Here is a 138263-nt window from a genome sequence, read left to right as displayed (position 1 = left end):
AACCTAATAAAGAATTCTGAGAGGGATGGTTCAATGAATTTCAGTTTATTTTTCCTAAGCATCCACAGAAGTTTTCTCAGCTCCACTACTGATTTTCTCCAGTCGTTGTTTTGTGAAGTAGAAACGACTCGAAACAACATATTTCCTAGAAGTTCTTCTAAAAATCTGTTCTTGAATTTCTCAAACATGATTTTCATAGATTCACTTTTTAGAGATCCTATAAAAATTGGCAGAAATGCAGATAAAGTTACTCTAATTCCAGAAAAAACTGGTAAGTTCCTTACATTGTCCTTAAAGTGTTCCCTTCTTGTAAAATTTTCAAGGGGTTGATTCAAGATTTCTTTTTCGTAATGATTTATTTTTCCGTACAAAATATTGCAATTCCTCGTGAAATAATTTGAGCAATTTCCTTCGAAAACACACGTCATAATTCTTCTTAAACATAACCACAAATAGTTCAGACAGAGATTTTCCGACCATTCAGTTGCATTATGTTCCTCAGAAATCCACAACAACGTTGTTTTGGCAATATAAAATTTAACCTTTTGATGAAAAAAATCACCAAAAACTTTGCCTTTAAAAAGAACTTTTAGTAAGCACAATGTCTTGAGTTGTGCACGATTCATAGAGTGTATGAGACTTCTTTCTGCCCTTACAAACGATACACGCCACAGATTCTCTGTTTCACTTCCCGGAATTCCAACAGGGACAAAATCACAACCCATTTCTACAATATCCGCGATCTGGTTTGCAGAGGGCCAGTTGTACTCACGGTATCTCTCAATCCATTCATCGGCTACAGATGGCCATTCATTACACCGAATACCAAAGACACAATCCATAGAATCCATATTACCAAACGGAGAATCACTGTGATCAAAGTGTGTCATGCATGCTGGTCCATTCATCATGTTATAACAATTAATAACAGTGCCAAGGCAAGTTGACATGACATTGCTAATTGATGACTCTTCAAAATAATTTTTCATATCTGATGCGGAAAAATATGATTCACTTAAGTCGCTATCCAATATTCTCAATAAAACATATCCGGGCAGTATATGTGAATTTTCAACTTTGAGAGTATAGTAATCTGCATTCCGTGCCTCGGTCAGGTCAGGTCAGCGAGTGGGCCTGTCGTGGGTCCTTATTTCACCATGTGGAACTCATAAGGAGTAATCAATTGTTTTATTATACCGATTGAAGTTCAGACAATTTTTGTAGGCTTAATTACTAAAATAATCAATTGTGTATTAGACCTACGAACTGTTATTATCAATGTTCCATCGGGATCAGGATTCGCTAGTTAAGTTCTTTAATTTTCGCCTGCATGTCTAGTAAGTTTTTGCACCGCCGATTTCTTAAAACACTCTGTGATTGTCAGTAACATGCATTTTTATTAATTCACAAATACCATTTCTGAGTACAACGACAATCTGGTGCAGACTTTTACTGTACAGAAGAGCCGAGTCTGCATTCATTGAATTTGACATTGTAACGAAAGTTTCAATAAAAACGATAAATTTTATGACGCATCTTACCATAGGGACTTGAGACAATCTTAGCAAAATCGGGTATATAGTATAATAGGAAAGAAGGGACCTAACGAGCCGCCATTAATTCCTCGGTGCTTCGCTTCAAACTTTAAAAACTTAGATTTATATTCAAAAAAACCCATGAAAAAGTTTTGCCAGTCGTAAGGGAGAATGTTGTCTTTTGTTGTCATAAATTGATCATTTACCTTACTTCATTAAAACTTAAAAAAAAATATTCGAACATCCGAGAATTAGGTCGCTGTCGTTAACCCTACACCATTTTTTCCATGCAATTTTCAGAACGCAGCAAGTTTCATAATTAAGTACAGTTCTTTGTAAAAATCATGCAAAATAGGCATGTAGGTGATATATGAGGGTTCTCAGAATTTGATGATTTTCCACACATAGTTTTCTTTTGCCCTATGAACCATGTATACAAAAAGAAAAATGTTTTGATTCACGGTTACCATGGAAACATGGGTAAAGAAATTTCCCTAGCAACCAGCCAATTTTCAGCTTCGATAGACTAAAAAATCTCTTATTTTTGAAGCTCAAATTCAATTTAAATACAAAAAGAATTTCTTTTTCATTGCTGTTATTCTCAAGATAATGATCTTAACAGTTTTCACAATCAAAAATATAGAAATAAGATTTAAAGATATATCTGTGATAGATGTGGGAATACAGTGGCGCCTCGTTTATCCGGACGCCTCCGTCCCCAATGAAATCGTCCGGATAAATGAATCGTCCGGATAAGTGAACCACTTCTTAAAAGATCCTTTCAAAGCATGTGCATATACACATATTGGTATCAAATGTGAAGGTAAAGAAATAAAATAATATTTTGGTTTATTGTTACTATTTTATGGTTTTAAAAGAAGTAATTAATTAAAGAAAAATATATTAAAATGTAATTTACACAATAAAAAATGGATAGACAAATTTATGCTGAGACCTCCATTTTTAACACAGGAAATTTTATTCGCCTTCTCTTTGGCATGTGACTTCATCGGATAAGGAAATTCTGATTTACTGTTTTATTTCGGCATATTTTATAATTATTGAAGCTCATATGATATGACAGAACTGTTTTGCATCATCATTGAAAATGATCAAACATAAACTAACCCCGTATATTCCCCGTATATTCATTACACAGAGCTAGTATAGTAACTGAACACTGCAAACTAACTCAATCGCAATCAGTGAAAGTATTGTAAACATTCAACGTAAAACAAGCAAGTTTAATGATTATCAAATACATGTACATGAATATTTTTTTCTGTAGAAAAGTTTGAATTCCGATCATAAAAAAATACCTTGAAAAACGTAATCAACTTCCATACATATCGCCAATTTTATATTTCTTTTCTAAGGTCATGTACGTTTATAGACGTTAGTACATTACCGGTAAATAGAACGATATTTCTTCGATTATGTACCTTTTTAAACTGTCTTGTGGGAAAAAAGCGCTTCAAATACATTTATGTTTTTAGGAATAGAAAATCAACATGATCAAGACCATTACGTATCGCTCGTAATTTATTGTTCATTTTATTTACAACTCTCCAAATTTCTCATGAATTTACCGATGTATATACAGTTAGCAATATGAATTTGAACGGATTTTTATTTAATTATTACACAGTGTAAACTAAATTCTTCGAGTTTCACAATAGACGTGTGATTTAATTGGGATAATGACAAGCTAATTATAGACGATATTGTTTGTAGGCCACAGGTAACCGCCTTCAAACTGACTGCATGGTCAATGTTTTTACAACAATTAACACTGTGAAAAAGTCGTTTCCTGAAAAATTACCGTCCGGATAAACGAGTCATTTTTCAATGAACTATTACGTTTTGTAGTAGAAATCGACCATCCGGATGCGGAACGCGAATTTCCGGATTAATGAGACAAAATAACGTGGAAAAATTCGGTTCCCAAAAAATATCGTCCGGAAGGTGAAGCGTCCGGATAAATGGCGTCCGGATAAACGCGGCGCCACTGTATATGCATGTTTTTCCTTTTTTGCTGACTCAGCATTTTCCTTGATTTTGGAATTATTCAATGCCTAATTACTCCAGTGATGGATCTCATACAGACATCCTGTGTAAATAACATAAAAGCAGAGGATTTTGTCTTTTAGAATTTGAATTCAGAAGCGTATAATTTTTAAACATTCCTATCCGTTGCCTAGCAACAAAAATGGATGTTTTGATGAATAAAAAGAGAAAAAATGTAAAATACTTAATTCATAAATCACATAACTTGTTATCTTTGAATACTCAAAACAAATTTTACAATAAATTGAAATTTTTGAGACCTCTCTGCAAACTATGGAATGTTTTACAATTTGTAATCTCCATGGTAACAGCAATTTCCCCTTAGCAACACATCATAGAATAATAATATTAGCATGTTCATGTACCTGTTGTTAAGGATTCTTCAAAGTATGCTGTAAAATTGTGATTAGGCAAATTTTACAATGCAATTAGTATCTTATAAAATTCTATTTTCCCCTAGATTTTCCCATGGCAACGATTCTGAGCACATAGCAACCAATGTAACCTATGTAGTGTTAAGAGTTATTATCTGTAGGAATTTAAATTGTTTTGATACTCAGAATCAAGATTACAGGACATTGTTATGTAAAATCAATGCTGGTACAAAATATACTTTAGGAATGACTCTTATTCTTGGCCAAATTATTCGAGTATAACCTGGTTTGGGTCAGTTTACGCTTTATAAAACAGCGTAAACTGACCCAAACCAGGTTATACTCGAATATTTTTGGCCAAGAATTAGAGTCATTCCTTATAATTTAATTTTAAAATCAATAAATAACTATGGGTGTAAAATTTCGTTGCTTTTTATTAGTTCAAATTTGCCGCTCAATAGTACAACCGTAGTAACGGAAGTAATGAGAAGCGAGGGGAGGTAAAAACTGATACATAGGCCTAGTAGCCTTGTTGTTTGTTTACATGTGGTAAGATCGAATTATTGTTTGAAGTTAAAGGTACATTTAATGAATCTGGAATTTTCCATGATCCCGAGGACTGGAAATGAGAGGATTGTATGGATACAGATGATTCAGCTGGTTGTCAGGGGAGTGTGTCCCCATACCAAACCAGGTTATACAGAAATAATTTGTGTTCCTTTTTGGATATTGACCAATCAGAGGCTAGGATACAAACAAAATTAAATTATATAAATATATACATTTGCAATCAAGATTTAAAAATTAAAACTAAGAATGTTACCATGGTAACGGGTATAAACATTTTTAGCTAACCTGAGCCGAAGGCTCAAGTGAGCTTTTCTGATCGAAATTTGTCCGTTGTCTGTCGTCGTTGCCGTCATCGTTGTCGTTGTAAACTTTTCACAATTTCATCTTCTTCTCCAGAACTACTGGACCAATTTCAACCAAACTTGGCTCAGAGTATTCTTGGATAAAGGGGATTCAAGTTTTTTTTTTTTTTTTTTTTTCAAAAGAAGTGCCACGCTCTCTTCCAAGGGGAGATAATTAATAATAAAAATCAATGGCATCTTTTAAAAATCTTCTTCTCAAGAACCACTGGGCCAGGAAAGATGAAACTCATGTGGAATTATCCTCAGGTAGTGTAGATTCAATTTTATTAAAATCATGACCCCCGGGAGTAGGGTAGGGCCACAAAGGATGATCAAAGTTTTACATAGAAATATGTAGGAAAAATCTTTAAACATCTTCTCAAGAACAGCAAAGCCATAATTGGTCATATTTATATGGAAGCATCCTCAGGTGGTGTAGATTCAAGTTAGTTTGTTAAAATCATGACCCCCGAGGGTAGAGTGGGACCACAATGGACGATCAAAGTTTTACATAGGAATATATAGGGAAAAAAAATAAAAAATCTTCTTCTTAAGAACAGCAAAGCCATAATTATTCATATTTATATGGAAGCATCCTAAGGTGGTGTAGATTCAATGTTGTTAAAATCATTACCCCCGAGAGTAGGGTGGGGCAACAATGGACGATAAAAGTTTTACATAGAAATATATATAAGAAAAATCTTCTCAAGAACAGCAAAGCCATGATTGTTTATTAACTATTAGGAAGTATCCTAAGGTAGTGTAGATTCATATTTGATAAAAATCATGACCCCCTGGTATATATAAATATCCCCTGGGGATATGTAGGGGTCACAATTGATTATTAAAGTTATGCATAGGAATACATAGGACATTTTTTTTTTTTAAAATCTTGTTCTCAAGAAGAGCAAAGCAATGATTAGTCATATTCATATGGAAGCATCCTCATATAGTGTAGATTCAGATTTGTTCAAATCATGACCCCAGGGGGTAGGGTGGGACCAAAATGAAAGTTCAAACTTGTAGTGAAAAAAGTCACAATTAGTAAAAGAAATATGAAAGCATCTTTAGTTAGTGTAGATTCAATTTTGTTCAAATCATAACCCCCACCCCCACCCCATTTTTAGGGGTAGGTTGGGACCACTTATGCATTAAAGCTTTTCATTAATACTGAACTGATTTTTGCTTTTTTCCTAGCCACAGTGCTCAGGTGAGCGATGTGGCCCATGGGCCTCTTGTTTTTTATATCATTTTAGTTTTATTTCTCCATTTTCATTCAGAGCTCATTGATCTATCTAAATTAAAAAAAAAAAAAAAAAGAAATATACAAGCACGGGTTTTCAAGTTTTGAAAAAAAATATTAATGCACTTCGTTAATTATTATTTCATGAGAGAAATAAATTCATTTTTGTATTAAAGTATTTTATAAAACGAATGTTCGCATTTTGGCATAGTAAATTTTCCGTACTTTTTCCTATGCTTGTACCGGAAATTGAATCTGACGTGGGGGAAAATCCTACTCTAGAGTCATTTTTTGTAGGGAAATCCTACTCTAGAGTCTATTTTCCGGGGGGAAATCCTACTGTTGAGCCACTTTTCGGGGGGGGGGGGGGGGGTTAGAGGGGAAATCCTACTCTACAAGATCGGTAGATAATGAGCTGATTTTTGGTATGTCTTTTGATATTGTTGACTTACAAATCTGGCCCCAAGATCATGAAACAGACTTAGACTTAAGTCAAATTTTCAATCGCCTGTAAAATTTTTATTTATTGTTGAATTAATCTTTGAATTTGCACATGACAACACTTTTGTGAAACAATATACAACAATATTTTAATTTTGGTCTGTTTGACTTCTAAACCATTTTAGCACAGTATTAAAAATTCGACTTAAGCTTAAGATGTTTCATGATCCCGGGGCCAGGTTTCGAGGTTCTTTGGTCCATGTTTTGCTCACCAGAGCAGATGACTCAAGCATCTTTTTATCGTTCAAATCATAACACCTAGAGGTAGTGTGGAGCCACAACAATGATCAAAGTTATACAAAGGAATACAGAAAAATATGCTTATAGATAAGGAGCTTATATATGAAATGACGCTTACAGCTAAGTGATCTGTGGGTTAAGAAAATATTTGGTACTGTTCGTTATCAAATGAGTTGAAATGGTGTATATTCCCGATGTTTTCCGAGCGAATATACACAATTTAAACGACGTGGATAAAGCAAATAACACATCACACAATTATAGATGTTTTATTAATCGCACAATTATATATATTTTAGTTATCTCATAAGATTTTCTTTTTTCACAAAAATTAAGATAATCCCCGTAAAATGAAGTTAATTGATTTCTATCCAAATCGACGACACGTAAATTGATGACGTCGCACGTGTTAACATTGAAATGCCGAAAGTTTTTTGTAAATCTATACAAAATATGAAATCTTGGAAGGATATTTTCTGCGTCTTTTAAAACATATGTGACAATTTGTTGAAAATTTATTTTATGCAAACTTTTGATTTTGAAGTTGTGCACGTTGGTAAGACCACGGAATCATTAAATGTAATCCTACTCTGAAATCATTCTGCGTATGGTTACAGTGCTAGGCCAGCTATTTGTAGAATCATGGTAAGTTATATAGTAGAATGTAGAAAGTATTGATGAAAGTGGCTAGACTTTCCTGAATGGTAAAGTGAATCATGCAACACCATCTTCACTGATAGGCCTAATCTTTCTTGTTAGAGCGTGTTGGTGGTGTGGGGAGTGGGGTTAACATTCATATTTACAGTAGTCAGTTTAAAAAAAAAAGAAATTTTGTTGAGGTAAAAAGAGAGCTTTCTTGTTTTTAACAAAATGTTTGTTCATTATCATTTATGTTAAAACGCAAGAAGTTTCAAAAATAAAAGTTTCGAAAATGTTTCGTCTTGAAGCATGGGATTGTTTCAAAATCGGAAGTGCTATTTATAAAGCATACGCAAGGATAAAACATAACTTTATCTTATGGATAGTATCCATTCATAGTCCATAGCAGCATCATACATGTAGCTTGGTTTAGTGTAAAATTTATCGATAGGATTGCCATTCAAACGTTTCACCCGTTCAGAGGACAAATAAAATGCTGACTACTTTGTTGCACAATGACATGTTGGTGAGATAATTATGTATCCGTATTCAAAAGTAACTGTATGTAAATTAATTTCCTCCCACAGGTAAAAAACTGCCCATGGTAGCTATAGCCAGAGACATTGTTTAGGTCTCTGTTATAGCTTACAATCTAAGCAACATTCTTTAGAAGCATCAGATGTATTGAATAAAACTAGGGTGAAGTGAAGTCCATTTGAAGGGGAAATAAACAACAGTCAGAAATGAAATATTTCAGTTATTAAAGAAAACAAGTATATTCTAATATATACAGGCATGTAGTTTGTTTTTTAATGTGGCAGCCAGAAAAATTACTTTACACTTAATTGAAAAAATTTTTACCCCCCTCCCCAATACTCCCTGTCTGTTATATGATAGGAATATTTATACTTAAGGTCTCGAGTATATTTTTAAAACAATTTTTACACATTCATGTAACATATTTTAAAAAGAAAAAAAAAGAAAAAAAAAGACCAATATCTCAAAATTTATATCACTACATGGCCCCAACTGGCAGACGTTGAAATAAACAATTCAAAATTCTACTTTCCTATTTGTTATCATTTATGTGACCAGTGGCAAGGAGCCTGTTAGGAAAGTATCAAAGAAGAAGCAAAAATGAATGTACAAAAGTCGATAATTTATACAAAAAAATTATTTTATTTTTTTTTATTTCCTCCTCCTACGGGACTTTTTCATTCTGGTGTTCGTAAACCTAAAAATAAAAAATGCTGGCCTAATTAGTTTAATCTCACATGTGCGGTGGATACTACCCATAAGATAAACTTATAATGTATTAAAATTGTCTGTCCCTGGTACTTCAATATAAGCATCTTTTACTTTACATAGAAAAGTTTAAAAACAGCAAAGTCATGATTAGTCATTTTAATTCAGAAGCATCCAAAGTTTGTCCAAATTAAATATCCCCGGGCTTAGGGTGAGGACCACGATAGAAGATCAAATGTATAGGAACAATATTGTAAAGCTAAGATTGGGTAAATAGATATGGAAGCATCTTTAGATAGTTAAGCCTTTGTTTTGTCAAATAATTTTGGACCAATATTTTATTTCAAGTTTTCAATACTGAACTGTGTTCTGTTTTTTTTTAAGCCCAAGTGTTTAGTTGCGTAGTGTAGCCAGTGGACCTCTTGATACAAAAGTTATAGCCATTAGACTTCGTTTCTAATTGTCATAGACAAGGCTATAATTATAGGCAATGCCTGCTGCCTAATATATTTATGTAGATCATATTAAAATATGCTCAAATGAAAAATTTCTAATAATTTACTTTTTTTTTTAAATGTTTGGCTGTAGAGCTGATTTTTAGTTTGTCTTATAATAGTGATGGCTGTCAAATCAATTCAAGTTTATTGCTGACTGACCCACTTTTATGAAAGTACTTGTATTAGTACCTTGAATGTAAAAAAAAATCCTTTTATTCACTGCTCAGTTCAATAATAAAAATTCAAATCATGATAAAGATAGAAATGTCCTCAGACTTTAGAAATTCACAGATGGTCTTTTGTATGTCTCTTTATATTTTATTTTCTAGTTTTGCATTGATTGAACCATTTCAATAAGTTCACCTGTACAGAAGTTTCAATGTAAAAGGTGAAGATAAGGTGATGATCGATCTCATAAAATCTATAAACATTACAAATATGTGAAGAGGGCATAAAACACGGACCCCTGGAAATTCCAGAGGTTGAACCAGGTGCCTAGGAGGAGTAAGCATCCCCTGTTGACCGGTCACACCCGCCGTTAGCCTTATGTATTTATCAGGTTGACGGAACTTTCTGTAGCCAATTCAGTATAAAAACAAAGGCCTTACAATTGGTATGAAACAAGTCATCCAAATACGACCCGATGGTAGATTATATCTGCTAACAAGGTCATTTTAACGACCTTAAATTTACGAAATACCAACTTTAAACGAGTTTGTTGAAATCCCTGTAACACCAACTTTTCAGTGAGTAGCATGCCTCGCTTTAAAAATTGATCGTACTCAGAGCAAGCTCTTGAGTACCGAATAAACACCATAAGCAAGTGATACTGGAACATTACTACAAAAATCTGGAAATGTGACGAAGTGAACTTTTCTGATCACCTGTCTTCTGTCCATCTGCCGTAGTTCATTTCTTATTTTTTCAACTTTTTCTACAAAACCCGTTGGTCAACATCAACCAAACTGTCGCAAACTAGTGTATTCTAACAAAACATATGTATCTAAGGGAGAGGAGAATAAAATCGAAAATGATTCCCCATCATCACAATTAAGGTTAAGATGTACAATTTTTAATAGCAACGTCTAGATGATTGATAGATTTTTTGATATTGGTCATATTGTACGAATGCAACATAGGATTTATGATCTAAATTTAACGAATCAAATGGCGCATTACAGGAAAAAGTTATGCAAAAATATTAACACCAGTTTCCTTTTTAGATTTGGTTTTAAGACTTGATTGCAGAATATATAACATTAATTTTATATATATATTTTCTACCAGCAATCATTTTAATTGTCAATGCTCCGTAATCTTGATTTTGTGTAACAAAACTGTTGAAGTGCTTAACAGTATAACTCTCAACTCTTCATAGATTACATTGGTTGTTATGTTCACAGAATCGTTGCCATGGGTTGATCAAGTAAAATAAAAACTTTAATAAGATGCTAATTGCATTGTACTATTTGCCTAATCACAATTTTACAGCATGTTTTGAAGAATCCTTAATAAAATCTTTTCCCCCGGAAAACTGGCTCCACAGTAGGATTTTCCCCCGCAAAAATGACTCTAGAGTAGGATCTGCCCCACAGAAATCCCACATCAGATTCAATTTTCTGGTACAAGCATAGCAAAAATCTACGGAAAATTAACTATGCCAAAATGCAAACATTCATTTTATAAAATACTTTAATAAAAAAAATGAATTTATTTCATTCATGAAATAATAATTAAAGAAGTGCATTAATATTTTTTTTTTTCAAAACTTGAAAACCCGTGCTTGTATATTTCTTTCTTTTTTTTAAATTTAGAAAGCTATGAATGAAAATGAAGAAACAAAGCTTAAATGATATAAACAAAAAATGTTTATACCCGTTACCATGGTAACATTCTTAGTTTTAATTTTGAAATCTTACTGCAAATGTATCTATTTATGTATACAATGTATTTTGTACCGGTAATGATTTTACATGTCAATGTCCTGTAATCTTGAGTATCAAAAAAATTTAAATTCCTACAGATAATGACTCTTAACACTACATAGGTTACATTAGTTGCTATGTGCTCAGAATCGTTGCCATGGGAAAATCAAGTGAAAAATAAAATTTTATACGATACTAATTGCATTCACTTGTAAAATTTGCCAAATCACAATTTTACAGCATGATTTGAAGAATCCTTAACAACAGGTACATGAACATGCTAATATTATTATTCTATGATGTGTTGCTAAGGGGAAATTGCTGTTACCATGGAGATTACAAATTGTAAAACATTCCATAGTTTGCAGAGAGGTCTCAAAAATTTCAATTTATTGTAAAATTTGTTTTGAGTATTCAAAGATAACAAGTTATGTGATTTATGAATTAAGTATTTTACATTTTTTCTCTTTTTATTCATCAAAACATCCATTTTTGTTGCTAGGCAACGGATAGGAATGTTTAAAAATTATACGCTTCTGAATTCAAATTCTAAAAGACAAAATCCTCTGCTTTTATGTTATATACACAGGATGTCTGTATGAGGTCCATCACTGGAGTAATTAGGCATTGAATAATTCCAAAATCAAGGAAAATGCTGAGTCAGCAAAAAGGAAAAACATGCATATATTCCCACATCTATCACAGATATATCTTTAAATCTTATTTCTATATTTTTGATTGTGAAAACTGTAAAGATCATTATCTTGAGAATAACTGCAATGAAAAAGAAATTCTTTCAGTATTTACATTTAATTTGAGCTTGAAAAATAAGAGATTTTTTAGTCCATCGAAGCTGAAAATTGGCTGGTTGCTAGGGAAATCTCTTTACCCATGTTTCCATGGTAACCGTGAATCAAAACATTTTTCCTTTTGCATACATGGTTCATAGGGCAAAAGAAAACTATGTGTGGAAAATCTTCAAATTCTGAGAACCTTCATATATCACCCTTTGCATAATTTTTACACAGAACTGTACTTAAGTATTTTTTATTATTCCATTAAAATTAATAATTATTATGACCCATAAAAAATATCGCAACGTGTAAGGTTCTGTCGTGTCGCTTTTGAGTGAACGCACTTATTTTGGGAAATCATATAACTCGCTTGCTTGTGGGAAACCCTTACTAATAATGATTCTGCTTTCCGTCACCACGTCCAATTTAGGTTTGGGTGCACTGTTATAAAGAAAAGCAAAGCGTGGACCAAATTAAAAACGATGTAATTGTATTCACGTCTCCGAATAGAATGGCCGAGTAGTGGACGCAATTCGATTCGGAGACCCATGCTTGCCGTAAATTATTTTATCCGATCAATTAGTTTTTCTTTGTTAATTCTAAAAATAATGGTGAACAAATGAACAAATGGTGAAATCCTATTATCAAAATGAAAGTTAACGGGGAGTGCCAGTATACCCAGTAAATAAAACAAAAAATATCAGACTGAATTTGTTTTTATTTGGCTGAATGGGCCATGGCCGCTTAAAATGAGGGAGCCGAGGGATCAATATATAGCCTTATATGGCATCCCTTAAAATTCAAATGGTGAACCCTGGGGACAGATGTTCACAGCATAATAATAGAGTTTCAGACAAAATTATTTAATTATTATTAGTAGCAGAGAAGAAGATTTTCAAAGAATTAATGCATTTTCACTATATAATCTATAGAGCCCCGCCCTAACACCAGAACCCCTGACACCGGGGCCATGAAATTAACAATTTTGAAAGAGGTACTCTTGCTCATCATAACTATGTACTTAGTTACTTTATTAAATATCCAGGAGCAGAGAAGAAGATTTTCAAAGAATTAATGCATTTTCACTATATAATCAATAGAGCCCCGCCCTAACACCAGAACCCCTGACCCTGGGGCCATGAAATTCACATTTTTTTAAAAGGCACTTTTGCTCATCATAACTATGTACTTAGTTACTTTATTTAATACCCAGGAGCAGAGAAGAAGATTTTCAAAGAATTAATGCTTTTTCACTATATAATCTATAGAGCTCCGCCCTTACACCAGAACCCCTGACCCTGGGGCCATGAATTTCACAATTTTGGAAGAGCACTCTTGCTCTTTATAACTATGTACTTAGTTACTTTATTTAATACCTAGGAGCAGAGAAGAATATTTTCAAAGAAATAATGCACTTTCACTATATGATCTATATAGCCCCACCCTGGGGCCAGAACCCCTGACCCTGGGGCCATGAATTTCACAATTTTGGTAGAGGGCTCAATGCTTATTACAATGATGCCAATAGTTTGACTGCTTGATGTCCTGGAGTAAAGAAGAAGATTTTTAAAGATTGCATTATTTTTGGTGGTTTTAGCCCAACCCCTCAGGCCCCAGGGGGGCAGGGACCATGAAATTCACAATTTCTGTTCCCTTTCACCCATAGATGCTATAAGCCAAATTTGGTTGAAATTGATCAAGCGGTTTCAGAGAAGAAGCTAAAAATGTTCAAATGTTAACACACGACGCACGCCGAAGGACGAGAACGGATAGCAATAGGACACCTGAGTGACTCAGGTGAACTAAAACAAGAGGCCCAAGGGCCTTAGCGGTCACCTGAGTATAATACAACAATTTAGAAGTTAAATACACTGATAGATGAAGCTTTTTTGCCCTAAAGCAAGAGAAGTAGGAAGATCAGGATCAACAAAATAATTAGTCTAGTATTCAGTATCAACTCATAAATTAAGTTCTAATCTGTGCTCCACTTAACACTATCACCATGCAGACTATTAACAAACTATTATTGCTTCTGTACTATTTTTAAACCCATATTAAGACCTCTAGCATTGACCTCTCTTATGGTCTTTGAAGAACTTTTAATAAGATAAGTTATTTTTGTCTCATTTTTATTTATCTATTACTTACAGGTCTACCTGATTATTAAAACTAAGAAAATACTTTTTGAATTATATGATAAACATTCTTGCATAATTATCTTATTCTATTTACCTTTCAAATACATTATTTACAGTGATTAATTATCAAAATTGAACGGAAAAGGGGAATAACTTCTCTCAGTAGAATACAAATTAATAGAGCCCTGCCCAGGACTAGAATGCTTAGACAAATGGTCCAGATGTTCAAAAATCTGGTAGAAATACGCTTACTTATATCATTTAAACTTTTACTCAGTTTGCTTCCCATATGCCCAGAAGCAGAGAAGAATTTCACAGGTACAATGCATTTTCACTACAGATTCAACAAAGCCTTACCCTAACACCAGAACCCAAGACCAAGGGTCAAGAAATTTACAAATTTGGAAGAGTTACCCTCATCATCATAACTATGGACTTCGAAGAATTAACACTTTTCCACTATATTATCAAAAGCCCCCCCCCCCCTCGTTATGCCAGAACCCCTGACCCCAGGACCACAAGATTTAAAAATTCTGTTCGAAGCTCCCATTTTCATCATAGCTAAGCAATTTATTTATCAGCTCAACGCTAAGGAGCAGACAGGATCAATTAATGATTAATTAATAGAATTAATGCTTTTTCACTATATAATCAATAGAGCCCCCCCCCCCCTTCCTCAAGAACCCCAAAAACTGAAGCCACATATTTAAAAATTTTGGAAGAGGCATCCTTGCCTATCATAATCATGCACTTAGTTTGTTTAAATAATCCCCAGTAGCAGAGAAGAAGATTTTCAAAGAATCAATGCATTTTCACTATATAATCAATAAAGCCTCGTCCTAACACCAGAACCCCTGATCGTGGGGCCATGAAATTCACAATTTTTGAAAAGGCATCCTTATGCATCAAAACCATGCACTTAGTTTGTTTAAATAATCTCCAGTAGCAGAGAAGAAGATTTTCAAAGAATCAATGCATTTTCACTATATAATCAACAGAGCCCCGCCCTAACACCAGAACCCCTGACCCTCGGGCCATGAAATTCAAAATTTTTGAAAAGGCACTTTTGCTCATCATAACTATGTACTTAGTTACTTTATTTAATACCAAGGAGCAGAGAAGAAGATTTTCAAAGAATTTATGCTTTTTCACTATATAATGTATATAGCCCCATCCTGGTGCCAGAACCCCTGACCCTGGGGCCATGAATTTCAAAATTTTGGAAGAGGCACTCTTGCTCATCATAACTATGCACTTAGTTACTTTTTTTAATACCCAGGAGCAGAGAAGAAGATTTTCAAAGAATTAATGCATTTTCACTATATAATCAATAGAGCCCCGCCCTAAAACCAGAACCCCTGACCCTGGGGCCATGAATTTCACAATTTTGGAAGAGGCACTCTTGCTCTTTATAACTATGTACTTAGTTACTTTATTTAATACCCAGGAGCAGAGAAGAAGATTTTCAAAGAATTAATGCACTTTCACTATATGATGTATATAGCCCCATCCTGGGGCCAGAACCCCTGATCCTGGGGCCATGAAATTCACAATTTCTGAAGAGGACTTCTTGCTCATCATAACTATGTACTTAGTTACTTTATTTAATACCCAGGAGCAGAGAAGAAGATTTTCAAAGAATTAATGCATTTTCACTATATAAACAATAGAGCCCCGCCCTAAAACCAGAACCCCTGACCCTGGGGCCATGAATTTCACAATTTTGGAAGAGGCACTCTTGCTCTTTATAACTATGTACTTAGTTACTTTATTTAATACCCAGGAGCAGAGAAGAAGATTTTCAAAGAAATAATGCACTTTCACTATATGATCTATATAGCCCCACCCTGGGGCCAGAACCCCTGACCCAGGGGCCATGAATTTCACAATTTCTGAAGAGGACTTCTTGCTCATCATAACTATGTACTTAGTTACTTTTTTTAATACCCAGGAGCAGAGAAGAAGATTTTCAAAGAATAAATGCATTTTCACTATATAAACAATAGAGCCCCGCCCTAACACCAGAACCCCTGACCCTGGGGCCATGAATTTCACAATTTTGGAAGAGGCACTCTTGCTCTTTATAACTATGTACTTAGTTACTTTATTTAATACCCAGGAGCAGAGAAGAAGATTTTCAAAGAAATAATGCACTTTCACTATATGATCTATATAGCCCCACCCTGGGGCCAGAACCCCTGACCCTGGGGCCATGAATTTCACAATTTTGGTAGAGGGCTCAATGCTTGTTACAATGATGCCAACAGTTTGACTGCTTGATGTCCTGGAGTAAAGGAGAACATTTTTAAAGATTGCATTATTTTTGGTGGTTTTAGCCCGACCCCTCAGGCCCCAGGGGGGCAGGGACCATTAAATTCACAATTTTTGTTCCCCTGCCCCCATAGATGCTATATGCCAAATTTGGTTGAAATTGGTTAGGCGGTTTCAGAGAAGAAGCTAAAAATGTTCAAATGTTAACACACGACGCACGCCGACGGACGAGAACGGATAGCAATAGGTCACCTGAGTGACTCAGGTGACCTAAAAAGCCCAATGAGTTCCAAAGATAGTCCCACACCCTAGTTTATCGGAACCAGCGCTACCTGTATACAACTCTAGTTGAAAGTCACTGGCCAAGTCTACTTGTCTATATGATGTTTTACCATTGAAAGGTTCTAGGAACATTAGCCAAATTTGTATATCTTGCTTCATTTCCTGAGAAACGCGTCTCTTGTGATAAGGCTTGCTAAGTCCAACAGTGGTATCATATAAACACCTGACGAATGCTCGACCCGCTAGAACTGCCCTAACGCAGAAATTAAGTAGGACTGTAAGGGACTGGATTTCCTTAAGTGTAACTTTTTTACATGAAAGGAAATAATTGAGGTGATCATAAAGCTGACGCAGCTTCTCTGATGGGATACTTACAGTCTCTGTGACTGTATCAATTTCCAAACCTAAAAATACCAATTTTGTTGTAGGACCTAAGGTTTTGTCGTGGGCTAACGGGACCCCAAAATCGTCGCAAAGATTGTTAAATGTTGAGACTAAATAATGACATTGCTTTGTCCCAGGTGCACCTGCTAGTAAAAAGTCATCCAAATAGTGGACAGACTCTTGTGTTTTAAACACCCTTCCAAAAAGGAAGTGAACTTCTCAAATTTAGCACAACTCACAGAGCAGCCAAATGGCATACACTTGTCAAAATAAATATAAATTGTTGTTAATTTTGTACCCCAGCAACTCAAAATCAGAGGGATGAAATGGTAGTAAACGGAAAGCATTCTTAATGTCTAGACGAGCCATAAAAGTTCCCGGACCTTACCTTTCCAACATTTTCAAAGCTTCATCGAATAGTGTGTATTTAACTGAACAATACTGAGGATCAATGAAGTCATTCACACTATCACCAACTGGGTGGGACAAATGATGAAAAAGCCGAAAAGGACTATCTTTTTTAGGCACCATACCTATGGGGGACAGTCTTAGGTTGAGAAATGGTGAGCAGAAAAAGGGACCAGCGATCCGACCTAAACATATTTCTTTATTGACTAACTGTATGGCTTCTGTAGTAAGTGAATGCAAAGACCTATGATTTCTATAGTCGTATGGCTGTCTAGGACCTTGGTAATTTAATTCAAAATCAAATTGAAACCCTTGCAATAGTTCATGTGCACTTTCCGGATATTTTCTGGATATTTAGTCAAATATTCTGATAAAACTGAAGTCATGATGGGACTGTACGCAATACTACTGATGTCTAACTGGCGTTGAGGCGGGGGCTCTGTAACTGCTAGTAACTGGTTTGACTGTTGTTTGAGCACGCCAGATTGACTGAGAGTTCCAAGATATAAAATTTAATGAATTTCTAGTAGTGCTTCTACACATTGTGAACGGATGGAGTTGTGAGCATAGAATGCACCAGTGCCTATATTGGCAGTTTTGCATTGAACAATAATCCCTGTAATTGAAATCATAACATTTCAAGGGTTGGGATGACTGAATGGAAGGCTATCGGTGAGGGGTATTGTTATACATACAAAGGAGCCAAAACTCCTGATCAACTGACGCAAATGACATGGAGGAGTTGCACTCTTTCTTCAATCTGAATTGAATGTTATAGTCGCGCCAACCCAGACCATTAACCCGACTTGCCCCGAGACGTATTGTTTGGACATATTTAAACAGGGCAGCGTTTTCCATGGGGCGAGCCAGCACATAAATAGCTGCATAGGCAAGAAATGCATCTGTCCACATTTGAATGTCAGTAATGGGTTTCGATTTAGATTTTGATGATAAAGCCAAATTGTCATTTTGCAGTGAGAAATATCTTATATCTCCATGGGGGGCAGTTTCAAGCTTATTGTTGATTAATGAAGCTAAATTAATATATTCGCCATTGGCGATTTTTAGTTTAATATTGTTGGGTACATTACTCTTATGTTCGTATTGAGCATGTTATCATGCATGGTTATTATAGGAATTAAAAAAATAGAAAAGAAAAATGAAATAAAAGGAAAATTTATTCTATTCAACAAAATAATGTTAGTAAATTGTATTTATGATAAATAAAATAGATGTATGAAATAAAAAATAAATGAATATGCCTTATGTTATCATAAATCGTCGTTTGGGGGATGTGCAAACAGATATTTCTGATCGATGTCTTTAATCAAGATTGCAATGCATTTGTCCATAGATGTAGTGCTTTTAAAAAGTAGCTATTAGGCTATATATCTGGTTATGTTATGTTATATTCTTTTTAATTTAGATGCAGCAAATCAGCTTTATCACTTTTTATCCCCCCCCCCTCCGCTAGACGGCTTTGTCAGGGAAACGGCATGTATTGAACATGTACTGTTACTGTAAATCTTCAAAAGTAAATCAAAAAGCAACTGATCAATATTACAAAGCAAAGTTACTAAAATTAAATACATGGGTTTTTTTTTTTAATGTGATATTATGATTAATAGCAATATATCTTGAATCAACATGCTAGATAACATGTAAATTAACATGATAAATATGTCTTCCGATGTAAAGTATGTACGTTATATCCTACTAATTTCAATTATACAAATTATTTTTTTTATAAAATTCAGAAAGTAATCAGTAGATCAAGTCCGAAAAAAGTAATTTACTTTTATTGTAAAAAGAAGTAGAATCACATCCACGTAACTGCGTAACACACACCTGTGTTTATTATCATAATGTGGCTACGAGTTCTTCGACGGAAATATATATAATGTATCTGTAAGATAAATATGCACTTATTAGTCCCCTACCGGTGAAACCGGAGGGGACTATAGGTTTCCTCTGAGTCTGTCCGTCCGTCTGTCTGTCTGTCCCACTTGGTTTTCCGCACTTTTTTCCTAAACGCCTGCCAATATTGAGCTGATTTTTGGTATGTGAGTGTATCTTGATGAGTTACACATATCAAGTTTGCATTTCGTTCCGCTTCATTGATTTTTGACAGAATTACGGCTTTTTCAATTTTTAGGGGTTTTCCGCAATTTTCTTCTAAACGCTTTCAGCCGATTTTTGAAATGTGACTTTACCTAGATTAGTTATAGATCAAGTTTGCATTTCGTCCCGCTTCATTGATTTTTGATGAAATTATGGTATTTTCAATTCTTAACGGGAACCAGATTACACTTGCCGGTACGGGACTAATATTGCTAATGCAATACTCTCAGAATGCTTGTTTTATTTGTCACAAAGTTAACTGTTTAAGAAATAGTTCAGTTGTTCAAGTGATGTAACCTCGATTCTGTCTCCGTTTTGTTCGAACTTCAAATAAATTCTGCCATCGTAGGTCCAAAAGTGTGTACAACTTTGGCATTTTTGGCTTGGATGATTTTCGACACGATTGCTTGTCTATACTTAGTAACATCTTCCTTCTGTAACAAAAATTTTATCTACGTTGTTTTTAAGTTGTTTTTTGGCACTGTACACTTTGTTTTTAATCTTACAGCTTCTGAATTTGCAGATAATTTGCATTTTGTTACTTCGGTTTGGACGTCCAATCGGATGTGAGCGATTGATGTCCTCCGGAGTGATGGAAACTCCCATCACTGCACATATTTTGATCACTGTAGCATCTGTATCTGTGACCAACTTCTCCTCTTCTTCTGACCCTGGTACTGGTATGGGCACATTATGGAATCGTAAAGATGCTCTACGCCCATATTGCTCCAGATTGTCCAGTCCATATTCCAGATCATCGACCCTCTGTTTGAGTTCAGAGTTGCTTTGTTTCAATGATTGTATTGGATCATTTTGTTCTTCAATGTCTTTTTGTTGTTCTTTTATGGAGGTTAAGATCGGTTGTATACAACTTTAACCATTAAAGGTTAAATCCATTTATCAAAGAGAAAAACTATTAATATCCGCAAAAAAAAAGTTTTTTGGGATGTTTTATTTTGGTCCTGTTTCAATTAGTCTTTACCTTCAACACATTTTGTTTACGTCATAAGTGCACAGATTCAATATCAGTCGAGGCAGACGTTTTCACCCAAAATAAAGAAAAGGACAACAACTTACCATCTTACTACATTTTCAACAAATGAAGCTGTAAATAACGCATTCTTGCACCAGACCATGTCAACATCCTTTTCTAGAGGAAATGCGTGGCCTCATTATCCACAACTTGTACTGCATTGAATTCGGATTATTTTCTCTCATTTTATGAGAAAACTCGTCAAAATATATTTGAATGCAAAACAATACTTATATTATTCACCAATTCACACTGAATTACTTTCGTTGAATTTTCAGGATTTTTTGTAATTTTAATTTGGAAAGAACGACTACTCCCTCGATAAACTGGTTTCCTGCCCCGTGATCTTGACGCTAATGGACGAGTTTACCACGTTATATCCCCGTAGACTTTGAATTTGCCGCCGTGTCAATACACCGGTTGAACTCGAGGGTTCGGATAAATGTAGGAAGTTTGAAAAAAAATGATCTATCGATCGAACCTAGTTTGAAGGCCAAGGTATTTATACATTTTGAGATATGAGGCGAAAAGTGAGGTCTTTGGTACCGTGGGACAGACTTATAGCATTTTAAGTGTATATTCACGTAAACAAACACATAGACAATGTGAGTTTGCTACATGTTTCTGCTGTTAGATTTGTTATATTTTCAGATCATGATTTTAATTAAATTAAATACATAGGAAATTTACACATCTATTTTACAACATGAGCTGCCTTCAAACAGATGAAATGTTTTTTTTACAAGGATTACTAGTAAACTGTCTCTCTATAATCAGACATAGGAATCTACAGAATGCAGTAGGCGTTGCAAAGCAAATAGTGAGCTTCTTCTAAGAAAAACAATAGAATCTGTCTTTGAAACATGTGGGTTCTGTAAACTTCTAAATATATATATATATATATATATATATATATATATATATATATATATATATATATATATATATATATATATATATATATATATATATATATATATATGTATGTATGTATGTATGTATATATGTATGTATGTATGTATATAATTAACTCATTTGAAATAATGCACAGACAGACAGACAAACAGACAACCGTGGAAACCCCTATACCCCCTAGCTGTTGAGGAGAGAAAAAAAAAACATCATAATCGTACTACGTATATATGCTTGCTCCAACATTGATGTAACACAACCTCTTCATCAAAGTAAATGCAATGAGTTTGAAAACTGCAAAGCTTTTAAAAGATTTGTCGGTGACAAAAACACTCAGAGCACATTGAACATTCAATATTTAGCACTTAAATAAAACAGAGAATGAAAATAGGATCTAATTTAGCATTCATGAAACTAGAATCATTATGTTGTATCAAAATCCGTTAATCCTTTAATTGAAATGACGCATGATATCAAATCAGTATCTACTATGGAACGCCATAGCTGCCTGAAGGTCATTTTCATTTTATATGAGGTGGTATAACCTTTATGTGAAGTGGTTAAGTCATTTATATAGTGGTAAAATCATTATATTCAATGAAAACTTTATTATATGCAGTGGTTTTATCTTTATATACAGTGATAAAATCATTATATACAGTGATAAAATCATTATATTCATTGATAACTTTATTGTATGCAGTGGTTTTATCATTATATTCAGTGGCAATGTCATTATATGTAGTGGTTAAATAATGTAATGAAGTGATAATATCGATACATTATGTTGTAAAATCATTATATGCAGTGGTTCTTCCATTTTATACATTACTGATATCTTTCTGTGATGTGATGAATTCAATATATACAGTACAAACATAATTTGTGTGATAAAGCAATCATTACATTGTATGAAACCCGCTGCATGTGGAGTGCCAAGTTAATTTCATTCAGTGCGACACCTTTACATGAAGTGAAAAATCTATTATGTGCAGTACTAACATCATTATATTATATAGTAAAATTATTATATATATTCCTAAAATCATACTTTGCAGTGGTAAAATCTTTATATGAGGGGGTTAATTAATTATATGATGTTGTTAATTTGTTATATGATGTGGTTAATTCTTTTTATGCATTAGTCGTTTCATGTTATGCAGTGGTAACTTCTTTATCATCATCTAAACTGGTCCTCTTGCTAAAACATTTTTAGAAATACGCGGAGTTCCAGTTTAAAGAGTGTTTGAAAATAGGAAACCCGGGCCGTGGCAAAATAAAAGCCGGGACTATTCGAGATTTTTCAAATTTCTGATTTAAAATTTTTAGACTCTTTTTTTAGGCTAATGTGTTTTCGCTGTAAAAATTATACTTGGTATTTTAGATTTTCTTTACGATTTTTGGTTTCAAGTAAAATTGGTAGGCAGTTTCAATTTTTTGATTTAATATTTTATCCATTGTGCTATAAGTACTTAGTATTTTAGATTTTTTTTTTTGGCGATTGTTGATTTCCATGTTGGTAAAATGGGTAGACTGGGTTGGCGATATTTTATGTGTGTGTGTGTGTGTGTGTGTGTGTGTGTGTGTGTGTGTTTTTTTTTTTTTTTTTTTTTTTTTTTTTTTTTTTTTTTTTTGACATATTTGATAAAAATCTAATAAACTTAAAAATTATTCCGATGTTAAACACTGTATTTTAAATTAAAAAAAAAACTTTTTCTTTTTGATAGTTATTTCTTTATTTGAAAATGCTATTTTTATGCAAAATACACATTTTCATTAAAAAAAGGATTATTAAACCAGATTCGATCATCCGGGAAGAACCTGGTGCAAAACACCATAAATCATTTCTAATTTCATAATATGCAAATGTGCACTGGTACATGTATCTATATGTTAGTAGATGGAAGGAAACGGGATTACGTTAAATATGTAATTTGTTTAATACTTTTTTCGGGGGGGGGGGGGGTGTTAAATTACTAATATCAACTATTTATAAGACTGTTTCTAAGACTTCAGAAAACCTTAAATCACATTGAAATGCTTAAAATAAAAATTGCTGCATGAAAACATTTCATTTACAAGTTTCATCTTTGCCGTCGCCAGCGTGGCACGGTGATTAGAGTGTCTGCTCTAAGAGACGCGGAATAAGGAGTCAATCCTTACGTCACGGGTTCGAATCCGACAGTGGGACGTTGAGACCGATCCTTCGTAAGAGACCGCATAAAGCCATAAACCGAGGTCCCGTTCCACAGTAGGTGTTGGCACGAAAAAAATCCCTCACTGCTCAATGGCCGTAAGTGTCGAGTATAGGACAAAATTTGCAGCTCTCCACTGGCAAATTGTGGCGTCTCCATATGAGTGAAAAAATTCTCGAGAGGGACGTTAAACAGCAAACAAACAACCAAATTAAAATCATTTTAGCCTTTTTGAATAAAATGATAAAATTAAGAGTTATCCTTCAAGGCTGAGGATCGGATATCCTTAAACCAAGCAACTTACGCGTGATTAAAGTTTGACACAAGGCTTTGCATTAATAGTCCTATAATTACATGTATATGTGATAATTAATTAATTTATATTTTATCAAATGGCATGTAGATAATGAATAAGTATTTCGGATTTTTTATGTTTGACTTCCGGGAGATCAAATCCGATTTTAATGAACCATTGGCGTCGGAAGGAAATTGATAGTGGGGTGGCTAATTGAAATAGAAAAAAAAAATCAAACCTGAAAAAAAATTGACAAGCAAAAAAAAAGGAAAATTGTTCTTTCTCCAAACCCGAAAATCCTATTTCGGGGGTGTGGGTGGGTGGGTTGGGGGGTTGGTCGAACATCTTTCAGTATCAAATTCTTTTAAACACTACCAATTACCCTTCTTTCACTACAATGAATCGTGCCTGTAGAAAGTGGGGAGGGGGGAGGCTAGACCTACGTCCGAATTTTCAATGCCTATATTATGTCTACCTTTGTAAAAAAAAAAAAAAAAAAAAAAAAAAAAAAGGGGGGGGGGGCAATAGCCCCCCCCCCCGGTTCCGAGGCCTATGTGACGCCTATGAGAACCGGTTTTTCTTAAACGTGTCATTTCACTCAAAAAATGCCTTTCAAATAATGAATAATTTTTAACATCAGAATAATTTAAAAGTTTATTAGCTTTCTGTCAAATATGGCAAAAAAAAAAAACAAACAAACAAACAAAAAACAATAAACAAACAAACAAAACACGTAAAATGTCTACTTGATTGCCTACTCGATTTACCAACCTCACGGGCGGATTCAGAGAGGGCCTATGGGGCCCGCCGCCCCCCCCCCCTTGTGTCCAAAATATACATAAGATTTAATAAATCAATTGTTTTTTTGGTTTGGCTGTGGGCTACCTACATGTACCTCGACCAAAAACTTGTCGGGCCCCCCTTTTCAAGATTCCTGGATCCACCACTGAACTTGGAAATCAACAATCACCAAGAAAATCTAAATTACTAAGTATTTTAAAATTAAATGCAATTTTTACAGCGAATACACATTAACCTATAAAAATGAGTCTTAAAATTTCAGCACAGATGATAAAATCAGGAAGCTGTATAATAGAATCAGAAATTAGAAAAATCTCGAATAGTCCCGGCTTTTAATTTGCCACGGCCCGGGTTTCCTATTTTCAAACACTCTTTAAACTGGAACTCCGCGCATTTTTTTTTAAATAAAAGGACCAGTTTAGATGATGATAAAGAAGTTACCACTGCATAACATGAAACGTCTAATGCATATAAAGATTTGAGCACGTCATATAACAAATTAACAACATCATATAATTAATTAACCACCTCATAATATGTTGACGGTGCGACCGTTGGGGCGAGCGCATTGTTCACTTCATTTTAAGATCCGCCTCTTCAAACCTCACGAGACATTTGGAACGTCTAGACTGTGACGTCACATGACGTATGTTAGCTGCATTTCCATAAACAAAGTTTAAAAACTGCACATATTTTAACAAAAAACGTTTAATCTACTATCTGCATGCAATATCCATTAAATTAAGGTGAGTTTATTTTTTGAGAAATTTTAGTTGTTGTTACCGCGTGAATGAAGTTAGCAGCGAGAACAAGAAGCGATGCATTGTGGGTCAGAATTACTGCGGAAAAAAATTCTATTGAATGAATGTGCAGTAGTCCGAATTTTCTCTTCGCCCAGGCGTTGTCGTTAGAGCTCGCAGTGACGAGCGGCGCTTCGCGCCGCTCGCTGCGCTCGCTATAAAGATGTTACTACTGCAAAGCATGATTTAAGGAATATATATAATAATTTTACTATATAATATAATGATGTTAGTACTGCACATAATAGATTTTTCACTTCATGTAAAGGTGTCGCACTGAATGAAATTAACTTGGCACTCCACATGCAGCGGGTTTCATACAATGTAATGATTGCTTTATCACACAAATTATGTTTGTTCTGTATATATTGAATTCATCACATCACAGAAAGATATCAGTAATGTATAAAATGGAAGAACCACTGCATATAATGATTTTACAACATAATGTATCGATATTATCACTTCATTACATTATTTAACCACTACATATAATGACATTGCCACTGAATATAATGATAAAACCACTGCATATAATAAAGTTATCAATGAAAATAATGATTTTATCACTGTATATAATGATAAAACCACTGCATATAATAAAGTTTTCAATGAATATAATGATTTTATCACTGTATATAATGATAAAACCACTGCATATAATAAAGTTTTCATTGAATATAATGATTTTACCACTATATATAATGACTTCACCACTTCACATAAAGGTTATTCCACCTCATATAATATGAAAATGACCTTCAGGAAGCTATGGCGTTCCATAATCTACCGTTGTCTTCGTTTTCGTCAGGCTAGTCTTAGGTCATAAATTAAAGCAATTATTTTTTAATGTACGCACAGTCCAATCATGTTTATGCCGTATTGTGTAAACAATCGTTAGGTCAATGTTGGAAAAATTAGTCATCAAAGCATTCTATTGGATGATTCTAAATTTGTACACAACGAGGATTTTACAAAATCTGGAATCTGTAAAATCTGATTTGGGAGACTGAATTTCTATTCTGGTGGAAAGAAAATCATAATGGGAAAACTGTGTATTGGACTGTTTGTTTGTTGCACATGTATATTTACAAGTTATTTATGTACGGGTGCAATGTATATTGACGAAAGCTATGGGTAAGTACATGTACATTTTAAATATTGTAAAATTACAATATTTTAGATTGACTTATATGTTTTTCTGTTTGAACTCTCTTTGTTTACAAAGGTTTATGGAAAATATTAAAAACTCATCTAAAAGTTTTCATCATGGTAAAGAAGTAAAAATCAGAATTTTGAAATTTTTTTGTTTTTCTGTTCGATTCCTTTCTTTGTATTATTCAGCTTGTTCGTAGCATATAATTAAACAAATATTGTGTATACGGACTGGAAAAGTTAATTTAATTCTCGACACAAATATTACGCAATGTTTGATTTTTCACAAAAAAAAAACTGTTTTTTTTTTTTAAAGAATAACAAGTAAAAAACTTATTTTAAACTTACAAAATTATGGACCTTTTATGAATAGCTCCTTAACCTAATCAGAGTTGTCCCTTGATTGATTTCGAAGACCTGTCTTTCTATTTTGACCCTAACATACATAAATACAGGCGCATTTATGTATCCAAACAAGAAAACATATTTTGAGTATCTTTTATTTAATATGCCTTTGTAAAAACACTTTCACAACAATTTAGTTAAAATAAAACCTGCGTGGCATATAAGCACAATTATTTTGGCTTTTCAACAAGACCTTTCCTATTTGTGTGTCTCATCCACTCTAATGGAGTGATAATATTTTCTCCCGAGGGCAGATGAAAGTTCCGTAGATATGTAGCACAACTCAGACGGGATGACGCGGTGTCATAGTTTGCCTGTCAATAGAAATTAATGTGACCTTCATATGAAGAATTATCTCTCTAATTCATATTGCTAATTATCAATAATCTAATCAATATGACAGAAAGTTAATATTTCATATAATTTAGGACCATGGACTATATATTATCCAGGACGTTATAATTGCAATATTTGTACGTAGTATCACATAAATGCAATTTTCAACAGAGATGAATAGATACATCTATTAGGTTTTTCGGTGAAAAGAAAACGAACAAGATTTTCCCATCAGTGGAATTCTGAATATGAAATGAATGAAAGTTATTTCAAGCAATATATTTCGTGTATCTCTGCGAATACAAAATTTGAGGAAATTTTTGTTTGTTTATAAAGCATCGATGTTAATGTGATTTTGAATATCTGAAAATTTTATAAAATCGGAATTGATCATTCAAGAGTTCATTAGGCGATGTCTCGACAACTGACGTGCAAGGACGATTTTTATGGTCGATGATAGAAAATATCAATCATAATTGGTGAGAATCAACAGAGATGTGAACTTATAGTCAAAAAAGGATATTTAAGTTAATACAAAGTCAGTTTAGGGGCATTAACAGCTTAATCTAGAAACATAGAACCATGCCAATGTGTGGGAATGAGGAAAGAGTTTATACTAAAATGTAGACTTAACATATATGAATAATAAAGCTCTTAGTTCATCGATGAGCTCAAGTTATGCAAGTATCTGTAAGCATCGAAATTGGTGTTTTAAAAGGGGGGGGGGGCTATCTGCTGTACATGAATTCCTGTATGGTATATCAGACATCTGAAAATATGCAGTTATACTTTTACTTCCCAATATATCAAAGTAATATTATTGAAGAGATAGATCTGCATTTATTTACTACTCATGAAGTTTTTTATATTCACAAACGATAAATTCATAACCATGGAAGGGAATGTTATTTTAAAAAAAAAACAGAAAAATTACTCAGTCCTTATTTTAGAATAAAACACTGTAGAATAAATATTTAAATTAATGAAATGTTTCCATTTTCTTCTTTAAGGGTTCCGAACCAGGATCTGAAATCTTCTCCACGCAGGATACGACAAACAAGATCGTATTCCTCCAACAACTTTTTGTTTAGTCTGAGGGGTGCGTGTGACTTTGATAGAAATGGTTTCCTTGACTACAAAGAGAGAAGGTGCCTCAGACGTTTCTCCAGTGTGGTTTTTGGATGAAAGCGTTCTCTCTTTGTTAGAGATTCGTATGAACAAATTCTACATAAAACGGATTTTTGGTGTACACCATTCCATAGCAATGTAATAAATAATAATGAATAAAAAAATTTTATAAACCTACCAGCTGTTATGCTGAGTCCCGTCTGTTCTACAAGGAACCCTGACTGCAAGAATTTTTTTTATTCTGTGAATTTTTGTACAATTTAGATAAATATGATCATTATGAAAAAATATAGAATTGAATAATTTATAATCGCTTTCTTGGGATATTTATATATATTGTACAAAAGATAGACTTAACTGTATGGAGAAATGCAAATATTCGATATTATGTGTAAAATGACGCACTTTGTGAATTTACTGTCTTGTTTAAAGTCTGTATATGGCGAATATCGTTATATATAGAAATAAGCAATCCTACTGTAGAAGTGGAATAATCACAAGTATACAAAACCGCGCATAGTTTTTATTTATATTCGTGTTGAAATTTTCCTCAGTTTCAAATTTGGATAATAATTCCTTTTCATATTTCAATTTAATGAGAATTGCATTAAATTTTGCAACTTTGCTTAGATTTAAGCATCTTCTACAGTGTAAAATAATAATAAAAAAAAAAATAGATAAATAAATAAAATAATAATTAATAAATAAATAAATAAAAAAATAATAAATCAATAAATAAAAATATGTAATAAAAAAATAAAATAAGGATATAAAAATACTTACGAAATAGCCTATGTCAGTTCTAAACCTTGTGTCATACACGAAAGAAAAAAACAACATCCATGGATGTTTAATACTTAGGGAGTATAAATTAATTCTACAAATTAAAAGAGATAAATACGTTATGAAATGACAAAATAAAATTACATTGCATAAATAAATAAATTGATGTTGCTTGGCCTATCAATCTGCAGATGCATGCGTATGCGCATGAGTATTTGAACATTAACCGAATCCGGAAAATCTTTTGCCTAACGATTTCCATCGAAATTTATGGTGCGATTTAAATTTCTTGTTGACAGTGGTGGAAAAAAATCATCCGATTCATCGGCCTTGAAGATTTCTTGCAAGAAAGGAAGTTAATATGATGATTTGTTAACCAGTATGACGTTTGAAATTAAAGCATAAAAAGAGCAAAGACTCACGAAAAACATTCTCTCGCTGATAATACAGTAATACGGGATAACAAACTAGCTATCGTACACCGTTTTCGAATTTCCTCGAGCCCCTAGTAGGAATATCATTTATTTACCAGGTAGGACATAGAACGAATTTTAATTGAGAGATTGAATGAAAAATTGAAAATTGATAATGATGACGTTTTTATGAATGAATCTTATTTGATTCAATCTCACAATGATTGTTTAATTTATTTCAGTGTATTTGAATCTCTGGCTTTGTTGAGAATGGAATAAATCTTCGAGAAAAGTAATGGAAGCAACAGCGAGTGTCATCAAAGAGGACATATATCCTTCCTCATTTAGGTCTCCAGAAAAGAAGCCCAGGAAAGCAGGTTCTTGTAAAATTTATAATTGTATAGAAAAATATGTCACATTGCATTAAATATTATTGCAATAATACAAACAGAAATTAAACAGTCATAATCAGTGGCAGATCCAGAAGTTCTTGTGGGGAGGTTTTGAGGCCTGTGGGGCCGAAGGGAGAGGGCATGGTGGGGATTCGGGAAAATTTCTTTAAAAATGGCTCCAAATGGTGCATTTACTGGCATTTTAGATTGAATGAATAAGTTTTTTGCCACTTGCTTTTCAAGACCTACCCAAATTTTCAAGAATTTGAACAAAAAATTAAAGTTTTTTGATTTATTTTTAACTTCCTTGTAAATATGAAAAATGAGACTTCTAAAAAAAAATAATAAATCAATATATTTACATTTGCAAATGTTTTCTTTTACATAACACTATTAAAAGCAACGCATATCTATATCCGTATAAACACGGGTTCCTCGCATCATAAACGTTCGACATAATTTCTCAGTGACGTCATAAAGGGTCGACGCGCAATCAATAGATCAAACTTGTGCCGTTGAGTTTGAAAAAATAAAACAATTCACGCATTAAAGGTTATAATCAGGCTAATAAAGGATATGAATAAGTCACAAATATAAATATAAGTAATAAGGTATCATTTTTAAACATCTATCGGGATATAAATATGGGTTGGTACGAGATCAAATTTACCATAAAGCCCTTCGGGCTTTATGGAATTTGATCTCGTGACCAACCCGTATTTATATTGGGCTTTATGGTAAATTTGATCTCGTACCAACCCGTATTTATATCCTGATAGATGTTTAAAAATGATACCTTATTTCTTAAGTAAAATATTATAAAGTTAGTAATATCGCCATTTTATATATAATATCCAATTCTGTATTTTAAAATGCACATCCAATGTGTCGCATGTGAAGCTCTGACTTCCAAAATACAACTGATGCATTTTCCCACACTTAGAAAATTTGGATTCTGTGTATAAACCCTAATTACTTTTTTCAACTACTTGACTATACTGTTTATATAATTTGCAATCTAAACAAATACTGATATTTCATATTGAAGAAAAAATATAAATTATTTTGGGAAAACATTGGAATTCTTGCTTATTCATGGGGGGGGGGGGGGGGGTAATTATAATTTCTAACATAAATGCACTCTTTAATTCAATTTTTTTTTTTACCCACTTACCATGCTTACTAGCCCAATGTTTGAAAAAAAAAAGTCTCGAAGGGTCTACTTCCCCAGTATAGTTATGTCATAAAGTTATTGTATCAGGGATGTTTATATTATAGTACATGTATATACATCCCTGATTGTATTAATTTTTTTTTTTCTAAATAATAATAATAATCACAGTTTATTCAAGTGGATCAATAAAGTAACATTCAATTATCGAAGAAAGAAAATTCATGAAAGAATATTATTTTAGCAATACCAAAACAATACCTTAATAACTACATGTATGTGCAGTTTCGGTTGTTAGTGTATGACCTTGTGCCATCACTAGCTGCACGGATTATCATGATATCTGTACTGTTGATTACTTGTGTATTGTGTGTGCTCAAGCGGAAAGGGATTCCTCATGTGGCTGTATATTTCACCTCTTTGTGTAAAACAAAGGACTTGGATAGAGTCTCACTTATGAAAGATATTGTTAAAATAAAACTTCTAAAGTTTTTTTTTGATTGGGCATTGTGGGGTGGGGGGGTTTCCCGAACCCTGATCCCCCCTGAATCCGCCACTGATAATTATATTTTACATAAAGTAAATTAATCTAAAGTATTGCTTTGAATAAAGAAAGACATTTAGTTTGTGAAAAAAGGAAATATTTACATTTGTAACTCACAAAATAATAATTAAGGAAATCAAGTACAGCAGTGCTGCAGCACACTTGACAGACTGTCTCATTTTTAGCTCACCTCGACGAAGTCGAGATGAGCTTATGCTATACCCCCGGCGTTGGCGTCGGCGTCGGCGTCCCGGTTAAAGTTTTAGGAGCAAGTCCCATTCCCAAGTAACTATAAGCCCTACCTTGACCAAACTTGCATGGATGATGCATCTAGGGATGGACACTACCACACTTGCTTCGGATGCTGGATATGACCTAGATTTTCCAGATGATTGACCAGGTTAAAGTTTTTGGAGCAGGTCCATTCCCAAGGAATTATAAGCCCTACCTGGACCAAACTTGCATGGATGATGCATCTAGGGATGGACACTACAACACTTGCTTCGGATGCTGGATCTGACCTAGATTTTCCAGATGAGTGACCAGGTTAAAGTTTTTGGAGCAGGTCAATTCCCAAGTAACTATAAGCCCTACCTGGACCAAACTTGCATGGATGATGCATCTAGGGATGGACACTACCACACTTGCTTCGGATGCTGGATCTGACCTAGATTTTCCAGATGAGTGACCAGGTTAAAGTTTTTGGAGCAGGTCCATTCCCAAGTAACTATAAGCCTTACCTGGACCAAACTTGCATGGATGATGCATCTAGGGATGGACACTACCACACTTGCTTCGGATGCTGGATCTGACCTAGATTTTCCAGATGATTGACCAGGTTAAAGTTTTTGGAGCAGGTCCATTCCCAAGGAATTATAAGCCCTACCTGGACCAAACTTGCATGGTTGATGCATCTAGGGATGGACACTACAACACTTGCTTCAGATGCTGGATCTGACCTAGATTTTCCAGATGAGTGACCAGGTTAAAGTTTTTGGAGCAGGTCAATTCCCAAGTAACTATAAGCCCTACCTGGACCAAACTTGCATGGATGATGCATCTAGGGATGGACACTACCACACTTGCTTTGGATGCTGGATATGACCTAGATTTTCCAGATGAGTGACCAGGTAAAGTTTTTGGAGCAGGTCCATTCCCAAGTAACTATAAGCCTTACCTGGACCAAACTTGCATGGATGATGCAGATTGGGATGGACACTACCACACTTGCTTCGGATGCTGGATCTGACCTAGATTTTCCAGATGAGTGACCAGGTTAAAGTTTTTGGAGCAGGTCCATTCCCAAATAACTATAAGCCCTACCTGGATCAAACTTGCATGGAGGATGCATTTAGGAATGGACACTACCACACTTGCTTTGGATGCTGGATATGACCTAGATTTTCCAGATGGGCCACTAGGTTAATGTTTTTGGAGCAGGTCCATTCCCAAGTAACTATTAGCCCTACCTTGACCAATCTTGCATGGATGATGCATCTAGGGATGAACACTACCACACTTGCTTCGGATGCTGGATCTGACCTAGATTTTCCAGATGAGTGACCAGGTTAAAGTTTTTGGAGCAGGTCCATTCCCAAGTAATTATAAGCCCTACCTGAATCAAACTTGCATGGAGGATGCATATAGGGATGGACACTACCACACTTGCTTTGGATGCTGGTTCTGACCTAGATTTTCCAGATGGGTCACTAGGTTAAAGTTTTTGGAGCAGGTCCATTCCCAAGAAACTATTAGCCCTACCTTGACCAAACTTGCATGGATGATGCATCTAGGGATGGACACTACCACACTTGCTTCAGATGCTGGATCTGACCTAGATTTTCCAGATGAGTGACTAGGTTAAAATTTTTGGAGCAGATACCCAATTATAAGCCCTACCTGGACCAAACCTGCATGGATGATGCATCAAAGGAAGGACTCTACCATACTTGCTTCAGATGCTGGATCTGACCTAAATTTTCCAGATGAGTGACTAGATTAAAGGTTTGGGAGCAGGTCTATTCCCAAGTGATTATTTAAGCCTTACCTTGACCAAACTTTCGTGGATAATGCATCTAGGGATGGACGCTACCACACTTGCTTGGGATGCTGGATCTGACCTAGATTTTCCAGATGAGTGACCAGGTTAAAGTTTTTGGAACAGGTCCATTCCCAAGTAACTAAAAGCCCTACCTGGACCAAATTTGCATGGATGATACATCTAGGGATAGACACTACCATATTTGCTTCAGATGCTGGATCTGACCTAGATTTTCCAGATGATTGATCAGGTTAAAGTTTTTTTGGAGCAGGTCCATTCCCAAGTAAATATAAGCCCTACCTGGACCAAACTTGCATGGATGATGCATCTAGGGATGTACACTAACTAACCTGCTTTGGATTCTGGATCTGACCTAGATTTTCCACATGAGTGAATTTTAGCCATATTTTAACCAAATTAGCATGAATGATGATGTATCTAGAGATGGACAGTTCCAGACTTACTTTGGATTCTGAATCTAATATTGATGGATATTAATCTTGGAATGTACACTAACTAGGAAAAAAATATGATGTGAGATTTACCTTACTTATAGATAACATTCGTCGAGGTGAGCTTAGTAATCTTTGATTACCTATGTTTTTCTAAGGTAAGAATGATTCTACCTCTGGAGGCACAGGAAGAACTTGTAAGGAGCACACATTTCTGACTGACGTGGCAGATGTCCGGACAATGGAGCATGGATTGCTACAGCTTCTAGAAGATTTTCATTGTGGAAAACTACAAGCTTTTGGTTGGTTCTATGGCTCCTTTACATTGAGTCATAACATCAGGGCTGAGTCAACTCGAGGTCATGGGGCCCCTGACAAAGTTTAATTTGTTTTTCTTTTTTATCTCTATACCAAGTACATGAAGCCTTTTAATGAAAAACTACCTGCATTCTAGTATCAATAGGATGCTTTCTGTTAACATTTTATGTCACTAATGAAGACCAAATTTGTTGGTGCTTCTCAAGGAGAGAAACAAGCCAGAAAAAAAATGAAGTTTGTCAGAGGCCCCACAACCACAAGTGGACTCAAGACCCCAGACATTGTGAGAATAGTTCTATGGCAGAAACATTAAAGTTTTAAAAAATATAGATAATACAACTACTGCTTGAATTTGAGGTGGGTTTTTTTTTGTTCGTAAAATATTTTTATTTTTAGATTGTAAATATTGAACATGTTGAACAGAATAAAAGTTTTTGGATGTAATGCATAAATGTTGCTCAGTGTATAAGTGAAATTGAAAAATTTTTATTAGGAAAAAGTTTAGTTTAGTTTATATACAATAACAGAATCCCCCCCCCCCCCCCCCACTTTCTTGCACAATTAAACAATTGCACTCATTAACAATTACATGTTTTTATCCTCGGAAGAAAATCATTAATAAAGTAATTCATATCTGGTTTCAATTTAGGTGGATCCATGACGTTTGAGAAGATGGACCAAATCCGAGAACAGCAGGAGCAGCTCGCTCGACTCCATTTTGAGATGGACATACAGCAAGACATGCAGAGGTTTGAGTAGTTATTGATTTAATCCTGTCATATCATTGAAAGCTTAAACAGTCAGAGTTCATGCCATGCTATAATGTACACTATAAATGAATGATTGTCATACTAAATTGTATGTTGTAAACTGTCTTATTGGCTGTGAAATCCTCCAGATCCTCTGTAGTGTACTTTGTTACAGCCAACTTCACTGAAGGTTTTTATTTTTTGAAAAGATAATTTTTTTTTATTTTTTCAAAGTTCATATTTACAAAGGCTTGAGTTGATTTTTAGAGGAATCAAGCAGAGATAAAAGATATGAAGTACACATATAAAATTATGTTTTATTTTTAATTCATGAACTTAAATAAAATGACCTGTCTTTTTTGTGGATGACTGATGAAATAAACAAATATCTATACATGAGGAAAGAGAAACAAAGCATGTTGAGTATTCTTTATTATTATACCAGCCTTCGACAAATCCCAGAAGTCCCAAGTCCAGGACTTGGTAAAGTTCGAAGCGGGCGTGTAGAAATTGCACACTAACAAGCCCGCAGGGCATTTAAACTTGGAGGCTTAAACCTTTGTATTGTTTATAGTGTTTATAACAACTTACTTTTGCTTTTGATTCAATTGATCTATTCATTCATCAGATGTTTCATCGTCATTCGTGAATAACATAACATTTGGAATTAAATGACATCAATAATGTTAAATAATACCCAAGGATAGATATGGAGGTTTGTTTGATTTATTCATCCAAAATAAATCATAAAATTTTAATGATGGGTTATTCTATCATGAGTTCCAAGAAATTTTTTCACATTGGAGAAAGAAAAGGTGTTTAGGTTGAGAACAAATGGCATGACAAATGATGCTCTTGAAAAAATGGATTTCCTTTGCATGAAAAGGCAAAACAGAATAAAATTACATGTACATAATAAAATTCTGGGTATGTAAATATTTCTTTAGGCTAGTGTAACTAGTGGATACACCTACCCAAAAGGCATGTGCTGAAAAAAAGATTTGGCAAAGACTGTTCTACCTTATATATTCATGTTGTAATTTACTATCTATGTTTATTGTTTTATTGATATATAATTTACTAATCACCTGTTTACTGTTTGTAGGCGAGATACTGATGAGGGGCGAGCAGCAGCCAATGAGAAGCTGAGAAAACTTGTAGACAAGGTTTGATTGGATAAATCGTTTACTAGTTTAAAATACATGTACACTACATAAACATTTCTGTCAATTCTGTCAATGAAATCTTCATGAGAGCATTTATCACTGTTAATTTTGAGACATGAAGAAATAGCAATTATGACACCCATTTAAACATTTTTTGAAACAGCCAATATTCTTCACTATTTTCTTAATATAGTAATTGCCCCTTTCTCTTAAATGTTGCAAATGTATTCCACACATGAAAGGTTTGGAAAACAAATATCAAAAATGAATTTCAAAACTTTTAATATTCATAATCAGCAAAAAGGCAAAAATATGATAAATGTGTATTTATATTACGTATCTTTATTTCATATGAATACCATATTTATCTTTTATATTCTTTTCTTTTCAGCTGCATTCAATAAGTTCATCCATGTATCCTTTGTTTAACTATTACAAAAATACAATGTATTGTCAAGAACTTCTATATGGGCCTTCTTTTGAAAAGGGTTTTCTCTTCTATTTGTCTGTAAGCTGTTCTGCATCCAAGTCATATCTCTCCAACTGTGACCATCAAATTTTGTCTTCTCTTCAGATGCTCATGGGGAGAATGTGCTTAACCTTAACTTAATGTATATCACGGTGACCATGGCCTAATTACAGAATTTTATTGCTATACCTAATTTAATCATATCCGAATCATATCCTGTTCACTGTGGGGCCTATGGTTTTGGTCAGTTAATGCATCTTGGGGGAAAGGGGTGTCGAAATGCAAAAGTAGTTCACCATGGCCTTTTTTATGAATCTTTTGGCTATACTTAAGTTGTGTCCAGGTCACAATTTATACACTGAGAGATTATATCTTGCACATTGTGAAGAATTCTGTGGGAATCCATTGTCAAATAGATCCATACAGATGTATCATGTATTGCAGTGGAGCACTGTAGTATTATAGCTGTTGGTTTAGTGTACATTTTAATTGTAGACTACTAAATACATGAAAACTTGTTTCAAAAAACATATTCCATCAAATAACTTACATATTTTGGACTTGCAGTGAAAATCAAAACTAAAAAATAATGGTATTTATTTTAAATAAAAATTCAAAGAATTATCCTTGACCTTTATGTAGTCAATCCCTTCCAAAGAATGATGGACACAAATAACTGAGATCCTCCCCAAGAATCCAAAAATCCAAAGGAATTCCAGCTTATAACATGATTCCAGTTCTGATTGTTGTGATGATTGCAATGTCTGTATGTAAATGTTTGACCTATATATTAAGACTAAATCTCCAAGTCATTTTAAAACTAAATGAATTTTTTTTTGTCATTACTTTTGCTTTGCTTGTATTGTAAACAAACACACAGTTTTATTTTTGAGGAATTTTTTGCCAAAGTATGCTAGTAAATAATATGTTTTGTAATGTGTCAAGTAATATTTATTGCAATATATATGTGTACATGTATATTCATAAGTCAGTGCTAAAAATGAATTAAGCAGTCAAAGTTCACAATGCACTTTTTCAGTTGATACCTGTATGTTATTGCAGTGTTTGTTGGTTTTGATATTGTGCACTTGTATTGAGTACATACAATAAGCTCAATCATATACCTGTCTCAGATCTGATTTTTTTATATTTAGCTTAATTTACATAATTATGACCACTATGCCATATCTTTGCTTAGTTTTAGAATCATTATTTTTTTTAAAAGTTACATTATGTATGTGTATAAATTTTTTTCCAAACCAAAGGAAATAGTAAAAATCCACAAATTTTATCTTGTTTACTATGATAAAAATGTATTGGCCTTTTCATAAATGCTTTTATGTATACCTCTAATATACAAGTATTTTTTATCAAACTAAGAGAAAGTTTTTTCTTGTCTTCATCCCATGTAGCTTTGGGTGAGGCATTGTTTATACAAACTAGTACAGAGTTTAGGGCATTTTTTAGAACTAATTTATCATTTACACTCATATCCTTATGAACAGTATGATGCTGCATTCATTAGTTCTGAATAATTTTAAAATGCTGTGATCAAACTTTTATATTAAACCTGGTACTTGGTTATAGGGGCATGCCACGTGAATTAAAGACAAACAACGATTTGTAAAGAATTTCTCTTTTACGAAGTAATTGGCCATAATTTAATGATTGGAATACCTAACCAATATAATTGATACACGTATTTCTAATTTCGATTCATAATGTTGTTTTCTTTATTAGTGTATATTGAGTAGGAATGTTGACAGTACTTGTAGATACATGTGTTTTGTATTTTATGAAATCACTTAAAAGTTTATTTAGATCGTATTCCAAATACATCACTGGTGCTCATAGTGTGCAATGCTTTAGCATATGACTTGAAAATATTTCTGCCTCGGTATGTTTGTCAAAAATGGAACCAAGTTACTGTAAACTTGCTCAAAATTTTAATTTATAAATAAGTGCCAATTATAAATGAGTAACAAATTTACCAAAATAATGAATAGTCGCTTGATATATATACTTATATTTTTATTTAATCTAGTGACAAACCTTAAGAATTAAAATGAATTTGAAATCTAGAAATGATTGATCAGGGGGTGGTGTTGTTGAGGGTGGGATTGAATAGATAATTTCAATGATTTTGTAAAAGTAGCAAAGTATCTGTATCATTTAAAGTAATTAACATAAAAAGTAAAACAAGAGTGTCCAAACAATATCTCTCTTGAATGAAATTAACATTTGACTTGTATATTTTTTAATGAATAAAACCTTTGACCCCCTTAAAGCATCACTCACCCACTGCTATCTTCATTGTCATCTCACTCTACATTTTATTAAAAGAAAAATAAGTAGCATCAGGTGCCTGTGTACTACACAGTAGAAAAAAAATTCTTTTGTTTACTCATCAGATACCATAAAAATGATTTTTTTTTTCACAATTCCAAGCTTAAAGTATTTTAAAAATAATGCATACAGTCATGTATATTCAAACCATTGTGGATTGTGGATGATTGTTCGATGACATTGTATGTTTTTTTTTTAAATCTTATTTTCTCAAAATTCACAAATTGAATGTCTGATATGGTGTCTGTTAATTTGATTTAAAGAAACTAGCCATTCCAACTAGAAATAGTATGTGCACTTTTACAATACATATCACTCTTTTTGTTAACATGACTCTGAATCTGTAATCTTTGAAACAGAAACATTCCTCTATTGATTATAAATACCCCTGCATATATGTTAAGGTTTATGCCATGCAAAGCGGCCAAATGAAGGTTCTTTAAAATAACTGTGTTCAGAATTGTTGTGAAACATATGCTATTGTTTTTTTTTATTTAGCGATTATACACATTATATACCTTTTCACAAAGAAAATGAAGTAGTCCAATCCACAAAACACATCAGTATTTTAAGTAAAATTATTTCACTGATTGCATGTAACCAAGTTTTTAAGATAATGAAAGATATCAGTATTTCAAATAAATAATGAACTAATCTATTACGAATTTCGCATTTTTGGACATATGGGATTATTTAATTAGTTACAATTTGTCATTTTCTTATTGTCTTCTTAATACATATACAGCTTTTTGTAAATCATACTTCTCTGCGCATAGACAGTGTTTTTATGTTCGAAATGAAATCCATCAACTTTGGAGTACTCTATATAATTGTTTTTTTCCCCCAAAAATATTTATTATCTGACATGTAACAAGCTCTAATGATTAAATCGACTACCGTGGAGGTTTTGTCTTTCACAAAGTACAATATAGAAACTTTACACTGTAAGAACAGGACACATTTTTGGAAAATTATAGCTAATAAAGCTTTTGTGATCATTAGTTGTGTGTCTTTTTTTTTATATAGTTTGTTGGAAGTGTACGTATTTTCACAGTATTGGAAGAAGCACCTTTGCCTATTATAACTGTGCACTTTGATCATCTGCTAAATACCCAGAAGAAAAAAACTTTTTAAAAGAATTATTAATATGCATTTTTTCTTTGTAATCAAAAGAGCCATACCACCAAAACACAAGAACCCGACCCAGGAGCCATGAAACTCGATTTTGGAAGAAACACACTTGCTCATCCAAACTACAGTATGCACTAAGTAGCTTTGCTTTCAAACCAGAAGCATAGAAGAACATTTCCAAAGAAGTATGCGTTTGCACTATAAATTATGAAGATAACGAACAGTTATCAAGGTCAAAATCCATTGAAATAATACAAATCCGGAGCAGAGCAATCACTGATGTCTGAAAACATCACAGGAGGGATCGGACACACCCGCTGTGTGCTCCTTTTCATAATCGGAAAACGGAAAAATCCGAAGACAATTCAATGTATATATAAAGATTTCACAGCATTTGAAAAATTCACACAACTGAGCAAATTATAATGTAAAAGCTAGAACTGGTAAGCATTTTATTTAACGATCCTCTACCTGTCACTGTTGATTGAATCAAGTAAAAAATCCTGTTAAGATCTTTATTTACTGTATATATCATAAGAAAGTATTATCTTTACAGATATTTAATCCCCACCCCCCCTCAAGGTACCCCACAACTTAAGTAAGATATCTCGAAAAGAAAGAACTTTATTTAACAAAAATTTCATAAGCGCAAATAAACTTGACATTTTTTTTTTGGGGGGGGGGGGGGGGGGTTCTGAAAAAGTAGTATGATATTAACAATTTCCTTTCATTCCAGTACAAGATGTTAATAAGATTTTTATTAACTGTATATATCTTAAGAAACTATTATTCTTATAGATATTTTATCCCCTTCTCCCCTCAAGGTACCTCAAAGTTGAAGTAAGATATCCCAAAAGAAAGATCTTTTTTTAAGGTTTTGTCAAAGGTCAACTTGTCCAAAAATTTATTTTTACAATAGCTCCAAAACTATGTGGTTTATAAAGTTAAAACTTTTATAGTTTATAAATAAATCATTGATTACAGTAACAGATAGAAAGTATCATTTGATAACAAATACTTTAAAAAAGTATTTATCGAGAAAAATTCTTTTTAAAAAATGCATATATTTTTTTTTAAAATGCACCTTCTTAATTCTGTACTTCTAGTGAAAACCATCATTGCAGAAATAATATATATTTATCAATGAAGGGCAAGTTGGACTTCGATGACCTCTGGAAAGTTGTTTTCCCTGTTTATTTTGTCCAAATGTTAAGATTTGAAACCGAAAGTACATTGGAAATGGCGGATTTTATAGGGGTCTTGTCTTTATACATGTCATGCTTTCAATAACAGCCTTTAAGAGACCATTCACGTCTAACTTGCCCTTCATTGATAAACATATATTATTTCTGCAATGATGGTTTTCACTAAAAGTACAGATTTAAGCAGGTGCATTTTTTTTTAAATGTGCAAATTTTTTGCAATTTTTTCCTCTAAAAATATTTTTTTAAAAATATTTGTTTTCAAGTGATACTTTCTATCTGTTAATCAATAATATATTTATAAACTGTAAAAGTTTTAACTTTATACCTCACATAGTTTTGGAGCTATTGTAAAAATAAATTTTTAGACATCTTGACCTTTGACAAAACCTTAAACAAACTTTTCATAAACGCGTATAAACTTGACAATTTTTTTTTTTTTTTGTTTTTTCTGAAATAATAGTATGATATCAACAATCCCTTTCTTTCGATTACAGGATATTACGACTTTTAAAATGAAGGAAGAGGATCTGATTGTATAATAATCAAGGATATAAAATGACAACATTTCCTCAAAAAGTCCCTCAAGCACTTTACACAACTCTAATTTCTCAAAGTAAAAACTGCTGGGAAGTAAAAATGTCTGAAATTTTTGAGAGAATTTCAAAACAAGGAATTTAAGGTAAAAGAAACATTTCCTAGAGAAGAATGGAGTTAAGGAACGTGACAAGCGTTTTGAGCTATTTCACGCAAAGCGCTGAAAGAAACTCCGTAACAGTACTGAAGGAAGGGAACCTAGTCACAAAAATTAATGATGCTGGTTTTGAAAAAATCTTTCTACCTAGTTTTATCTTCTCAATTATGATGCTTGTCTTTGGATATTTAGGAAATACTTTTGCTCTCTACGTTTACTTCTCTAAATGGAAGAAATCAACCTACAGAGCTTTCATTTTAGCTCTGGCTCTTTTGGATTTGATTAACGGGCTGATCACAATTCCGTCTGAACTCTACTTTATGCGGAATTGGTTTCAGACTACAAATGAAGTCTTATGCAAGGTGTCCAAATTTTGCACTTTTACCTTGTTTTTTTCCTCTGCCTTTACGCTAATCAGCATTGCAGTGGACCGATACTTTAGAGTTTGTCGACCTCTACGAAAACAGTTGTCTACAAAGAATGCCAAAATAATTGTTCTTTTTGGAATAAGCATGGCCATGGTACTTGCAGGTCCAGTATTAGTTTTCTACGGAATACAGACTAAAGCCGTACCGATCGCTCCACAAACGTTTGTATTGGGTCATATGTGTATCATAGATAAATTGAAAGATTCCGTCTTTAGAAAGATCTTTTTGATCATCATATCTTTTAGTCCAATCTTAATTACTTGTATCCTTATCATTATATATAGTCTCATTGTTTTAAATACTCGGAAAAGATTTGTTAACGTTTGTAAGGCATCTTGGAAGAAACAAACCGAGAAGGATCAAGACGAACCTTCAATCGAGAGCAAGGTTCAGAATGAACCCATAAAATCTGTGAGAAGACCTTCAGTTTTGGAGCTCAATGAATGCCCTCAAGAGGAAACTAACACGTTTATTAAAGTGACTATCAAGACCGCCTATGATAACAGTGATACTTACGAAAACTGTACCACAACACTATCAAGAAATATTTTTTCCTCACAAAATGAGAAAAATCAACATGTGCGTGCCCAAAAATTTACCTTCATGCTCTTTTTAATCACAGTGATGTTCACTTTGACTTTTTCTCCACTTTATGCATTACTCTTCATTGACACTGTGCAGCCTAATTATTACACCAACCTCTCCTTCAAAGAGAAAGCAGTTTTCCAGTTCTTTGCGCGATTCTATTTTTTGAGCATATCTGCAAACTCACTCGTATACAGCTCTCTCAGTGAAAAATTCAGAATGGAATGTAAAAATGTTTTACGAAGATTATGGAAATGCTCTAATTAAATATAGACTTGAAGACAATAATTTGATGCAAAGATTGTACACAATATTTGGGTTAAAAACAAATTGATCTTTCACATATATTCATAATAGAATATGAAAATTTTTCTATATGATTACCAGAAATTTTGACATTCCGCTATTTACATACTGAATAAAGATGTTCTTTCATTTGATAGAATTAAGTGGATGCAAACTGCAAAGAAGGTCAACCCGTTTAAAAAAACGGAAATACTATTAATCTTGAAGGCAGTTTAAATTGCTTGAAACAGCTCATTTTTCTTATATACATGTCCCTATGAGAAAAATTAAAACAAAAAAAAATAACTCAAATATGGCATAAAAGTAGGAAGCCTTTCACGTGATGTCTGCTTCATGACCACATTTCATATAGATGTTAATGATTGCACATAGATATTACAGAGAAATTAAGAAACAAATGTAACACTTTCGTTACCTCGTGATGAAATTTATCAATATTCAGAAAAAAAAAATCAAAAAAAAAAAAAAAAAAAAAAAAAAAATGAATTCAGCCTTCAAAGTTCACAATGCACTTAATTAGTTGCTATGTTATTGCGGTGTTTCGCATGTGAGTTAAGGCAAGGCATAGGCGTTTCTATGCAAATGAGCTAATAAAAACGCAAAATAAGTACATTTATTATTCAGAGAAAGTTTTGATTTATTTAAGGAATGAAGCTTATTTTAACCTATGTTATACGATATAACATAACTTGCGGCAGTTTAATTACGCTTTATAAACCGCGAAGCATAACATAGGTTAAAATAAGCTTCATTCCTTATAATTAATTTAAGTGTAGACAATAAGACAATTTTCCTCCAAAAACGGCTTCAAATTGAGCATATTTTAAAAGTAACGTCAAGCGGAGTAATGCGTTTTTTTGACGTAACTCATTGTGACGTAGGCAACTTATGTTATACGATATAAACTAAATCTTTTATCCAATCAAATGACGTGTTACAATTAAAATTAAATTATTTTCTTATACATACTTAGTACCCACGATATGTTATAGGCAGTACACATTATGACGTCATATAATGACGTCATAATTCTTACCCACTGGAGGGAATTAAACACATCAACGAAAAAGCTTCGGCGTAAGGGATTACCCTATTTAATTTTACATAAAAATTGTTTAATGCTAGGAAGAATATTCTATAGATTAATAAAACTACTGCACAAATCCTAGACATTTTCTCATTTGATCTGGCCCCAAGACCATAAACTGAGAACAGACTTAAGTCAAAATTTCAAACCAATATAACTTTTGAAATAATCTTGATAATGAAACAAAATTTTCATCATATATTTGGGTTTAAATGTTATATAAAATTGCAAATTTTTTAAGCGAAAAAATTAAATAAAACTCTAGATATTAAAAATCTAAATTTTGACTTAAGTCTATTCTCAGTTTATGGTCTTGGGGCCTGAATTTGAGGAAACTTATACCGGTCTGTACATTTTTACCCTGTTTCATTTTAAAACTTTACAAATAACTGCATACATGTGCATTATACATTAAACAACTGAGCTGTTGATATTTGTGCAGCAATACCAACAATCCTTGGAATATTTTGCTTCTAAATATACCTTGTTTCAGTTAAATAAAACAGAGCATGCCTTTGCGCCGAAGCTTTTTTGTTGATGTCCTTTATAATCTTGTGTAGTAAAGAACAATGACGTCATAATATGAAGTCATGATGTGTACTGGCTATATCATGTCGTGGGTACCAAATATGTATTAGACAATGTTTTAACTTTCCCTGTATAATAGGTATAGTCCTTAGACATTTTAATTAGTTTAATTGCATAGAAATGCCCATACCTAGCCTTAACTCACTTGCGTTGTTGGTTTTGATAATGTGCACAAGGTCAAGATCTAGTAAATGAAAGATGCCTACAGATTTTTCAAATTTGAGAAACGAATTCTTTTAATGATCCTTTAAAAATATAACTTGGAAAAATAGGGTGTTTCGGGATATATTTTTTTTATAAACTAGACAAAAAACATATTTTCAACTGTAATTTTTAATGAAAAACGAAGAAAGTCAGGTATAAATTTCGGAGTTTTTTCCATCTCAGATAAACGAAATGTACCAATATTGCCTACAGTCTCTCAGAAAACGGTTTTTCATTTCTTCTTAACCTCTGCTTCAAAATGATATTAAATTGATTATAGATACCGGAGTTACTTTTGACATAATTTCAAATTGAATACAATGGGAATGCTTCATTTGCTACATAATTCTTTTACAGCCGTAAAGTACGGGAAAAATTAAGCTTAAATCAATTATGACGTAATAATGGATCTAGCACCAAAAAGGCAGTCTAAAGTCATTTACTAGATCTTGACCTTAAGTACATGAAATTAGCTCAGTCATATATCTGTCTCAGATCTGATTATTTATATTATGCTTTATTTACTTAATAATAATTATGAACACTATGCCATATCTTTGCTAAGTTTAAGAATCATAATTTTTTTAACAATACATGTATTGCTTTTTTTTCAGCCACTGACATCTTCATTCTCATTTCACTCTACACAGCACTGATTCATGACAGTGCTAATTATCTAATCTTATCAATTTGAAATTCATTAAGTACATGTATACTATCATTTGTTTGGCATACACATCTGCTCTGATTACACATAGAATTTTTATTTAACTAAGCCTTGGGTTTGATGTAGAAGTGAAGCTCTCTAAACAATAACATGTACAATCATGTATTACTTATTTTAGAGAGATATTTTAAACACTTACATGTAAGATGCATCTACAAATGGTTGGAAAACTATAATAAATTAATTTGGGTTAATATTAATAGAGTAGGGGCATTTTGTCTCATTAAGCTGTCTTGTCTAGAGGCACAATATTGGTTTTCTGTGGTATTTTAATATCGAATCGCCTTTTTTACAAGATGAACAAAAGTTTTGCAAGGTTTTCTGGTACCACACAGTAGGAAAAATTTTCTTTTGTTTACTCTTCAGATACCATAAAATGATTTTTTTTTTCACAATTCCAAGCTTAAAGTATTTTAAAAATAATGCATACAGTCATGTTTATTCAAACCATTGTGGACCATTTGGAAAAAAAAAATATTCGATGACATTGTATGGCTTTTTTTATTTCACATTCTCAAATTTCACAAATTGAGAGACTGATATTGTGTTCGTAAATTTGATTTAAAGAAGCTAGCCATTCCAACTAGAAATAGTATGTGCACTTTTACAATACATATCACTCTCTTTGTTAACCTATCTCTGATTCTGTAATCTTTGAAACAGAAACATTCCTCTATTGATTTTAAATACCCCTGCATGTATGTTCAGTTTTGTGCCAAATGGATTTGAAGGTACTTTATTAACTGTGTTCAGAATTGTTGTGAAACACATGTTATTGGGTTTTTTTAATTTAGTGATTATTAATGCATTTCTTCTTTGTAATCAAAAGGGCCATACCACCAAAACACAAGAACCCAACCCAGGGGCCATGAAACTCACGATTTTGGAAGAAACATACTTGCTCATTCTATCTACAGTATGCACTAAGTAGCTTTGCTTTAAAACCAGAAACATAGAAGAACATTTCCAAAGCAGTAACAATGCATTTGCCCTATAAAATATGAAGATAACGAACAGTTATGGAGGTTAAAAGTCCATTGAAACAATACAAATAGGGAGCAGAGCAATCACTGATCTCTAAAAAAAACATCAGAAGAGGGATCAGGTGCCATGAAGAGTTAGCATCCCATGATGACCGGACACACCCGCTGTGTGCTCCTTGTCATGATAGGAAAACGGGAAAATTCTACGACAGTTCAATGTCAATATAATGATGTCACAGTAGTTGAAAAATCCACACAACTAAACAAATTATAATGTAAAAGGAGAACTGGTAAGCATTTTATTTAACGATTCTCTACCTGTCACTGTGGATTGATTAAAGTAAAAATTCATGTTAAGATCTTTATTAATTGTATATATCATAAGAAAGTTATATTTTTACAGATATTTAGTACATGTAGTCCCACCCTCCTCAAGGTACCCCACAACTTAAATAAGATTGATTATTATTGTTTTACGCCGAGTCGGCAATATTTTAGCCATATTTCGGCTGCAACTTAAATATGATATCCCGAAAGAAAGAACTTTAATTAACAAAAGGTTCATAATTTGCGCAAATGAACTTGTCATTTTTGGGGTTGTCTGAAAAAGTAGTATGAAATCAACAATTTCCTTTTCATTCCATCACAGGATGTTAATATTTTACAAAGAAGAAAGAGGAGGAACTGTTTGTATCAAAACTGAGTATATAAAACGACAGAACATTTCCTGAAAAAGTCCCCCAGGAAATGTACACAACTTTCTCAAAGCAAAAGCTGCTGGGAAATAAAATGTCTGAATTTTGTGAGAGACTTTCAAAACAAGTAATTTTTGAGAAAAGAAACATTTCCTTGAGAAAAATGGATTTAAGGAACGTGACAAGCGTTTTGAGCTATTTCACACAAAGTACTGAAAGAAACTCCGTAACAATACTTAAGGAAGGGAACCTAGTTAAAAAATATAATGATGCTGGTTTTAAACAAATCTTTCTACTCAGTTTTATTTTCTCAATTATTTTGCTGATCCTTGGATGCTTGGGAAATACTTTTGCTCTCTACGTTTACTTCTCCAAATCGAAGAAATCAACCTATAGAATTTTCATTTTAGCTCTGGCTCTTCTGAATTTGATTAACGGGACGATCACAATTCCGTCTAAACTTTACTTTAGGCGGAACTGGTTTCAGACTACAAATGATGTCTTATGCAAGGTGTCCAAATTTTGCACTTTTACCTTGTTTTTTCCCCCTCTGCCTTTACGCTAATCAGCATTGCAGTGCACCGATACTTTAGAGTTTGTCGACCTCTACGAAAACAGTTGTCTACAAAGAATGCCAAGATAATTGTTCTTGTTGGAATAAACATGGCCATGGTAATTGCGGGTTCAGCATTAGTTTTCTACGGAATACAGACTCAAGCCGTACCGATCGCTCCACAAACGTTTGTTTGGGTCATATGTGTATAATGGATAATTTTAAAGACTCCGTCGTTAGAAAGATCTTTTTGGTCATCATGTCTTTAAGCCCAATCTTAATTAATTGTATCCTGATCATCATATATAGTCTAATTGTTTTAAATACTCAGAAAAGATTTGTTAACGTTTGTAAGGCATCTTGGAAAAACAACGAGAAGGATCAAGGCGAACCTTCAATCAAGAGTAAGGTTCAGAATGAACCCATAAAATCTGCGAGAAGACCTTCAGTTTTGGAGCTCAATGAATGCCCTCAATAGGAAACTAACACGTGTATTAAAAGTGACAATCAAGACCGCTTATGATAACAGTGATACTTACGAAAACTGTACCACAACCCTATCAAGGAATATTTTTTTCCTCACAAAATGAGAAAAATCAACGTGTGCGTACCCAAAAAATTACCTAGATGCTCTTTTTAATCACAATGTTCATTTTGACTTTTTCACCACTTTATGCATTACTCTTCATTGACACTATGCAACCTAATTATTACACCAACCTCTCCCTCAAAGGAAAAGCAATTTTCCAGTACTTTACGCAATTCTATCTTCCGGGCATGTCTGCAAACGCAGTGGTATACAGCTCTTTAAGTGAAAAATTCAGAATGGAATGTGACATTGTTTTAAGAAGATTATGGAAATGTTCTAATTAAAATTTTCAGTAGACCTAAATAAGCAAGAGTTATTTCCCGTTGGCCACCATATTGGTGTCAACATGCTCATATTCCTTCATTATTCAACTAACTTTAACTTTTTGTACTGGCCATTGTGGGGTACAAAGCATTGTTTTTCTGAAAAATATAAATTTGATAAAGCCACCTGTATTTCATAATTTTTATTCCGTAAGATTAAATTTTGGCAAAAGAAATTAACCTGTGAAATTTGATAACCTTTGTACTAACTGTTTAAAAGTTATGGCCAAGGCAGTAATGTTCGGGTCAAACTCTGAGGTCAAAAATATTTACACCCCTGGAAGGATCTTGTCACGATGAATATACATGTGAAATATGAAAGCCAAATGTTTTAAAATTATGACCAAGGTTTAAGTTGGATAATTTTTTGCAAAAGTGGGTCAAACACCAAGATAAATAGGTCAAATATGTTGGTACCCAAAGGAAGGCCTTGTCATAAGGAATACACATAGAAATATGGATTTAGGCAATCTTTAAAAAAATGGTTTGGTTGCCCTTTCCCGGCCGATTGACTTTAAATGGCCCGACTCAAAGCTTTTTTTTTTTTTACATTCCAGGACACGATATTTTTTTTTTTTCTGGAAAATACATTTTCCCACCTACCTACTGATTCTAACCACTGCTTTCATTATTGATGATTATTTGCGTATTGACAATCCTTTTAAGTTTGAATTGAAATTCATTAAATTATGGAGAACTATATGTCATAATTATTGCTTTAGGATATTGATCATCTTACATGTAACTAGCTTAAAGGTTTTCACAAAGAAGAAAAAATTAAAGTATTAGAAGGGAACACATTTTTTATTATGGAAAACTTATTGTTAATAAAGCTTTTGTGATCAGGATTTGTGTGATATTTTCTTCTAGTTTGCTCAAAATTATTCCATAATTGTGTTTTACTTGGTATACTTATCAGCTTGTTTTCCATAAACCACTGCGCTTAGAATTTTATATATGATTTAAAAACTACGTGAAGTATCCACTTTGTAATACACTCCTCTGATATTGGTTTTGTGTCTGATGTTTTAGATCTGTGAATGTTCATTTAATGATCACAGTAAGCCACTACTCAAATCTTGCGTGATTACGGGCGATTTTTATGCAATAACAACTGCTTACCAAGTAATTGTAGCTACTTCTTTTTAACACTGTTACATTGAATTATATCAGCTTATTTTTTAGCTTAACTCGACGAAGTCGTGATGAGCTTATGCTCAATATATCCGGCGTCGGCGTTAGCGTCGGCGTCCCGGTTTAAGTTTTGGGAGAAAGTCCATTCTGATGAAACAGTAAGCCCTACCTGGACCAAACTTGTATGCATGATGCATCTAGCACTACCAAACTTTCTTCCAATGCTGGATCTGACCTAGATTTTCCAAATGAATGAATACTTTAAAGTTTTCGGAGCAGAACCATTCACAAGTAACTATTAGTCCTACCCAGACCAAACTAAGATGGGTGTAGAAACTAGCGATGGACATTTCCAGACTTGCTTCAGATGCTGGATCTGATTTAGATTTTCCAGATGAGTGACCAGGATACAGTTTCTGGAGCAGGTCTACTCCCAAGTGACTATAATACCTACCGGACCCAAACTTCCATTGGTGATGCTTCTAATGATGAACAATACCAGAATTTCCTCGGATGCTGGATCTGATCTACATTTTCCTTTTGAGTAAATAGGTAAAAGTTTTTTGAGCAGGTCCATTCCAAAGTAACTATAAGCATAATATGGACCAAACTTGCATGGATGATGCATCTAGGAATGGACACTTTTCAACCTGCTTCGGATGCTTGATCTGACCTATGTTTTCTAGATGAGTAATAATAATCATGCTTAACCAAATAAGAATGGATAATGAGTCTAGGAATGGACACTTCAATACCAGCTTCAAATGCTGAGTTTGACCTTAATTTTCCAGATGAGTGACCAGGGTAACGGACTAGCTCTATAATTTATGGCATGTTGTGATTAAATTTTCATAGGTGATGCACCTGAGGATGGACAAAAACACACTTGTCTCAGATAGGGGAACTCACAGATATTTTCTTGATGAGTGAATAGGTTAAAGTTTTTGAAATTGACCCATTTTCTAGAAACTATAAAACCAAACTTGCAAAGATATTGATCTTGAGATACACACTAACTGGAAAAAAACTAAATATATGAGATTTGCCTTATTTCTAAAAAAAAACATTCATCGTGGTGGGCTTTGTTATCTTTGATAACCTATGTTTATTTATTTGTTTTCTATTTTATTTTTTAATTGCAGAACAACTTTTATGCATTTATATAGCAAACAGTTATACACACATACATTCACAAACCAGCATGTAAACAAAACTTTCTAGACCTTTCAGCATAGGTAAAAAAAAAAAATGAAATTCTTCTGGAGAAAAACAAAGCATGATTAGTCGTATTAATACTGAAACATCCTAGGTAGTGTAGATTCAAAATTCTTAAAATTATTTACCCCAGGATTTGGTTGGGGCTACAATCACGGATCAAAATTTTACATTGGAATATGTAGGAAAAAAATCATCTCAAGAACAACAAAGCCATAATTCAGTTGTCATATTAATATGGAAGAATTCTCATGTAGTATTGACTTAAATTTGTTCAAATTATGACCCTCTTGGGTAAGGATGGTCCTTTGTGAGAATAAAGTTTTACAAAGTAATATTTAGGGGAAAAATCTTCAAAAATCTGCTAAAGAACAGCAAAGCCATCGCTTATACTAATATGGAAGCATCCACAGGTAGTGTAAATACAGATTCGTCCCTCCATCAATTGTAAACATTTCATTACTGAACTGAGTTGTGCTTTCTCCTAACCATTGTGTTCGAGTGAGCGAAGTGGCGCATGGGCCTCTTTTTTTTATTTGGGGTTTTTGTATAAATATGTACTACGAAATTTAAAAAAAAAAGTAATTTAAAGTATTTTCTTAATGCTATCTGATTATAAGCATAAAACATTTAGATCCTCTTCCAAAAAAAAAAAAAAAAAAAAAAAAAAAAAAAAAAAAAAGCTGAATGAGTAATGCCAGTTTTGTCTCTCTTTCACCATATGCTTATACATAGGAATGGTGAGATAATAATTCATCGTGAATTTTTACTTAGGTCACCTCTATTTTATCTGAATGAACTAATAAATTGAATGCATTCTTATCTCAAATAAAAGATATAAGTCTATTGTCTAACTTTAAGTAAATGTCAATGTGATAAAACAAGCATTTCAAATGGCGGACAAGTTAGATGTTAAGTTAGAGTAAAAAAAAAACTATCAAGAACATGGATATATAATGTCATCTGGTGAGTACAGAATACCTGAATATTTTTTTATTGTTAGAGAACAGGCAAATTACGATTTTGTTTTCAAGATGTACAAAACGAATGATTCTTAATTAACAATTCTAGTGTTAAATTGTAGAGCAACACAGGTGTTTTAACCTCCCAAGGGGCGTTATGTTCATAAGAGTAATCTACAACCATTGAAATCTCATCAAAACTTTTGATTTTTCCCCCAGATTTACCACCCTCTATTATGAGCTCTAGTACAGTCACAGAGCAACACTACATTGAGTGTGCTACATGTAACAACTACTCCACATTTTACTGCAACACCTGTCACCAGCGAATGTGTGAGCAGTGCAGAGAGGGCCATATCCGTGAAAACGAAAATAGAAACCATCAGGTAGTCAATTATCAGGATAGGTTAAAAAAATAACAACAGAAAAATGTCCTTTCCATCCTACAAAATTTCAAGAGATGTTCGAATTCTGTGTTGACTGTCCAGCCCCTATTTGTTCAAAATGCTTTACCACAGATCACAATGGCCAACAGGTACTTGACCTTGAATATGTTTATAATGAATGTCTACAACAATGCCAGGAAGAGCTGATCAAGATCCGAGGCACCATTAGTCCTCAATGTGTAGAGGAAGTAAAATCACGAGGAGAAAGTAAAGAAAATTTCAAGAAGAAAAATTGCTGAATTACGATTATCGATGAAACAGAGTGCTGATGAAAGTAAGGCAGCAGTGAACACTATTCTTGCTGACAAAATGCTAAGTTAGACAAAATAGAGACATCAATTCTGGACGAGATAGTAAAGCAACAGAAAAAGATAGAAGACTTTATCTCATACCTCAACAAATTGATTGAGAACTGTTACAGCGATCTGTCATCATGTAAATTAACTGAAGTTATTAGGTACAACAAAAAGAATGAAAATATTGCTCTCATGAAATTTCCTGAAATAATTGAACCTGGGCTTCCAACATTTGCGAAGAATAGAACTATTAAGAAAGAAATAGAACAGATTTTTGGCCCCATAAAACCATGTGCAGAAAGAGAAGTTTTAAGAGAAGTTAATAATATTAAAAAATCTCTGCATCAATTCAACACCAAACCAACACAAAAGCTAAGTATGGAGCGTTGCTCCTCTTTTACCAAAACGCAGGAAGTTAAAATACCTGGACTCAATGTGGTTTTTCATTTATCACCAGCTGTTCCATCAAGTACGTTTTGGGCAAGTGGTGATAATGAAAATCTCATCCAATTTGACTTGCAGGGAAATATTTTTTAAAACGTATCAAGAGAAAGACAGAGAAAGGGTTACCACTCGATCATAAAAGAAGATAATTTACTTTACACAGATTATGAGAAGAAAGCCATATACAGAATAAACAAGGATATGACCGGCACAACACTTGTTTCCACAGAAGACTGGAAGCCTTTTTCAATCTTCTCTTCTCAGATCAATGGAGACATACTAGTTGGGATGAATAAAGAAAAAAAAAATGGAAAATAACCAGGTATAGCAGCGAAGGGATAAAGATACAGGACATCCAGAAAAATGTTAATGGAGAGGATCTATACTCAAGTGTAAGCTACATCACAGAAAACATCAATGGTGACATTTGTATATCAGATTATGATGGTAGAAAAGTTCAGGCGGTAACCGGATCAGGAGAGTACCGGTTCTCCTACTCCGGTCATTATCCTGTGTTACGTCTTTTCCCGTCTGGAATATGTACAGATGTTCTTGGAAATATCTTGGTTTGTGGTTCTTGTACTGTACTTAATCTTGCATTTGAAACGTTGCTTTTTCCCTTCCAAGATGAATATGGTATCCATTTTTTGGACCAGGACGGAGAATTTCTGTCTATTCTGCTCAGATCGAATTTAGTTTCAGACGTATTGTGCGCTCTATGTGTTGATGACCAAAACAATCTAATGGTAGGAAGGGCAAACAGTCCTACAGTCCGTGTTTACAAGTATCTCAAGAGCAAAAGTACGTTGTAAAACTATTCATTCAAAGGAAATACTAATCCGTTGACTATATTCAGTCATGCAATATCAACGTCCTTACTTTAGGCTAAACATTAAACCCGTTCCTAAGATAAGTTATTTATGTAAGACCAAAAATTTTTTTAAAGCAAAATCAAAGTATATCATAAGGACAATAATGCCCTTTTCTAGACTTTCTACGATACAGTTTTGTATCCATATTTATTTCATACAAATAAGACGTCAAATGATGCCGAGGAAAAGCGTCAAATTTAGACCTTTACTGTGCACGCAGGGGCACGGAGGAGTGAAAGATTTTATCTTGTCAACTCCTGTCATGACAAGGGTCCTTGGTTTTTAAGGCCTTATCCGAAGAACAACAGGCAATTTTCACCTCACCGTGTCGATCGCTTAGCATCGGAACAGTTCTTCCCAATTTTTATCGACTTAGGTTTGCAGCCTCCAACATATCCAAGGCATGAACACACGACCCTTCATTTTTGAAGACTTGGTTAGCGTCATGAAGTTTGTTATCAAATTAAAAAAAAAAATAAAATGGTTTCATAAAAAGGGTATCTCTCTAGGAAATTAAGTGTATTGATCGACCAGAGTAAGTAATGGCAAAATAAATTAGATATAAAATGTGGTATGGTTACCTGCACCTTTTAGGTAATATTCATTTTTTGAACCTGAAATTAAACTTTATTTTAAATAAAGATCATGCCATACAGCTTACTATGACGTCATATTGTATAGGCAAGTAGGTTGTCTCTGAGTGTAGCCTTAACATACCCGCGAATAAACAAAAGTGCCTGTGAATGTTCCGTTGTAGAATCCTAAATCTGATAACAGTAATTAATTTGTATGTATATTGGACTGTGGTTTGGTGAGGAAAATCTTACAGAACACTGATGACCGTAAAAATAATGGTGGCTGATCTTTAAGCCCTGTCATCGTGCCGGTAAATCTTTATGTGAATTTTAAATCCAACTTGCTTTTTGTAATCAGAAGCATATAAACACAGAGAAGAACTTCCCATTCTTGTAAATATAAAAAAGTCAATATGGATAAGTGACAGTAGGATATATAAAGATGAATCTCGAAGATATATACATTTTTCTAAAGGTTTGACAGATTTCATTGTAAAATCTACTACATGTATGAAGTCCGATAGGGAAGTTGGTGCACATGTCGTGGTGTTATTTAAAAGGATCAAAATTTCTTATTTGTGGACTAAATTAATTCGTTAAAATCTAGCAATGCTTATTTCAATTGTGTGTTCACAATACTGTTTCTCAGAAATATTTAAAGATAACCTTTCAATATAAAGAGTTATAAAGAGATAAGTTAAATAAGGCTGATAAATTGGTGACTTTCAAATGTCTGTTTGAAAAGACATATATAGGACAAATAATGACACGTGATTCCTCTATACTGTATGACTCAACACATTTACATTAATACTCTTATGTACTATAATGATAACCCCAATGACCTAATCCTGATAATTGTATAAAATGACTGAGCCTTATGAAGGCAAGACAAAAAATTTCTTGAATATTTACGTCTTATTTCAACAAATTAGATACAAACTTGATTCCATCGGATTTTGACCAAATGTCCAATTACCATGAGTAACATCTTCATTTGGTTTTTTTTCCTTCCCCACCGCGGCAGCACCTGCATCAGCAGAAAAAAAAAGCCATCTGTGGTGGTACAGTTGGGCACCATTGCATGGACCATTTCATACCAATGGCCTGATTGATACCCATCTGCAACAGCAAAAATAAAGTACAATCCCTCTTTCATTACTGAACATAAATTTTAAATAAACATCAGGTGTACTATGAGAGTGCTCTAACCACTTGTCCGTTGAGACCCAAATCATGCATTTTGACTTTCATATACCTGCAAACTCGGTGACATGTACCTCATCAAGGGTGAAATTCGTCCTTGAATTCAACGAGTCAAGGAAGCGTTTTAAAGCATACTCCTAGGGAATGCATAGACATGAACGAGGATAGCCGGTGTACACAACAGTACGCATTATTGCCGAAAGATACCTTATTTTTTGTTTGCTATGTCCTTGCTAAAATTAAGTTTGTTACATTTTTTAGCTGAAAATGCAAATTGTGTACATGTATACTATACACGTATTTAATTTTCTATGGGAAAATATTCGTTGTTTTTTGTACGGAAAATTTCATATTGATTAATTTTCGTCGTTTTACTCACTTAAAAATAAAAGAACTTCTGATTTGATCTGTTCACTTAGTGTAGCAGCAAAGCCGCCAAAGGAAACAGTTTCCTGCCAGGGGGGACAGAAATTTGCTATTTTTCTCATACTCATTCCATACCTCTGTTGTTTTACCGAAACACCGGAGGACTTTTTAAAATTTTATACTCAGATGAAAAAGGCGAAGAAAATAATCAGTAATCGATCTAAATAAATGTATTAACAATAGAAATTTGTGAACAGGGCATAAAACACGGACCCCCGGAAATGCCAAAGGTGGACCAATTCACATCATATTCAAATACTATAAAACATGAACCATGTCTATATTTTGATGGTTATCCTACTTGTGAAGAAAATTTCAAAACGAGGTCTGAAAATCCCAAATCACCTGTTTATAATTGTACTAATGTAAGAAGTAACACTATAAGGACTAAATGTATGTAATTTATGTATTTGTTTTGTTTGTTTGTCGTTTAACGTCCCTCTCGAGAATTTTTCACTCATATGGAGACGCCACTACTTGCCGGTGGAGAGCTGCACATTTTGACCCATACTCGGCACTCAGGGCCATTGAGCAGTGAGGGGTCTTTTTCGTGCCAGCACCTACTGCGACAAAGGACCTCGGTTTATACGGTCTCATCCGAAGAACCGGTCTCCACGTCCCACAGTGGGATTCGAACCCGCGATGTAAGGATCAACTCCTTACTCCGCGACTCTAGACGCTCTAACCACTGCGCCACGCGGGCGACTCATTTGTGTGAATAACATAGGCCAAACTATATAGCTACTATTCGCAATATATACTGGTTTTAATTACGTAATACTTTGTACTAGTTACTACAGATAACGTATATCGTTACTGTCTCTAAATAATAAGCAATATGAGGGCAAATGTAAGAAAACGCAATAGAGGGCAATTCTTGCCGAGCCCTCGGTCATATTTACGATCTGAACCCATATATCCCTTATATTTCCAGAGTTTAATTAGTAAATCTTTATTTGATAAAAGAAATTACTACTACATCTTAAAAAGCTTTCTACAATACATAATCAAAAGGAATTGTAGGTTTTTATGCTTCAAAATTGTGTCAGGGATATAAATGAGTAGATCTAAACCTCGATTAAGTTTCTTTCCTTGTATATGTGAAAGAAATTTGCTTATTATACACTTTCTAAAGAAAATTAGATTGTTGTTACCCTGGTCCGTCTGTCCGTCTGTCACACTTTTTCTTCCTCAAACTCCTCTTTGATTTTAAGCAGTAACCAATATGAATATGAAAGGTGTTGTCCTGTAAATGTGCTGTGCAATAAAGTTTGGGAATTTTAAATATTACCATAGTTGCAAAACAGGGGCCAAAAATGACTTTTTTCCTACAAAAATCTGGTTCCCAGAACTTTTTTTTTTACATTTTACGCAGTAGCCTAATCATCTTTTGGAAAATGATTGGTGGTGCCCTGTAGATGTACAATAAGGCTTCGGAATTTTCTTTTTCCCCCTTGGGTTTAAATGGGACTCGAAAGTTGTGGGTTTTATTTACTATGACCTGGTGCATAGAAGAACTTACATGTTCTTGAGAAACAGGAGTTCCATGTGACATTTAATTTGTAACAAATCATGAAAAAGACTTCTGGCTTTTTCCTTTTGTAATTACTTGTAGATTAAAGATGTGATTGAAGGTAAGCTTATTTTTTCATTACTTGTAGGGATATCATTCTAGCTGCAGTATGAATTACACAGTATAAAATCCTAAAAGATGATCAATTAAAAAAAATCTTATATTATTCAATGTTAATTTTTTGGTCAAATTAGATGCCAGGAAGAGAGAAGGAAAAGGAGAGAGCGAGAGAATATACCCTAGGTTTATAGCCTTATGCAAAACTAAAAACATGATTGCAAGTGCCCGAAAAAAGCTACAATGTTTGAAAAGCAATTTTTTCATGCATTGTTTTCTGAATAGTTCAAAGCTGAAAATGTATACCATCTCACCATAGTATATGACTTTTTATTCATGTTGAAAAAAATGTACATTTGAAAAAAACATTATGATTATAAATAGCTACATGTAATCAAGGTGCTTTGAATAGCAAAATTAAGATATACCGGTAGAGCTTATTAAACCACAGACTTAATTAATTAAGGCACCTGATCTTATCTTATTCATTCTTATAATATTAATATCATCATTCGTGATTCAGGGGAGAACTAGGAACATGACCAAAAATCTATATCTACTGACTAATAAACACGTACATGTATGTTGTGAAAGAAATAAATAAAGATGACAAGTCAGAAGTGGGTTAACATTCACAAATTTTAGGAGTTTTCAACAATTAAGACTTTCAGAGATAACTCTTTCCCCTTTCCCCCATTCCCAGCCTCAAGTTTGTTCATGTCTGCAAACCAATACTTTGTTTTGACAAAAAAAAATTTGAACAAATATAGAAAATGTGCACAAAGTTTAATAGAGCGTCTCTCTGAATGATTTTCATTTCTAATTCTAGGAAGGCGAGTTGACCCTAAATCGTGAATAGAATGTCAAGCAATCTTATCATTGATGCAATTTTGAATCTGATGCAGGTCATATTTTGAACAGTTCTAGTTCAAGAGGGGTGGGCATGACCTCCAGCAGTTCATTAATTATTAGTTGGATGTTGTTTTGGTATTTTGAAAACAAATGAAATTTTGTGCAAGGTTTTCGAGTGTTACGCTGTAGAAAAATTTTCTTTTGTTTACTCATCAGATAGCATAAAACGAGTGCATTGAAGACATTTTTTTCTTTAATTTCTTTTGTTTAACGTTCACAAAATAAATAACTGATACTGTGTTCATTAATTGATTTAAAGAACTGAGCCATTCCAATTAGAAAATAAGTTGTGCACTTTTACAATACATATTACTTTTTTTTTTAACATAACTCTGATTCTGTAATCTTTGAAAAAGAAACACCCTTCTGTTGATTTATACATGTAATTACCCTTGTGTCTATGTTCAGATTTGTGCCATGCAACGCGGCCTAATGAATTTCAAGGTAGTATAAAATGACTGTGTTCAAAATTATTGTGAAACTTATGTTATTTGCTCTTTTATTTAATTAAATATTCGGGGGGGGGGGGGAGTTTCAAATAAAATGAGGTATAGTCCAAATAGCAAACTGCATTCAGTATATTAAGTAAAAAATATTTTACTGATTGCATGTAACTAATTTTCGAAATTATGAAAGATTTCAGTAACTTTGATAAATAATGAACTTAATATGATTGTATTTCGTATTTTTGGACATATGAGGTTTTTTGATTGGTTACAATTTTTTTAATTTTCTTATTGTTTTGTTAATAAATATACAACTTTTTGTAAGTGATTAACGTACCTGATTCTTAATCTTTAATTCCTTATAAAACACACATAAGTGAATTTTTTGCTTATATGGTGACGCCACCACTTGCCGGTGGCGGGTGCAAATTTATACCTATACTCGGCGCTCAGGGCCATTAAGCAGTGAAGGATCTTCTCGTGCCAACACCTACTGCGATATGGGGTCTCGGTTTGTACGGTCTCATCCGAAGGACCGGTCTCCAGGTACCGCAGTGGATTCGAACCCGCGACGAAAGGAACAGCTCTTAACTAAGAGACTCTAGAACAGACGCTCTAACCACTGTGCCACGCGGGTATCTGTATACTCTAGAAGGGGTGATAAAAAATCCTTTTAAACCACTTGTCTTTATTGATAATGCTAATTTACTGCACATAAATAATCACGTTAAATTAAATAAAGGAAATAGATAACTTTACTTTTTCAAACTTATGCTATACTTTCAGAAAGTGCACAATTATGCGTAGAAACTAAGGTGGTTAAGAATACCTTGGAAATAATGACAAAATACATTTCATTATCATTATATTATCACATATCCCAAGCTTCGAAAATTTAGTGATTTAGGGACACATGATAAAAACTTTTTTTTATCAAAAACCATGAAAATAACAACTTTATTCATTTTTATATACCCGGTAGGTGAATTGAGTTTTTAAGAATTAAAGAATTTTTAAGAATTAACAGCTGGTATTTAATTTTTTATAAAAATTAAAAATAATGTCCTTTAGAATGAAAGAAATTGTATATTTGTATATGGGTGATAGCAGAAAGGTAGAATTTTGAACATCATTGAAAGTTTACAGTTTCTAAATATTGTAGAAAATTGATATTTACTTCATTTAAAAAAGTCCAAAAATATTAACAATGTAGGTATCAATTTTTGTTTGCATCTTATGTCCTAAAGGCTGTGTTAATGTCATATGCTTCATTGCAACTCCAGGCTCATATATAGAAACATCTTCCTTGTTTGTATCAATATTACAATCTTATACTGTCATATTTAAATCGAACGTATGTTTTCATTTTCCTTTAAGATTTAAATGCAGTTCTGTTAAAAGAGGCATGGGCACCGTCGGATTAAAGTTTTTGTTTTAAAAGTTTTAAATTTCTGTTCAATAAATAACTAAATGAATTGAACGTACAAGAAAAGCTAAAATACATTGACAATCGCATTCTTTAATACGTTACATCATAAACCTGTATTGTAAACATACATTGGCACGAACTCTGTTATTGTTAATTTTTGTGCTTTACTGGGAGTTTGGCTTTGCTAACTCTGTACACATCACTGAACAGAAACTGACAATACTGGTGTCCTTTTCCCTCACATTTCTATTCTGACTTTCCTTGATCGTAGTTTTAATATTTTCATCAGTTCACCACAAAATTTCCAATTTTCCTAAATACTAAGGATACATTTTATCAGGGAAAAGTACAATTATATGTGTAAATCAGATGTGTCCCAAATTCGTCCTTTGGATACTTTTCAAATAAAAGGAGTTTCTAAATACAGCCTGGACAGTTCGGTCTAAATGCTCTTGCAACACGTAAATTATGATTTCTTATCGAAAATTTTGAACACAATGTGTCCTTGCCCCTTTAAAGGCAGAATCTTTAAATGTGCAATGTGAAAGATGCTTCAAATTTACAAATGACAGTCTTTTAATAGTTGTCATATCTTATAATTTCCCTTAAGGTGTTAAGGTTTCAGAATTTTTATTGTGTTAATTTATGAAACAGAGTTTTCCTTTTCTTTTATTGTCTTGAAATTTGTTTGTTCTATAGAATGTTTAAATATCAATCTATTGTTCTAATTTGCTGTGCCAGATCAATGAACACAGTGTTGTATACCGAAATGGTTCATATCAGAAAAAATGAGCGTTAATTAGTTACCCGAAAAGTATACGGTTGCTACAGGAAACCAATGGACGAAATGGTAAGTATTTTTCTTCGCTATATCAACAAAATGGTCCATATAATTTCAAAAACCAAGAAAGTTATGGCTGTTTACAATGTATAAAACAATTGATCTTTTTTTCTTTATTTAATGAAGGATAACTGCACTTAACGCTGGGTTTGGGGTCTTTTTTCGTCGCTTCTTTTTCTTTTATGTCTTAAACTTATTTCACTTTTGTATATTTACTAGAAAATTCTGTCAATTCTGTCACCCACCAAAATTTACATGTTAAATGATTTAAGACTATGATACAATAAAATAATTCTATGTTTTTGTCCTTACTGTTTTCGAAATATAGAGAATTTACACTTACCTGCCCTTGATTAAACATTAAGTATGCATGAGAGGTGGAACTAACATTGTAAGAATGGCTCTTAAATTAGACTATATAAATAACAATAACATGTATAAAAATACTAGATTACTCTTTCCCATCCCCCGCCCCCCCCCCTTTATTCTGTATAGCACAAGTACATAATTAACAAAGGTTTCAAAACGAAATAAACAATATCAAGCAGTCCGTGTAAGGAAAAATACTTTGAATCGATGTCTGACAGTTCAACGTGTTCGAGCACAGTGTTCTAGTTATTACAAAACATGCTACCTTACTATTCACGTGACGGATCTGAGTATTCACAGAGTTACCTGAGGTAAGAAATCACGTGGGGAATTATAATATTCATCATGCCATAGCCCTTGGTTACAACAGAGAGGGTAATGTAAGAAGAAGCAATTTTAAGCGCATGTTTGTCTATTAATCTCCTTTTGACACAACATTATTATTGCAAATATATACAACTACTGTTAAACGGAGAACAATAGACAAACATGCGCTGACTATGTATAAAGTCAGTGAAAAAATGGGCGTCTTCATTATCGTACGGAGATGTAAGAAATTGTAATGACCCCGGCCTTTGAAAACAGCTTCGTATTTTGTAAAATGAATACATACTTTTATTTGATATAATTACGTAAAGTTGAAGATTAGATGTTGACCGTTTCTGCAATTAAAAGAAAAATGCTTGTTTTGAAAGTTTATTTTGTCGCAATTTTGGTATGTCCTTAAGTGCAGTCATCCTTTAATATAAAATTTTGAAATACCATATATGACTCTCCTGGCTATTTTGTTATTATATTCAGAATTCAATACGCGTTAAAATACATTTAACTCATTACTAATAACCTGATATTTTTTCCAGATAAATACTACCTTCTGTTTTGAGCAAAAGTAATGGCTTCTATTACGAACAAAAGTAAAGACAGCGCTCTACACTACATAACATGTGCAAGATGTAAAAACTATTCCAAGTTCTACTGCAATACCTGTCATCAACCATTGTGTGAGCAGTGCCGTGATGCCCATCTCCGGGAAAAAGAAAGCGAAAAACATGAGTTGGTTCTTTACCAAGAAAGAAAAAACAATTTCCACCAGAAAAATGTCAGGTCCACCCAACAAGAATCCTAGAGCTCTATTGTGCTGATTGTCTCGTTCCTGTTTGATCCAAATGCTTTGTTAAAGATCATAAATGTCATGAGATTTTAGACCTTGAAGATGTTTATAATGAAAGATTACACCAATGCCAGAAAAACCTACTCGAAATCCAAGACAAAATTCTTCCTGAATTTGTAGAAAAAGTAAACTCAAAGAGCATGAAGAGAGAAAGTTTAGAAAATGTCACAAAGAAAATAGAAAAAATACGATTTTCCATGAAGCAAAGTGCCGATGAGATTAAGGCATCGGTGGACACTATTCTTGCTGACAACAATGCCAAATTGGACATGATGGGGGCGTCAATTCTGGATGGTATTGTAAAACAAGAGAAGGAGTCAAAAGACTTTATATCATATTTAGAGAAATTGATATAGGAATACAGCGGGGATATGTCATCTTGCACACCATCTGAGGTTATCGCATTCAGCAAAGAGACGGCAAACATCTTGATGAAGTTTCACGACCTAACAGAGCCTGGGGCACCAGAGTTTGCAACGGGTAAAATTATAAAGGAGGAAATAGAAAAGCTTTTTGGTTGTATTATTTCATGTGCAGAACGAAAGAATATGAAAATAGAAGACAGAAAATTTCAAAACTCCCACCAGCCCTGTGTCTCCCAACAATTACAAGAGCAAAGTATGGAAATTTCCCCCTTTATGACCAAAGTACGGGCGATTGAAATATCTGGTCTCAATGCAATTATCCATTTATCGCCGGTAAAATCTGGAAAATTTTGGTCCAGTGATTACGGTTGTAATCTCATTCAGTCTGATATGCTAGGGAATATACTTCAGAAAATATCCACCCAAAAAGATGGAACGGGATATCACGCTATCACAAAAGGTGGTGATTTACTTTACACAGATGATATAAAGAGAGCCATCTACATGTGTAAATTAAACTCTGAGATGAAAATCACAGCACTTGTTACCACGGGGACTGGGAGCCACATTCCCTCTGGTCCTCTCATATAAATGGGGACATACTGGTGGGGATGAAGAAAAATAAAGAATGGAAAATAACTAGATACAACAGAGGAGGGAAGAAATTACTGGACTTTCAGAAAAATGATAAAGAAAAGGATCTATACTCAAGTGTTAAATACATCACAGAAAACATCAATGGTGACATTTGTACAACAGACTTCGATGCCAGTAAAATATTAGTAGTGACCAGCTCAGGGCAATACAGGTTCTCTTACTCTGGTTCTTCTAACGATTATGTATTTCATCCATGTGGTATCTGCACAGACGTCCTGGGGAATATCTTGGTATGTAATGGTTGCAGTGAAAGTCTTGAAAAGAGTTTAATAGTTGATCCTTTTAAAAGTGAATTCGGAATCCATTTGCTGGACCAGGACGGTCGGTTCCTGTCACTTCTACTCAAACATCCATCTTCACCTAACCCCCGTGCTCTTTGTTTTGATAACCAAAACAATCTAATGGTGGGAAGTAAGAACAGTCCTACTGTCACTGTGTACAAGTATCTCCCGAGAAAAGGCACGTTGTAAAATCATTCTTAGTATTAGTCCTCTTACTTTCTTAAATACTGATATACCAGTCCTACTGTCACTGTGTACAAGTATCTCCAGAGCAGAGGCAACTAGTGAAAATCATTCAAGGAATTTCAAAGGAAATACTAAATGACTGCATTTCCATATATTCTCCCAGCAATCATTTATCAATTGATCACCACATTCTTCATGAGTTTTAGCGTCCTTTCTAGGAATTCAATCAGACAAAAATTTAAATGCTTCTTTTTTGCGTTTTGACAACAGGTTTCTTTTGAATTCACAAATAAAAGAGAATGTCTCATAAAATCATCAGATTATTTTCGCTTTAGATTTAATGAGTCACTACAAAGATATTTCATGTATATCTAATGTTCCTTACCAATGAAACAGCTTAACAGTCTATTCATTAAAAATGTATCAGAAAAAGTTTATAAATAACATCCATAGAAAATATAGATTCCAACAAAGCTTAATGGCTATTGAAATAATGTTTTTAAATAAGCAGGATAATTTAATGCAGCTGTGATTACACCGTGATGGTTTTTTTTATTGCATGCACTTTCTGTGAAGCATGAACCATTAAAGTAAAGCATCAAATTGTTGTTCTGGATATTAGATGGCTTTAAGACTAGCCAGAGAACATACGTTATAAGATTTGTTGCATTCGTACAGCACAAAACAGCATTCAGTTAGCACTATGAGCATTTACAAAGTTCTCTAGGAAATGTGAAATTGTATGTATGTTGGGTTCATAATACCCTGTACTATAACTTAAAGTTAGTCATGATGTGCTGTACAGCGGGGTACAGTATACACTCGGCACTCTGGGCGTGGTAGTAGTTCTGTAGAAGCTGTGACACGGCCATGTAAGCGGGGTCTGGGACTGTCCCCTGACTGGGTCCATTTGTTGTATGGTGTTGGCACTGATGTCGTACAGGAGGGAGACGATGATAGACTGGGGCTCCTGACCAGACGGGGGCTGGATACGTGTAAACTGTATCTGAAAATATAGCAATAATACGATGGCCGGTATGAGCCGTCAAATTACAAGTAAGAGTAACTCTATTATGTACGAAGAATTAATTGACTTTAGCAGTAATTCCTGTATCATTTTGTACATGTACATCTTTGTCAATGACAAAACGCTTGTAGTTGTAACATATATTTGTACATGTACAAATCTTAAGACAAAATACATTTGAAACTACTTAACATTCCTCAGATTTATTGGGGAGATTTATGAAGGTACATGTATATGTAAGTTAAACAATTTCTTGTCAGACTAAATTCACTTTTGTCAACAAAAAAAGACAATCTTAATTCCACCAGAAGACCACTTACAAATTTACATTTACATTTACAAAAAACAATTTTAGAAATTTATTTCAAAATTAAGGATTATCTCCCTCATGAATAGCTCTGATCCTTCGACGCATTTGGCTCCAGTCTTTGGTACCTTTTTTCAGCTCTTCCAAGTCTTTTTTACTGAAATATTTGGGATTTCCAACGTTTCGGCTTGAGCATCACTGAAAAGACATAATTTGTCGAAATGCGCATCTGGTACATCAAAATTGGTACCGTATATGATTTACATTACAATGAGTAACATCTTGATCTGTTTGTTGTTGGCCACTGCAGCGGTCCCTGCTGGATCCACAAAAGCCGCCTGTAGTTAAACACCACTGCATGGACCACTTCATACCACTGGCCTGGTTAGGACCCATCTACAACCTCAAAAATAATGTTCAGCCCCTCTTTTATGACTGGAATTATGATAAATCTTATTGTTAAGCAAAATATGATTTAAATGAAACTTGTCTAATTCGGATGTTATATATTCTGAAATCTTGCACAATATGACCTTATCTTTAAGCCCCTTTCAGTTAAATTCAATTGTTTAAAATGTTTTCTAAACTGGAATGTTTTCTAATCTGGCCAATATCTTCAGAATCACTGGTGTCCGGATTAGACAGTTGTACTGTAGCTGTGATTTATGGACTTGTGAAACTAAGTTGACTCCTTAGCTTTTTTTTCATACACTACGCAGAAAACTAAGTAATACCGACTATTTTGCTTTTTCATACACTACACAGAAAACTATGTAATACCGACTACTTTGCTTTTTTCATACACTACACAGAAAACTATGTAATACCAATTCCAATCTCATGAGTTGAACACAGTCCTTGAGAAATCTGATCGGGGTCTCTAATATTCTACAGAATGCTCTTAGAGCATTCTCTTTGTACTGTGGACAGGATACCTATAATGAAAGAAGCATATTAAATAAAAATCCAGAGCTCAATGAAAATTGCAGAAAATCAAGTGACACAAATTTTATTATTTTTATTAGCCAACACTGTGAAGGTGCTTTCATGTACATGTGTATTACAAAACACTGGTCTATTACAAGTATCTTTAAAAAAATGTTTTGATTTGGGTTTTTTTTTTTAATGTTTTTTTTTTAAACAGTGACAATTCATTTAGAGAAGTAAGATTATTGATTGAATCTGGTTATTTAACAAGAAGCTGTTGTTTGACAAATTTATATCAATATGATGTACAGGTATTCACCTTGGAGTCAAAGTATTGCTGTAAGATATTCAGGACCTCCATACTCCTTTGATCTCTAGGTTCTGTAAAATGGAAAGTGGGATCAATCTGGAGATTTAAATTAGATATCATATTTAACATATAAAAATATATTGAAGAGTATATAACAAATGAAGATGCATTAGACTGAACAAATCAAATAACCAAGATGTTAATATTAAAAGAGGCCAATGGGCCTTGGCTGTTACCTGAGTATCAAAAGTTTCTTAGGATATGAATAATTCAGTTCTACCTGGAACAGAAACTCAGGACTTATGTAATGATTTTTGAGAATTCCATCCTTAGAAAGGGAACTTTGAGTATAAGATGGATTACCACTTGCAGAATTAAATCCAAGTTCCTCTAAAATATAATTAAAATAAAGAGCCTTACAAAACAAAGAATATGTTGTAACCCGCTGTTTTAGCTGGGACCAGTATATATTGATCATGTAATCTAATTCTTTTTCCACTTCTAAATTATTAAAGACGGAAGGATAGATGGTCTTCATATTGACCCTTAGTCGTTTAATGCGAGATTTCAACATCCATATGATACTTGTAATCCATTCTGACAAAGTGTCAAGGCCTTCTTTTTCATGTTTGGCCCATTGCCTGGCGTAATCTTCCACAGAATTTATAATATTTGTAAAATTTTGACGTCAATTGAAAGAAAGAGGTTTCCTATATTTTTACTCTTTTACAAAAAGAGATTTAAGGTCCTCATTTCTGACTATATTCATCAGCTACGACGTGTCCAGTAGGACTGTAGCTGCAGGGTGAAGAAGAACATGAACACGTAGGATTATGTTTCAGATGTCTCAAATATCTGAGCATTGTAGAAGTCTTGGCTTTGGTTTTGTTTTGTTTTGTTTTTAATTTAATATTTCTTTATTTATTTTTTGTTATTAGAAGTTTGGAAGCAGTAGTGGATGTATATTTGTAAAGCCCTCTGAGAAATGATTTTTCTTGGCTGAATAAGTCTTCATTTTCCTACACTATCATGCAATAAATGTCTGATATTGAATGTACAATTCGCATCAACCTCTGATGGCTAGGGACTTGCATCTTGACAACAAACCAGATGCAGCGTCAAACCGAGAGAAGTTTAACACAGTAGTTTTTAAACCCTGCACTATAAGTGAAAATCACATGTCTTTCGGTTATAACCCTTAAAGTGAATACGACTTATAAATAGGTATACCCCATATTAACTTTTTTAACGTATCAGCGGGTTTCTTTATCGGGTGTAAAATTTGGTTTTTCCTTGCTCAAATTTTGGCTGAACTTTCTACCAGACATGCTTCATTGAGGTTGCACACTGGTAGCATATAATTTGAAATTATTTAGAGAAGAATAATTCAGATACCATTGATATATAAAGAAACACAAGAATCAATAACTTTTATATCATAATAATATGTCAGATCTGATGAGGAATCAAATACAGGAAAGTGCAAGGAGAAATTAATCTTCTAGATGAGTTTTCAGTGAGTTGTCAATGTTTATGTACATGTGAGAACTGAATTCTCACTTCTACTGCAGCGATTTTGATGCGCAGATCTTATCTTAACAAATTCCATATTTTAATTTCTCTCTTTCTTGAAATACACCATCCGCTTTCACTGCAATTATGTATTTAGTTTTCACATCTTCTCGGGTTTTATAGAAATCATTTTATGAAATATGCACTATTTATATACTATCTGTACAAATTACCCCTCGAGTGCCTTATCCCCAGCTATACGAAAAAGAATAATCTTCATTCACTTTAGACCCAAATGAATGTTTTAATGGATTTGCTTTGTCTCTGGAAGGAATGTACTCTATGCGGACTAATTTATGTTAGGGAAACAAAGAATTACCTCAATAAGAGAAAGTCATGGCATAGGTTTAAATAAATAATTGGGGCCAACATTTTCATAAACATTTCAATTCACTTAACAGCTCTATTTTTTCAATTAGGGTTAGAATTTTATGGAAAAAAATATCATCCAACTTACACTCCCACATTACGTACTTAATTCCGTAGACAACGAAAGGAGTAATGGATCAGGAAAATATAGGCATGGCCTCTCCGTATATTTTCAACGATCACATAAAGATAAATGTATGGAGTCTGTCAAGCTCACAATGTGCGAATGTGAATGTGATGGGACTTTTTAAGGAGAAGAAGGTCCTTGAGCTGAAAAAATACTTGTCATTTAATTTTTTTGTCATATTTTGTATATTTCTAGTTTAGTACGTCCCAGATATCTTAAAGCAGTTCCGCCGAAATATGGCTGAAATATTGCAGACTCGGCGTAAAACAACAATAATCAATCAATCTTAAAGCAGTTATATTATTAGGTTTCTTACCTTACTTTATAGATCTTGATTGACAAATACTATGCCCTACAGTTTCTAAGTGGAGTTTTGATTCTCCATGTTTCCCGGCCAACTACTCTGTCCATAATGGGATTTTAAGCACAGATTAGAAATATGTCAGTGGACATGCATCTTTAGAAATATTTCAGAGTATGAATAGGGTTTAAGATTTAAAAAAAAACAAACAAGTTTCTTATATCACACTGCATCTGGGTAGGGATTATTACGTACTTTTTAAGACAACTTCAACAACAACAAAGTTTAACTTAATTTGCCAAAAAGATTTGTCATCAATATTTGAAAATTTACGTGCAAGTCCTTCATCTTATTGATTAACTGTAAAAATATCGCATGGGGATACTTACCTTAAAATTGCACAGGAAACAGGAGTGGAACAACATATTCCGTAATTTGTTAATGTTTACAAGAATGTTAAAACTGTTTTTTTATTTTTATATAAAATGGTAATTTAAGTAAAACAAATGTCAAAAATTTAACCAAGAACTAATTGTTTACACGTTTTGCATTTATATAAACGGAGAATATGACGTAGTTAAACAGTCATGTGACCATGTGTCCTTTATCCCCTTAAATTATTGAATTGTCTATTTGCGTGACTGATATTTTTACCCTAAACAAACTTTTTTGATTTTTGATCTTGGTGACTTAATTTTGGCAGTACAACTTTTAATCTCTCAGAGAGTGTTTTAGCAATAATTTTACAATCATTGGTAAGAATAGTTAATTGTCTCCATTTTGTAATATTATCTTCTTCATTCCCTTTATATATTAATGAAATAACTCCTTTTGTTTGTGAGCCACAAAGTATAGCCTTATGAAAAAACATATTTTCTTACTTTTAGGAATTCAAAAGAATTCAGAAGACAGCCACAGATAAATTGTTCTCAATCTGCTTGGATGCTTTCACCTGACTCTGTCTATTAAGTTAGCCAATGAAACTATAGTTACTCAGGATAATCTATCTGGAGGTTTAAAGATGGTAAACATCGACAACTTCATAAAATCTTTTGAAATGCACTTGGGTCCAAAGACTGTTGACTGGAGGAAATAAACCATGGTTAGATATATTTTTGACAGTTAATGTACCGGTAAATGATCTTCTAAAACGAATTTTAGACTTTGGAGACGAGTATATCTCTGATGTTTTAATGACAAAGAACAATATTTTCTGGTTTGATGTTTTTTTAGTTCTTGGCAATATGTAATGAAAAAAGTAGAACATGACAAGGATATGAAAAATATTCAATTTAAAACATTGTTTTATTTGTTAATTTCAAAGCTTTTTAGTGCTTCTGCATTTCCCTTTGTTCTCGTTTCAATCTTACCTGTAGCTTTTCAATAAGTTGCATCTCATTAGACACCTACAGGTATCTAATTGGATGGAGTGCAGGACAGTTACAAATTTACTGGACCAGATTAACAAAAAAAAAAGTCACATTTTTTCAACTTATCCAAAATGATGATTAGATCATCCTCCATGATAAATTTTTAAATCCTCTTGAAGTTTTTGCAAGATTACAACATTGGAATCTATTCTCTTTGTGATTAAAAAAATCAATTGAATGCATTCTTATTTCGAAGGGTGATTTAAATGTGTTTTTGTTCTAACTGGAACAAACTGAATGCCGACTAGATAAAACAGGTACATGTATAGCAAATGGCGGACATGTTAGAACTGAAAGCAAAGAAATTATCAAGAATATATAATGTCGTCTGGTGAGTCATAAATAAATGTATATTGTTTTACTGTTACAGATAAGAAAAGCTATATATGCTATTGTTTTCAAAATGTACAAAGCAAATTTTGCTTATTAAAATTTTTAAAAATCGTTAAATTCTATAACAACACTGATAACTTTTCTGAGTACTTGATGATCAAAGAAAAACCGGTGGTCGTTGAATTCTTACAAAAATTGATATTTTCTTCAGATCAATACTACTTCTTATTATGAGCCAAAGTAAAATCACAGGGCAACACTACATAGAGTGTGCCACATGTAACAACTACTCCAAGTTCTACTGCAATACATGTCACCAGCGAATGTGTGAGCAGTGCAGAGATGTCCATCTCCGTAAAAAAGAAAATGGAAATCATAAGGCAGTCTTTTATCAGGAAAGGTTAAAAGAACTGCCTATAGAAAAATGTTCCAAACACCCAACAAGAGTGTTAGAGCTCTATTGTGTTAAATGCACCACCCCTGTTTGTTCGAAATGCTTTGCAGCTGATCACAACGGCCATCGGGTCCTTGACCTTGAAGTTGTTTACAATGAAAGTCTACAAAAATGCCAGAGTGAGCTGATCAAGATCCGAGACACTATTCTTCCTCAATGTGTAGAAAAATTAAAATCACAAAAAGAAAGAGAAAGGGATGTCAAAAAGGAAATTGCAAAATTGAGGTTGTCTGTGAAACAGAGTGCTGATGAGATTAAGTCAATAGTTGACACTATTCTTGCTGACAACAATGCTAAGTTGGACGTAATGGAGGCATCAATTCTGGATGAGATGGCCAAACAAAAGAAGAAGTCAGAAGACTATATCTCATACTTAGAAAAAATGATTAAGGAATACAACAGTGACTTATCATGCAAACCATCTGAATTTATGACAGTCAGCAGAGAAAAGTCAAACATCATTCTGAAAACTGTTCCTGAAATAATTGAGCCTGGGTTACCAACGTTTGAAAAAATTAAAGTTAAAAAGGAAGAAATAGAAAAGCTTTTTGGTTGTATCAACCCAAGTGCACAACGAAAAATAAGAAAAGAAGAGGTCATAAAATTTCACGAATCCATAAAGCCGTTCGACTTCTAACCAATTCAACTTAACTAGCCTGGGTTACCAACGTTTGAAAAAATTAAAGTTAAAAAGGAAAAAATAGAAAAGCTTTTTGGTTGTATCAACCCAAGTGCACAACGAAAAATAAGAAAAGAAGAGATCATAAAATTTCACGAATCCATAAAGCCGTTCGACTTCTAACCAATTCAACTTAACTACATGTATGCTTCTTTCCTCTACTCTTGAAAAAGTACAAGTTCATATAACCGGTCTTAATGCGATAAATCATTTATGTAATCTGGGAGGTTTTGGACCAGTGATTACGATAGTAATCACATCCAGTCTAGCATGCAGGGAAATATACTTCTGAAAATATCCATCAGAAAACAGATAGACGACTACCACACAGTTGCAAAAGAAGATCTTTTTTAAAAAGATCGTGAAAGAAAATTATTTACAGAGAAATATGTCAACTACAGTGTTGTCACCAGAGAGAATTGGAACCATGGTATAGCTGCTCGTCTCATATTACTGGAAACATATAAGTGGGAATGAAGAAAGATAAAAAATGAAAAATAATCATATACAACAAAGAAGGGATAAAGATACAGCACATTCATATATATGACAAAAGAAAGGATTTTTTTTCACAAGTGTAAGCTATATCACAGAGAACATCAATGGTGATATTTGTAAATCCGACTTCATAGACAGTAAGGTTGTGGTTGTAACGAAATCAGGAGAACACCGTTTTTCTTATTTGGGTTCTCATGCTTTGTCGCAAACTCGACCGTTTGGAATCTGCACAGATGTCCTAGGAAATATCTTAGTGTACCTTAGTAATGATCACAGAATAAATCCTCAATTTACGTATATGGATCCTACGGAATTTGAAATCCATATGTTGGATCAGGACGATGAGCTTCAGTCTTTTATTTTAGGACAACATAAATCTTTAACCTATCTCCGTGCTCTCTGCGTTGATGACCAACACAATCTAATGATAGGAAGTTTGGATGGCCCTACTATCATTGTGTACAAATATCTCGAGTGCTATGACACGCCGTGAAAAAACATTGGATTGAAATACTAGACAACTGATTTTCTTAAATACACGAAAATAGCCTTGTGACCCATAACCCACAAAACAGAGATATACTTATGGACGCTAAAAGATTTTACCCAATATTAGAACAATCGGAAAATATGAAAAGTTTAATACAACCAAATGATATTATCAACAGTCGACGACAAGCACTCAGTCTTTAAAAAATGATAACCAAGGCCCGTTTTACTACACAGGAGGAAATTCCAACAAATTAAATTTGTGGAGTTTCAAGATGCGGAACATGTACAGCTTTAGAAGAGGGAAATAGAATCCAACTTAAATAAGGAATGGAAATTTGAACCAACTTATCAGTGAACTGTAAATCTGAAAACGTTATCTACTATGCAATCTGTCCAACGTGCAAAGAATACTATATTTGACAAACGGGAAAACTAATTGCCCGGGTTCGTATACACAACAAATTAAAAACCCTGGTGTGCGTAATATACCATGTTGTGAAAATTTTGCAAAATGCGGCAAAGGAATATTTAGGATTATTCCCTTTATATAAACTTCCCAATGAGAGAGAAAATCTGCGTTTGGCAAAGAAGACTATTTTATTAAACTCTTTTAGCCAAAGCTTAATCGCAAGTGAAACTTTATTTTATGTGATTTTTTAATACATTTTCAACAGTGAAATACTGAAATTTATTTATTGAATAAAAGTGATAGTCTGTCACAGTGCGAAAGGATATTAAAGTCTTATCCTGTCACAGTGTGACAGAATGTTAGAAGTGCTGCAAAAACATGTATTTTCCTTCCCTTTACAAAGAATGTTATTAAAAAAAAATACTCCCCGGCCTGTTTTAAGATGGAGAGAGTAAATAAACCATCCTGAAAGAGACTACAACCACCCAAGTTTCTCCAAACAATGTTTACAATGTTTTCAATCTCACTAAGCTATGATGTCTCAAACAATCAATTATGACGTCATCTAACCTATGACACTGTTGAGATTCCATATCCAACTTGTGTCAGTTCCTGAAATTCTGGATCTGGGTTTCTAAATACACTCTCCATACTGTAAAAGCTTTTCCAGAATCTTGAAAACTTCCATTGTGTACATCTGTTGAAAGCGCATTCCAAAAAATGTGTTTCAGGAACTAAGGTACGATAAACATACAGGCAGCTGAAAATAGCAATCTGGTCCAATCACAAGTAATGACTTTAATTCTGTGTTGTGATCTTTTCTATAGAGTTGGAGAATGTCAATAGTACGTTGCTATCATTTCTTTTATCTGGGATCATGAAAACCCTAGCTCTGGGCACTTTTAGTCACTTCAGGACTTAAAGTCACTTTTTAGAAATCTTTTCGAATTTCGGACAGCAAAGAGAGAGAGAGAGAGAGAGAGAGAGAGAGAGAGAGAGCAAACATTCTGATGAATTTTCCCGACATAATTGAGCCTGGGATACCAGAGTTTATACAGGGGGAAAAAGAAAAGCTTTCTGGTCGTATCACTACATGTGTACAACAAAAGAAGATTTAAATTGAAGACAAGGCATTTTAAGCATCCCACTAGCCCTGCCTCTCCAACAAAAACAACAGAAAAGTATAGAGCTTTCTTCCTCTATGACGAAAATACAGGAGATTGAAATGCAAATATTCAATTATCACTGATACATGAACCATTTGGTAAATTTTGGGCCAGTGATTATAATGGTAATATCATTCAGTCTGACATGCTAGAAAATATACTTCAGAAAATATCCACCGATAGAGACAAAATGGGCTACCACATGGTTACAAAAAATGGAGATTTACTTTACACAGATGATGAAAAGAGAGTCATCTACATATACATTTTCAACTCTGAAATGAAAACCACAGAACAGATTACCACCCCGCGGGATTGGGAGCCATATTCCATCTGCTCTTCTCACATTAAGGGGGACATGTTGGATGGAATGAAAAAAGATAAAGAATGGATAATAACAAGATACAACAGAAGAGGAAAGAAGTTACAGAACATCCAGAAAAATGATAAAGAAAAGGGTCTAGACTCCAGTGTAAAATACATTATAGAGAGAACATTAATGGTGAAATGTGTACATAAGACTTCCACTCTTGTAAAGTAGTAGTAGTGCCCAGCTCAGGGTAGTATAAGTTCTCTTACTTTGGTTCTTCTAATGTTTACGAATTTCATCCATGTGGAATCTGCACAGATGTCCTGGGGAATATCTTGGTGTGAAATGGTTGCAGTGAAAGTCTTGAAAAGAGTTTAATAGTTGATCCTTTTAAAAGTGAATTCGGAATCCATTTGCTGGACCAGGACGGTCGGTTTCTGTCACATCTACTCAAACATCCATCTTCACCTAACCCCCGTGCTCTTTGTTTTGATAACCAACACAATCTAATGGTGGGAAGTAAGAACAGTCCTACTGTCACTGTGTACAAGTATCTCCCGAGAAAAGGCACGTTGTAAAATCATTCTTAGTATTAGTCCTCTTACTTTCTTAAATACTGATATACCAGTCCTACTGTCACTGTGTACAAGTATCTCCAGAGCAGAGGCAACTAGTGAAAATCATTCAAGGAATTTCAAAGGAAATACTAAATGACTGCATTTCCATATATTCTCCCAGCAATCATTTATCAATTGATCACCATATTCTTCATGAGTTTTAGCGTCCTTTCTAGGAATTCAATCAGACAAAAATTTAAATGCTTCTTTTTTGCGTTTTGACAACAGGTTTCTTTTGAATTAAGAAACTATGACTGAAGTACTACTGTTTCAATAATGTAAACATATTTAACCATTTAATCATAATCTTAATGGAAACACTTGAAATGCTGATATCACCATATTTTCACTTAATTTTTGGGTGATACTTTTTGTAACCAGTTATGGCATCACAGGAAAAAATTAAAAAATAAATAGTTATGGTATATGACGGGCCAAAAAAAGTTTTTCAGGGAACATGTTGTTAGAACATAAAAAAAAATTATCATACTCAAAATACTGTAGAAATCACGTGTGACAATTTTTTATGCATAACAGAAACTCTGTTCTTCCTGCTAGTGTCTTAATATTTAGTTTCTTTCAAGGGCTGAGGGTATTTAGCAAAATTGTAATCTATACTCAATTTGAAATAAATAGAGTGAACTCACTGTATTCTAAGTTATTGTCAGACTTACATGTATCATTGGAAATCATTTTTGTTGTTGTTCTTGTTACATGCATTCAAGGAGTTTATCTAATACCACTTTACAGACTATATCTTCATTTCATTTTTAGGACACAAGGTTCAGACGAACTTTTTATCAAAAATCATGAAAATAAAAATAAATCAGTGCGAGACATAAAGTAAAAGACCAAATCTGTATTAGTAAAATAATTCATTTTTGCCACATACAGTTAAATTGTTCAAGATCTCTAAATAATGTCCAATTTTTTATACATTTGGGACTGTGATGGCAAAACGACAGAATTTTGAAGATGATATAGAGTCTATAATTTCATATTTATAAATTTTGATATTTGCATCAATTACAACAAAGTAAGTTCAAAAATACACGTATACACAAACCCATGCATTCAATTTTTTAGACTGTAGCATTATCCATAAAACATTTTATAAAATTATTTTTTTTTCATTCAACAAGACTTGAAACAGCTTATTCCATAAGTATATCTGAATACTAAATGCCCCCTACCACCCCCAACCACCACCACCAAGGCATAGCTTATGACCAATTGGAAGCCTTAAGATGGCCCAAGAACCCCCGTCTCATTTCCACAAACATCTCACTTTAGCTGGTTATACTACAGAAGATGTAACAGTTTTTTCAACGTGGTTGTAAATAAAATTTCTGTTCAATCTGCGATGGAAAAATTACACATATTTTTTAGGATTGCCATTGTGTGTCTTTTCTGAAATTTAAATACGCCTGTAGCAAATTTCCACAGAGTTTTGTGACTGCATACTTAGCTTAAATTTATTCTACACAGAAAAAAAGTATGTTTACCGTATTCATTTGGTTTTTTTAATGGAACATGAGTACAGCGACAAAGGAGACAGCTGTAAGCATCAATACATTTTTATTTAAACAACTGTATGTACAATGCACATTATAAAGTATGAAATTTTCTTGTACATATTCTCCAAGATTTAAATACTCACAAATAAAAGAGAGTGTCTCATGAAATTATCAGATTATTTTTACTTTAGATTTAATACATAAAGATACTTTTTGTACATTTAATGTTCCTTGCAAATAAAACAGCTTCACAGTTAATTCATTAAAAATGTCTCGTAAAAAGTTTATAAATAACATCCATAGAAAATATAGATTCCAACAAAGCTTCATGGCTATTGAATAAGCAGGATAATTTAATGCAGCTGTGATTACACCGTGATGGCTTTTTTTTATTGCATGCACTTTCTGTGAAGCATGAACCCATTAAAGTAAAGCATCAAATTGTTGTCCTGGATATTAGATGGCTTTAACCGAAGTAAAAACTAGCCAGAGAACATATGTCATAAGATTTGTTGCATTAGTACAGCACAAAACAGCATCCAGTTAGCACTATGAGCATTTACAAAGTTCTCTAGGAAATGTGAGATTGTATGTATGTACGTTGGGTTCATAATACCCAGCACTATAAGTTAAGGTTAGTCATGATGTGCTGTACAGCGGGGTACAGTATACACTCGGCACTCTGGGCGTGGTAGAAGTTTTGTAGGAGCTGTGACACGGCCATGTAAGCGGGGGTCTGGGGCTGTCCTCTGACTGGGTCCATGTGTTGTATGGTGTTGGCACTGATGTCATACAGGAGGGGGACGATGATAGACTGGGGCTCCTGGCCGGATGGAGGCTGGATACGTGTGAACTGTATCTGAAAGTATAGCAGTAACAACTCTATTTTACATGTTGTTTAAATGTTTGAGGTCAATCCTGATAGTGAAATTCATTTATCGTGATAATTCAGAGTAATACCCCAAGCCACATCACATCATTTCATGTTTCAAAATGTACATTGTATGTTTGAAAAATGTGATATACGTGTATTAGACAAATGAGGACTTTTGCTTCTACTATATACTACTTCACTATATCTCAACACATTCACATCAATTCCTTCAAGTTTGACATAGTACAATGATATTAAACAGAATACCTAATCCTGATCAGTTTATAAAATGAGAGATTTATGAAGGTACATGCAAGTCAAACAATGTCTTGTCAGACTATGTTACTTTACTTTTTTCAACAAATAAAAGACAAACTAAATTTTGCCATATGAACACTTACCATGAGTAACATCTTGATCTGTTTGTTCTTTGCGACTGCAGCGGTCCCTGCCGGAGCCACAAAGGCCGCCTGTGGTGGTACAGTTAAACACCACTGCATGGACCACTTCATACCACTGGCCTGGTTAGGACCCATCTACAACAGCAAAAATAAAGTACAAACCTTTTCTTTCACGACTGGAATTTTGATGATACATTATATATTCCTGCAATACACAGTAAATGATCTTGATATTGGGCTTGTGAAACCAAGTCAGCTTTTTTTTCAACTCAGACTTGCTTTTCATACACTTAATAGAGATACAATACTTAATTATTTTTTTTGTTGAAAGACCTAACTCTACACACACACAGAGTTCATAAAGTAAGTGTCTAGAAAACACATCTTATGATATAAACCCTTAATGACTGGTAGTAATAAGATATAGAACTTTATAGTATACCAATTCTAATCTCATGAGCTGAACACAGTCCTTGAGGATTCTGATCGGGGTCTCTAGTATTCTACAGAATGCTCTCAGGGCGTTCACTTTGTAGGGTGGACAGGCAACCTAGGAGGAAACAAACCCAGTAAATAAAGATTTATAGCTCAATGAAATTACCAGAAAATCAGGAGAAAATCTCATATTATAATTTTGGTAGCTTTCACTGCAAGTTTCTTATTAGAATTATGTTCATCAAATACATTTATTTTTAATATGTTTTTGTGAACAGTGACAATTCATCGAGGGACTTGAGACTATTGAGTGAATCAGGATATGCCACAATAAGTTTTTGACTGACAAATTGATATGATGTATTTACTTTGGAATCAAAGTACTGCTGTATGATGTTTAGGACCTCCATACTCCATTGATCTCTGTGTTCTGTAAAATAGAAATAAAGGTCAGTTGTGAGAAATAACGTAGTATATTGCAGTGTAAAAATTACAAATAAACATGTGTTATAAAACAGGACTCTTCAGCACTTTAATCAGCTCTAAGACATCTATATTACAAGAGACCCATGGGCCTTACTCAGGATATGAATAACTCAGCTATACCTGGAAACTCTGGACTCAAGTAACATGAATGACAATATCAGATTCATTACTTGGTAATCATATTCTTAGACCTTGTTCCTAAAAGCAATTTTGGAATAAGGCTATCTGCTCATTATCATAAAATCATGAAACAGGCCTTCAGGATGTCCAGTAGTATAGATGGTTTTAGAAGATCTATAACCATCCGTCACCTGAGAAACCCAAATGACCTATAAAGAGTGAAAAATTGAAATATTCAGAACTGTTGTTTTCTTTGTTTACCTGGTACTGACTGGACATTCATGTGTAGACTCTGTAGGTTGTTACTAAAGCTGACATGGAACTGTAAAGTCTCTACTTTAAATGAGATGATGTTAGGATCAGTGGAGCGCATCGGGGTCAGCTGCAAAAAAATCATCATACAGAATTACTAAAACTGTTACAGCAAACAAACATATTGGGATGGAAAAAATAACCTGCTTGGAGCTGAGGACATGGTATTCTTATCATACAAAAAGTTTTAACATACTAAACTGTGTAAAAGTAATGTCCAGTATTATCAGTATTTATAGAATGACCAACCTAGTTATACAGTCCCTGAAACGTTCTACTTTCCCACTTGAACGGTGAGCGAACGCTGAACGAACGGTGAACGAACGGTGAACGAACGCAGAGCGAACAGTGAGTGAACGATGTGTGAACGCAACTTGGTGAACGATGTGTGAACGGTGAGCGAACGCAGAACACGAACGGAGCGCAAACGCAAACGCAAAGTGAACGGTGAACGAACGGTGAACGCAAGATGAACGATATATTCGGAATGCCTCTGATCTTTTCCTTGCATTGAAACTATTTTATTGTATTATAATGTTTAGGTGCCAAAAATAAATAAATAAATAAATATATAAATAATAAATAAGTAAACCAATAAATGAATGAATAAATAAGTCAATAAAATAAATTCTCCAAAATTGTCCTAAGAAAGACGACGCATGCACATTAAGTTTTTAATCACACGATTTTTATCGCATTAAAACATTGTAATTGTTGCCGAACGCTGAAGTATAAAAGATGGTTTTTTTTTAGTTGGAAAATAAAAATGTTTATTCTTATTTGATAACAAATCAGAGAAAACTTCTGACTTACAGAATGAATTAAAGCGGTTGTAATATCCACTCATATATCTCCGTGTCAAGGCGATTTCGTGTAAAGTAATGAAAAAAAGATTAATTACAAAAGTCAGTGGACGTTTTGCATTTATACACTCGTATTTTAAATGTTTAATACAATAATATATTGTGTCATTTCTATTTTTCATGATGATTTATTGAGCAGACTTCTACATGTATCTGTAGATGGCCGTGATTATACTCGGACAAGATAATACAAAGATGCATATTCATATTATTTGTTATAAATTCAATTTTCAGAACTTGATATTTAAGTAATATGCTGTTATAGTGTTTATTAAACAGACAAATGAGAGAGAGAGAGAGAGATTCAGTTTTAGCCCCCCCCCCCCTCCTTTCAGGCTTCACTAAATGTTTGTACCTATATCAAACAAAAACTCTGAATTTTTTTTCTAAATATATCAGACAGTGAAGGTAACTTTTTTTAAATCAACAAATCATATCCATTTGTTTAACAGTCAGACTCGTTTTTATTTTCCTGCTTCAAGTTCACACGAAGTCCACGTGCTTGTGCAGTCAATCAAAATCATTCGACTCTGTGCAGGTGTGAAAGTTTCGTCACATCGAAGGCGAAGTGCGAGTATTTCCAACAAGTTATAACATTTATTTTTATCATTTCTAGACTTGATTCCAACATATAAATAATAAATGAATAAAATACATTGGGCATTAACACTTGAATTTGAAACATACTCTCTGCCAGTTTCAAATACCACCGCCGACACGTGTACATTTTGAACTACTATTGTTTTGTGACTTGTTTTGATGCATGTTTGTTTTGAGACTGAAATTTTTGTTCTAAAAAAGACCTTAACTTTTTTTAAAAATGTTAATTAAAATATTCTGGAAATACAGTACTGTCTAAGTAACCGATTTAGGGGGAAAAGGGGGGGGGGGGGGGTATTAATCATATCGAATGGCAAACATATAAAGTAACGGTGAAGAAAGAATTTTTTTCTCTATAACTATAAACTTAACATATTATAGTAGAGAAAATTCTGTAATGCATTACATTTTAAATAAATATTTCCTTTAACCACACTATCAATTTCATTCGCTCCAAAGATAATAAATTAACAGGATATCCGCAGTACTATGTATAACTCTCAGAACTAGTTCTATCATTTTTTTCTATAGTAATTGAAAAAAAATGTGTTAGAAATAAATATTTTTGTTATTTTGCTGCGTAATTATTTTACTTGGATAATTATATCACAAACACTTAATTTAAATTAAAACAACAAATTGTTGCAGTGCTTGAAGTATTTGCACATCGCCCTTAGTTAAATTTAATATTTCAGCATCGGTCTACATAGGTACAGAATGTGCTTATAACAACATTTATTTTCCAGAGTAATTTTATAAATAACCTAACAGCTAAGTTAGAATAATACATATATATATCGTAGATATTTTTCCCCCATGAAATAATGATTCTTCAAACACGATATGTTAGTTATTAAATTAAAAAAAACCTGTAACTCCTTACCTACAAAAAGATAAGTCCTTTCACTTCGGAGTTCCGAATGACAATCAAAACTGAACGATAGGTGAACGCTGAACGCAAGGTGAACGCAAAGTGAACGGAACGAAGAGCGAACGCTGAACGCTTTGTGAACGGTGAACGCGAGCGCACGGTGAACGCAAAACTGTGAACGGAGAGCGAATGGTTAAAGCATGGTGAACGAACGGTGAACGCACGCTGAACGAACGGTGAATGAACGGTGAGCGAACGGAAAAATGGGAAAGTAGAACGTTTCAGGGACTGTACCACAGGACTGACACAGACTGAATGTGTCCGTATTTCAGCTGACTTACAGATTCAGACTGAATCAGTCTTGGTAGATTCCTCCTTAAGTACACACTCCCCAGGAACCTCTCCAGTGGAGACGAGGAAATGGTGTACGGGAGGGATTGAGATCGATTAGGGGTCAGTAGTGTGTCAAAGGCATCATGGGATAGCAGGGTAGGGATTGATGCAGCCCAGGCTCGCTGTGGAAGCATTCTAGTGGTGTGACTCAGCACTGAAAATGAAAAGTTAAATGGTAAAGATATAATGATACTTATTTGCAATCATAATAATAAAATAATAATAAAATCAAACTGAGAATTGATCTCAAAAGAAATTACAATAATGCAATTGCATTTACATAAACAATGCACTGAAGGATAAATGAAACCAGATTTATGGAAGAAAGTCTGCAAGTAGGTGTTTTATACATGCAATTATTTCCCTTCAGAACTAGTAAGAAATTAATAACCAATGTTTGTTACCATGTTCACAAGACTTTTAAAGCTATACACAAGAAACAGAGAGACCAGGTTGATTAGTGAGACAGAATGCTTCCAGTTTGATGTTTTGACAAGATAACACTTTAACCAAGCCAGCCTCAGAAGTAAAAGATTAATGCAGCTTTAAAACTTGTTCTCACAGAATGCAGCATTTGAGAGTTTTACAAACTTACAAGAATTTATCTCATCCCTAAAATTCCCTAAATGTTTAGGGAGAAGCTCTGAAAAATGTTCCATAAAACAATTAAATTCTTATGTTTACTCAATGTGTTAAGTGCTTCTATTTTACATGTTTTTTTTTTTAAATTTCCATGATTAACAATTACAAATTATTACAAACATTCTTTTCAACTGATAATATTTCTTCAAAACAAAGAAAAAAATTAATGCATTTAGGACCACTTTCCCTCTGTACTCTTCAAACCTGATAAACTGAAACCCATATTCTTCCAAAGACCTGTAGATTTTCTCTGATCTTTGACATCTTTCCTGTGGATTTCACCTTTGATACTATGTTGTACATTTCTTGCGACCTGTGACATCTTATATGTAGATTTCCTGTGACAACTTACCTGTAAATTTGAATTAAAGTCTTACCTGTAGATTTACTGTGATCCCCATCCTTGACCTGTGTCTGGGGGGAGTGTAGTGCAGGATTACCCGGGGAGTGTGCCGTGTGTCTGGATGCTGGGGAGGGGCCGGACACTGAGGGGGAGTTAGGCCAGTTCCTCTGTACAGGGGAAGGCATGGCAAGACTAGCACTGGTGAACGGGGATCCTACATCTAGACCTGATACAGATAATCACATTCTTTACTTCAATAAATTTTATCTACCCCTCTAAGAATATACATTAAGATTTTACTTCATATTCTTGCAAAAATTTATTGGTAAAAATAGAGATTATTAGGAGTACATAAAAGAAATACATGTAATAAACATTTAAGTATAATATCATTTATTCTTTACCTTGTGGTCCCATGAATCCCGAGGCTGGGCTCTGCATGTGTATCCCCAGGGATTGTGGGGAGGGAGCAGGGACAAATGCACTAGATCCTGGGGACGGAACATGGAGCTGGGGGTTCCCAGGAGATCCCACATTGAGCAGGGTACCTGGGGAGGGTGTGCCAATGAGAGCTGTGGAGGGGGAGGGGGTCACCTGTAACATATACATACAGTCCTTTAAATCAAGGGAAAATTTGTTCAGTTATATATATTGAACTTGGAAATCAACAATTTTCAAGCATTTAAAAAAGGTTAATTACTGTAAAAATTGATAATGCTTTCATTTTTTCCCATAAAAACAATATATGAGAAGTCAAATAAATACAGTATAAGAGAGGTCTTAGGTTAAAATCAGAGCACTTACCCCCGAGATCCTGGCAGCACTGGGTGAAGCTGGGGTGTGGGGATTTGAGGGTGGGGTCATAGGAAATCTGAGGCCTGTCTCCCTCTGTCTGGAGGCGGGGGAGCCTGTGGAGGGGGGCTGGGTGGAGAGACTGAAGATGTCTATAGAATCCATGGGGGACGGGGGATTGTCATCCTCTGTGGTAGACATCCTGTGTGTGTGTCTGCCTGTTATGGCATCGTCCACGTACTTGTTCAGAAAATGCTGACAAATAAAACAAATTTGTATAAGTAAAGTGTGTTCTAACTGATTTATAACATAATTACAAACTATGTTTATATTTTAACTTAGAATGAAAAATTGCACTTGTTCAGAAAATGCTGAAAAATACAAAAAAGTTGTATAATTATCCAAGTGTGTTGTAACAGGTTTAGAACTTTACAGACTTATGACTCTTTGTTAACTTAAAATGAAAACTGTAAAATTAATATTCTTTTTGTTTTCATCCCATGTAATACAATTCATGAAGAAATAAGAATTTTGTTACCTTGCAGTCTAAGCAAATAAGCAGACCTTCAAGACAGCATTTTTTACATTCTTCACATTGCAGACAAGCACTTAATCAATCTAGATGATTCTTAATCATACAATTTTAAATATACACTGTACATGTGTAACTGACCTTGAACAAAGATGACTGACCTTGAACATAGACGTGGGACTGAATCCATCCACTGCCTTGCTGTTGTCAAACAAACTGTACGCTCCGTCTCTAACAGAAACAATCTTGTTACTACGGAAATGGACATCAATACAAGATCTGATAGGTGTTAAAGAAATGTCAACAAAAGAACAATCATTCTTTCATGAACATTAAAAATAATGCAACAAAACATACATATACTAGAACAGCAAACTAAATTTATTTTAATATACATGTATCTAAGATAACTGCACAGACTTCACATTAGATCTACATGGTATTGAAACACTGTAGTTCACTGCCTGGGTTGAAATGACAATGTAATATTCTTCACATGTATATATATATATAAAGATACATATTCCTAAATGCTATTCGTACATGGGTGGTAGACTGAGGAATCAATGTAAAACTTTGCATTGGCTGCTTCACATTCTGTAAAATAAAAACAAAAGTCTGCATGTTTGAGAGATTCTTTTGCATCAATTTACAGGCATAATAATATCTGAAGCTTAGTGATTAAAGCTCAAAGAAATGATAATACTGGAAAACTTTGATAAAGTTAGAGACTCAATGATATTTGAACTACGTCAACTACATGTACAAACAACAGTGCTCCATAACTTACTGTAGCGGCAGCCTGTACTAAGGACATACTCAGCTTGTTGATGGAGGTCATTGGTGCCCAAGTCTCATGGAGAACCTACAGGTACAGGTATATAGAAATAAATCATGTTAGTCTCTACTTTGACATCAGTGACTGGGAAGAAGTGGGTTGGGCAGTAACAGAGGAGTATTATTTGACATGTTGTGTAATGTGATGGGGGGGGGGGGGGGGTTCTAACAAATAATGTGAGTGGGAGGGTTGAGAGTCTTAAATCAGAAATCCCTACATATGAACACGTGTGTTAGCGTTCCCTCCCCTAGTGCTGTGTGCATGTTCTAGATGATATCAGTCAATGTGATATGAGTCTGAGTTGAAAAGTAAGATTGATCTCATATGACAAATTTTGAGCCAGTGAAGAAGTGAGATTTTCCTCTCTCAGTAGTAAGTGCGAGTCTGGATGATGTGGAGACTGTGTGTGCATGAGAAAAGATGAGGGGGGAAGGGGGGGGGGGCTGGTCAATGAGCAAGTGTGGTGGAGTTCCCTTTGAAATTGAGACAGAAGTATTGTGTGTATGGGCTGGGGGGGGAGGAGGAATAATGTGTGTTTGTTCAGGGGAGTGGGTGTCTTACCTGACAAATCTGGGCCAGCGAGCGAGTGTGGTTGAGTTCCCTCTGGAACTGAGACAGAAGAATAGTGTGTGGATTGACTGTTGTAGAACTACCCACAGTCCCCAGTGTCACATTAAACTGTTTGGCATCACCCTTCCATTGTATATTTATCTAGAAATTCAAATTGTAAACAATAAACATAAATACATAATCACAATCCAGCTGATAATGAAAATCTTGTTGAAAGCTTTTTTTTATATGTACAATTCACTTATAAAGATGATATATACAGAAATTTTTTTCCGAATATCAAGCATGTTTGTATATAGAGTTTCAGCATTTTCATATCCTTACAAGTCAAGGTTTACATTACAAGTTAAGTTTTACTGTAAGATTTTTTACCACACTAGTTCTGTTAGGTCCATATAACATTGACAGTTTACGATAATCATAGGAATATATGTCTACTGTTGATCCAAGCTCTGTCCTCACATCTGAAATGAAGTATGAAATGTAATATAACTGTAAAAATGATAAATAATGTACACTTAATACGAAGGGGAAAACACATTTCATCATTAATGCTGATACTTCAAAAATCTCATCTCAATTGCAAAATCACTGATGCAAGTAGTTTTAAAAACTTATTCGGTGAGGATAAATACATACACCTATGTACATTTCCATGAGGACACTTACCTGTGTACATTTCTGCAAATTCATGTACAATGCTGTACAGGTGGCAGATTCCTGCCCATTCATCCAGAATGTCCTTGACCACTTTCTTAAGGTTATCTATATTTAGCTCCATCATGATGTGAACTCTTTGTACAGGACCTGCCAAAGTAATTTAATATTCATAATCTTCATGTATTTTCTTGACTTTCTTCTAGCGCAAAATACTTTTGATTTGTATAAATTCACTATAAAATAGATACCTTGTTCCTTTCTGTTTGAACTTTCCAATGGTGGCTTTGAGATCAGAAACTGAAGAAGAATGGTCATACAATAAATACAGTACTGTATAATTAATTTTAGCATATAATGTGATTCTTTGATTCTTCAACTCCTTTTTTTGTTAGCTTTTCAATTTATGATGATTGATTCTTTTTTCCTGTTTAAGTTATTAAATTTTCATTTATCTGTCAGTGACTAAATTATGATTTACTATTTTACTTCCACATACATCTCCACATCTCATTCATTTGGCTGCTTTTCCCATATAATCCTGTTTCTCATTGGTTAACTTTGCCTAGTACACCATCTTCTTTTCTCATTGGTTAATTTTCCCTTACCTCTACAATCCAGTTTCTCATTGGTTTACTTAGGATCCTGACTTTGATTGACAGCAGCACTTTCTTGACCATATCACACATTCCCTCTCCCAAACCTTCCACATCAGGCATGCTGAAAAGTTCACAGAAGTTCCAATAGTATGTGATCTATCAGAGAGCTATTAGTGCACAAAAAACAATAGATGTTGACACTTGGCCATGTAATACTACATACATGTATATTATACAGTGAGTGTACCTGAGTAGAGAAAGACAGAAGCAGGTTCCCTCACAATCTGCCTGAACACCTGTGTGAACCACACCATTCTTCTCAAACTGAAAAAAAAAACATAAAAAAATACAGTTAGTAATAGTTTCACGAGGCCTGTTCAAAGCTGTTTCATAACATTTTTATAATGTATTTTTTTTTTTTTGCATCCGTGTCCTAAAACTATCTTACCTGTAGGCCTACAAGTTCATGTACATGTATGTTGATAGAATCTTGCTTTTAACCCTATGCTACAGTCTAGAAGGATCCTACCTCCAGTTCTGAATATACAAGGTTCTTACCTCTAATCTCATACTGACCGATAGGATATTTATTTAGTCTTGATTTGACCTGAATGATCTCACATCTAATCCTACACTGACCAGTAGGCTAAGTTGACTAGTAGGATCTTACCTCTAGTTCTAAGTTGACTAGACAGATCTCACTTAAATTGACCAGTAGGATCTTAAGTTGACTAGTAGGATCCTACCTTTACTCTTAGGTTGAGTAATGGGTTTAACCTCTAGTCCTAAGTTGCCTAATGAGATCTTACCTCTAGTACGACCTAGGTTGTCTAATGGGATCTTACCTCTAGTACGACCTAGGTTGTCTAATGGGATCTTACCTCTAGTACGACCTAGGTTGTCTAATGGGATCTTACCTCTAGTACGACCTAGGTTGTCTAATGAGATCTTACCTCTAGTACGACCTAGGTTGTCTAATGGGATCTTACCTCTAGTACGACCTAGGTTGTCTAATGGGATCTTACCTCTAGTACGACCTAGGTTGTCTAATGGGATCTTACCTCTAGTACGACCTAGGTTGTCTAATGAGATCTTACCTCTAGTACGACCTAGGTTGTCTAATGGGATCTTACCTCTAGTCCTAGATTGACTAGTGGGATCTTACCCCTAATCGTAAGTTGACTAGTGGGATCTTACCTCTAGTCCTAGATTGACTAGTGGGATTCTCTCCTCACAGCTGGCTAAGATGTAGGCTAGTTCAGGACTAAAGTATGGATGTCCTTTGGTCTTCTTAACAGGGGGCTCTCTTAATTCTCCCAGCATTATCTAAAATGTTGTTTGTTGGATCTCACTATCAATATTCTCACCAAAATTTTACTTGCAAGTAAAAAAATATTCATTATATATAAAGGCCGCCCCACTCCAAATAAATGTTACTTGTCTGTTTTCAAAGAAATGCTCCACTCTACCAAATGCATATAGATATTTGACAGAATACATCAGTTCATATTCATTCTAATTCAGATACATGATTGTGATGTCACACTTAGGCATGACACAATTTATGACATGCATTTAATATATTTATAATATCCAACCTTCCTCTTTCTTCTCTTGCTCTCAATATTACTTTGTTCTTGTTCATCTGCAAAACAAATACACTTGTACATGTATGTACAATTATGTAGTATTTTACCAACAACTGCTAGAATTTTCTAACATATGAATTTTAATTGCACCAGCTTTGAAAGCAGTTTACATTAAATCAAAATCTACTTAATCTGCTTTTTACTTTTACTTTAACATTGATTTCATATCAACTTCTGAGTGGACAAAAAAATAACAACAATTTCCATCCATCTTAAATTTTAACAAGAACCTTGTAAATGATATACTTTACACACCGTAAATTTTGGTGAATGGACCGTGGATGAAGGAGTACACATCCAGTGGTATGAGTCTCCCGGCCTTCAGATAAAGTTTGGAGCAGGGATCATCACTGATGTCTATCTCGGAGCCGTCCGCAGTGCACTGTGTGGTGTCCAGGAGGTAATATTTATAGTTCACTGTGGTGTCCCCTTCTAGCAGCTCAACCACCTGAAATTTTCAACTGGTCCTAAAAATCTTTTTGGTATAAAAGCAGTAAGTCAGAATTCTTTTTTTTTCCCCTTGGAATTTTTTTTTTTAAAAAAGACATACATGTCAGTGGTTTCCAATAATTATTCCCCTTGAATCATACTTTTTCTGGAGAAAAAGTTTAATGAGAAAGACCACAATTAAAGATTATGAAAGTAATGGTCAGGAAAGCATTTTTTAATTCCATCAAATCCTTTAATAGTACTGTCTTACAAGATAAAATGTTGACTGCTTTGGAACTCTGATATATAGGCGGGACTTGCTGATCTTTTCCAGCGGGTGATTGGTCAGATTGATGAATGACAGGTGCTTTTGACAGGTGGTGGGCAGGTACTGGGCAGACTTCTCACATCTCATCACACACAAACGTAATCTATAAGATCATTAATAATTAAAATTAATAAAGAATCAAGTATTTAATCAAGAACTGAGCAGTTTACTACAATAAATACTTCTGACGAGGTTTATAATTTTCCTTTTTAAGGATTTTTTTTGAAGAATAGAATTATGTTAATTTACATAAACTCAGATCAAGTCCATCAATTGACATTATTCTTTCACTACGGCAAAGCTCCAAGTAATATCTCCATTCATTAAGCACCATTGTAATTCCCTGCTACGTAACATAGTGTCCAGACTTTTTTTTATCTCCATCATTAATAATAAACATACCTGATAATCTAATGAGTCTTACTTAAGTTAATGTCTTAGTTACAAATCCATGTACATGTAGTTAATAAACCTGAGAGTGAAATTTTCTGTTCACTAGCTACCATATTTTTTTTTTACCTGAGATTCCTAATGAGTCTGTCCAAACCTTTTCTGTCTCCATTTAAAGCTTCTTCTAAATCCTCCACCTCTTGTACATCTATCAAATACATGAATAATAAAAAAAAAATCATTTTTAACTTCAAATAACCTTTTAAACTATTAAAGTATTGTCACTGTTTAATAGTTGTACATATTTGAATGACTTTGCTTAAGTTTTAGTCCAAAAGTAGATTATATCTATATCCAGAGAATGATGTTCTGTGCAATTATCCGACCAACTGAAAAAGTGTCCGATTCAAATCTTCACCAATTGCCAGAGAATGGCACGTTGCTGTTTTAAATACTAATAGTGTAGAATCAGAGTCGTTTAGCTGCAGTTTTGCCAGCTTTATGGCTGTAAATACTATTTATGTAGAATTGGTGAACTTTAAATGCCGGTAAAGCTGTGGGTATAGATGCCAGTTTACTATTGTTAATAGTATATCATGACTGACCTTTAGCGGCGGGTATAGATGCCAGCAGGTTCCCCCTCTGACAGTCTACCATCACCCTCAGCTTCTCGGACTCCATGGAGGGCTCTAACAGGGGGACATGTAGGGCACTAGGCAGGTCCCGAATCTCACCTATAAAAGGCACAGGCATTTTCAAAAGCTTTGTATTACTATATGTAGTTGGTTAAATCACCTCCAAGTCAAAAGAAGCACTAATTGTGGTGAAATAAACTATTTTTCTGTTCTGTGTATTTTGTTGTACTCACAAGCTCCCTCTGTGAACCTCTGTAGATCCTTAGCAAGGTCCTATAATGAAAATCAGGTATCAGAAAATGATGCAGTAAACAATGTAAATGTATTGTTTTAAGCTGCTATAATTTTACATCATTTATTTGTCAAAGAATCAGTTTTTTGTGTTGATTTCAATGTGGTGAAACTACAGTCAAATCTCCTCATCTCAAACTAGATGGGGCCAAGAAAAAACTTCTTCAATATTAGTGGATATGAGATATTGAGGCTAAAATACATGAAGAAAAAGATCTTGGGACTTCCAACTTACTTCTAAATAGTAGACATGTTATTCGAGACATCTATTGAGATTTCAATGCTCCAAATTCTGGAGTTGAACTTAATGTTTAAAGTCTTACCTTTAACTTGGCCAGTCCCCTGACCTCTATGGTCTGTATCAGGAGTCTCTCTGTACACAGGTGGTAATTCTTACCTTTAACTTGGCTAGTCCCCTGACCTCTATGGTCTGTATCAGGAGTCTCTCTTTACACAGGTGGTAATTCTTACCTTTAACTTGGCTAGTCCCCTGACCTCTATGGTCTGTATCAGGAGCCTCTCCATAGATAGGTGGTTACTCTTTATGGCCAGTCCCACCCTGCTGCTTTCCTCCACAGACATTGAGGGGAAGTGACTGATCTGTAGGGGTTTCCCATCGTCATCCTCCGCCACATGTACACTCAAACGGAACACTGCAATGTGAAAAATGATAAACTGTAATAAAACTAATGTGCAATACATGCAAGCATCAAGTAGATTGACTGCTTCAATAATCCTGTCACTGATTGTCTAACATATCTCAGTGTTTTAGTTAAGTGTTAGTATCTTTTGGGACATATCTGCATCATTTTTTTTTTATTTTCTGTTTTCAAGATTTGAAGTGCTGAACTTGTCCTACAAATTTGAAAAGGTTTGTCTCACTTGAAGGAAAAGTCATATAGGGTTGTAGTTAATACAGCAGTGTGGTTGCTATGGAAACATAAACAATTAACTTACACAAAGCTTCCTGGGATTTCTCTCTTCTGGTTGGATCCCTGGAAAGAAAATTAACAAACTGTTAAACAATGCACAACCCCTATACTGCTTAACTTTTCTGTAGTCTGTGTGTGTAGTAATCAGCACTCTCTCCATGTTGCCCATTTAAATAAACAAGAGATGTCTGTGAAACACTTATGCACCCCCCCCCCCCATAATTGGAATTTTTCGAAGTCCAAGGGGCATAACTCTGTCAAAAATTGCTCAATGGTACTCAAAACAGAAGCTGTCCTAGATATTCTTATGATAAATCTGTATACCAAATTTCATTTCAGTATGTGCAACCTCTGCGAAGAATATGAATGGAAATTGTTGGTGAACTGACAGAGACAGACAGACTGACCAACAGACAGCAGCAAAGCAATATACCCTCCCTTCTTCGAAGGGGGGCATAATTAAATGATCCAGAAACTAACTGTGTTTTTTCATGTATACAAAATCTACCGTATTTTGAAATGTATAACTACCTGAGACATAGTAATGATAAACATCGGGGAGAAATTCTTGCCAGTTGCTAACAATTAAGTAACAAATTCAAATCATTTTATGCAATTCAAATTCATCAATCATCATTTGAAGTAACTTGCATGAATAATGATTCCTTGGGGTTAAATTATTAAAAGTAAGTCAGGATAATAGTATATCCGGATTTCATATTGAGTATGTAGACAGTAATTTCTAATGAGGTACTTGAAATCTGATGCTATTTGTGTTAAGTGCAGCAGATCAAAACGTCTGCCTTGATTGTTAATTTTCACATAAAAACATACGTACACGCAATTACGTGTACCAATAAACCTGTCATTCTATAGACATACATTTAAATGAAACTTTTGAAGCCCCCTCCCACCCCACACCTCCATTGAAATATATTATCAAATAAATTGAGCCCTTTAAAATTATTCCGGAACCCACAAGTATTTTACTTAGTAAACACTCCTTCAAACTTTAAGCAGGAAGAAAAACAACTCAGAAAAAAGACTATTATGGTAGGATACATGCAGATAAATGGATGATAAGTGTTTACAAAAGACATTAAATGACAAACTCTTAAGTAGCAAGCAACCATCATGATTTAGTCTTGTGAACATGGTGAGTGTAAGTTATGTTGAGTCCAAACAAGCTCAAGTTTTTGTACATTTTTTTCTGTCTTTTAACATCACAATTACCTAATTTTATTTTAATTTCTGTTCAGAAAAACTGACATTTACACATTCATTAGGCTGGCCAAGTTGGTGTCTTTCTTTCTTTGTTTATTCTCTGACCTTGGTTTTCAAGAGTCATGTAATTTGACCAGTGATATATCTATTGAAACTTTATGGAAGCTAATAATCAATGTTTTTTTTGTGTTTTTTTTTTTACAGATTATTACAATCTTCCACTATGAGTGAAAATAAAGGCACAGGGCAGCATTACATAGAGTGTACCACATGTAGCAAAAATTCCAAGTTCTACTGTAATATATGTCACCAGGGAATTTGTGAGGAATGAAAAAATGTCCATCTGCACACAGAGGAAAACAGGGTACACGAAATAGTCCTTTATCAGGATAGGTTAAAAGAACTTCCACCAGAAAAATGTTGGATCCACCCTACCAGAGTTTTAGAACTGTATTGCAAGGATTGCTACATCCCAGTTTGTTCAAAATGCTTTACCACCAATCACAATGGTCATCGAGTCCTTGACCTTGAGGTGGTCTACAATGAAAGCTTAAAACAATGCCGGGAAAACCTGGTCAAAATCCGTGACACCATTCTTCCTCAATGCATAGAAAAACTGAAGATGCAGAAAGAAATGGTAGAAGATGTGAAGAAAGAAATAGCTCAAACAAGATTATTCATGAAGAACAGTTCAGATGAACTCAAGGCAGTAGTGGATGCTGTACTGACCGATAATGATAAAAAGCTGGTCACTACAGAGAAATTAATACTGGAGGAACTGGCCGACCAAGAGAAGCAGTCAGAAGATTACATCTCCTACATACAGAGAATTCTACAGAGCTACAACAGCGGTATGTCATCCAATAAACCAACAGAGATTATAACATTCAGTAGAGAGATGGCGAGTAGTCCTGTGATGAAGGCTCCTGAACTGAGTGAGCCTGACTTACCAGAGTTTAAAAAGGGTTCAGTCATAAAGGGAGAGACAGAAAATCAGTTTGGTGTACTCTTCCAGAATAAACATGAAATTCAACATACCCAACCACCTTCAAACATGCTGCAAACCCCATCTCCATCAAACCCCAAAAGAGGAACATCAACTTTGGAGTTTCTTTCCTCCATCACAAAAGTAAAGGACATTAACATCTCTAGTCTTCATGCTGTTTATCACTTGTCTCCCTTACCGTCCGGGAAGTTCTGGGCCAGTGATTACAAAGGAAACCTCCTTCAATGTGACATGGAGGGGAACACCTTGCAGAAAATATCCACCAATAGAAATTTTACAGGTTACCACACAGTATCTACAGAGGATGAACTGCTTTACACAGATATAGAAGAGGCAGCCGTTTTCAGAGTGTCCAGTGATATGAACACCACAAAACTGATCACCACAGAAGACTGGGAACCACGCTCCATCTATTCTTCTAAAATCAATGGACACATTCTGGTGGGGATGAAGAAAGATAAAGAATGGGGGGAGACGTGGAAAGTTAGGCGATACACCAAGGAAGGAGAGAGCCTCCTGGACATTCATCAGGACGAGAATGGAAAGAATCTATACAGGAGTACAGACTACATCACAGAGAACATTAATGGTGATATCTGTACGTCAGACTGTAATGCCAAAAGGCTGGTGGTGGTAACCAGGTCAGGGGTGTATCGCTTTACCTACTCAGGTCACCCATCTGGGTCTAAATTCTTGCCCTATGGAATCTGTACAGATGTTCTGGGACACATCTTGGTCTGTAGTTCTTACAACTATCCGTATGAGGAGGAGAACCACCAGGACTTCTTTAGTGTCCACCTTCTGGACCAGAATGGTCAGTTCCTGTGTTTCCTACTGAATCAATGTCCACATCCTCCCCATGCTCTACTGGTTGATGATCAACACCAACTTTTGATCGGGAGTGAGGACAGTTCTACTGTTACTGTGTACAAGTATCTCAATGTCAAAGGCACATCATGAAAACCATTCATTAGACAAGTTTAGTACTCTTTGTTTCTCTCTACATTGTTTATTTACACAGTGTGTAACTTACAAGTGTCTGAGGCATACTTGTTTCCATGGATAGTCTTATTAAATAAATGCAGAAAAAGAATTTCAAAATTTCAAAAAATGGGAACAGAATATTTTTTCCCGTGAAAATTCTAAGTTTAAGATTATTGTCACAAATTTAGCAAGAACAGCAGTTTACAAAAAGTTTTCTGTTGGGAAATAAACATCTCTATTATCTGATGTTTGAAGAAAATGGGACAAAACTGATGTTGAAAAAGACTGTTTAATGTGAACACAAAGACCACAAATCAACAACCTGGTAAATTGCAAAAGGCTTTGCATGGGCAAATATTAAACCCAAATCAAAAACCGAGAATGTGCCCGATAAAGAGCATTCAGGCCTCACAAGACTTAAGTTTACATATTAAGGACATTGGCAAGGTTCCTGGTTATTGTATAGATTTTTTCAAGAACTTTAGAGTAGGTTTAAATGTACTAAACAGGCTATATTCTGGATCGTTTTACCTACCAATCCAACTTTCTTTTTTAGATTTTGTCAAATTAGTGTTTTTAGCTCACCTGAGCCGAAGGCTCAAGTGAGCTTTTCTGATCACATTTTGTCCGGCGTCCGTCTGTCTGTCCGTAAACTTTTCACATTTTTGACTTCTTCTCAAGAACCACTGGGCCAAATTCAACCAAACTTGCCACAAAGCATCCTTGGGTAAAGGGGATTCAAGTTTGTTCAAATGAAGGGCCACGCCCTCTTTCAAGGGGAGATAATTAGGAATTAGTGAAAAAATAATGGCATCCTTTTAAAAATCTTCTTCTCAAGAACCACTGGGCCAGGAAAGATGAAACTTATGTGGAAACATTCTCAGGTTGTGTAGATTCAAGTTTGTTCAAATCATGACCCCCGGGGGTCGGACGGGGCCACAATGGGCGATCAAAGTTTTACACAGAAATATATAGGAAAATATCTTTAAAAATCTTCTTCTTAAGAACAGTAAAGCCAAGATTGGTCATATTTATATGGAAGCATCCTAAGGTAGTGAAGATTCAAGTTTGTTCAAATCATAACCCCTGGAGGTAGGGTGGGGCCACAATGGGGGGTCAAAGTTTTACATAGAAATATATAGGAAAATATCTTTAAAAATCTTCCTCTTAAGAACAGCAAAGCCATGATTGGTCATATTTATATGGAAGCATCCTCAGGTAGTGTAGATTCAAGTTTGTTCAAATCATGGCCCCCGGGGGTAGGGTGGGGCCACAATGGGGGATCAAAGTTTTACATAGAAATATATAGGAAAATATCTCTAAAAATCTTCTTCTTAAGAACAGCAAAGCCATGATTGGTCATATTTAAATGGAAGCATCCTCAGGTAGTGAAGATTCAAATTTGTTCAAATCATGACCCCCGGGGTAGGGTGGGGCCACAATGGAGGATCAAAGTTTTACATAGAAATATATAGGAAAATATCTCTAAAAATCTTCTTAAAAACAGTAAAGCCATGATTGGTCATATTTATATGGAAGCATCCTCAGGTAGTGAAGATTCAAGTTTGTTCAAATCATGACCCCCAGGGGTAGGGTGGGGCCACAATGGGGGATCAAAGTTTTACATAGAAATATATAGGAAAATATCTTTAGAAATCTTCCTCTTAAGAACAGCAAAGCCATGATTGGTCATATTTATATGGAAGCATCTTTAGGTTGTGTAGATTCAAGTTTGTTCAAATCATGGCCCCCGGGGGTTGGGTGGGGCCACAATGGAGGGTCAAAGTTTTACATATAAATATATGTAGGAAAACTTATTTAAAAATTTTCTTCTTAAGAACAGTAAAGCCATGATTGGTCATATTTAAAAGGAAGCATCCTCAGGTAGTGTAGATTCAAGTTTGTTCAAATCATAACCCCTGGAGGTAGGGTGGGGCCACAATGGGGGATCAAAGTTTTACATAGAAATATATAGGAAAATTTATTTAAAAATTTTCTTCTTAAGAACAGCAAAGCCATGATTGGTCATATTTATATGGAAGCATCCTCAGGTAGTGTAGATTCAAGTTTGTTCAAATCATGACCCCCGGGGGTTGGGTGGGGCCACAATGGGGGATCAAAGTTTTACATAGAAATATATAGGAAAATATCTCTAACAAGAGGCCCATGGGCCTTGAATCGCTCTTCTGATAAACAGTACAACCTATCACTTCTATTTGAAGTATCCTGTATATTTACATAAACCCTTGAAATTCCAATTCACACTCTGAGAACCCAAGATGATTCTAAGCCAATTAGTACCTGAGAGTTGGTCATGATGACCTACTTATCACTTGTCATTCTCTGAGGACCCATGAACTAAGTTTGATGATTCTAAGCCAATTAATACCTAAGATATTTTTTAAAATTATAATCATAAAATTTTATAAGTAGGTCAAAGTGACCTACTTTTCAGTTGTTTTACTCCAAGGACCCAAGATGCATCAACTGACAAAGTTTGATGATTCTAAGCCAATAAGTACCCAAATATTTAATTAAAGCCATAAATTTTCAAAAGTAGGTCACCATGACCTACTTTTCAGTTGCTGTACTCCGAGGACCAAAGATACATCGACTGACAAAGTTTGATGATTCTAGCCAATAAGTACCCAAAATATTTAATTAAAGCCATAAATTTTCAAAAGTAGGTCACAGTGACCTACTTTTCAGTCAACCTACTCTGAGGACCAAAGATGCATCAACTGACAAATTTTGAAGATTCTAAGCCAAATAATTCCTGAAAATATTAAATACAGCCATAAAATTTCAAAAGTAGGTCACCGTGACCTACTTTTCAGTTGTTGTACTCCGAGGACCCAAGACGCATCAACTGACAAAGTTTAATGATTCTAAGCCAATTAGTACCCGAAATATTTGATTAAAGCCATAAATTTTCAAAAGTAGGTCACAGTGACCTACTTTTCAGTTGTTGTACTCCGAGGACCCATGACGTATAAACTGACAAAGTTTTATGAATTTAAGCCAATTAGTACCCGAAATATTTTATTAAAGCCTTAAATTTTCCGAAAGTAGGTCACGGTGACCTACTTTTTAGTCGACCTACTCCGAAGACCCATGACCCATCAACTGACAAACTTTGATGATTCTAAGCCAATTAGTACCTGAAATATTTAATTAAAGCCATAAATTTTCAAAAGTAGGTCACAGTGACCTACTTTTCAGTCAACCTACTCCGAGGACCAAAGATGCATCAACTGACAAAGTTTGATGATTCTAAGCCAATTAGTACCCGAAATATTTAATTAACGCCATAAATTTTCAAAAGTAGGTCACTGTGACCTACTTTTTAGTCGACCTACTCCGAAGACCCAAGATGCATCTACTGACAAAGTTTGATGATTCTAAGCCAATTAGTACCTGAAATATTTAATTATAGTCATATAAATTGAAAAGTAGGTCACGGTGACCTACTTTTAAGTTGACCTTTTTTGAGGACCCAAGATGCATCAACTTACAAAGTTTTATGATCATAGGACTTAAAATGTCCAAATTATGCCTCTAAAACGCTTTGAAATCAAATGCCTGCAAAGTTCAAAAAGTAGGTCACTGTGACCTACTTTTTAATAAATATGTTTTATGGCCCCAAGATGCATCATCTTACAAGATTTAATGATTCTAAGCCTCCCCGTATTCGAATTAATGACCTTAATTGTTTTTAAAAAGATTAGCCATAAAATTCAAAAAGTAGGTCAAGGTGACCTACTTTTTAGTTGACGTACTTTGAGGACCCAAGATGCATCAACTGACAAAGTTTGATGATCATAGGCCTTAAATTGTTCAAAATATGCCTCTAAATCATTTTGAAAAAGAATGGCTGCAAAATTTAAAAAATAGGTCACCGTGACCTACTTTTGAGTCAACATGATATGAGGTCCTTAGATGCACCAACTGACAAGATTTGATGATCCTAGTCCTTATAGTAAGCAAAATATCAACATTTTAATAAAATGTAATTTTTGGTCAACTTTGAAGTGACCTTGAGACCACGCCCTTTGCCCCAGGGTAAATCCCCGTGCAAATTTTAATCTACAACATATCCTCATCCTTTTGTGTAAGTTTGGTGATAATCTGCCCAGTGGTTCTTGAGAAGAAGATTTTTAAGCAACCAGTACTTTTGTTTCTATTTTCCTAATTATCTCCCCTTGTTAAAGGGTCACAACCCCAGTTTTAGTATAAAAGGGAGCCCTTGGGCCAAGGATACCCTGTGACAAATTTGACAATTATTGGCCAAGGGGTTCTTGAGTTATGGCCCTTATTCTAAAAAGTTTACGCACACCGCACAAATGGCCATAGCATTAGCTCTTTGAGCCTTTGGCTCAGAAGAGCTAAAAATCTTCTTCTTAAAAACAGTAAAGCCATGATTGGTCATATTCATATGGAAGCATCCTCAGGTAGTGATGATTCAAATTTGTTCAAATCATAACCCCCGGGGTAGGGTGGGGCCACAATTTGGGATCAAAGTTTACAGAGGAATATATAGGAAAAAGTCTTTTTCTCAAGAACAGAAAAGCCATGATTAGTCAAATTGATATGGAGCCATCTTTGGGTAGTGTAGAATTAAATTTGTTCAAATGAGGGCCCCCGGGGGTAGGGTGGGGCCACAATGGGGGATCAAATTTTTACAAATGAATATATAGGAAAAAATCTGCTGCTCAAGAACAGCAAAGCCATTTGTTATATTGATATGAAAGCATCATCAGGTAGTTTAAAATTCAACACCCTCCTCCCTGTAAACTTTTCAATACTGAACTGATTTTTGCTTTTTTTCCTAGCCAATGTGCTCAGGTGAGCGATGTGGCCCATGGGTCTCTTGTTACAATCCTATGTAAAATGTTGATAAAAGGGACCTACATAATTTTTCACCATAATATTTCTTCAAAACCAATTTATTTCATACAAGTTTTTGTATTATATACATTATTGTATCTTCATTTCCTATGACTTCTAGATATTTTGGCTGAAAATGTATATATAGAAACAAGACGTGGATATACCGGCACCGATCATCATTTTTGAGTTGCGTCCCTTAACAGCTAAAATTGGTCACGAGACTAGTTGATTATTTTTATCATGTAATTGACTGAATTGATTGAAACACATTGTCATAAAATATTGGCATGGATATATTTTTAACTTTTATTCATAGTTTCTAAATGCTGATTCCTTCACACGACCTAAGAACTGTTCTCAGTCGGCATGATCGACCTACCTAAGTACATGTACCTTTCAGCATATGTCACATCTTTGTCCTTCCCAGCATATTGAACATAACTATGGTAAATGACGACCTGTTGGCTCTGTGCCACTGAATACAATGTACAACAAAGCCATTACTACTTTTCTTTCATGTTGTATAGATGATTCTACTCGTTAAAGGAAGTACACGTGCTTTTGTTTACCTCTGTAACATACGCTTTATTGGTTTTCACCGCTTAGAGAATTCTACAAGGGAGATCACTTTCAATCACTATTTTATAAGTGAAAAAACCCATGTATTAAACCTTTTTTCTTCGGAAAACCCTGACTTGCCAATGTCCTTAAGCAAATTGACCTTTATAAGAGGTAATGCCTCACCTCCAGTACGACACAGACAAACATTTCCCAATGTCGTATTTCTCTACAAATATACTATCTCCCATCCGATCCTTGATCAATCTTTGTGTCTGAAAAAAATAAATCACATTTCTTTAAGAAACTGCACAAATTTAAAATCAAAATACAATTTACATTTCAAATTAAGAAGTTAATTAAAAGATGATGAATTAAGAATCTTAACTAATTTATCTCAAGCAAAATTCATCTTATTGATATTCTTTTTTTCTCTCCAAAATTGCACAGACAGATGGACAAAATAATTCCTACACTGTACGTATAAATGTACGGTATGTATATCAAGGGGTAATTTTTTTCTAAAGACATTTTATCTTATAAATTATAATGAGAACTTTTACCTGAGAATGCAGAACCTCTAATTGTAAGGACAGACAGAAGGTATCTATAGAAGTTAAGAATCAACAATAAAATTACAAACAATCCTCATTTGTAATTATAACAGAATATACATGTAGTCAGAAACTGAAATATAATTTGGAACCAGTACACAACTGAAAAATTAATACACTTAAAATAAAGTACATGTACATTGAACTTTGGCATATTTTAGATTCAGACAATAAAACTTACTAGTACACACTTTACAAAAATGAAATACAGTCCCTGAAACGTTCTACTTTCCCATTTTTCCGTGCGTTCACCGTTCGTTCAGAGTGCTTTCACGGTTCGTTCACCGTGCGTTCACCGTTCGCTCTCTGTTCACAGTTTTGCGTTCACCGTTCACCGTGTGCTCGCATTCACCGTTCACAAAGCGTTCAGCGTTCGCTCTTCGTTCCATTCACTTTGCGTTCAGCGTTCACCTATCGTTCAGTTTTCATTGTCATTCGGAAATCCGAAGTGAAAGGACTTATCTTCTTGTAGGTTAGGAGTTACAGGTTTTTTAATCTAATAACTAACATATCGTGTTTGAAGAATCATTATTTCATGGGGGAAAATATCTACGATATATATTTTTATCATTCTAACTTAGCTGTTAGGTTATTTATTAAATTACTCTGGAAAATAAATGTTGTTATAAGCACATTCTGTACCTATGTAGAACGATGCTGAAATATTAAATTTAACTAAGGGCAATGTGCAAATACTTCAAGCACTGCAACATTTTGTTGTTTTGTTAAAGACGACAAATCGTTAATGGAGATTTAATTATCCAAGTCAAATAATTTCGCAGCAAAATTACGAAAATATTTATTTCTAACACGTTTTTTTTCAATTAAATATGTATTGTATTTCCAGAATATTTTAATTAACATTTTTTAAAAAAAGTTAAGGTCTTTTTAGAACAAAAATTTCAGTCTCAAAACAAACATGCATCTAAAAAAGTCACAAAACAATAGTAGTTCATAATGTACACGTGTCGGCGGTGGTATTTGGAATTGGCAGAGAGTATGTTTCAAATTCAAGTGTTAATGCCCAGTGTATTTTATTCAATTATTATTCATATGTTGGAATCAAATCTAGAAATGATAAAAATAAATGTTATAACTTGTTGGAAATACTCGCACTTCATCTTCGATGTGACGAAACTTTCACACCTGCACAGTGTCGAATGATTTTGATTGACCTGACAAGCACGTGGACTTCGTGTGAACTTGAAGCAGGAAAATAAAAACGAGTATGACTGTCAAACAAATGGATATGATTTGTTGATAAAAAAAAGTTACTTTCACTGTCTGATATATTTAGAAAAAAATTTCAGAGTTTTTGTTTGATATACCGTATTTGGCCGAATATAATACGCATTGGTGTAAAATACGCACCCCCCTTTTTGAGCCTGAAACTGGGGGAAAAACGCAGTTCGGTTGTATTATACGCAGCAGAAAATTTCACCAAGCGGTCTTCTGAACTTTTGAAAATCACGGTAATTTGCTATGAAAATTGGCGCGGAGATAAAGTGCCGAAAATTTACAGAACATGATATTTTATTCAAATGCGTTTTTATTTTTTAATCTTGACTTTCCATATCGCGGCAATCTGGAGGAAATTATTTATTTTAACAAAGCACGAGATAATGTTGCATTAAAGTATTAACAGAGTTTATTATTAATTTTTTTAGCAAACGGTGATATTGAAATTATACGTTGCCGTATTCTAACTATTCTTTGTGGAAATAATTTTATTTCAACAAAGCACGAGATATTGTTGCAAGTTTAACAGTTGTCATATTTCTTTTTAGTTTAAGGTAATCATGTTGAAAATTATGTAAATTTAACAGGGCAAGCGATATTGCAACATCAAAGTATTCATAGACTACGATTTTCCTCTTTTGAACTTGAAATTAATTAATTAAATAAATAGCTGATGTTATAAAAATAAAATCAAAATTTAACAAGCGTATAAAGTGTAGTTATCAACACACCTCCAAAGCTGTGAAAAATGATGTACAAAGGTGGGATATATGTCTTCATACATCGAGGTAATCTTCGTGAATATCTTATTTTCTACAGAGCACGAGTAAATTGATAAACTTAAGTTTCAATATACTTCATATTTCCTTTTTTAACTCTCAACCATTTTAACACGAGGCCGATATAAGATAAAGTAAAATTACAATTAACAAGCGTTTAACTGTTTAATGTGTCGTAATCAACACACGTTTATACATACGAAAGATCATAAACCAACCCCCGATTTTTAACAAAGAAAATAATCAAAGCCATTAATAAGGGCAGTAAATAATCAGTGCTCGAACTGTAAAAACAATGCTTTGGAGTCGGTAAACAATTGAATTGCCTGGAGGGTTGTTGAGGGGTAATTATCAAGTGACAAGCGCACGTGTTCACAACACTGGCTTCCATTCATTGGGACGTATAGAGGGGTGTTTTTGTTGAAATGAATTTTCACTGAGTTGTTTAAAACCTAAAATAAAATTTTATTTTATTGTATTTCATTAAAAAATGACTTGTAACTTTTTTGACCGAGTGTCTGACTGATTAGGTACATGTGTACTATGATTACGGAAGCACGTGGCAAAGGAATGTGTGAACATCTATAAATAACATCGTTAATGGCGGCCTACACGGAGACGATGAACATGCAGCTCAAATTAATTTTAACTTGCTTTTAAATTTAATTTAACTATCAAAAGGTTATAAATATAACATTTTTAACAATTCTACATTCCAACAATAACTTTCCGAAGTTTTAAATACGGCGATAAACAGCAAGATATTGCACAAGTCTCTAGGTAACACTACGGTATGTGCGTATGATAGCCGTGTTTTACATGAAAGAAAAACCTATCAAAATCCCATTGTGGTGTAAAATACGCACCCCTTTCTCACAGAAAATTATTTTGGGAAAAAAGTGCGTATTATATTCAGCCAAATACGGTAGTTACAAACATTTAGTAAAGCCTGAAATGGGAGGGGGGGGGCTAAAACGGAATATTTTTCTCTCTCTCTCTCTTGTCTGTTTAATAAAAACTATAAGCATATTACTTGAATATCAAGTTCTGAAAATTGAATTTATAACAAATAATATGAAAATGTATCTTTGTATTATCTTGTATGAGTATAATCACGGCCATCTACAGATAAATGTATAAATCTGCTCAATAAACATGGCCGTAGGTACGAGGGGGGGGGCATGCCCCCCTCCCCAATAATATTGCCAATATATAGATTACTATAGTAAACATAGATACTATATGCTTGTGCCCCCGCAATAAAAAGTCTGACGACCTTTTTTTTTTGCTTGTCAGGAAATTTTTGGTAGTGCCCCCTCAGTTATCAACTGAAAATGTATGGCTGTGCCCCCCAAAACCGAATTTGCTTCCCACAGGCCTGATAAATCATCATGAAAAATAGAAATGACACATAATATATTATTGTATTAAAAATTTAAAATACGAGCATATAAATGCAAAACGTCCACTGACCTTTGTAATTATTTTTTTTTTCATTACTTTACACGAAATCGCCTTAACATGGAGATATATGAATGGATGTTACAACCACTTTAATTCATTCTTTAAGTCAGAAATTTTCTCTGATTTGTTATCAAATAACAAAAAACATTTTTATTTTCCAACGGCAACAATTGCAATGTTTAATGCGATAAAAATCGTGTGATTAAAAACTTAATGTGCATGCATCGTCTTTCTCAGGACAATTTTGGAGAATTTATTTTTTATCTTATTTATTCATTCATTTATTGGTTTACTTATTTATTACTGATTTATTTATTTTTTTGACACCTGACATTATAAAACAATAAAATGGTTTCAATGCAAGGAAAAGATCAGAGGCATTCCAAATATATCGTTCATCTTGCGTTCACCGTTCGTTCACCATTCACTTTGCGTTCGCGTTTGCGCTCCGTTCGCGTTCTGCGTTCGCTCACCGTTCGCCGATCGTTCACCAAGTTGTGTTCAGCGTTCACACATCGTTCACTCACCGTTCGCTCTGCGTTTATTCAACGTTTGTTCAGCGTTCGCTCACCGTTCAAGTGGGAAAGTAGAACGTTTCAGGGACTGTACATGTATTTATTGGTGTTGTACATGAATTAAGCTGATAATGCTAGAGCATGGTTATGCAAGCTTCTAGAAAAAAGTGCTTTCTCCATTTTCCAAATTGTTAATGAGTCTGCTTTTAAAACACATCTGTCTATTTACTTGCTTTGAAGTGAATTTTACAATAATGAACTGTTTTACTTGCGGAGCTGCATATACCTTAATTAACTCTTCAAAAAAGCAATTAAATGTATTTTAAAATATTCTTAGTCAATCTGAACGACAAATCATTTTGTCCTTTTATCTACTACTCTAAATCATAGGAATAATAAATAAATTATTTATCACATCATTAAATTTCAATAGTCAAAGCAGAGGATACGTAAAACTCTGTAGAGGTCATGTAAAGGTCGTTCGTTGTCCATCAAGCGTGACTGGACCAGCTGATGTATGTAGTTTATCTGTAGAGAGTGGACCAAGGATTTCCCATCTGTAATTAATTAAAAAGTCAAAACATTTTGAATGATCAGTCAAATGGTTATTCTGGGCAGAATTCAAGATTTCAAGGGAAAAGTTATCCCACTGGTGTAGATAATCAACTGCATATATTGAAATTCAAGTTTATGTCTGCAAACAATAACAAATCATTTACCTACATGTACATACTCTTGTATTTAATGAGAAATGTATTACTGGAAATGAATCTAAATGAAAAACTGTTGTTTTTGCACAGTTTATAGGCTTCAATGTATTAAAAGTGTCAGAAATTTAAAAAAAAATTGAAAGATGCCATTGTCAACATCTTTAACTGACTTTACTTTGAAAGAAGTAAATTTCATATAAAATAATGAGTCAATCTTTTTCATTTTTTGATAGAGAACAGAGGTACTCAATTGGAAAATTGACCAGTTATCCAGTTACTTGAGTCACCTATACAGTTACACACCTCCAGTTTCTGGATCCTCCACCAAAAGACTGATGTCCAGTAATCTCCATGGAATCTTAGGACTGTCTCCCATCAACGTCAAAGTGGCCTGAAAATTAAATAGTGTTTACAGATACTATATTTATGTACAGTATATGAAATCAATGTTTTCTCTAAATTTTGCAATACATATTAGGTGTAAAGGCTATATTTCATTCTGTCTTTGTAATAAGCAAAACTAAAGAAGGCTTATACATGCATGTACTTTACTCTGACATTAGAAATACAGATTATGGAAACTGATTTTTTCTCATGGTGCATTTGTCAAGTGACAAAATCTTACCTCAAATTCATGTTCAACATGAAATTTCACCCGGCCATTTTCTGAAAAGACAAATATAATTTTTATGATTTAGTAATGTTTATGAGGAGATTTGTACAAAATCTATGCCTTACCCACTGTGAGTTTTCTCATCTGTTGGGGGTAGGTATGTGGCCATAGCCTGTACTGTATGATCTATATGCAGTTGTAAGACTGTATTGTATGACCTGTGTCTAAGCCACTTTGAGTTTCCTCATCTGTTGGGGGAGATCTGTGGCCACTAACCTGTATTATATGACCTATACAGGGCTCGACATTAACGCTTGTCCGCTTGCCCGGTACCAGTGAAAAAAAAATACGGACAAGTGAATATTGCTGGGCACTTGTCCGATTGGACAAGTGCATTTTAATGTAAAGGAGTCTCTAGATAATAATAAGAACGACTGTGAAAGATAATCGGTAGCTGTACATAAAAACCAGACTTCGATCCCGATAGGGATCGCTACTAATTGAGTTCACATTGATTCGGGATCGACGTTCACTAATTGCATACTACTGAAAAGGCATGGAACTTACGAACTTAACGATCGAAGTTTTGTTCACTTGTGGACATTTATGTTGTCAGGACAGAAAGCCTAGATAAAATTTCGTTTTATGTGTTTGTTGTAAATATCAATGACATCACGAATCAATCAAGCACATGTCATGTGTAATGGACTTTATTTTAGTTTTCAAGTTGACAGTATTAGATCTTTATTGAAAATTTTTCGGACAAGTGAAGTTGAAGTTCGGACAAGTAAATGTCTTGGTCACTTGTCCGAATGGACAAGTAAGAAAAAAAGTTAATGTCGAGCCCTGCCTATATCTTACCCACTTTGAGTTTCCTCATCTGTTGGGGGAGATCTGTGACCAATAATCTGTACTGTATGACCTATATCTTACCCACTTTGAGTTTCCTCATCTGTTGGGGGAGATCTGTGACAAATAATCTGTACTGTATGACCTATATCTTACCCACTTTGAGTTTCCTCATCTGTTGGGGGAGATCTGTGGCCACTAGCCTGTATTGTATGACTTGTGTCAATCTCTGTAGGGTCTGTCTTTTCTCAGCTGAGGTTATGGCATCAGGGGGAACAATCTTATCCTGTTACACAATACATTTACATATATCTTAATTCAAACAAAGTGAGTACAATCAAATATATTTGAGAACATTACAATTAACTATGTAATTTTGAACATACATAACACCCCTTTCCTTCAATTTTCTAAAGCTCTATGTACAAACATTATTCAGAAAGAAAAGATATCATAAAACAGTATAAAATGTGGATAATTAAATGTTGTGGATAATTCAAGTGTACAACTTCTTCAATGAAAAATTATTATCATCTGTGTTTCCTGGATATGGAAACTTATGTGAGAAGATGGGGGTATAACACATACTCGGATACAGGAGGGGAGTCTGGGATAGGTCCCCAGGGTCAGGACGTCAATGGCACAGGGCAGGGAAAAGGTGGGCAGTCTGTAAAAACACAAAAACCAAGTTATTGGATAAAACAAATTCATCAGATGCAAAAAGCAAGGCAGTCAAAATTCACGTGTAAAAAAAAAAAAAAAAACAAATATACACAAAGATTTTACTTTTAAATGACAATAAAAATTCAAACTCCCTTCAATTCCTCCTTAAAATATTAGGTTTTTTGAAAATATAATAATAGTAAGGTCATTAAATGATACATCTTTTGACCAAGTGATTAAAATGACTTGAAATAAAGAAAGAGAATCCAACCTTGCATTGACCAGTGTTTCTCGGGCCATTTTGGCCAACATGTCTGCTGTCTCCACAAACCACATGGACTGCTGCTCCAGAAAACTGCAGATCTCCTACAAAATCAGACTTACCAAATTAATCATACTTAAATGAGTCAAATGAGTAAAACTTAACCTAGATTACAGATCTCCTAGAAAATCAGATAATCAAACTAGTCCAGTAAGCAAAATTTTAACCTGGGAGTGTCATGCATATCATAACCATTAATGGCATTACACATTATGGCAAATTTGCTTCCCTCAGTAGCATTTTTTAGTCCTCGATCTATTTAGCCTATACCTACTGACAAGATTAAGAATTACGAATACACACTGACAGTAAAAATGTATGGAATTAAGTACTTACATTTTAAATGTATGGAATGAAGTACTTAATATATTTTGTACACTGTTCCGAATCAGCAGTTTTTGGAATTCATAAGTTATGATCTTGTTTATCAGTTACAGTCAGGTACTTAAATCTAATACAAGAGAGACTGCTTGTTTTCTTACATCAAATAAGAGAGTGACATAAGATTACAGAAAGAGTCTAAAATCTAAACAGGAGATTTACAATTGGACAGAGATCACTACTTACAGAGCACTTGTCCACCTTTGTGGCGCTGCTGGCCCACTTGACCAGAGCCAGTAAGCGTATAAACAGCTGTCTGGTCCTGCTGGCAAACTGGACAATCTCTACCTTCCTCTCCATGTCCGTCTTACGGGGAAGTCTGAAGAGTAATCAATCTCTTAGCTTACTTCTTACTCACATAATAACAGGACATTTAGCTAGAATGAGGAATATCAATATGTTTAATATATTCTAAGTTCATTGCCTTTCACATTTAGCATGTATAATGCACACAAGTGAATTTCTTTCGATAGCTATATATAGTGTACATTGCAAATATCAATCAAAATGCAGCTAAACTGTTAATAATTTATTAATATTGCATCATCATTAGAATACTTACAGTTCAGACAGCACTGTTAACTCGTGGTAGGTTCTCTGTACAATGTAGTCAATCAGGGTCGCGAGGGGAATAGTGCCCCCTCCTGGGGCCCCTCCGGGCATTCCCATGTGGGAATCAATGATTGGTGGCATGGTATATATATATAGGGCTTGAATTCTAAAAATTAAAAAAAAATCAAATTCACTTCTTTGGTGGAAATACAAAAGGTACAGAATTTTCAAGGCTGCTTACATGCAAGTTATAGCATCTGATTTTTTGCTATAATCATAATAATGATACCACACCAGTATTTTTTAATTTTTTATATGATATGGTACTTTTTAACAATTAGATCTACACACAGGCATTTGGATCGCTTAAATCCGACTAAAAAAAATTGGGGTGTTTAAAAAAGATAAAGGTATGGAACTCCTTACATAGGGTTCCCATTCTTTAATAAAATACTTTTAAACCGAATGCTCTAAAGTTTTACTTTCTATTCAAATCTATTCATATATAATCAATCTGCATTAGTACCAAAGTTCATTCCCAAATTCTGTGTACTTCCCGAGATATGGTGAAATCAATTCCAAAATTGACCTACTTTTATTTACTCGACATTAGCTTGGGTCCTGGTTATTCATATGTATACAGATGGTGATTGAACTGCAGTGAACAGCTGCATAGTATTTGCACAATCTTACAACATAAAAATTGATTTTTTTTTACTCCAGATCATAAGGTTAAGTCAGTAATAATTCCTTATGCAAAAAAATTAAGAAAATATTTGCTTCAACAACTGCACAGCCATGTTGTTTAATAATGTACAAAGAACTATGATTGAATGAATTTTTCCAGGAATGTGTAATATACCTTTTGATTTTTTAAAAATGATACCGCTAAAATGTTGGTGGTAACTTAGTAAGACCACACGATCAAATCAGATAAAATTTTATAGACAGTGAGTGCTAATGAACAAATATTCAGAGAGTATAGAATAAATTCCGGGAAAAATTTGTCATGTCGTTCTCGCTTTACAATTAGTGTAACTATTCAGAGGCCCATGCTAATGTCGAATAAAAAAATTAGGTCAATTTTGGAATTGATTTCAGCATCATGAGCGTATCTCGGGAAGTATAAAGATTTTCTGAATAAACTTTGGTAGTAACGTAGATTGTTTATATGTGAATAGTTAGGCATAGAAAGTAAAGTTTTAGATCATTTGATTTAAAAGTATTTTATTGGCGAATGTGGGTACCCTATGTAACCTTTGTAAATACCTTTATTTTTTTTAGCACCTTAACTTTTTAAAGCGATCTAAAGGCCTGTGGATCTACAAAACCTAGCAAAAATCACATTTCAACTCTAATTATTAGTTGTAGATTATCCTTTAATGGTTCGTGCATATGAAATCAGTCAAACAGAATTATTTTGTATTTCATTTGATTTTTGCGATACAAAATATAGACAAATTGTCAGATAGCAGCCGACCGTCTTTAACTTTCTGCTGGAGAAACCTATAAATTGCCATTCGGTCCCTGTGAATTTCCGTGTATCTTTAAATGTCAAACAAGAAAACGTCTTACCTAATTCTTTTGGTTCATCCTTTTCGGTTAAAAGTATAGAAAATTGTGAAAATGCGGCAAGCACCGTGACAGAGTCTCCATTTTTAAATTCTGGATTATCGAACCTTGATAATAGTTTGTCAAGTTGTTCTCAAAATTATTCGCACAAAAGCCTGTCTGATATACTCTATTCGTAGATGACAGAGCCAGTTTAAGTCATTTCAAGCTTTTCCATTTGTTTATCACCTATTCTTGATTTAAATACGTACTTATCTATTTTTAAAAAGTAACAACAACAAAAAATAAAAACTCAGACGCACAGACGGAAATGCATGAAATTCGTTTTCAATGTCTGCATGTTGTTTTGGCTGAATCTGATACAATGGCAGGCCTATTGGTAAATTTGCTTTAAAAAACTTCAGAAAAATAAAATTTTCATGTGCATATTTTAAAAAAATGTAAGAATGTAGATTAGTTGGAGAAATATTGTTGTGGGTTTCAGTCATGGGATTAACCAAACTAGTAACAAGATCAAAAAGCCCCCCCCCCTTTTTTCAGTTTCTTTTTTTCTTGAATTGATTTTTAAAAATATGCATATTTTTTCCTATGTTTCGGATTGAGTGAAATTCGTGAAAAACGGAGAGCTTCTTATTTAAAAGCTTGCCATTTCACTTGTAAGCATTATCCATGCGAACGCAGTTTTGAAATCCAGATTCTAGTATTTGACTATATAAGACACAATCCAAAGCCAAGTAAATTCTTCTTAAGTAACAAGATCAAAAAGCCCCCCCCCCCTTTTTTTCAGTTTCTTTTTTTCTTGAATTGATTTTTAAAAATATGCATATTTTTTCCTATGTTTCGGATTGAGTGAAATTCGTGAAAAACGGAGAGCTTCTTATTTAAAAGCTTGCCATTTCACTTGTAAGCATTATCCATGCGAACGCAGTTTTGAAATCCAGATACTAGTATTTGACTAGATAAGACACAATCCAAAGCCAAGTAAATTCTTCTTACTTATTCTTCTTATACTTATACTTTGCTTATACTTTCTAGAAAAAAAAAATAAGGGTTACAAACTCAAACATGGAATTTCATTTCCTTTTTATTTTAATTTGTTTATCGTTTACTCGTTTATTTTCTATAATTATATGTTTCATTTTAAACTCGTTATTATCATTGAGCACGTAGGAAATTGAAATCACGCCCCCCCCCCCCCCTTCCAATGAAAGGCCTTATATTATATTGTTCTTTTAAAGCTTTAATTTTAAATCTGAAAAAAATGTTGGATCCTTCCCTCGACAGTGCTGCCATCATTTGTCTCGCATCACTCTCATGGGTAATATAAAGATTAGCGTTAATTGCGCTTTGATTGAATTCAGTCTAAAGCAACACCGGAGAAAATCCACAGAATTTCTTCCCATGTAACAAGATCAAAAAGCCCCCCCCCCCTTTTTTCAGTTTCTTTTTTTCTTGAATTGATTTTTAAAAATATGCATATTTTTTCCTATGTTTCGGATTGAGTGAAATTCGTGAAAAACGGAGAGCTTCTTATTTAAAAGCTTGCCATTTCACTTGTAAGCATTATCCATGCGAACGCAGTTTTGAAATCCAGATACTAGTATTTGACTATATAAGACACAATCCAAAGCCAAGTAAATTCTTCTTAGTAACAAGATCAAAAAGCCCCCCCCCCTTTTTTTCAGTTTCTTTTTTTCTTGAATTGATTTTTAAAAATATGCATATTTTTTCCTATGTTTCGGATTGAGTGAAATTCGTGAAAAACGGAGAGCTTCTTATTTAAAAGCTTGCCATTTCACTTGTAAGCATTATCCATGCGAACGCAGTTTTGAAATCCAGATACTAGTATTTGACTATATAAGACACAATCCAAAGCCAAGTAAATTCTTCTTAAGTAACAAGATCAAAAAGCCCCCCCCCCCCTTTTTCAGTTTCTTTTTTTCTTGAATTGATTTTTAAAAATATGCATATTTTTTCCTATGTTTCGGATTGAGTGAAATTCGTGAAAAACGGAGAGCTTCTTATTTAAAAGCTTGCCATTTCACTTGTAAGCATTATCCATGCGAATGCAGTTTTGAAATCCAGATACTAGTATTTGACTATATAAGACACAATCCAAAGCCAAGTAAATTCTTCTTAACCATCCCAAGAAATCCCGTCCGGTTTAGCTATGAGCTGAACTCAATACAAGTGTTATTAACGCTAATCACCGATATTCCCCTAAGAGTGATTCCAGACAATTTATGGCAAAATCTTGTAGAGGTGGATCTAAAAAAAAAATACTTTTACAAATATTTTCCTCGGATGTCATTGATAATTATAGCATTTATTTCCTTTAATATGCTCCATATGATTTTGCTACCACGCGTTCTTCTACCTTTTTGCATGTGGAATTTATTTAAATTTTATTTAGAATTAATTAAATTTATCTTGAAATTTAGCGATTTCTTTTTTATTATAGCTTTAAAATATTTTTAAATCTAAGGAAAATCTATAGTGTACAAGTCCCTCTAAGACACCGTGAGCTACCCCATACCCTGCATATTTAACTTACCCATTGAGAAGAAGGTAAACATGGCCTATTTACACCCTTCCTACTACGCATTCAAAGGCAATATTTCTCCATGTTTGAAATTTTAATTCTTTTCCCCCAGACACTCTCCTTCCCATCTATGCCCTAAAATCAGCCCATTCCACCCCGTATACATCCGAAGACATATTTATGAAAAAACCTGTGTTTTTATATGGCACTACTTGCGTGGTCAATGAAAAGGGGTAAAATTAGTAACCTGTGATACGCTTATACTTTCTAGAAAAAAAAAAAAAGGGTTACAAACTCAAACATGGAATTTCATTTCCTTTTTATTTTAATTTGTTTATCGTTTACTCGTTTATTTTCTATAATTATATGTTTCATTTTAAACTCGTTATTATCATTGAGCACGTAGGAAATTGAAATCACGCCCCCCCCCCCCTTCCAATGAAAGGCCTTATATTATATTGTTCTTTTAAAGCTTTAATTTTAAATCTGAAAAAAATGTTGGATCCTTCCCTCGACAGTGCTGCCATCATTTGTCTCGCATCACTCTCATGGGTAATATAAAGATTAGCGTTAATTGCGCTTTGATTGAATTCAGTCTAAAGCAACACCGGAGAAAATCCACAGAATTTCTTCCCATGTAACAAGATCAAAAAGCCCCCCCCCCCTTTTTTCAGTTTCTTTTTTTCTTGAATTGATTTTTAAAAATATGCATATTTTTTCCTATGTTTCGGATTGAGTGAAATTCGTGAAAAACGGAGAGCTTCTTATTTAAAAGCTTGCCATTTCACTTGTAAGCATTATCCATGCGAACGCAGTTTTGAAATCCAGATACTAGTATTTGACTATATAAGACACAATCCAAAGCCAAGTAAATTCTTCTTAGTAACAAGATCAAAAAGCCCCCCCCCCTTTTTTTCAGTTTCTTTTTTTCTTGAATTGATTTTTAAAAATATGCATATTTTTTCCTATGTTTCGGATTGAGTGAAATTCGTGAAAAACGGAGAGCTTCTTATTTAAAAGCTTGCCATTTCACTTGTAAGCATTATCCATGCGAACGCAGTTTTGAAATCCAGATACTAGTATTTGACTATATAAGACACAATCCAAAGCCAAGTAAATTCTTCTTAAGTAACAAGATCAAAAAGCCCCCCCCCCCTTTTTCAGTTTCTTTTTTTCTTGAATTGATTTTTAAAAATATGCATATTTTTTCCTATGTTTCGGATTGAGTGAAATTCGTGAAAAACGGAGAGCTTCTTATTTAAAAGCTTGCCATTTCACTTGTAAGCATTATCCATGCGAATGCAGTTTTGAAATCCAGATACTAGTATTTGACTATATAAGACACAATCCAAAGCCAAGTAAATTCTTCTTAACCATCCCAAGAAATCCCGTCCGGTTTAGCTATGAGCTGAACTCAATACAAGTGTTATTAACGCTAATCACCGATATTCCCCTAAGAGTGATTCCAGACAATTTATGGCAAAATCTTGTAGAGGTGGATCTAAAAAAAAAATACTTTTACAAATATTTTCCTCGGATGTCATTGATAATTATAGCATTTATTTCCTTTAATATGCTCCATATGATTTTGCTACCACGCGTTCTTCTACCTTTTTGCATGTGGAATTTATTTAAATTTTATTTAGAATTAATTAAATTTATCTTGAAATTTAGCGATTTCTTTTTTATTATAGCTTTAAAATATTTTTAAATCTAAGGAAAATCTATAGTGTACAAGTCCCTCTAAGACACCGTGAGCTACCCCATACCCTGCATATTTAACTTACCCATTGAGAAGAAGGTAAACATGGCCTATTTCCACCCTTCCTACTACGCATTCAAAGGCAATATTTCTCCATGTTTGAAATTTTAATTCTTTTCCCCCAGACACTCTCCTTCCCATCTATGCCCTAAAATCAGCCCATTCCATCCCGTATACATCCGAAGACATATTTATGAAAAAACCTGTGTTTTTATATGGCACTACTTGCGTGGTCAATGAAAAGGGGTAAAATTAGTAACCTGTGATACGCTTATACTTTCTAGAAAAAAAAAAAAGGGTTACAAACTCAAACATGGAATTTCATTTCCTTTTTATTTTAATTTTGTTTATCGTTGACTCGTTTATTTTCTATAATTATATGTTTCATTTTAAACTCGTTATTATCATTGAGCACGTAGGAAATTGAAATCACGCCCCCCCCCCCCCTTCCAATGAAAGGCCTTATATTATATTGTTCTTTTAAAGCTTTAATTTTAAATCTGAAAAAAATGTTGGATCCTTCCCTCGACAGTGCTGCCATCATTTGTCTCGCATCACTCTCATGGGTAATATAAAGATTAGCGTTAATTGCGCTTTGATTGAATTCAGTCTAAAGCAACACCGGAGAAAATCCACAGAATTTCTTCCCATGTAACAAGATCAAAAAGCCCCCCCCCCCTTTTTTCAGTTTCTTTTTTTCTTGAATTGATTTTTAAAAATATGCATATTTTTTCCTATGTTTCGGATTGAGTGAAATTCGTGAAAAACGGAGAGCTTCTTATTTAAAAGCTTGCCATTTCACTTGTAAGCATTATCCATGCGAACGCAGTTTTGAAATCCAGATACTAGTATTTGACTATATAAGACACAATCCAAAGCCAAGTAAATTCTTCTTAGTAACAAGATCAAAAAGCCCCCCCCCCCTTTTTTTCAGTTTCTTTTTTTCTTGAATTGATTTTTAAAAATATGCATATTTTTTCCTATGTTTCGGATTGAGTGAAATTCGTGAAAAACGGAGAGCTTCTTATTTAAAAGCTTGCCATTTCACTTGTAAGCATTATCCATGCGAACGCAGTTTTGAAATCCAGATACTAGTATTTGACTATATAAGACACAATCCAAAGCCAAGTAAATTCTTCTTAAGTAACAAGATCAAAAAGCCCCCCCCCCCTTTTTCAGTTTCTTTTTTTCTTGAATTGATTTTTAAAAATATGCATATTTTTTCCTATGTTTCGGATTGAGTGAAATTCGTGAAAAACGGAGAGCTTCTTATTTAAAAGCTTGCCATTTCACTTGTAAGCATTAATCCATGCGAATGCAGTTTTGAAATCCAGATACTAGTATTTGACTATATAAGACACAATCCAAAGCCAAGTAAATTCTTCTTAACCATCCCAAGAAATCCCGTCCGGTTTAGCTATGAGCTGAACTCAATACAAGTGTTATTAACGCTAATCACCGATATTCCCCTAAGAGTGATTCCAGACAATTTATGGCAAAATCTTGTAGAGGTGGATCTAAAAAAAAAATACTTTTACAAATATTTTCCTCGGATGTCATTGATAATTATAGCATTTATTTCCTTTAATATGCTCCATATGATTTTGCTACCACGCGTTCTTCTACCTTTTTGCATGTGGAATTTATTTAAATTTTATTTAGAATTAATTAAATTTATCTTGAAATTTAGCGATTTCTTTTTTATTATAGCTTTAAAATATTTTTAAATCTAAGGAAAATCTATAGTGTACAAGTCCCTCTAAGACACCGTGAGCTACCCCATACCCTGCATATTTAACTTACCCATTGAGAAGAAGGTAAACATGGCCTATTTACACCCTTCCTACTACGCATTCAAAGGCAATATTTCTCCATGTTTGAAATTTTAATTCTTTTCCCCCAGACACTCTCCTTCCCATCTATGCCCTAAAATCAGCCCATTCCACCCCGTATACATCCGAAGACATATTTATGAAAAAACCTGTGTTTTTATATGGCACTACTTGCGTGGTCAATGAAAAGGGGTAAAATTAGTAACCTGTGATACGCTTATACTTTCTAGAAAAAAAAAAAAGGGTTACAAACTCAAACATGGAATTTCATTTCCTTTTTATTTTAATTTGTTTATCGTTTACTCGTTTATTTTCTATAATTATATGTTTCATTTTAAACTCGTTATTATCATTGAGCACGTAGGAAATTGAAATCACGCCCCCCCCCCCTTCCAATGAAAGGCCTTATATTATATTGTTCTTTTAAAGCTTTAATTTTAAATCTGAAAAAAATGTTGGATCCTTCCCTCGACAGTGCTGCCATCATTTGTCTCGCATCACTCTCATGGGTAATATAAAGATTAGCGTTAATTGCGCTTTGATTGAATTCAGTCTAAAGCAACACCGGAGAAAATCCACAGAATTTCTTCCCATGTAACAAGATCAAAAAGCCCCCCCCCCCTTTTTTCAGTTTCTTTTTTTCTTGAATTGATTTTTAAAAATATGCATATTTTTTCCTATGTTTCGGATTGAGTGAAATTCGTGAAAAACGGAGAGCTTCTTATTTAAAAGCTTGCCATTTCACTTGTAAGCATTATCCATGCGAACGCAGTTTTGAAATCCAGATACTAGTATTTGACTATATAAGACACAATCCAAAGCCAAGTAAATTCTTCTTAGTAACAAGATCAAAAAGCCCCCCCCCCTTTTTTTCAGTTTCTTTTTTTCTTGAATTGATTTTTAAAAATATGCATATTTTTTCCTATGTTTCGGATTGAGTGAAATTCGTGAAAAACGGAGAGCTTCTTATTTAAAAGCTTGCCATTTCACTTGTAAGCATTATCCATGCGAACGCAGTTTTGAAATCCAGATACTAGTATTTGACTATATAAGACACAATCCAAAGCCAAGTAAATTCTTCTTAAGTAACAAGATCAAAAAGCCCCCCCCCCCTTTTTCAGTTTCTTTTTTTCTTGAATTGATTTTTAAAAATATGCATATTTTTTCCTATGTTTCGGATTGAGTGAAATTCGTGAAAAACGGAGAGCTTCTTATTTAAAAGCTTGCCATTTCACTTGTAAGCATTATCCATGCGAATGCAGTTTTGAAATCCAGATACTAGTATTTGACTATATAAGACACAATCCAAAGCCAAGTAAATTCTTCTTAACCATCCCAAGAAATCCCGTCCGGTTTAGCTATGAGCTGAACTCAATACAAGTGTTATTAACGCTAATCACCGATATTCCCCTAAGAGTGATTCCAGACAATTTATGGCAAAATCTTGTAGAGGTGGATCTAAAAAAAAAATACTTTTACAAATATTTTCCTCGGATGTCATTGATAATTATAGCATTTATTTCCTTTAATATGCTCCATATGATTTTGCTACCACGCGTTCTTCTACCTTTTTGCATGTGGAATTTATTTAAATTTTATTTAGAATTAATTAAATTTATCTTGAAATTTAGCGATTTCTTTTTTATTATAGCTTTAAAATATTTTTAAATCTAAGGAAAATCTATAGTGTACAAGTCCCTCTAAGACACCGTGAGCTACCCCATACCCTGCATATTTAACTTACCCATTGAGAAGAAGGTAAACATGGCCTATTTCCACCCTTCCTACTACGCATTCAAAGGCAATATTTCTCCATGTTTGAAATTTTAATTCTTTTCCCCCAGACACTCTCCTTCCCATCTATGCCCTAAAATCAGCCCATTCCATCCCGTATACATCCGAAGACATATTTATGAAAAAACCTGTGTTTTTATATGGCACTACTTGCGTGGTCAATGAAAAGGGGTAAAATTAGTAACCTGTGATACGCTTATACTTTCTAGAAAAAAAAAAAAGGGTTACAAACTCAAACATGGAATTTCATTTCCTTTTTATTTTAATTTTGTTTATCGTTGACTCGTTTATTTTCTATAATTATATGTTTCATTTTAAACTCGTTATTATCATTGAGCACGTAGGAAATTGAAATCACGCCCCCCCCCCCCCTTCCAATGAAAGGCCTTATATTATATTGTTCTTTTAAAGCTTTAATTTTAAATCTGAAAAAAATGTTGGATCCTTCCCTCGACAGTGCTGCCATCATTTGTCTCGCATCACTCTCATGGGTAATATAAAGATTAGCGTTAATTGCGCTTTGATTGAATTCAGTCTAAAGCAACACCGGAGAAAATCCACAGAATTTCTTCCCATGTAACAAGATCAAAAAGCCCCCCCCCCCTTTTTTCAGTTTCTTTTTTTCTTGAATTGATTTTTAAAAATATGCATATTTTTTCCTATGTTTCGGATTGAGTGAAATTCGTGAAAAACGGAGAGCTTCTTATTTAAAAGCTTGCCATTTCACTTGTAAGCATTATCCATGCGAACGCAGTTTTGAAATCCAGATACTAGTATTTGACTATATAAGACACAATCCAAAGCCAAGTAAATTCTTCTTAGTAACAAGATCAAAAAGCCCCCCCCCCCCTTTTTTTCAGTTTCTTTTTTTCTTGAATTGATTTTTAAAAATATGCATATTTTTTCCTATGTTTCGGATTGAGTGAAATTCGTGAAAAACGGAGAGCTTCTTATTTAAAAACTTGCCATTTCACTTGTAAGCATTATCCATGCGAACGCAGTTTTGAAATCCAGATACTAGTATTTGACTATATAAGACACAATCCAAAGCCAAGTAAATTCTTCTTAAGTAACAAGATCAAAAAGCCCCCCCCCTTTTTCAGTTTCTTTTTTTCTTGAATTGATTTTTAAAAATATGCATATTTTTTCCTATGTTTCGGATTGAGTGAAATTCGTGAAAAACGGAGAGCTTCTTATTTAAAAGCTTGCCATTTCACTTGTAAGCATTATCCATGCGAATGCAGTTTTGAAATCCAGATACTAGTATTTGACTATATAAGACACAATCCAAAGCCAAGTAAATTCTTCTTAACCATCCCAAGAAATCCCGTCCGGTTTAGCTATGAGCTGAACTCAATACAAGTGTTATTAACGCTAATCACCGATATTCCCCTAAGAGTGATTCCAGACAATTTATGGCAAAATCTTGTAGAGGTGGATCTAAAAAAAAAATACTTTTACAAATATTTTCCTCGGATGTCATTGATAATTATAGCATTTATTTCCTTTAATATGCTCCATATGATTTTGCTACCACGCGTTCTTCTACCTTTTTGCATGTGGAATTTATTTAAATTTTATTTAGAATTAATTAAATTTATCTTGAAATTTAGCGATTTCTTTTTTATTATAGCTTTAAAATATTTTTAAATCTAAGGAAAATCTATAGTGTACAAGTCCCTCTAAGACACCGTGAGCTACCCCATACCCTGCATATTTAACTTACCCATTGAGAAGAAGGTAAACATGGCCTATTTACACCCTTCCTACTACGCATTCAAAGGCAATATTTCTCCATGTTTGAAATTTTAATTCTTTTCCCCCAGACACTCTCCTTCCCATCTATGCCCTAAAATCAGCCCATTCCACCCCGTATACATCCGAAGACATATTTATGAAAAAACCTGTGTTTTTATATGGCACTACTTGCGTGGTCAATGAAAAGGGGTAAAATTAGTAACCTGTGATACGCTTATACTTTCTAGAAAAAAAAAAAAGGGTTACAAACTCAAACATGGAATTTCATTTCCTTTTTATTTTAATTTGTTTATCGTTTACTCGTTTATTTTCTATAATTATATGTTTCATTTTAAACTCGTTATTATCATTGAGCACGTAGGAAATTGAAATCACGCCCCCCCCCCCTTCCAATGAAAGGCCTTATATTATATTGTTCTTTTAAAGCTTTAATTTTAAATCTGAAAAAAATGTTGGATCCTTCCCTCGACAGTGCTGCCATCATTTGTCTCGCATCACTCTCATGGGTAATATAAAGATTAGCGTTAATTGCGCTTTGATTGAATTCAGTCTAAAGCAACACCGGAGAAAATCCACAGAATTTCTTCCCATGTAACAAGATCAAAAAGCCCCCCCCCCCTTTTTTCAGTTTCTTTTTTTCTTGAATTGATTTTTAAAAATATGCATATTTTTTCCTATGTTTCGGATTGAGTGAAATTCGTGAAAAACGGAGAGCTTCTTATTTAAAAGCTTGCCATTTCACTTGTAAGCATTATCCATGCGAACGCAGTTTTGAAATCCAGATACTAGTATTTGACTATATAAGACACAATCCAAAGCCAAGTAAATTCTTCTTAGTAACAAGATCAAAAAGCCCCCCCCCCCTTTTTTTCAGTTTCTTTTTTTCTTGAATTGATTTTTAAAAATATGCATATTTTTTCCTATGTTTCGGATTGAGTGAAATTCGTGAAAAACGGAGAGCTTCTTATTTAAAAGCTTGCCATTTCACTTGTAAGCATTATCCATGCGAACGCAGTTTTGAAATCCAGATACTAGTATTTGACTATATAAGACACAATCCAAAGCCAAGTAAATTCTTCTTAAGTAACAAGATCAAAAAGCCCCCCCCCCCCTTTTTCAGTTTCTTTTTTTCTTGAATTGATTTTTAAAAATATGCATATTTTTTCCTATGTTTCGGATTGAGTGAAATTCGTGAAAAACGGAGAGCTTCTTATTTAAAAGCTTGCCATTTCACTTGTAAGCATTATCCATGCGAATGCAGTTTTGAAATCCAGATACTAGTATTTGACTATATAAGACACAATCCAAAGCCAAGTAAATTCTTCTTAACCATCCCAAGAAATCCCGTCCGGTTTAGCTATGAGCTGAACTCAATACAAGTGTTATTAACGCTAATCACCGATATTCCCCTAAGAGTGATTCCAGACAATTTATGGCAAAATCTTGTAGAGGTGGATCTAAAAAAAAATACTTTTACAAATATTTTCCTCGGATGTCATTGATAATTATAGCATTTATTTCCTTTAATATGCTCCATATGATTTTGCTACCACGCGTTCTTCTACCTTTTTGCATGTGGAATTTATTTAAATTTTATTTAGAATTAATTAAATTTATCTTGAAATTTAGCGATTTCTTTTTTATTATAGCTTTAAAATATTTTTAAATCTAAGGAAAATCTATAGTGTACAAGTCCCTCTAAGACACCGTGAGCTACCCCATACCCTGCATATTTAACTTACCCATTGAGAAGAAGGTAAACATGGCCTATTTCCACCCTTCCTACTACGCATTCAAAGGCAATATTTCTCCATGTTTGAAATTTTAATTCTTTTCCCCCAGACACTCTCCTTCCCATCTATGCCCTAAAATCAGCCCATTCCATCCCGTATACATCCGAAGACATATTTATGAAAAAACCTGTGTTTTTATATGGCACTACTTGCGTGGTCAATGAAAAGGGGTAAAATTAGTAACCTGTGATACGCTTATACTTTCTAGAAAAAAAAAAAAGGGTTACAAACTCAAACATGGAATTTCATTTCCTTTTTATTTTAATTTTGTTTATCGTTGACTCGTTTATTTTCTATAATTATATGTTTCATTTTAAACTCGTTATTATCATTGAGCACGTAGGAAATTGAAATCACGCCCCCCCCTTCCAATGAAAGGCCTTATATTATATTGTTCTTTTAAAGCTTTAATTTTAAATCTGAAAAAAATGTTGGATCCTTCCCTCGACAGTGCTGCCATCATTTGTCTCGCATCACTCTCATGGGTAATATAAAGATTAGCGTTAATTGCGCTTTGATTGAATTCAGTCTAAAGCAACACCGGAGAAAATCCACAGAATTTCTTCCCATGTAACAAGATCAAAAAGCCCCCCCCCCCCCCTTTTTTCAGTTTCTTTTTTTCTTGAATTGATTTTTAAAAATATGCATATTTTTTCCTATGTTTCGGATTGAGTGAAATTCGTGAAAAACGGAGAGCTTCTTATTTAAAAGCTTGCCATTTCACTTGTAAGCATTATCCATGCGAACGCAGTTTTGAAATCCAGATACTAGTATTTGACTATATAAGACACAATCCAAAGCCAAGTAAATTCTTCTTAGTAACAAGATCAAAAAGCCCCCCCCCCCCTTTTTTTCAGTTTCTTTTTTTCTTGAATTGATTTTTAAAAATATGCATATTTTTTCCTATGTTTCGGATTGAGTGAAATTCGTGAAAAACGGAGAGCTTCTTATTTAAAAGCTTGCCATTTCACTTGTAAGCATTATCCATGCGAACGCAGTTTTGAAATCCAGATACTAGTATTTGACTATATAAGACACAATCCAAAGCCAAGTAAATTCTTCTTAAGTAACAAGATCAAAAAGCCCCCCCCCCTTTTTCAGTTTCTTTTTTTCTTGAATTGATTTTTAAAAATATGCATATTTTTTCCTATGTTTCGGATTGAGTGAAATTCGTGAAAAACGGAGAGCTTCTTATTTAAAAGCTTGCCATTTCACTTGTAAGCATTATCCATGCGAATGCAGTTTTGAAATCCAGATACTAGTATTTGACTATATAAGACACAATCCAAAGCCAAGTAAATTCTTCTTAACCATCCCAAGAAATCCCGTCCGGTTTAGCTATGAGCTGAACTCAATACAAGTGTTATTAACGCTAATCACCGATATTCCCCTAAGAGTGATTCCAGACAATTTATGGCAAAATCTTGTAGAGGTGGATCTAAAAAAAAAATACTTTTACAAATATTTTCCTCGGATGTCATTGATAATTATAGCATTTATTTCCTTTAATATGCTCCATATGATTTTGCTACCACGCGTTCTTCTACCTTTTTGCATGTGGAATTTATTTAAATTTTATTTAGAATTAATTAAATTTATCTTGAAATTTAGCGATTTCTTTTTTATTATAGCTTTAAAATATTTTTAAATCTAAGGAAAATCTATAGTGTACAAGTCCCTCTAAGACACCGTGAGTTACCCCATACCCTGCATATTTAACTTACCCCTTGAGAAGAAGGTAAACATGGCCTATTTACACCCTTCCTACTACGCATTCAAAGGCAATATTTCTCCATGTTTGAAATTTTAATTCTTTTCCCCCAGACACTCTCCTTCCCATCTATGCCCTAAAATCAGCCCATTCCACCCCGTATACATCCGAAGACATATTTATGAAAAAACCTGTGTTTTTATATGGCACTACTTGCGTGGTCAATGAAAAGGGGTAAAATTAGTAACCTGTGATACGCTTATACTTTCTAGAAAAAAAAAAAATAAGGGTTACAAACTCAAACATGGAATTTCATTTCCTTTTTATTTTAATTTGTTTATCGTTGACTCGTTTATTTTCTATAATTATATGTTTCATTTTAAACTCGTTATTATCATTGAGCACGTAGGAAATTGAAATCACGCCCCCCCCCCCTTCCAATGAAAGGCCTTATATTATATTGTTCTTTTAAAGCTTTAATTTTAAATCTGAAAAAAATGTTGGATCCTTCCCTCGACAGTGCTGCCATCATTTGTCTCGCATCACTCTCATGGGTAATATAAAGATTAGCGTTAATTGCGCTTTGATTGAATTCAGTCTAAAGCAACACCGGAGAAAATCCACAGAATTTCTTCCCATGTAACAAGATCAAAAAGCCTCCCCCCCCCCCTTTTTTCAGTTTCTTTTTTTCTTGAATTGATTTTTAAAAATATGCATATTTTTTCCTATGTTTCGGATTGAGTGAAATTCGTGAAAAACGGAGAGCTTCTTATTTAAAAACTTGCCATTTCACTTGTAAGCATTATCCATGCGAACACAGTTTTGAAATCCAGATACTAGTATTTGACTATATAAGACACAATCCAAAGCCAAGTAAATTCTTCTTAAGTAACAAGATCAAAAAGCCCCCCCCCCCCTTTTTTCAGTTTCTTTTTTTCTTGAATTGATTTTTAAAAATATGCATATTTCTTCCTATGTTTCGGATTGAGTGAAATTCGTGAAAAACGGAGAGCTTCTTATTTAAAAGCTTGCCATTTCACTTGTAAGCATTATCCATGCGAATGCAGTTTTGAAATCCAGATACTAGTATTTGACTATATAAGACACAATCCAAAGCCAAGTAAATTCTTCTTAACCATCCCAAGAAATCCCGTCCGGTTTAGCTATGAGCTGAACTCAATACAAGTGTTATTAACGCTAATCACCGATATTCCCCTAAGAGTGATTCGAGACAATTTATGGCAAAATCTTGTAGAGGTGGATCTAAAAAAAAAAAATACTTTTACAAATATTTTCCTCGGATGTCATTGATAATTATAGCATTTATTTCCTTTAATATGCTCAATATGATTTTGCTACCACGCGTTCTTCTACCTTTTTGCATGTGGAATTTATTTAAATTTTATTTAGAATTAATTAAATTTATCTTGAAATTTAGCGATTTCTTTTTTATTATAGCTTTAAAATATTTTTAAATCTAAGGAAAATCTATAGTGTACAAGTCCCTCTAAGACACCGTGAGCTACCCCATACCCTGCATATTTAACTTACCCCTTGAGAAGAAGGTAAACATGGCCTATTTACACCCTTCCTACTACGCATTCAAAGGCAATATTTCTCCATGTTTGAAATTTTAATTCTTTTCCCCCAGACACTCTCCTTCCCATCTATGCCCTAAAATCAGCCCATTCCACCCCGTATACATCCGAAGACATATTTATGAAAAAACCTGTGTTTTTATATAGCACAACTTGCGTGGTCAATGAAAAGGGGTAAAATTAGTAACCTGTGATACGCTTATACTTTCTAGAAAAAAAAAATAAGGGTTACAAACTCAAACATGGAATTTCATTTCCTTTTTATTTTAATTTGTTTATCGTTGACTCGTTTATTTTCTATAATTATATGTTTCATTTTAAACTCGTTATTATCATTGAGCACGTAGGAAATTGAAATCACGCCCCCCCCCCCTTCCAATGAAAGGCCTTATATTATATTGTTCTTTTAAAGCTTTAATTTTAAATCTGAAAAAAATGTTGGATCCTTCCCTCGACAGTGCTGCTATCATTTGTCTCGCATCACTCTAATGGGTAATATAAAGATTAGCGTTAATTGCGCTTTGATAGAATTCAGTCTAAAGCAACACCGGAGAAAATCCACAGAATTTCTTCCCATGTAACAAGATCAAAAAGCCCCCCCCCCTTTTTTCAGTTTCTTTTTTTCTTGAATTGATTTTTAAAAATATGCATATTTTTTCCTATGTTTCGGATTGAGTGAAATTCGTGAAAAACGGAGAGCTTCTTATTTAAAAACTTGCCATTTCACTTGTAAGCATTATCCATGCGAACGCAGTTTTGAAATCCAGATACTAGTATTTGACTATATAAGACACAATCCAAAGCCAAGTAAATTCTTCTTAGTAACAAGATCAAAAAGCCCCCCCCCCTTTTTTCAGTTTCTTTTTTTCTTGAATTGATTTTTAAAAATATGCATATTTTTTCCTATGTTTCGGATTGAATGAAATTCGTGAAAAACGGAGAGCTTCTTATTTAAAAGCTTGCCATTTCACTTGTAAGCATTATCCATGCGAACGCAGTTTTGAAATCCAGATACTAGTATTTGACTATATAAGACACAATCCAAAGCCAAGTAAATTCTTCTTAAGTAACAAGATCAAAAAGCCCCCCCCCATTTTTTTCAGTTTCTTTTTTTCTTGAATTGATTTTTAAAAATATGCATATTTTTTCCTATGTTTCGGATTGAGTGAAATTCGTGAAAAACGGAGAGCTTCTTATTTAAAAGCTTGCCATTTCACTTGTAAGCATTATCCATGCGAACGCAGTTTTTGAATCCAAATACTAGTATTTGACTATATAAGACACAATCCAAAGCCAAGTAAATTCTTCTTAACCATCCCAAGAAATCCCGTCCGGTTTAGCTATGAGCTGAACTCAATACAAGTGTTATTAACGCTAATCACCGATATTCCCCTAAGAGTGATTCCAGACAATTTATGGCAGAATCTTGTAGAGGTGGATCTAAAAAAAAAAAAATACTTTTACAAATATTTTCCTCGGATGTCATTGATAATTATAGCATTTATTTCCTTTAATATGCTCAATATGATTTTGCTACCACGCGTTCTTCTACCTTTTTGCATGTGGAATTTATTTAAATTTTATTTAGAATTAATTAAATTTATCTTGAAATTTAGCGATTTCTTTTTTATTATAGCTTTAAAATATTTTTAAATCTAAGGAAAATCTATAGTGTACAAGTCCCTCTAAGACACCGTGAGTTACCCCATACCCTGCATATTTAACTTACCCCTTGAGAAGAAGGTAAACATGGCCTATTTACACCCTTCCTACTACGCATTCAAAGGCAATATTTCTCCATGTTTGAAATTTTAATTCTTTTCCCCCAGACACTCTCCTTCCCATCTATGCCCTAAAATCAGCCCATTCCACCCCGTATACATCCGAAGACATATTTATGAAAAAACCTGTGTTTTTATATGGCACTACTTGCGTGGTCAATGAAAAGGGGTAAAATTAGTAACCTGTGATACGCTTATACTTTCTAGAAAAAAAAAAAATAAGGGTTACAAACTCAAACATGGAATTTCATTTCCTTTTTATTTTAATTTGTTTATCGTTGACTCGTTTATTTTCTATAATTATATGTTTCATTTTAAACTCGTTATTATCATTGAGCACGTAGGAAATTGAAATCACGCCCCCCCCCCCCCCCCTTCCAATGAAAGGCCTTATCTTATATTGTTCTTTTAAAGCTTTAATTTTAAATCTGAAAAAAATGTTGGATCCTTCCCTCGACAGTGCTGCCATCATTTGTCTCGCATCACTCTCATGGGTAATATAAAGATTAGCGTTAATTGCGCTTTGATTGAATTCAGTCTAAAGCAACACCGGAGAAAATCCAGAGATTTTCTTCCCATGTAACAAGATCAAAAAGCCCCCCCCCCTTTTTTTCAGTTTCTTTTTTTCTTGAATTGATTTTTAAAAATATGCATATTTTTTCCTATGTTTCGGATTGAGTGAAATTCGTGAAAAACGGAGAGCTTCTTATTTAAAAACTTGCCATTTCACTTGTAAGCATTATCCATGCGAACGCAGTTCTGAAATCCAGATACTAGTATTTGACTATATAAGACACAATCCAAAGCCAAGTAAATTCTTCTTAGTAACAAGATCAAAAAGCCCCCCCCCCCTTTTTTTTCAGTTTCTTTTTTTCTTGAATTGATTTTTAAAAATATGCATATTTTTTCCTATGTTTCGGATTGAGTGAAATTCGTGAAAAACGGAGAGCTTCTTATTTAAAAGCTTGCCATTTCACTTGTAAGCATTATCCATGCGAACGCAGTTTTGAAATCCAGATACTAGTATTTGACTATATAAGACACAATCCAAAGCCAAGTAAATTCTTCTTAAGTAACAAGATCAAAAAGCCCCCCCCCCCTTTTTTTCAGTTTCTTTTTTTCTTGAATTGATTTTTAAAAATATGCATATTTTTTCCTATGTTTCGGATTGAGTGAAATTCGTGAAAAACGGAGAGCTTCATATTTAAAAGCTTGCCATTTCACTTGTAAGCATTATCCATGCGAACGCAGTTTTGAAATCCAGATACTAGTATTTGACTATATAAGACACAATCCAAAGCCAAGTAAATTCTTCTTAAGTAACAAGATCAAAAAGCCCCCCCCCTTTTTTTCAGTTTCTTTTTTTCTTGAATTGATTTTTAAAAATATGCATATTTTTTCCTATGTTTCGGATTGAGTGAAATTCGTGAAAAACGGAGAGCTTCTTATTTAAAAGCTTGCCATTTCACTTGTAAGCATTATCCATGCGAACGCAGTTTTGAAATCCAGTTACTAGTATTTAACTATATAAGACACAATCCAAAGCCAAGTAAATTCTTCTTAACCATCCCAAGAAATCCCGTCCGGTTTAGCTATGAGCTGAACTCAATACAAGTGTTATTAACGCTAATCACCGATATTCCCCTAAGAGTGATTCCAGACAATTTATGGCAGAATCTTGTAGAGGTGGATCTAAAAAAAAATACTTTTACAAATATTTTCCTCGGATGTCATTGATAATTATAGCATTTATTTCCTTTAATATGCTCAATATGATTTTGCTACCACGCGTTCTTCTACCTTTTTGCATGTGGAATTTATTTAAATTTTATTTAGAATTAATTAAATTTATCTTGAAATTTAGCGATTTCTTTTTTATTATAGCTTTAAAATATTTTTAAATCTAAGGAAAATCTATAGTGTACAAGTCCCTCTAAGACACCGTGAGTTACCCCATACCCTGCATATTTAACTTACCCCTTGAGAAGAAGGTAAACATGGCCTATTTACACCCTTCCTACTACGCATTCAAAGGCAATATTTCTCCATGTTTGAAATTTTAATTCTTTTCCCCCAGACACTCTCCTTCCCATCTATGCCCTAAAATCAGCCCATTCCACCCCGTATACATCCGAAGACATATTTATGAAAAAACCTGTGTTTTTATATGGCACTACTTGCGTGGTCAATGAAAAGGGGTAAAATTAGTAACCTGTGATACGCTTATACTTTCTAGAAAAAAAAAAAAAATAAGGGTTACAAACTCAAACATGGAATTTCATTTCCTTTTTATTTTAATTTGTTTATCGTTGACTCGTTTATTTTCTATAATTATATGTTTCATTTTAAACTCGTTATTATCATTGAGCACGTAGGAAATTGAAATCACGCCCCCCCCCCCTTCCAATGAAAGGCCTTATATTATATTGTTCTTTTAAAGCTTTAATTTTAAATCTGAAAAAAATGTTGGATCCTTCCCTCGACAGTGCTGCTATCATTTGTCTCGCATCACTCTAATGGGTAATATAAAGATTAGCGTTAATTGCGCTTTGATAGAATTCAGTCTAAAGCAACACCGGAGAAAATCCACAGAATTTCTTCCCATGTAACAAGATCAAAAAGCCCCCCCCCCCCTTTTTTCAGTTTCTTTTTTTCTTGAATTGATTTTTAAAAATATGCATATTTTTTCCTATGTTTCGGATTGAGTGAAATTCGTGAAAAACGGAGAGCTTCTTATTTAAAAACTTGCCATTTCACTTGTAAGCATTATCCATGCGAACGCAGTTTTGAAATCCAGATACTAGTATTTGACTATATAAGACACAATCCAAAGCCAAGTAAATTCTTCTTAGTAACAAGATCAAAAAGCCCCCCCCCTTTTTTCAGTTTCTTTTTTTCTTGAATTGATTTTTAAAAATATGCATATTTTTTCCTATGTTTCGGATTGAATGAAATTCGTGAAAAACGGAGAGCTTCTTATTTAAAAGCTTGCCATTTCACTTGTAAGCATTATCCATGCGAACGCAGTTTTGAAATCCAGATACTAGTATTTGACTATATAAGACACAATCCAAAGCCAAGTAAATTCTTCTTAAGTAACAAGATCAAAAAGCCCCCCCCCCCATTTTTTTCAGTTTCTTTTTTTCTTGAATTGATTTTTAAAAATATGCATATTTTTTCCTATGTTTCGGATTGAGTGAAATTCGTGAAAAACGGAGAGCTTCTTATTTAAAAGCTTGCCATTTCACTTGTAAGCATTATCCATGCGAACGCAGTTTTTGAATCCAAATACTAGTATTTGACTATATAAGACACAATCCAAAGCCAAGTAAATTCTTCTTAACCATCCCAAGAAATCCCGTCCGGTTTAGCTATGAGCTGAACTCAATACAAGTGTTATTAACGCTAATCACCGATATTCCCCTAAGAGTGATTCCAGACAATTTATGGCAGAATCTTGTAGAGGTGGATCTAAAAAAAAAAAAATACTTTTACAAATATTTTCCTCGGATGTCATTGATAATTATAGCATTTATTTCCTTTAATATGCTCAATATGATTTTGCTACCACGCGTTCTTCTACCTTTTTGCATGTGGAATTTATTTAAATTTTATTTAGAATTAATTAAATTTATCTTGAAATTTAGCGATTTCTTTTTTATTATAGCTTTAAAATATTTTTAAATCTAAGGAAAATCTATAGTGTACAAGTCCCTCTAAGACACCGTGAGTTACCCCATACCCTGCATATTTAACTTACCCCTTGAGAAGAAGGTAAACATGGCCTATTTACACCCTTCCTACTACGCATTCAAAGGCAATATTTCTCCATGTTTGAAATTTTAATTCTTTTCCCCCAGACACTCTCCTTCCCATCTATGCCCTAAAATCAGCCCATTCCACCCCGTATACATCCGAAGACATATTTATGAAAAAACCTGTGTTTTTATATGGCACTACTTGCGTGGTCAATGAAAAGGGGTAAAATTAGTAACCTGTGATACGCTTATACTTTCTAGAAAAAAAAAAAAAATAAGGGTTACAAACTCAAACATGGAATTTCATTTCCTTTTTATTTTAATTTGTTTATCGTTGACTCGTTTATTTTCTATAATTATATGTTTCATTTTAAACTCGTTATTATCATTGAGCACGTAGGAAATTGAAATCACGCCCCCCCCCCCCCTTCCAATGAAAGGCCTTATATTATATTGTTCTTTTAAAGCTTTAATTTTAAATCTGAAAAAAATGTTGGATCCTTCCCTCGACAGTGCTGCTATCATTTGTCTCGCATCACTCTAATGGGTAATATAAAGATTAGCGTTAATTGCGCTTTGATAGAATTCAGTCTAAAGCAACACCGGAGAAAATCCACAGAATTTCTTCCCATGTAACAAGATCAAAAAGCCCCCCCCCCTTTTTTCAGTTTCTTTTTTTCTTGAATTGATTTTTAAAAATATGCATATTTTTTCCTATGTTTCGGATTGAGTGAAATTCGTGAAAAACGGAGAGCTTCTTATTTAAAAACTTGCCATTTCACTTGTAAGCATTATCCATGCGAACGCAGTTTTGAAATCCAGATACTAGTATTTGACTATATAAGACACAATCCAAAGCCAAGTAAATTCTTCTTAGTAACAAGATCAAAAAGCCCCCCCCCCCTTTTTTCAGTTTCTTTTTTTCTTGAATTGATTTTTAAAAATATGCATATTTTTTCCTATGTTTCGGATTGAATGAAATTCGTGAAAAACGGAGAGCTTCTTATTTAAAAGCTTGCCATTTCACTTGTAAGCATTATCCATGCGAACGCAGTTTTGAAATCCAGATACTAGTATTTGACTATATAAGACACAATCCAAAGCCAAGTAAATTCTTCTTAAGTAACAAGATCAAAAAGCCCCCCCCCCCCCATTTTTTTCAGTTTCTTTTTTTCTTGAATTGATTTTTAAAAATATGCATATTTTTTCCTATGTTTCGGATTGAGTGAAATTCGTGAAAAACGGAGAGCTTCTTATTTAAAAGCTTGCCATTTCACTTGTAAGCATTATCCATGCGAACGCAGTTTTTGAATCCAAATACTAGTATTTGACTATATAAGACACAATCCAAAGCCAAGTAAATTCTTCTTAACCATCCCAAGAAATCCCGTCCGGTTTAGCTATGAGCTGAACTCAATACAAGTGTTATTAACGCTAATCACCGATATTCCCCTAAGAGTGATTCCAGACAATTTATGGCAGAATCTTGTAGAGGTGGATCTAAAAAAAAAAAAATACTTTTACAAATATTTTCCTCGGATGTCATTGATAATTATAGCATTTATTTCCTTTAATATGCTCAATATGATTTTGCTACCACGCGTTCTTCTACCTTTTTGCATGTGGAATTTATTTAAATTTTATTTAGAATTAATTAAATTTATCTTGAAATTTAGCGATTTCTTTTTTATTATAGCTTTAAAATATTTTTAAATCTAAGGAAAATCTATAGTGTACAAGTCCCTCTAAGACACCGTGAGTTACCCCATACCCTGCATATTTAACTTACCCCTTGAGAAGAAGGTAAACATGGCCTATTTACACCCTTCCTACTACGCATTCAAAGGCAATATTTCTCCATGTTTGAAATTTTAATTCTTTTCCCCCAGACACTCTCCTTCCCATCTATGCCCTAAAATCAGCCCATTCCACCCCGTATACATCCGAAGACATATTTATGAAAAAACCTGTGTTTTTATATGGCACTACTTGCGTGGTCAATGAAAAGGGGTAAAATTAGTAACCTGTGATACGCTTATACTTTCTAGAAAAAAAAAAATAAGGGTTACAAACTCAAACATGGAATTTCATTTCCTTTTTATTTTAATTTGTTTATCGTTGACTCGTTTATTTTCTATAATTATATGTTTCATTTTAAACTCGTTATTATCATTGAGCACGTAGGAAATTGAAATCACGCCCCCCCCCCCCCCCCTTCCAATGAAAGGCCTTATCTTATATTGTTCTTTTAAAGCTTTAATTTTAAATCTGAAAAAAATGTTGGATCCTTCCCTCGACAGTGCTGCCATCATTTGTCTCGCATCACTCTCATGGGTAATATAAAGATTAGCGTTAATTGCGCTTTGATTGAATTCAGTCTAAAGCAACACCGGAGAAAATCCAGAGATTTTCTTCCCATGTAACAAGATCAAAAAGCCCCCCCCCCCTTTTTTTCAGTTTCTTTTTTTCTTGAATTGATTTTTAAAAATATGCATATTTTTTCCTATGTTTCGGATTGAGTGAAATTCGTGAAAAACGGAGAGCTTCTTATTTAAAAACTTGCCATTTCACTTGTAAGCATTATCCATGCGAACGCAGTTCTGAAATCCAGATACTAGTATTTGACTATATAAGACACAATCCAAAGCCAAGTAAATTCTTCTTAGTAACAAGATCAAAAAGCCCCCCCCCCTTTTTTTTCAGTTTCTTTTTTTCTTGAATTGATTTTTAAAAATATGCATATTTTTTCCTATGTTTCGGATTGAGTGAAATTCGTGAAAAACGGAGAGCTTCTTATTTAAAAGCTTGCCATTTCACTTGTAAGCATTATCCATGCGAACGCAGTTTTGAAATCCAGATACTAGTATTTGACTATATAAGACACAATCCAAAGCCAAGTAAATTCTTCTTAAGTAACAAGATCAAAAAGCCCCCCCCCCCTTTTTTTCAGTTTCTTTTTTTCTTGAATTGATTTTTAAAAATATGCATATTTTTTCCTATGTTTCGGATTGAGTGAAATTCGTGAAAAACGGAGAGCTTCTTATTTAAAAGCTTGCCATTTCACTTGTAAGCATTATCCATGCGAACGCAGTTTTGAAATCCAGATACTAGTATTTGACTATATAAGACACAATCCAAAGCCAAGTAAATTCTTCTTAAGTAACAAGATCAAAAAGCCCCCCCCCCTTTTTTTCAGTTTCTTTTTTTCTTGAATTGATTTTTAAAAATATGCATATTTTTTCCTATGTTTCGGATTGAGTGAAATTCGTGAAAAACGGAGAGCTTCTTATTTAAAAGCTTGCCATTTCACTTGTAAGCATTATCCATGCGAACGCAGTTTTGAAATCCAGTTACTAGTATTTAACTATATAAGACACAATCCAAAGCCAAGTAAATTCTTCTTAACCATCCCAAGAAATCCCGTCCGGTTTAGCTATGAGCTGAACTCAATACAAGTGTTATTAACGCTAATCACCGATATTCCCCTAAGAGTGATTCCAGACAATTTATGGCAGAATCTTGTAGAGGTGGATCTAAAAAAAAATACTTTTACAAATATTTTCCTCGGATGTCATTGATAATTATAGCATTTATTTCCTTTAATATGCTCAATATGATTTTGCTACCACGCGTTCTTCTACCTTTTTGCATGTGGAATTTATTTAAATTTTATTTAGAATTAATTAAATTTATCTTGAAATTTAGCGATTTCTTTTTTATTATAGCTTTAAAATATTTTTAAATCTAAGGAAAATCTATAGTGTACAAGTCCCTCTAAGACACCGTGAGTTACCCCATACCCTGCATATTTAACTTACCCCTTGAGAAGAAGGTAAACATGGCCTATTTACACCCTTCCTACTACGCATTCAAAGGCAATATTTCTCCATGTTTGAAATTTTAATTCTTTTCCCCCAGACACTCTCCTTCCCATCTATGCCCTAAAATCAGCCCATTCCACCCCGTATACATCCGAAGACATATTTATGAAAAAACCTGTGTTTTTATATGGCACTACTTGCGTGGTCAATGAAAAGGGGTAAAATTAGTAACCTGTGATACGCTTATACTTTCTAGAAAAAAAAAAAAATAAGGGTTACAAACTCAAACATGGAATTTCATTTCCTTTTTATTTTAATTTGTTTATCGTTGACTCGTTTATTTTCTATAATTATATGTTTCATTTTAAACTCGTTATTATCATTGAGCACGTAGGAAATTGAAATCACGCCCCCCCCCCCCTTCCAATGAAAGGCCTTATATTATATTGTTCTTTTAAAGCTTTAATTTTAAATCTGAAAAAAATGTTGGATCCTTCCCTCGACAGTGCTGCCATCATTTGTCTCGCATCACTCTCATGGGTAATATAAAGATTAGCGTTAATTGCGCTTTGATTGAATTCAGTCTAAAGCAACACCGGAGAAAATCCACAGAATTTCTTCCCATGTAACAAGATCAAAAAGCCTCCCCCCCCCCCCTTTTTTCAGTTTCTTTTTTTCTTGAATTGATTTTTAAAAATATGCATATTTTTTCCTATGTTTCGGATTGAGTGAAATTCGTGAAAAACGGAGAGCTTCTTATTTAAAAACTTGCCATTTCACTTGTAAGCATTATCCATGCGAACACAGTTTTGAAATCCAGATACTAGTATTTGACTATATAAGACACAATCCAAAGCCAAGTAAATTCTTCTTAAGTAACAAGATCAAAAAGCCCCCCCCCCCCTTTTTCAGTTTCTTTTTTTCTTGAATTGATTTTTAAAAATATGCATATTTTTTCCTATGTTTCGGATTGAGTGAAATTCGTGAAAAACGGAGAGCTTCTTATTTAAAAGCTTGCCATTTCACTTGTAAGCATTATCCATGCGAATGCAGTTTTGAAATCCAGATACTAGTATTTGACTATATAAGACACAATCCAAAGCCAAGTAAATTCTTCTTAACCATCCCAAGAAATCCCGTCCGGTTTAGCTATGAGCTGAACTCAATACAAGTGTTATTAACGCTAATCACCGATATTCCCCTAAGAGTGATTCGAGACAATTTATGGCAAAATCTTGTAGAGGTGGATCTAAAAAAAAAAATACTTTTACAAATATTTTCCTCGGATGTCATTGATAATTATAGCATTTATTTCCTTTAATATGCTCAATATGATTTTGCTACCACGCGTTCTTCTACCTTTTTGCATGTGGAATTTATTTAAATTTTATTTAGAATTAATTAAATTTATCTTGAAATTTAGCGATTTCTTTTTTATTATAGCTTTAAAATATTTTTAAATCTAAGGAAAATCTATAGTGTACAAGTCCCTCTAAGACACCGTGAGCTACCCCATACCCTGCATATTTAACTTACCCCTTGAGAAGAAGGTAAACATGGCCTATTTACACCCTTCCTACTACGCATTCAAAGGCAATATTTCTCCATGTTTGAAATTTTAATTCTTTTCCCCCAGACACTCTCCTTCCCATCTATGCCCTAAAATCAGCCCATTCCACCCCGTATACATCCGAAGACATATTTATGAAAAAACCTGTGTTTTTATATAGCACAACTTGCGTGGTCAATGAAAAGGGGTAAAATTAGTAACCTGTGATACGCTTATACTTTCTAGAAAAAAAAAATAAGGGTTTACAAACTCAAACATGGAATTTCATTTCCTTTTTATTTTAATTTGTTTATCGTTGACTCGTTTATTTTCTATAATTATATGTTTCATTTTAAACTCGTTAT

General features: G+C 33.9%; 4 protein-coding genes and 2 pseudogenes across 5 annotated transcripts; 3 read left to right on the top strand and 3 right to left on the bottom strand.

Moving 5' to 3' along the window:
* Positions 1–17859: 17859 nt before the first annotated feature.
* On the bottom strand, positions 17860–19318 carry LOC133186208 (uncharacterized; annotated as a pseudogene).
* Positions 19319–19830: 512 nt separating this feature from the next.
* On the bottom strand, positions 19831–20711 carry LOC133186207 (uncharacterized; annotated as a pseudogene).
* A 9012-nt stretch (positions 20712–29723) lies between these two features.
* Positions 29724–40480, top strand: LOC133186400 (coiled-coil domain-containing protein 28B-like). Its single transcript, XM_061321656.1, has 7 exons — positions 29724–29950; positions 30074–30208; positions 34590–34733; positions 35399–35498; positions 36604–36664; positions 37056–37078; positions 37776–40480. The coding sequence occupies exons 2-7, from the start codon at positions 30127–30129 to the stop codon at positions 37807–37809; spliced, it is 444 nt and encodes a 147-aa protein (XP_061177640.1). The 5' UTR covers positions 29724–29950; positions 30074–30126; the 3' UTR covers positions 37810–40480.
* A 23839-nt stretch (positions 40481–64319) lies between these two features.
* LOC133186206 (uncharacterized) lies at positions 64320–64904 on the top strand. Its single transcript, XM_061321441.1, has one exon. It carries the CDS (start codon positions 64320–64322, stop codon positions 64902–64904), a length of 585 nt encoding a protein of 194 aa, XP_061177425.1.
* Positions 64905–64924: 20 nt separating this feature from the next.
* Positions 64925–65440, top strand: LOC133186205 (uncharacterized). Its single transcript, XM_061321440.1, has one exon. It carries the CDS (start codon positions 64925–64927, stop codon positions 65438–65440), a length of 516 nt encoding a protein of 171 aa, XP_061177424.1.
* Positions 65441–66169: 729 nt separating this feature from the next.
* On the bottom strand, positions 66170–110793 carry LOC133186301 (mediator of RNA polymerase II transcription subunit 14-like). 2 transcript variants are annotated; one of them, XM_061321523.1, is made up of 37 exons: positions 110638–110793; positions 110262–110394; positions 109644–109738; positions 109298–109376; positions 108866–108995; positions 107873–107913; positions 107551–107638; positions 106987–107094; positions 102490–102533; positions 102113–102201; positions 93290–93327; positions 92804–92985; positions 92275–92314; positions 92012–92140; positions 91536–91614; positions 90960–91119; positions 90515–90707; positions 90209–90255; positions 89808–89936; positions 88858–88934; positions 88620–88731; positions 88263–88311; positions 88024–88161; positions 87727–87818; positions 87346–87495; positions 86737–86811; positions 86467–86543; positions 86108–86225; positions 85427–85669; positions 85027–85216; positions 84657–84848; positions 83586–83791; positions 80860–80980; positions 80361–80422; positions 80000–80107; positions 79558–79692; positions 66170–66443 (listed from the first exon to the last, which is right to left on the bottom strand). In XM_061321523.1, exons 1-37 carry the CDS (start codon positions 110766–110768, stop codon positions 66225–66227), a joined length of 4299 nt encoding a protein of 1432 aa, XP_061177507.1. In that variant the 5' UTR covers positions 110769–110793; the 3' UTR covers positions 66170–66224. The 2 variants fall into 2 exon arrangements, with proteins under 2 accessions (XP_061177507.1, XP_061177506.1); XM_061321522.1 differs by lacking the exon at positions 66170–66443 and adding an exon at positions 78327–79141.
* Positions 110794–138263: the final 27470 nt, after the last annotated feature.

This window comes from Saccostrea echinata, unplaced genomic scaffold (assembly GCF_033153115.1).
Source record: "Saccostrea echinata isolate AGI-Se365-2 ecotype Australia unplaced genomic scaffold, CSIRO_AGI_Sech_v1 ptg000013l, whole genome shotgun sequence".
In the NCBI taxonomy this organism is placed as follows: Eukaryota; Metazoa; Mollusca; class Bivalvia; order Ostreida; family Ostreidae; genus Saccostrea; species Saccostrea echinata.
The sequence above is the reverse complement of the archived record's forward strand: the minus strand, read 5'-3'. Positions and strand labels throughout refer to the sequence as shown.

Bases quoted from the DNA above. Each gene is read 5' to 3' on its own strand.
- LOC133186400 (XM_061321656.1), top strand. From the start codon at position 30,127: ATGGAAGCAACAGCGAGTGTCATCAAAGAGGACATATATCCTTCCTCA. The intron at 30,209-34,589 runs GTTCTTGTAAAA...TGTTTTTCTAAG, and splicing joins AAAGAAGCCCAGGAAAGCAG to GTAAGAATGATTCTACCTCT. The intron at 34,734-35,398 runs GTTGGTTCTATG...GTTTCAATTTAG, and splicing joins TGGAAAACTACAAGCTTTTG to GTGGATCCATGACGTTTGAG.
- LOC133186206 (XM_061321441.1), top strand. From the start codon at position 64,320: ATGTCATCTTGCACACCATCTGAGGTTATCGCATTCAGCAAAGAGACG.
- LOC133186205 (XM_061321440.1), top strand. From the start codon at position 64,925: ATGAAGAAAAATAAAGAATGGAAAATAACTAGATACAACAGAGGAGGG.
- LOC133186301 (XM_061321522.1), bottom strand. From the start codon at position 110,768: ATGCCACCAATCATTGATTCCCACATGGGAATGCCCGGAGGGGCCCCA. The intron at 107,639-107,872 runs GTAAGATTTTGT...TTTAATTTTCAG, and splicing joins ATGTTGAACATGAATTTGAG to GCCACTTTGACGTTGATGGG. The intron at 102,534-106,986 runs GTATCCTCTGCT...TAACTTCTATAG, and splicing joins TGACCTCTACAGAGTTTTAC to ATACCTTCTGTCTGTCCTTA.